At 36.4% G+C, this 116,635-nt stretch overlaps 1 protein-coding gene across 3 annotated transcripts; it reads right to left on the reverse strand.

The window, feature by feature from the left end:
- Window positions 1-4,386: 4,386 nt before the first annotated feature.
- On the reverse strand, window positions 4,387-114,381 carry LOC124359074 (pyruvate dehydrogenase E1 component subunit beta, mitochondrial-like). Of its 3 annotated transcripts, XM_046811500.1 has the most exons (3): window positions 34,716-34,825; window positions 16,359-16,397; window positions 4,387-6,912 (listed from the first exon to the last, which is right to left on the reverse strand). In XM_046811500.1, the coding sequence occupies exon 3, from the start codon at window positions 6,898-6,900 to the stop codon at window positions 5,830-5,832; it is 1,071 nt and encodes a 356-aa protein (XP_046667456.1). In that variant the 5' UTR covers window positions 6,901-6,912; window positions 16,359-16,397; window positions 34,716-34,825; the 3' UTR covers window positions 4,387-5,829. The 3 variants fall into 3 exon arrangements, with proteins under 3 accessions (XP_046667456.1, XP_046667466.1, XP_046667449.1); XM_046811510.1 differs by lacking the exons at window positions 16,359-16,397; window positions 34,716-34,825 and adding an exon at window positions 114,060-114,381; XM_046811493.1 differs by lacking the exon at window positions 16,359-16,397 and having other exon boundaries at window positions 34,716-34,895.
- Window positions 114,382-116,635: the final 2,254 nt, after the last annotated feature.

Genomic DNA, 116,635 nt, shown 5'->3' on the forward strand with positions numbered 1-116,635 from the left:
TGTGGTTCTGCATTTTACACAGAACTAATTCTATGCTAATGCAATTACAGTATCCTAACATTTCTCAGTTTACACTCTTTAATTTTTTTGGTGGGGGAGGAGGGAGAAGGAAGGCAAGTTATCATTGCCCTTGACACAAATTTACATTTGACACGTGCTTAGGTAAAGGCAGTGTCAAATTTCAAGCAATTTTAAGATTTATGGCTAAATAATTATTTTCTAAATAAATATAAACCGTTAACATAAATATGTTTATAATATATAATAACAACAAACACTAAGTAACAATAATTTGTAATTCAGTTGGCTTAAAAAACATCCTGAAATTAATACAGTTTTAAGTAACATTCAAATAAATAGGATAAAAATACATACAAATTACAATAAGTTAGGACATAAATAAATAAGCTATTTAAATATTGTTTTAACACGGTATTAATACAGAACAAAAGTTACAATTTCTGTTTCCTCATTGCGTGGAGTATCTTTATGGGCTTATTCAGATTGAAGTTGCGCCTGTGTCTTGAATAACAAGAGCAGTCGACAAGCACAACACTGGCGCAGACCGGCGCGCGGCACATCTCCACTTAAGGTGGCCGTGAGTCAGTAGCGTGTAGGCTGATATGCTGTTTCCCATGGTCCAATGGACTTTAATACCGCGCAACTTGTTATTTCCAACAGCCCGCCATTCAAAGCTCCCCTTGGAGTTCACTTTAGCCTTCACTGGAGTAATGTCAGATGCCATCATCCGTGTGGCGAAAGGCTGGAGTTCAAGTAGTTCTTTAGCTCCTGTAACCGCAAGTTAGTGTTCCGAGATACCCACGTGCCCAGGCACCCCGACAAACCCCACAACAACCCCCTCACACAGAAGGGTGTGAAGGGCTCTCCATATGCACAGTACCAGAATAGTTTTTAGAACATTGTACAAATAGCTTGTAGGCAGCTGGGGGAATCAACAGACGACCAATCCCAGTCCTAGACCACGCGATGTTGAGGGCCTTTTCTATGGGTCGCCGAATATACTGGGGCAGTTTGATTACTGGCTAGAGACACTTGATGGCAACATCGTGCTGCAGTCACTAGAGAAGAGTAACTACGAAGGACACTTTAGTACAGTGTTATTGGCACGGATGCTAACTACTCTATAGTGTTTTTGTCATAAAATTGTTCTTTACTCACGCTCACCATTGTAGTATGGTTTAAATACAACGCAAAATATCACTTAAAACGTCAAATATCGGCAAGAAACATACTAAAATGACTGCGAAATAAAAAAAACCCTTCATCGAACTAAACTAAAGTTGCTACTGGCTCCAACACTGGTTCACACTTACCGACATCAAACGTTCACCGATTAACTTTATATGTTCACTGTGGACGCACCTTTCCATTTACACAAATTTACATTACATATAGCAGTTTTCTATGTTAACCACGCAATAGAAAACTACAGTATTTACAATTACTGTAGCAATAAAAACTGCATGTATAGCTTAATTATAGTCGAGTAAGCACTGTGCTCGCCGAGGCCCCGCCGCTGTTGTTATCGCGAGGTCAGTCGACCGTATCGTGACAAGTGCCGGCCTATATGCAGGTGAGCATGGCCTGGTTGTGATGACCGAGATCGTTCTTCTCACACGAGTCAGAGAGTAGATGGGAACCGAGAGCGCTGTGAACAATCTCTGTGAAGCTTCTGACACTGAACTACGCCCCCTGGAAGTAGATGTCAGAGCGGCAATAACACCGCCTCGTAGAGCGGTTTCTCTCTCTCACGAACTCTGTATACATACGAGATATCGGTTGACGCTTAAAACACTACAGGAACAAGATGTCGGCTGTATAGAGCAAGGCTGCTACTTTGGATATTTCTTAAAACTATTCTCATCCGCTTGTTGGTTAGATATCGGTTGACGCTTAAAACACTACAGGTTTTGGGAGTGTCTCAGGAAACATACAGAGAGAAATTTTTGAATGAATACTACTTACAATAGAAGAAAATTAAAGTCTTGGTAAGGCTAACAGAACAAATTGCCATTATTAACGCCTACTCTGTCAGCTGAATGTGTATTAGCATTTTATCAAATGATAAAAAAAAACATCAAGTACATGTACATGTTATATAATTAGAGAGTTTTGAGTAAGGTTGGTTTTGCGAAAAAGCAAGAATGTTAATTTACGACCATCAGCAGGCGGTATTCACTTCGTTATTATTTACAGTTATAGATAGCGTATACTATTTCATTTAACTTCAGAAGTGTAACAGGCGCATTTGGTGTTTCATGTGGCCGATTATGCATTGGTAACGTCCTAACAGCAACGATGATATTGATGAGACCAATGTATTCAGGAGGTTCTGATCTATATACTGTATTTTGAAATATTTTATCTCTTTATATGAAATAGTAAAATGAGCATAAGGAATAAAATTACCATTGTGCTACAACAAATTATTCAAAACTCGCGCTGATCAAAACAAAGGAATTCTTTAAATACTGTGAGCATTTTGACCAGTTACTACAAGTGATCCAATCAATGGAAAAATCAACGATTCTGCATAATGTGTTATGTCTCAAAACAGAAATAAATATTAAATTTTAAACGTAATTTTTCATTGTTTTACGTAAAAAGTTAATTGTCACGTTTGTTTTAGAAACCTTGAAGATATAGGAAGCAGAAGTAGCCTTCACGTCAGAGTGGTAAGGTTAAGATAATAACTTCAGGTCTCTATATTAATTTCATGGATTGCTCATTTTACTCCATGACTATCGGAGTCAGCCGTTTAATATTAAGAAAGGTGTATGTAACAGGCCTGGTTGAGGCTGCTAGCAAAATTTCATATCTATAGCTAATTGTTGCCTAAAGTGTCCTGAGGACAATCGTACAGAAAAGACATTCATCCATCCTCACGGCATACAAAGAGAAATTGTGTCAATATCCTGAATAACGCTCAGCCAAATTCTATGGTTATACATACACCATCAATATAAATCATTCTTTTCTATTTAGGTAATGTTCCATGCACAATTTCAAGTCAATAATAGAAATTAAAATTTTCTCGGGTTCTCTCGTCACATGATAAATTCACATTTTTGTTTAAGTTGGGTTACACAGCAGCTTTCAAGTAATAAAAATTCCTATTAGGTACATATGGTACAATAAAGCGACTGTACTGAATGCAACCATTATTAACGTCCTTAACATTGACTTTGCACTCTATATGCACTCTCGTATGATTTTACTCAGTTTGTTTAAACATTTATTTATTCTGCTATTTTCTAGCTTCCATCAAGTTAATACATAAGACTAATGTAAAAATATTCACTACCGCTCCGAAAGATTTCTTGGAGTGGCATCCACAACCATTTAACTTATAAAAACGAAGCTTCATTCAAATTTCTTAGTTTATAGTCAGTTCGTTTTCAGGATATCGTGTGGCCAGTCAGCCAGAAATCACCGTCATTTGTGGTTAATGCGGTTAACGCTATAACGATGTCAATCCTTAATCAGTTGACTTATCTAGTTCCGGTTTGATCCCTTTCTATTTTCCCCTCACACACAAGACCAATTAACCACACCTCCTAATTTTCCCACCTTCACTGACATTCATTATTTCCAACCGCTTTCTACTAGTGTGCACTTTTTTGAGTTATTGTCCTTTCTTTTCCTTTGTTAGATATTTCTAGAACAGAGTTATTAATTATCATTAATGTTTATTTGTACTCAGAAATTTGTCAATTTTCATATTTTGATTTAATAGCATACTATAGTTCCATAAGTATATTATGCCTCACTACAGCGCTATATGTTATTAGATTGTTGCCTAAAGGAGTACAAATAATATTACATTTATTGAAGAATTGTAACACGAGTCTTGTATATTACTGACTGTATTGCTAGGAACTATAGATACCTGTCCTATTTTCTGTAAACTTGGCATCAGGCCCTTTTCTTGTAAAATATTTCTAAGAATAAATTAAAACCAGGTTAACAGAGAATAGACTCCTTGTGTTCAGTTTTTCTTGTCTCCTTTCATTGACTTATTGATAATAACTATTATTACCTTTTTGTTTAATGTATAAAACACAGGTAACAAAGCATAAAAAAAACAGTTGGCCGTAAAAAAAATGTTTCCAGACATCTTTAATGTTATCGATTAAACAGAAAGTTGTGCACCCTAATTAATTACTAACATCGTTTTTATTTTCTCTACTAACCAGTGTTTTAAACAAAATGTAAACAAACTCTTGTTATATTGTTCTTCTAAGAATATAATATTGAATTAAATTAACACCTCAACTTACTTTACCCTTTATCTTTACAAATATAATTCGTGAATAAATTTATAATTTACTCTTTATTTACTAATTAATAACAATCTCTTTTATTTTAATCCTCAAGATAGAAAACATTGTGTATAAATCTAAATGAGAAAACCAATTAATAATCTTAAGCCTAACATACCTGATTTACGGGATTTTATAAGAATCAGAAAGGTTAAAAAATTATGTCCTTATTTGTCTAACAGTAAAACAAGATAATATGGTAAATACTTTACTTGCATGCACTCATTAAAGCCACGCTAACCTATATCCTACCCTTACACATATTTTTTCTAAAATCTATACTTCGGAACTCGAGTCTTTTAGGTACATAGTTTCAAGCTTGAAAGTTTATAAAACCTTACTAAAATTTGTCATAAATTAATCCAATAATTTTCTTCAATCACTTTTTTTGAAGCAACCTTTCAACCAGATTGGTGAAGACAACAAGGTAGGCTACTGGCCCTTGGTCGAAGTATATCAATGGGCGCTCATCATTTGGAGTTCCGTAGTATGGTCTTCAAACTGGCTTGTTTGTTGAAGTTCAATAACCAGAAATATATTATAATCTATTTTTTTGTAACTGTTTTAAATAATTTTATTGCCTCAAACCATTCTAGGGACGATAAGTCTAACCTTACCAATGTTGACGACCTAATAAAGCCTACGTTATATTCTCCGCGTGGTACTCCAATGCTGTTAACCCTAGTGTACTCCTACATCAACACAAAACGTACTCATTCTCGTGCCGTGTATGTAGACTTTCAATGTTACATCATAACTATAAATTTCTCAAATTAGAAATAATTATAGTTTTCATCTATTGTGCTTTCTCTAAGAACATTATCGTTGTCGGTCATTGTAAACTAAAGGAAACCGTTATTAGTATAGCATAAAACACATAAATTAATAGTACACTGTTAACACAGACTTTTAATTTTACAAACAGGTTTTAAATACAAATAAGTGTTTCTGATGTATAAAACATCAATACAGTACATAGACACTGTTGTTTTAGTAATAAGATACATTAAAATGTAAACACAAAAAATACGAAACTTGTTTCCTTCCTAGTGGAACTGTTTCAAGTTCAATTATCATTGAATGTATGTTAAAAGGATAATCAAGACTTTTCTCAACTCAGCATCTCAGAGTAGAGAATACGTTATTTAAAATATATTAAAGATTATTAGAATAATAAACACTATATTTATCATATCTAAAAAAACAGAGTACCGTATATGTTTATATTTCATTTATCACAGACTGGATGAAGAAATCATTAACTCATATATTAAAAGAATAATTTCTTTCTTTATCATGCGATGTGACATAATCTCGTGAACAAGAAAACAAGTTTAATCTTTAAATTCTTATTATAATAAAAGTATTTGCACTAGGACGAATTGTCAATAATTTGGATGATGGTTTAAAAAATAAAATATTCTTTTCAGAATGTTAATGTATTGCTTACATACGTGAAGGCTCACCGCATGACAAAATATACTTCTTATTTCTTGACCCCCAAAACCTTTTTAGCAGCTTCCACCACATCCTTGGCAGACGGCAGCATAGCGTCCTCCAAAGTCCAGGCGTACGGCATCGGCCCATCCACCCCGGTGACTCTGACGACGGGTGCGTCCAGATGGAAGAAGTATTCACTCTCCATGAGCCTAGCGCAGATGTCCGCCCCGACACCACATGACGGCCAACCGAGCTCTACTGTGATCAGGTGATTGGTTTTCATTACGGACTTGTATATGGCGGACATGTCCAGGGGCCGAATACTCCGCAGGTTTATCACCTCGGCGTCGATTCCTTGGGAAGACAGAATCTTGGCAGCTTCCAAGCAGAAACCGACGGCCCGAGACCAACTGACGATGGTTATGTTCTTTCCCGCCTTCTCTATTTTGGCTTTACCGATAGGTAATAAGTAATCTTTAGACATAGCTTCTTTCGACATATCGAATGTCTCTCCATAAAGTATTTCGTTCTCCAAGAACACGACAGGATCCGGGTCCCGGATCGCCGACTTCAGTAGACCCTTGGCGTCCTCACAGGAGTAGGGAGACACAACTTTGAGTCCCGGGAAGTGAGTGTACATCGCCGTTAAATCTTGAGAGTGCTGGGCGGCGACACCCTTGGCGGCTCCGTTTGGGCCCCTGAACACTATGGGGACGTTGTACACGCCCGCGGACATGTAGAAGAACTTGGCCGCACTGTTCACGACGACGTCCACGGCTTGCAGCGAGAAGTTCATAGTCATAAACTCACAGATAGGCCTGAGACCCACTAAGGCCGCCCCTACGCACAGGCCGGCGAACCCCGCCTCCGTAATAGGGGTGTCTATCACCCTGTCGTCTCCGTACTTCTTCCACAGGCCCCGGGTCACCTTGTAGGCACCGTCGTACTGAGCCACCTCCTCGCCCATGATGAACACCCTCGGGTCGCGCTCCAGTTCCTCGTCCATGGCCATGTTGAGAGCCTCCCGCACAGTCATCTTCACGCGGGCAGTAGACGCCAGGGAGAAGGAACAACGAGGCAGGAAGGAAAGGGAGAACCGGGACACTTGGAATACCATGGTGAGAGCTACCTTTAAAATAAACACGACTTTAGGTTGTTGTGAAATAATTTTAATGATATTTATGTTTTAAATTAATGCATAAACACAACGTTGCACTAAAATACAGTTCCACATATTGCCTTTACGAAATTAGTAATCAATAATTATACGCATTGATTCAAAATGAAAACACATTCATTAACTAAGCTACTATTATTAATTCAAAATATTTTAAAGAATATATCTTATAATTTAGTCGATTGATCGATGGATTGAAAGTAATGAATACAGATTCTTCAAAGATTGTACAAAATATCTTTCCCGGAGCTGCAGGAAAGTTAATAATAGACTTAAATAAAGAGACACAAAACAAACTTTACCGAGATGTTTCAGTACGAAGTTGAATATTATATTGAGAGAATTACAAGTTTGATTGTTACGACTCGTCTTTGTGTTCAGGATATTATATACTGGCATTTCCATTAACTAACCTGTTCTCTAGAGAAAACACAATGCAATAGTTCGTTCATTATCAATCATTCCATTAGCTCTCGAGTTGATCTGTGGATTATAATATATTAATTAATTACTCCGAGAGTCGATGTTATTTTAGCAACTTAAATACTATCTTCAATTACAAAATTCAACTAATAATAAAAGATAATTGACATTTTAAATTAACTATAACTGTACTTTTAAAACTATTTGAAATTCATCTTCCACTATCATCATCATGATAAAAAAACTGAATCTTCATGATAGGCTATGGTCTTTTACTCTATCAGTAAATGTAATTAAAAAAACCATATGGTATATCGAAATACGATACGAATGTATCTATAGCTTTTAGATTAAGTAATAATCTTCGTGTTTCGTTTTTGCTGAAATATTGATCTATATAGTTGACATCGTCAACGATCCATAATTTCGTAATCAGTTTTGAAACCTATCCAGTTTTCTAAGGTAATAATATAATGTATAATATACATATACATTACATTACAACTTGTTACCTGTTTGGACATATACACAAGTAACTGTTTTATATTATTACATTACAACAAACATCAAAATATATATCAGAAATACAAATCAATTTCTCATTTAGAAAATTATTAAATAGTTACAGAATGAGCATGACTAAGAATTTCCAATGATATGCATGAAAATATACGCAATAATAACATTACTAAAAGTGGTTGATAATGGTCGATAGTCGTGATAATTAAGTATGAGTACCTATGATTGCTTAATCGAATTAAATAACAAAAAATATAAACTTGCAGGAAATATGGTAATTGCAACACATACTTGTTTGTAATGTACCTAGAGGACGTTAACGATTACAACAATACGTACAGAACTTCCTAAAACTACTTCGGAAAATATGAGATAATTGCTATTTTGAAGGAAAAGAAAGAGCAGCTGACGTGACATAAATTTGGGAGATAATCTGAGTGAGGCTGGAACACTGAGAATAAGGTTACACGGAAGGGGCGGGGATAATGTGAACAGCTTTCTGGTCGGTAATTCTCCATTATCCTGGGCTGCTACATGACACCAGCATATCGATATCTGTAGTGTACAACCTAATATTACTGTTGATTTGTATAATATGGTAGAATTACAATGTATAAATATACGAGTATTTCACTAGCTTATTCTACGAAAAATTTTTTAACCCACCCTGAGCCGCCCGATGACATTTTAATTGTTAGGCTTATCACCATCTCATCAGAAATATCGATAAGTTTCTATCTTCATCGTCACAACAGACCGGGACGAAACCACTCCACCTCTCTAGCCGGCACGAGGTACGTTACTGTACTGTGCTCTAAATAACTCCATCTTTGAGTTACATGGATCACGTATAGTAGCATTTTGTATAACTGCGGGTTTTGGAGCATAAATAAAAGGCTGATCCCTTGTCCCCTTTATAATAAACCAGAATAAGGTGTTTAATAAAGCTCTAATGTAGAGCTCAGTTTTATATGATGATTTACGTAATATTCTCACTGTTATATGTAGATTTATGTAAGGTGCTCAGTTTTATTTGAGATATTCAGCCTTTTAATATGAATCATACAGGCTTTTGAAGAGAATTACATGTCAGAATACAAAGCTAAGCGAAGCTAATAGACAAAAAAGATTTATCTTGAAATTAGGCCTTACGAAAACTTATGTGTATAAGGATATGAATGTATTGTATGTGCAGGGAAAATGTTATAGGACTGAATAAATTATAATGTGTATTTATATGATATATCAAAACATATGATTTTGTATTTGTAATATGTAATTCTCTTAAGGAATTTGTGTTTCATTTCTAACTGCCGTTTCCATACATTACTCATTAAAAAGTTAACTACAAGTTATTAAACGATACTATAAAATACTCATATAAAATAAAAATTTATACCTTTCACAACTAGTATACAGTTACTTTATGAACTTTAATAACCAAATACTTTTATCGAGATTTTAAATCGAGGCGCATATACAAAATATTTAACGGACTATCATATATCAAGCGATATGTTTTATATTTTATTGTTTCAACATTTACAATCACAACATTAAAAAAGAATTTACTTTTTATTGATAGCGTTAGTTTTTTTGAAGTTGTATAGATCTTAAATCTAGTTAACCATTAAAATGTAATAAATGATGATGATGATCAAATGAAATAACGCCATGAAATAGTAACTTTATATATCAACAAACTATATATGTCATAAAAGTAATAGTAGTACTGATGAAACGATCTATTAACGAACCAGGATCTATATTTCACCGGTTGTTCACAATAAGGAAGAAGAATGGCCTACATAGCCTATAGTGTATTTTCACTCTCACATTGTTTGTATGGTGTTTAATGTCGTGCTGACAGTGTTCTTGTTTACATTCTTGTTGCAACAACAGTATTATTGCAATAGTCTACTATTTAGTATAAATGTGTACAATGGTGTTACATATTTTAATGTGTATATTTTGGTGATATAGCAAAGCCAGAAAAAAATAGTTAACCAATAACTCGATTGCCAGTTAATGGATTAAATTCGTAATAAGAGCCTCTGCCATATCCTAGTTCACCTCCTTCTGTATCTTTAAACAAGATTGGTAAAAGATGACCAGTTAAATGTACAGGTTAATTTCATAAAATTATAAACATGGTTGTGAAGAGCTGTATGAATCGTTTTCAATAAGAAACACATTTTTAAATCAACACTCAATTGATGAGCGGACAAAAACATTCGCAGAACGAAATTTGTCAACGTGCATCTTTATAAAAAAAACCGTCAGGTTCGCGGATCATACCAGAAAAGCTGAGCAGACAAGCGGGTACGTGGGTACCTGGCCGGGTAGGCGGGTACATCACGTGTGTCAACATCTACGGGCCTCAGATCGATGGCCGGAGTGTTCCTAACATGGGCAGAGCAAGGCGGCAGCAGGAGGGCGTAGACCAAGGCCACTCGGTCACATTACCTCACACAACACCGTACACGAGGCAGAACTGCCAACGTCCGAGCGTGTGCTGTTATCTGCTGTCCTGTCCGCATCACACAACATCTGCGGGCCTCAGATCGATGGCCGGAGTGTTCCTAACATGGATAGAGCAAGGCGGCAGCAGGAGGGCGTAGACCAAGGCCACTCGGTCACATTACCTCACACAACACCGTACACGAGGCAGAACTGCCAACGTCCGAGCGTGTGCTGTTATCTGCTGTCCTGTCCGCATCACACAACATCTGCGGGCCTCAGATCGATGGCCGGAGGGTTCCTAACATGGATAGAGCAAGGCGGCAGCAGGAGGGCGTACACCAAGGCCACTCGGTCACATTACCTCACACAACACCGTACTCGAGGCAGAACTGCCAACGTCCGAGCGTGTGCTGCTGCTATCCAGCTGTCTTGTCCGTATCGGAGTTAACAAGCTAAACTGTTGCAATAATAACAGCGCGTGCGTATTGTTGTACTAACTATGGCTTTTGTATATGTATGTCTGTTATCTACACTAGGCTGTTTATAAAAATCTGTTCAACTTCAAACAAACCCTGTACGTTAACAGCAGCGATTGTTGTCCAGTTCTCGCGCATGTTACACAACAGCCATCCGCCTACTTCCTTTTTTTCAGGTTCTGATGACGATTCAGAACCAAAGCTGCGTTATATGTAGAAGACTTGGTTGCTCCACCGTGTTTTTTGGAATCGTCATCACAGTGCACTCAATTGTGCACCTGATGAGACAATGAATATACCTCTTCACCCTGATAGCACTACTTTTTGTTCCTGAGTGCCTCTAACGATGTGGGGGGTTTCGTTTTGAGCTTCATAGTCGCCGACTGTTTTTGAATCCCTTCGGACGAACATAACTACAGTTTCAAGAGTCAAGTCTGCAACAGCATAAGATTTCAGTAACAGGAAGGTGAACTGGACCTAAAATCAACATTCGTACGATTCAGAAGTTGTGTTGAAATGTATAATCTCTTTAAAAATAAATGCTTCTGATGTAAATTTAATAAACGGGTTGTAAACAATAAAGCTTATGTAAATTATCCCTTAAATGTATTACTCTGCCTCGCTGTTCAAGTTATAGTAGTAAATTTTTATATTACAAAATTCAATACTTTCGGACCTCTTATCTGCAACAACTGGAGCAACTACCGTAGCTTCTACACCAGCTCACTGCAACAGTCATGTGTGGTAACCAATGATCCCTGCTATCAATGGAAGACATTACCACTACCGGATCTACTCCTGCACGATTTACCAGACTGAATCGTGATGTGTCACTTTCACCTGTACGGTGCGGCGGGCGAGATGTTGCCAAATCATTAATGATATCGACAATCCTTGAGAGAACACTATGCCCCATGCAGTCTCCTTGTATCAGGTCCAATAACACCGCACATGCTGGAATTAACTTAAACTGACATCATATTATAAAGAACTGTAGCAAATATAGGCATAAAGAACTCAAACGAGGTTGTATAACTGCTGAGTTTTATAATTGACAATAAAATGCTAACTAAGGTATGGTGGAACTGCGTCAATTCAATGTGAATGATGAGATTTTGCTCCAGTTAATTTAAAAATCTGACATATGCTCCTGGAATCTGGAGTTCACGTCCGTCTGAAGATATCCAAATAAACTCGTTCGACGATGTTCAAAATGAACTGTGCACGACCCAGCCATCTACACTACAGACATTTCAATTCTGGTTTCCCAGCCGCTGCCCAGTGTAATCTAGATGAATTGTTGTCCTCAATGTCTGATCGGGCGCACAATTAAATGCACTACGATGTTATAGATACGATAACAAACATGACGAAGCAACGGAGTTTCTATGGTAACGTGGCTATGGTGGGAAGGGTTGATTCAATGCCAAGTGTCAGATTTCATACGCTGCACTAAGCGGAAGGTGATCTATAGCAAAAACTCAACAATTGCAATAACCTGTTATTTTAATATACAAATGTATGTAGAATTCTTGAATTTAATCTCAAGAGTGGTTAATTTTCAGTAATGGAATATTGTTTTAATGCTTAATACAAATTTTATTTAGCATTAAATTTGTGTAACTCACTAAGTTTTGCAATTTAAAAAAATCGATGTAAGGTGTCCATGCATACTTTGTGATGCAATTCTGGCATTGAATTTGCTACAATGGTTTCAGTCAAATTTATGAACTTGTGTACAAAATTATGGTATCCCTGTTGTCATCTTGAGAACACAAAGAACACAACAAATTTAGGTAAAAACACGCTCCACAAACGTATGAACGCACGAGGACAAGATCAGGATCCCGGCACGGCGCGGTTCCAAAAACCCTACTTGTAAAAGATTTTAAAGACGTCGATCTTCAACCTAACAAGCGTCCAAATAGTAATGTTTGTCGCTAAAGCCTCCACTCTGTGAAATACTAAAGGCCTAATTGCGACAATGGAACTCGCAAGTAAATAAACCATCAATGCATCAGTCCCTGTCACGTGTTGTTACATATGTACAGAGCAGTGCACATTTTTGCAAGTGACATCTGATTATTCGGAACGGAGATGACAAGTTGTTGACACAAGTCGTTATCACTAGGAGTGCTCAATGTGATAAGTAGGTCTCACTTTGTCACTTACGTGTGTCACACTGATAACACGTCTGCTCTCACCTATTCACACGTCTTGTGAAGCATCTCTTAAATAATAATGCATCTGACCTGTTAGAAAACAGAATTTAGCGAATTGAGCGAAACTTATTGTGTATTCTTCTTGAAATGCAATTCAAACTTAGAAACAATAACAAGAGTAACGATTATTATCTCTCTCTTCTGAAACATTTTACTTTTAAAGAATATGAACAACCTTCCATCACGTTCGTGTATCCTACCTCTGCCAAAGTTTTTATTAAGCCAACTTTGCCGCGCATCGGAGTAAGCGCTTTCACGTTATAGGTTAACGAAGTATTAAGTTTGATGAATATTGATTTACCTTGTAAACTTAATTATTTTTAATCCCTCGGGTGTACTTTGAACAGTAAGCTACACGGCTTTAGCAAACCTGAGTCCTTTTACTGTTTACCATCACAATTATAGGAGAGGAATACTTTTCACTGTTACCCAGGCAAAATATTACACACAATTTTTTATTGTTTTCTCAGGGTAACTGATAAATCACAGCATATATTAAAACATTCCGTTGTTAAAATGTTGTTTATTAGATTAATACAATGATATATACGTACTAGAAACAATTAAATGTATTAAACGGCTACCACACACAGCTATAAACATAATAAAACATGAGTACTTGCCAAACCTAGCGAAACCTTTATATGTAGTTAAAATAATTGATTTTTTTTAGACATAAGGGTAAGCATGTGAGACAAGTATTAAGAAAATGACAGGATTTTGAAATTTTTTTAGACAACACATACAACAGCTAGTTAGTTGTCTCTTACTGTTTAAATGAGAATAGCCCAAATATTTATACTGGTTTTGTAAAGTTCTTCATTGTACTCCACCAAATAAATAAACAACAATCAAATATACAACAAACCACATTGTTAACTTTGCTCAATAGTACAGTGTATAGTCCGGGCACAAGGAAAGTTGTCCTCTCCCAGGCTTGTGTTGCTCAACACCTCAACTAAACCAGATCTAGCATCGATTGCCAAACAGAGTGATACCAAACTGGTTTAACGTTTTACATAACCAAATTTTTAAGTATCGGTAATAATGAGGAAGTTTAATAATAGTTTAAACATTAACCATGTGTGACATGGGCAAAACCAAGAAAACGTATTTTGAATAAAAATGAGAGCCATCCCTTATACGATACTCGTACAACCAGGCACGTGTGAATAGATAAACAACGCCCACACTCTGTAATAGTAGGCAAATACAATTTCAGGTTTAGACTACGAGTTTACAGAATGAATTCCTTGAGAAATTCGACTACAGAGTAATTGTTTCGACGACATTGTTTTAGTTGTTCCCTTATACTTTTTCAAATATCGATACTTTCTGAATTGCCTATTCATGAATTACAACCCTCTTTTACTATAATGGTCCCGTAAATACATTATATGCGAAACCAAGTTGTAATGGCAGTCCAATAGTAATTTAAATTGCGCCCTAAAATTAGTTAATATTTACTTTCTGTGTAAAATAAAAGGAATTCAGCAGCACACAACTTTGTCATTTTTAATCAATTCCCATTAAGGTCGGTAACGCTATCTGATTGTGCTAGTGTAAGATGATGTTCTCCAAAAGCCACACTACGTTAAACCGTCTTACCACAACCAGCCAAAACCTGTGAGAGCTCCTAAAATAGGTAATTTCCAGTTTTTACACAAATGGGTGGTATATACGGATATAAGTCTTGTGTTAAGCTAAATTAGACCACATTTCACACTGATTCAGTATTTTATATAGTGTTTTTGTTCATAAAAATAAGTGACGATATAATCTTTCAAAATAAAAATGGTTCAGAATGGTTACTAGAGCATTTACCAATAAACTGACCGAAACTCATAATAAATCAAATAGGTACTTTAACGTGATAACAAATATGTTTTTATTTATGTTTTACCACCCAATACAACCCAAAAAACTCATATCAATTGATACAATTGCTACCAACGAGTACACAAAGGGTCTTCCCGTATCTTGTACACGGAGAAAATATCAGTTTTTAAGGCGGAACAATTAGCGGAACAACCGGAACCAGCTTGCAGGTAGACCGCGCAATGGGCAAACTTCCCTCTCCCACCACCGTTCCGAACAGCTGATTATATATGCCCCAGATACCACGGTGACCTTGAAACTCGGGTATCACTCTCAGCTGATCTAGATCACCGCACAGCACGTTCCCGTCTCTCATCGTATTATTTCGTATCTCTCACTGACTCTGCCAGGCCATCGCGCCGGTACTGTGTGCTACGCGGCTACTACCTTGAAACTCGGGTATCACTCTCAGCTGATCTAGATCACGGCACAGCACGTTCCCGTCTCTCATCGCAGTATTTCGTATCTCTTTCTCACTCTGTCAGGCCATCGCGCCGGTACTGTGTGCTACGCGGCTACTATGGCTAAGTACGCTACGTGGCTACTACGGTTGTGGATCCACTGACATTTATACAGCAACACGCGTACAAAAACTGGAAAGTAAATGAGGCACTATGTTTAATGATTAATGTGTGGCTAAACATAACGATCACATTCTTACACACTTATTTATCATAGTAATAAAACTATATCCTCAACATTGTGTTCAGTGGCCATAGACATTTTATTTAACAGAGAAGTCATTACATTTATCTATCTGCTTTACTCAAGCCCTTATAATGAAATTACTTTACTAAATTTATTTCTGCCAATCTAAAATGCTGGGCTGTCACTTGTTTAATCTAATTTAACTTCTGACACAATTACACCTTTAATTTTGGATTCCAACTTAAAATGTTCTTTACTCAGCGAGTTTTTTTTAATGCGGCCGTATTTTCTCTAGCGCAAATCCTTATGCGTCTATACATTTTTATATTCTTCTTCAATCTTTGAACAGCTTTTTAAATTTTTCTATTTCAGCTAATTTATATTTGATCTTCTGAACCGTTGGTTCAACATGTGAAGATAGAAATGGCGTTTTCATGACCAGAAATGGCACTACACATCATTTAAGGTAATCTTACATTTTCATCTACGATTGCATTCTGGACTGCTTTACGAATTAATTTCTTTAAAGTTTCAAGACGGAGAGCAAATTCGTCTTTTGTTGATTCTCTGCGTCTAGGCTGGTTCTGTGTATTCAAAACCACAATTCATCCTGAGAGCACAATATTTAAATCAGAAGGCAGAATAAGACAATTCGTCGTACATCTTCTGAGAAATAAATGTGTTAAATAAATATTAAATGTGTACACTGAACTAATACGATCGGAATTATTAACAAAACCAAACGTTATGGTAATTTGTGTTTACTTACAACTCTTATAGAAACACCACAATCAGATCAGGAACTTACCTGGAAAAAAGAAAAAAACTTATTAGTAGGTACACACAAAACAACAGGACCACCGTAAAAATATAAAACAAGGTAAGAGTACGCCACAGCAAGGGTCCGTAAAAGGCTTCACCAAGGTTACATGTCAAACTTCAAGTCTTTAGCTGATTTTCAAGTTTTACCATTTCATACACTTAACGTTTGTTACTGACGATGAAAGGATAGCAGTATTTCTAACATTTTCCATTGTTATAAGTTACAAAAATAATGTTGAGTTACACCTTTTATAGCCTTATAACGATGGCAAATGTTCGAAATCCTGTTATCGTTTCATATTATATGATTAAACTAGGTTTGTTTACAAATTTACTTATTCTGTGATTTTTCTCGTTGCCATCATGGTTACTATACCAATTACATGGTATACTTTAAATAAAAATAAAAATTTAATAAATAAAATTTTATTTTAGAATTGTAAATGGATAGGGAATAAAAAAAATAAATTTATATTGTAATCCAGCGGCAGGCACAACGCGCTTGGAATCTGGTCTAGACCTGACTTGATGGCAGTGAATGCTAAACAATAGTCTACAGTGGACTCAATCTTTTGTTAGGCGGCGAACCTGCGTTGAGAGTGATTCAAACAGGCCTGCAGGAACAGGAGCGTAGTCGGTGCAGGCCAAGAAAACACGCTCTGCTTCCATTCCGAGTTGAGAAGCGATAGAGTAAAGTCTTTAGTGCGAGTTTAAAAGTAGTGTCGGGCGTAGGATCCGTTGGTATAGATTATTTTAATACCGAACTCCAAGACCTTCACGACCAAAGAGCTAAGTACTTTTGACTGAATTATTAAATTTTTCTAAATTTGAAATTTGAAAATTTAAGAAGTGAATTAATTTGAAATTGGAATTGAAATTTGAAATTAACGATCAAATTCTGTTGAGTGTGGACTAAAATATATCTAAATTGTAAAGGAGTTATTTATTTAAAGTCAAACGTAAAAAATTTAATTGAAATTATAGGGATTCTAGTTAAAATTAAGAGCTGCAGGTGCTGCACCATATCCTGTAGGAACTTGTGAAAAATTCCTGTTGAGAACTGTTCAGATTTGTTTGAGAATTTTATTTTAAAGAAGTTTATAATTTTATTTTATTAGTTTTGAGAAGAAGCCTATTTATTTTATTTCATACAAATTTATTCAAGATTATTATTTTATTTTATATTTTATATACACGTATTTGGAGGACAGTGAGTCCATGTCAAATCGAAAGTGCCTTGCCTAAGGAAGTAGTAATTTTAAACTATTGTGCAAAACATTTCATTGGTGGAATACAAGGTTAATAATTGAAATTTGGATTGATTTAATAAACCTGAATATTTCTAAAATGGTGCAGTTTTAATTTCCACCAGTATCTACTTAAATCTTATGAGTTCGAGAATATTTAAGGTCATCATAATAAAAACAAAAAATTTTGTATATTAACATTTAGTATAGTTACCCATAACAATGTTAAAATGTTCAATAACGCTTAGACAAATCCCACACAGTCATATCACCTTGATCGAATTCGATGTTGCCTATAATACAGAGAGGAGGCTTCTTGTACAATTTCAACTGTACGAGATAAGTCAAGTTGCTCTTCAGGTATTGTACGGGCAAACCTGCAGAAATATAATTTTTTTCCAGCTCGTCGAGTGGGCTTCGCTAACGGTCAGCCACTTACACACAGCTGTGTGGTGAGTGAGAACTGGAGGGAAGGCCAGCAGACAGCCTCGGTGTATGTCAAGGAACTGTGCGGTGTAATCTACACTGAAGGCAGGTCTTCCTTATCACACATGTACAAAAACTCTTATTAATCACATCCGCCCTATATATTTGTATCACAATGGACATTTGTTAAAAAGAAGGGAATCAATCGTTTGTACAGAACAGTTTTTTATTTGTACTGAAAATAACTTCGTGGATAGGCAACATTATACATTCAAGTACCTAAGCGTATGAACTACTCGAACACGAAGAGACCTGCTGACGGATGTAAAGTACCAAGTTATAATCAAATAAAATAGACAGGAAACAATACACGATTGTGCAAAATATTTACTTTTCCCTAATATAATTTATTAATGATACCCGAACTATGATGTTTATACTGCCACATTTCGATCTTCTTAGTTTGAACATTAACCAACTTATATAAAGATATACTCTGTTTGTATAACTATATAGAAAAAAATGTTTACTTAGTAAAAGATACAAATAAATAAATGTTTACTAAAATTTGTAAATTAAATATTGTTCTCGAAAATACATATTCAATAATATCGTCTTCCTTACAAGTTTTCACCTAGTATATACATTTTTTTAAATCTAAAATATCTTAATGTAAATCTTTATTTAATACTTGTCAAAATTTGGTAAAACATAATATATAAAAAGTATTAAGGAACCTTCTCGCTTGCCTAAGTATTAAGAAGCAGTAAAGGTCATTAGAGGTGTGTATTAAATTACTTTTAGTGGCATGTAATGTAAGTGGCAAGAAAAACAATACCTCTGGAACGTGTTGTAACACCATTTTGTAAGTTTCACAACATTTACTCCAACACACGACAATGGTGGCAGTTATCACGCGAGCAACAGCCATAACAGAAACAATAAAACTGGCAGCACTCTTCCAAATCAACTTCGCTGTCGGTAATATTCGATAACATTGACACAAGTCTCGACAGGCGCTGTAGAGGGACTGAGTCTCGCACAGAATCGTTTGTTTACCTCTGAATACACGGTATGCACGGAAACTTGACACAAAGCTTACCACAAAATGGAAATGTTTTATGATTTGCTTTGAAAGAACAGAATGGTATCTATTGTTTTAAATGTACAAAATCTTTCACATAAAAGCGATTTATGACAGCGATATATATACGAGGTCCAATCAAAAAGTATCCGACCTCGTCGTGTATCGCGGCTTCTGCTGCCAATAATGAGATAAGATTTGTTGCGACAATAGTTCCTCCTATGATAAGGAAAGGTACAAAGTCTTATATTGATCCCCCGACTGGTTCGCCGGAGACGGGGTCAGTATGTACTGATAAGTCAAGTGCGCGTATCGGTTTTCTCTAACTGTGAAGATGACGGAAAAAGTGGAACAACGTTATTGCATTAAATTTTGCGTGAAACTCGGAGAAAAAAACAAAGTGAGACCATTCGGAAAATTCAGCTAGCATTCGAAAATGAGGCAATGAGTGTTACGCAGATTAAAGAGTGGTATAACCGTTTCAAAAGTGGTCGAACCTCGGCAGAAAGTGACGCGCGTTCGGGCCGACCAAAAACAAGTCGAACTCCGGAAATCATCGAGAAAGCAAAAGTTTTGATCTGTGAAAATCGTCGAATGACTGTGGAGGAAGTAAGTACTAAGTTAGATGTCAGTTTCGGATCAGCTGAAGCAATTTTAACGGATGACTTGGGATTGCGCCGGGTAGCCGCAAAATTTGTGCCAAAATTGCTGACAGACGAGCAGAAGCAACGGCGATTGGATGTTGCCGAGGACATGCTGCAATGTTGTGAGGATGATGCGGACTTTTTGACATCGATAATAACTGGAGACGAAAGTTGGGTCTATGGATATGACCCTGAGACCAAATTTCAGTCATCACAATGGCAGTCTCCTCAGGATCCTCGGCCAAAAAAAGCAAGGCAAGTTCGAAGCAATGTCAAAGTGATGCTTACTGTTTCTTTCGACCACCGTGGAGTTGTGCACCATGAATATGCCCCTGAGGGTCAAACTGTGAATGCACAGTACTATTTCAGTGTCCAACGTCGTCTCCGAGATGCGATTCGCCGCAGAAGACCTGACTTGTGGGCGTCTCAAAATTGGCGGCTACACCACGACAATGCGCCAGCTCATTCTTCCCAGCTCATTCAAACTTTTTTGGCGAAACACGGCACTCCGCAAGTTCCCTCAGCCTCCGTACTCTCCAGATATGGCTCCATGCGATTTTTGGCTCTTCCCCCACCTCAAAAAACCATTGAAAGGCACCAGATTTGAAAGTCGAGAAGCAATTATGAAAAAAACGACGGCTGATCTCATGGCGATGCCAAAAAGTGATTTTCAAGACTGCTTCCAGAAGTGGAAACGTCGCTGGAATCGTTGTGTTGCTTCTCAGGGTGCTTATTTTGAAGAAAATTAATGCCAGATTTTTTCAGGTAACTTCAGTTTTACGTAGCACCAAAAGGTAGGATACTTTTTGATTGGACCTCGTATATATATATATATATATATATATATATATATATAAATTTGTATCGACACATGTGTAGACCTGTATATGAATCATGTTTATATTATTATTAACATTTCCCTCATTCTTAGTTTAAAGCCCATTCATTATTGGAGATAGATTAAAAGGATAACATAGATAGATAAGATACATAAAAAAAAGATAAATAAGATAGATTTCGGACATTTTCCATCAGAAACACGTAACTGTGGCAAAAATTACCAGATTTCTATCATCAATTTTCGTCTTGACTTGTCTTTACTACCATATAAGATTCTTGTTTAACTATTGTTAAACATCATTCAAAAAATGAACTTTACATAGGGTGCCTTTATTGTTTAACGAATTAATTTTTTCATGCCCATAAGAATATTCCATTGTTACCGCTGTGCGTTTAGCTCATTGAATAAAACCAACATTCTTAACGCTAGCAAACGATTCATAGAAAACTTACGTCACATAATAAGTAAAGCAAACATAGTTGCGGAACGATTTCGAATAATTAATTTTTTATCGTACCTAGTGAACAAAATTAATTAAGCCTATAAATGTGATAACAATAATTATGATGTAATATTGCATTTAATTAATTTTTGTCCATGGGAAAATTGGAGAGTAATAAATGGTTAATCATAAAACCAAATGATTTTATGTGTAGATCAGGAAATCCGGCTAATATCAGACTCGGATTTGACCAAGATTTACACATTGCGGGTCACGCTTGTCTTATTGCGTCACTTAAAACTTTAGGGTGTAACGTTGGATAAACGTTCAAAAGGAACTCTTTGCATAGTTTCGACTTCAAACACTAAAAAATACTTAGAGTCGATTTAAGCTTCTTCGTCACCGACTTGTTCATGGATCTCTTCAGACGAACATTATTCCAGATACCAGTCGCCGTCTAGCCGTGACAGCGTCAGATTTCAGATGCGGCAAAAGTTGAACTGCTTAACTGAAAGTATTCAGTTAGAAAAATACAGTGTTTTTTTAACAATTAAACGCTTACAGGTAAAAACATTAAACAATTGAGCTTGTAAAACCGTAACGCTATAAAACGCTTGAGGCATGAATACGATAACAGAACTATCTGTGTTAGAAGACTTCTGACGAACATTTTTGTACAAGTCTCAGACCACAAACTTGATCTACATATTGCGGCCTGCACACGTGATTGCGCACTGGTAAGAGAGATGGAAGAGAAGAGAAGAGAACAGAAATCGATCCTTGCACAACAGATGAGGTGTGGAGAACTGATTACATTAGAGAGGGCGGGGCGACTGTCAGCGTCAGCCTCAACCGTGCTGAGGACACGCGAGTCGACAATTAGTCGGCAGAGGTTCACTAATTATCATTAACTACGGCGTATTTCCATTAACAGGGCGCGGACACATTTCCATTGTATTCATTAAGTGTGGGCAAGGTCCGCTGATGAGTTCTCCACTGAAACATACAGGGAATATAGCTTTCACTGTTATAAATTAATATAATCTTTAAATAAAAGTGAATTACAGACTGTGACTTACATATCGTGAAATGTTTCAGATACCTATCACAAAGTCACTTAGGACATTTCGGTCACTTAGTGATTTGTAATGAACATTGTGATCATAGGTAATTCAGCATTATCACTTATGTATATTTTCAGATAAAGTAAGTCCGTCCTCTTCTCGCATTGTTCCATGCTAGAACCCGTATTATGCCCTAGCTAAAACCTCAAGTATCACTGTATACAGCAGACATAGGACTTAGAAATTATATTTCTACCTAGTTTTCCTTCAGGTATCTTAAAACAAAAGTAACGGTTGTTGAAAATCTCGACCGCGCGTGACATCACGCCATACGTACATGTTAACGAGCACGTAACACTTAATGGCGACGGGCGGTCCAGACTTGATGAACAGGGATCCAGTAATTTACACATAACGGTAACAATCCAGGGTAAATCTGCGGACATGGGGGACCACCGTTACAATGGCGCTACTTCCGACACGTACGGCTGTAAACTGTACTTACCGCCGTCTCTCCTCCCAGCTGCTCTACATGGAGGCTGTGTCTCGCGAGTACTAACCTACCTCATCGTGTCCAGCCAGTGCGTGTCTGTAAAGCGACTTCACCTTCACACCAACGACTCAGTGCGCTGCAGGCGAGACAACACAACTCAGACTCAGTAGGGACATTACGACATCGGCCGAAGACGTGCGGATACTGAGAGAGATAAGCTGGTTCCGTCCGCCCGCCTCGTGGCAACACTACACCAGCGTACAGCTTCGACCATCAATCAGTTCACTGCCCAGTTACAAGTTTAACACCAGTGGTAGTCGTCGCACGCTACAGGTTCATCGTACCTTTACTAGTATGTAATAAAAAAACATATATAAAATAAACACTGCGCCAGCGTCACTACATAAAACACTAATTTGGTAAAAAAAAGGAAATAAAAAAAAATTCTTTTAAGAAACTTTTACTTCAAAAACACCAAAAAGGATTTGAGTTCTATTACACGAAGAACGGAAAATTGCATTTCCGTTCTGTTTGACTGTAAATGTTTACGTTGTTAATTTAATATGGAACAACAATCTTAAGTGCAAGTAAATTTCTATTGAGATGGAAATTCCTAATAAATAGATTTGGATCGCGAAACTAATTGAGAGGAACAGTTAAGAGAAAGACAGGCTACGGCGAATTGAACCGATACCGTTGATTTGAAACAGATAAATTGGCTGAAAGGGACTCCTTAACGAACTTATTGTCTAAGAGAAGCCAACTGTTCGTTAGATCCTTCTACGTCTCTTTAATCTCTGAAATAGATTAACAAACGTACACTGGTTGGCTATTCCCTAATCTTCGTTACAACAAGACGCTCTAAATTGATTTGATTGTAAGCCTCTGAATGGTTTTAATGTTCTTCAAAACTACTAAATGTGACTGTACATATATTAAAATATATATTTTTAAACTTTATATTATATATTTAACCTATAATGTAATCTTCTAAAAAAATCATAATTAGTAGTCGAGAGTATAAATTACGTAACGAGTCTTTGACGCTTCTTCAATTTATAAAAGAAATATAACCTTTTTGGAACAATAAAATGAAGTAAATGTATCCACCCTTAGAATATAGATCAGACCTTCAAAAGGACGTTAATATGACTCGACAGATAGCAGGGTAGCTTAGCTTCACGACACGTTGTGTGTCGAATCATGTCAGATCTTGTCAGCTTTGGAAGGGAGCTGAGCGTTCCCGTTGGAACATTGGTGTTGAGATATAACTTGAAGGAACAATGAATACTAAATTTAAAGGTTAAGGTGTTTTAATCTTTCGCATGGCATGCAATAGCTTTTAAGTATTACAATAAAAAAAAGAAAACAGCCACATCATCTGTATATGTATACTAATACACGTATTATGTATTTAATTGTTTAAACATGAAAGTAACTGGTTATACTTTAAAATCGATATTTAAAGTAATTTGTGTCAGACAACCGTAAAAATTACACGTTATGAATATGCCACACCACGTCTTGCTTATCATACTTCTCTGAGATTGCATGCAAAATTTAAAAACTATAGCTCATTTCATTCTCGAAATGTCATATGAACAAATAGACAGACATATAGTCAGAAAAATAAAGTTTTATATCCCCCCCCCCCCCCCGAGTGTAATGACAAATTAGAGTGTCAGTCTACTCAGTGATAGGCTTCAATAACGCTCAGCAAAATGTTATTATTGGCCATGCACAGTCATTGTACTCATTCTTGTAGACATATAGTTATATATAATGAAAACTGTAAAGTCTACAGAAAATATTTTTCTCGATATATCTTACCACAAGACACATTCACATGTTTGTTCATTAAGTTGAGTTAACAGTGTTTAAATAAAAGTTCATACACCGAGTCACCAAAATAATGTGATGTGTATGTGTTTCGAAGTCTCATGTGATTGAATTAAGTTTGTTCACGAACGTACGCGTTCTGCTATTTGCCCATATTTACACATAAAACTAATGTAAACATGTTCTCTAACGCTCAGCCAAATCCCCTGGAGTAACAAGTATCATCATTGAATCTGCCTATATAGAAATAAAGCTTCATGAAACATATAAAATACACAGGTCAATTTGTTATAGACAGACAGAAATGAATTTATCCAGCCTGCCGAGTGATTAGATATGCTTCGCTAACGCTCAGCTAATAACAATGTTCTTGGTTCGTCATGCAAGATAAAGCAATGGGAAGCACACATTAATCACCTTTTAATCAAGTCAATCAAATTAAATAATTTTTATTTGTTCAATATAGATACATTTTACATGAACACGTCAGGTAGTACGGCACAGATTATACATTTTAAATGTTAAAAGGACATTGATTGATACAATCAATTGTTCAGCTCATTCTAAACTAAATAACGCTACTTAAAATTATTTCCAGAGGATGGTAATGAATTATATGTACTTTAATACAAAGATTATGGGATCGCCTTGTAGATGTTACACAGGCGTGCTTTATAATATTAAACTCTGAGTATATCTTGTAGGGTAAAAATGGAATATTTGCATGTGTTGCCAAAGTTGATACAAATACAAAATTGTAACATAGATTTTATAACTGCCTAGATATATCTAACTGAGGTGTCGGTAAGGTGAGCGCTGTGTGGTATTGTTTTGTCAACAGCCGAAGGTTGACTGCGACTACAAGTTCGACACCAACAATGGAGTACAGTCAGCAACAATTGGCCACACATTCCAGGCCAACAATGTGCTTTCTTGACACAGCCTGAGCCTGGTCCTACATATCGGTGCGGCGACTGCACTATTATTGCCGGAGGCCCCTCAGCTACGTAATGTTTGTTATGAGTAATTGGACACAATACAAGCTTATCGCAACATAGGACATCTGTCAGTACGTATTCCATCATGTACATGTGTACAGGTATGTGCATTTCTGTAACCGTTTCTAAACAGAACGGCAGCAAATATTTGAAGTGGAAAGTATATATTTATTTTCTCGAGAGTTACACGATTAGATTGACTGCAGATACGTTTTGTAGTGCTCCGATGATCGTCTCTAAAACACATGGGGTTTGCTGACAAAACTTCACTTCAGGAAAACCTTTTTACTTTAATTCTATGTTTTAGCCCAGTTACATTTAAAATGAAATGCAGGCAAGCAGACCATTGGCGCTGGTAGACATATATTTAAGTAAAATATATAAACACTACATTCTACTTAGTAACCAAAATTGAACAAACAAACATTCAGATACTAACAAAGAAACAGTACAAAAAAGTGACTCAAAGATGGTTGATACTCAATTGTAAAGAAATACAGTAAAATGGACATTGTGAAATTTATTTCTAATATGTTTATACCGTGAAGGTTCTTTTGTGCCAATATCTTTTTGTTTTTTCTGTTTTTTTTTTCTAATACAAAATTTATACTCTGTACGCTTGTGAAAATGTTGTTGCCAAATGATGGACCACTAATTACCTCCGACAAAACCATTTCTTTCAGACAACGACGCGTCTTTGCAGCAGCAGTTTCCCGGATTGTGATGCAAATTAAGGGAGTCGTTTGTGCAAATGTAACCCGCCCCAGTTCGTTCCACTCTCAGCAAGTCTTGGAGAGTTTAATGTTTGAAAACAACAGGACGTTTTAATCGCATTTCTGCCTCCGGCGTAATCTCTCTCCCTTGTTCATTATTCCGGGCCGAGTGGATGATTTCACTTGTTACCCGTGCCCTCTTACGTAGGGATTCATTGACGACGTGGAATGATTTGGCCGCAAACACTCGACAATGTTCGCACTACTTTCTACTCGGCTAACATCAAAGCTGGACAAACAACACGCGAGTAACTGTTAGTTCCCTCACGTCACAGGTGCCCGACAGCATGTTGGGCGACCAGTATTTGATGTGCCCGCATGTTATGGCTGTATGTTGACAGTCACATCTCGGCCGACCCTTGATGAAACTCTACTCTCTATTGTGCGTTTCTCCCCTTTCTGTCGTCTCTCCCCCTCGATTAAAAAACTTCTACATACTGCAGGGCACGCGTGGGATGGGAACACTTGTGCGGGAAGGGGAAGGCAGCATATTCCCCCTCAGTATTCGCACGCACCGGCCACCGCCGCACTACGCCGACTTTGGTAACTTCTCAGCTCTGCCCTGCTTGGAGCCCACTGACCGGCCAGAGATAAGATCGTCTCCCACGCTTGGTAGTCCTCGCTATCTGCGGTTAAGGTGTGGAGTAAATGCGGTTAATGAGGGAGGAACAACGTGTCAAGGATGACGGTTGGTGTGAACATTGATATAGGGATACACGGTGTGAATAGAAATTGTTTTGTGTACTGTCTTGCCATGTTTGATCACAAGAAAATCTGAGGGAAATAACTTTTTGTGGGAATATAATCTTGTTAGAATACGTTGTATCTTGTATCGATAAATCATGTCTTATTGTCGTTGACATGATGACATGTATTACAAACGTTCGTTTATAATAATATACAATAAATGTGTTATAATGGTTAAAAGATAAATAGTAGATTAACCTTCGATTAAAAAAAAGTAAAATATGTTTACCTTAACAAAACAATAGAAAACCTCTCACATCTTTCATCGTACACAAAATAATATCTTATTAACAAGGAAAAACACCACATACTTCCCTTAAATGAGTACAAGCATCTCTGCTCTCTTAATATGTTTTCCATACAGGGCCTTTTCTTTAATATTTTTAAATTTTTGGAGAGTTTCCAAATAAAATTTGGCTCCCAAATTTGCAGGCCACCTCGCTAGAGCAGAGTAATGTTAAAGGTTCACACGGACTCGCATGTTGTGGTGGTGTATGTATAGCAGCTAGCAGCGCATCCATTACATTTTTACTATTAGATTAAGCATACATTATAGTATCGTGAATGTATGTATGTGAAGGTGAATTTGCAAAATTCCTTAAGGCATTTATTTTACATGAACCTTCGACATACACCAACCAAAATATGAACAATCATTCTCTTCTTCTAATAAATGCCCTTTTTAACAAGTAATGAGGTGCCGAGCCCCAAACATGAAGACCATATCATAACCGTAATTCAACCAATCATTTTAGTATTGGCTATGACGCTATTTCGCAACTTGGGACATAATGTAGGTCGACGAACACAGGTATACACAAACAGAATTAATGAGAGATCGTCAAGATAAATAAATCATTATCCTCCTGCAGTCCCAAATAGTTGAATTTTACTTTTACCTGATGTCCCATTTTGTCAATTAAGTGTAGAGAGGCTAAAAGCAACGACTTTTTAAGGTCTATAAACTTAGTTTTGTTAAATTAATTTTTAAGTTACTATGTAAGAGCTGGTAGACTTGAAACAAAAGTATATGGCTAATTATATTAATTTTAAGGTTGTACTAGAGGGTAAACAAAATAGATCCTAGGGTTGACTCTTGAGGAACTCCAAAATAATTTCTGCCAGTTTCGAGCAATGGTTATTAAACTGTATAAAATGATCTCAATTTTCGACTCGAGCCATCTACATATGTCATTTGTAAAACCTAAAGTGCAAGCCTTCGATCGGTTTGGAATGACTGACACAATTGAAGGCCTTAATCCATTAACACACCAGCGGTTCGATGAATTTCCTCCTAATCCCACTCTACCTTACAAGGTTTTGGTATCTGACAGTTTTAGATTCTCCAAAGGCGAAGACCGATCGTGTTATTTCGTCAAATAATCAATAACAGTATTTCGGGATTGTCTAAATGTGTCGTGATAAGTGTGTTTACAAACAAGAGTTAACATGTGAATGAACGGATATAACAATATTTCAATAATAGAATAACCGATACTCCGCCTTTCGATAAGTGACGGACACACGTTTAAGGTGCATTATTACGAAAAATGTTAGCCTCTAGTTTACAATCCCGTAAATGTATAAGACAAGTAGTACGGACTGACACGACAGTAGTCACCGAATATCGACCCACCTCGCATTGCCAGTGTTACGGCCGTCAATTACCCCCGCACAATCAATGTCTGCGCTCAGCCGACAAATCAACCTTTTCAGCTTTAAAAAGCTAATCAACATCGCTTCCACAGGTCAGAGCCTGACGAACAATTGCTGCTCACCGGCGAACTGTATTTATCCCGAGTTTTTCCTATCAGCAGTACACGTTGCTGGATTACAATACAAATGGCGCTTTTGTGTGCATGTTCTACTCCAGAACAATGTCAACTGTAAACAAAGAGCATGCTAGTCCACTCAATACAACTTGATCAGACTTGCAGAATAAACAGAATTGTGGTCTCCACATTTTATTTCATTCATCTCAAAATTCTTGAAAATAACAAATATTCTCAACACCTATTGTAGATTTCAGAAAATCTCCCTAAAGATATTTCATTTAGTCTAACTAAAAAATGTGGCACGGTAGTTGAGGCGGCAAAATGCTAAAAAGACGCACTCTATATTTCAGTTTCTATGAAGAGTTTCTTTCGTAGCAATGAAACTGCTGTTGCAATGATTATCACTTTCTACTCGGCTCTTAGTTGAAAAGCCTTTTCTTAGTTACAACTCGGAAAGTTAGGTCCCACTGTTTGTGGGTTTACTCTCAGTGACAAGTTTGGACCGACTAAGTTCATATCTCATTTAACACAAGTACTGTTTTACTAATTAAAGGGCGGGTAGTAGGTGGTTACAATATGAGAGTTTCATTTTCATTTAAGGTGCTCTAAAACATCATATTTTTATTTGGTGTGAGATTTGAATATCTTAAGAGCGTCAAGAGGATCTCATGTGTCCGGGCTTTCCGAGCATTAGAGAACACAGTTAGTTCATCCATTAGAAGTTACGGAGTGGGTAAATATAATGAGTGCACGCACAATTCCTATGAATCTTTTCCTCTACTATTATTATCTTTTTCTAGTTTGTTTCCATTTATGTAGCTGGTAATGTAAACAATGTTTCTCTGACTACTAAGCTAATACAAAAATACCTATAAGAAAAAATACCAATACTAACAAGGACCCAACAGATCTTTCTTAAAACCGTATTACTGTCTATTTGTGTGGTAAATATTGATAAAGAGATCCTACAAAACTGAAATTTGGTTCCTACATAGTTGCTTTAAGTTCAAATAAGAATATTATATTGATTTTGTTAGTGTTACAAAGTTGCCATATAGATATTCCGTGCCATGTTGGTTACCACAATGGATATACTTGGAGTGTATGTAAGGGATTAAAGTTTACCGACAGCAAAGTTTCCCTTGCAATCAGTTCGGTAAAAATATACGTTTTGTTCTGTAGGAGCCTTTTATACGCCGCTGTATCGGTTTATTATACGCATTCAGTCCGAAGTTACACCTAAAAGTGCAATGTAGAACTAAATAGAGCTCTCTTTTTACCAATGATGTACAAGTTCTAGTATGTGAACAAAATTATTAGTCTCCGTAAAATATATAGGTAAACTATTGAACTTTTTTTATGTTAACAAATAAAAAAGTAAAAAGTGAAGATGTAGGTATTATCTTTTAGATGGAAACCTATAAACATTTAACAAGAACGATTCTAACTTATTTAGTAAAATTTCAATCATTAGTGAAGCAGCAAATAAATTTGATGTTTACGTTTAGGCATATCGCATTAAACATTTCGCACTGACATATTATTATTTATGTAATTAAAATTATAATACAACCCGCATATGAAACGCTCTTATTAATTTGTAAGGAAGCCAGCGTGGGTTGCTGAATGGACTGTAGGGCACAAAAAGCGCTGTAAATGGAGGAGAGGGTGGAAGGAGACGTGAACTCCCAACTTTTCAGAATTTAACGGAACAATCTACAGAAAGGCTCGAAACAATACCGGTGCACCATTAAAACTGAAAGGTTGCTTTCATGTCTGACTGAGATTAACCACAAAAGTTTCAAGAGAATTTAGAGAAGAAAACACAAACTACAGACTTTTTATAAATGTTTTAAGTCACAGCCAATTTTTAATTAAAGGCGATGAGTTTCTTTTTGACTATACATATGTATGTGATCGATTTTATTCTAAAAGTACTTTAACACTACGCCTTCCTTAACAGAGACAGCTGAAAAAACGCCCAACAAAAATAACATTTTTTTAATAAAGCTAAAAATTTTACCGAGTGCATGCAAATCTTAATTATGTACCGTCCTGTATCAGTTACGCACTGAAAACTAAATAACACAAATAACAATAACTAAATAACAGCACACTAGCGAACAGGTTCGACATGGTTACAACAGATTGCAGGGATTAAAATGGTGCAATCTTTGAAAATTTGTTCAATAGAATTAGTACCATTGACATTCCAAAAGGGGCTATAGGCATTTAAAACATTAGAAGCATCATTTATACAGGTCCGAAGGAAATCTGTTGCAGTTAAGAAGATGAGCCTGTCACGGTATGTAGAAGATGAAAGATTGGAGGAAATAAATGCTCTTATTTATAAACAAATCAATTTGATTGAATAAAATTGTATTTAAAAATGTGTCTTCTTCAATTATATTACATTAAACAGCACTATTTCCTCAAGTCATAGAAAAATCGACAACTCCTATAGGTACTGTAAAAAGGTCCTGGTTATAAAATTGCCCAAAGCTCCAAATTTTAATATCCATAATTCTTCGTGGAGTAAATAAATTTTTCCTTTATTCTGTCTTCAGGAAAGTAATTATAAAGGGGTGTGAGTTAGAAATAAAAAAGACGAAGGACTAAAAGGCGATTGCACTGCCGTAACAGTGTCAAGTTTATAAGAGAGGCATTAGATGCTTGTAGGGAAGCATCCTTTCACATGCTAATTGTAGCTAAACCCTGCGTCCGCTCTTGCATTATGCCTGTGTGCGCATGCATCTTTGCAAAGGAGACGTCTTTTGATGTGTCCTCAATTTGTATGGATGAATTGTAATTTTTATTCTCACTCGTCAATATTCTTGCCGTTACCATTGTATGGTTTAAAACCCTTTAATGCTGCGATTTGCAAGAGAATGATTACAAAATATCCCGTTCACTATCCAGCACTAACCCATATAAGGTATCAATAAGACCGCATTTACCGAAGGATCCAGAAGTCATAGACATAAACATTCAAATTAAACAGAATAAACCAAATCGAAGGGAACAATCGGCATTAGTTTTTATGGGGCAGGAACATCGAACACAGAAACATAATTCGACGCCCGATCAATATTTCATATTACTACAATCAGTCTAAATCTTCATATCGTAAATACATTGTTCAATGAAGCGGGTACCCAGGCCGCTTGGTATTCTAGGTGGCTCATTCGCGGCGGCCGCCATATTTCTCAACATATATTAATACTTTACGTATTCTATTACTGTTTTGCGTTCGATGGTTAGGAATCTAAGTAAAATCATTACTGAATCAATAGAAGTGGGAAAGTATGTCTGTATTCCTTGCAATATTGGCTATATAGTTAAAAAGTCCAGCCGTCTTGAAACGATCAAATTGGGTTATTACAGTATAAAATAAGTTCAGTGTATTTTCTTCTTCTTATAAAAACTGAAATAAACGAATTGTCAAATTCATAGTTCAAGATTGGTATCCTAAAGATAAGCGTGTACACGAAAAGAATTAAATTTGTCCCCAGGAACATTCCGTCTGTGAAAATCCTATTTAGCCTATTAATTACGTGATTTCCTTTTCCACTACCCTTTTCATCTTAGTTTCCACTTTAGTTCCCAAGTCTAACAACTGTGTAAAACATTCTTAACCTCAATTGATAACATACTGTTATTTTAGCTATAGGGTATAGCTTATACATAATATACAATAATACATAGAAATCTCTTCACACCAGCTTCTGTTTCACAGCCGACACAGATTTGAAATTAAAAACAAAAGCGCAAAAAAAATACAGAAGGAGGTTAGTTGCTGATGATAGAGTAGATGTCTTACAACTAGTGAATTACCTACACTTCATGATTTTAACTGCACTATAGCCTACTTCTACCGTCTGGCCATTGTCTGTTGGCCGTGTTGAGGGCAGAAAAGCTACTCTTGCCCACCTCAATGACTACAATAAACCGCTAGAAGGTAGAAAGTCGCCGCGACATTTGGCAGGCCAGGCAGGGAAAGACTGGATGGTCACGCAACAGACAAGCTATTGGCGGAACAATGATGATTGACGGGAGGAAGTCGCGGCGCCGAGTGAAATCTCATTGAGGTATTTATCTGTTACGTTGAGGAGAGGAGGTTGCACAAGGAATTGGGTCCAAGGCCGACGATTGTCTGTAGTCACGAGTCACGGAGGTCCAGGTCGTGAACGTTGGAGGATCGCCTCGGCGGGAAAGTTGGGGGGAACAGAAGGTATTCAAGAATTTCGGCGAACAACACTGATTTTCGTCCATAACCAGTTTATGCTCTTTATTATTAAAAAAATTTCAATGTATATGTTACGTACGGAGCCGCCAAAGCATTAGGCACTCTAGGACAATGAACCTACGTAGCGTTTATGTCCAGACACTCACCTACATTAATATTAATCAGTTCACTCCTAAAGTACTGAACAACGGTTCTTCCGTTCATATCCTGCGGTGGTGAAATCGTAAAACCGATAAGCCATGTTGTTCAGTGCACCCTTGATAATACAGGAAAACAAATGAGAAGAGTTAGATCGATCGAACTGACCTAACAAGGCATGTTCTTCTTTGTACAGTGTAAGGATATATTAGATAATCAGATTGAACATCTCACACAATTAAAAGAAACAATCTACCTATATAAATATAGCTCATATTTTGCTATTTACCTTTACATAAAACATATAAAAATTCGAAGCTTAAAATTCAGTCTCTGGAACTATATTAACCAAATAAATTTGCAATTTGGCTTTGTTTTGCCACACATAAGAAAAATATACAGCGGCTGTTGAAAAACGACAGAGATGCCAAGATATACACAAGATTAAGTTGAAATTAGTCTTTTTGTAGCATAAAGTGTATGTCTCTTGTAAAAAATCCAAATGATTGAGAATAAAAATCGCTATCAACTATTTACGCGACGCTATCATAGTATTCAACAGGTATAACAATGTCTCGTTAGAAAACAATTAGAAAATATTTGGAAGATATGATTTTAGGTACTTTGGGATTATACCGACCACACCCAGACATGAATCGTTATTTCACATTTCGTTTCTACTGATTACTAGATTAGCGTAGAACAATATTTCGTCAATATAAAACAGGAATTGTCTTATCGCAAACACCTCCCCATCCTCAGACAGAGGTCAAAGTCGAGCGTCTAGTAGATAACGTGATTGCAGAGTCTCGCCGCCCGTTCAGCTGGTGCATCGCTTTGTTGTACTTCCGTGTTTTACCTCTACATTTCTCCAAACACAAAAATTCAACAAAAACAAACATTTACCAAACTAAACTTTTTATTAAAAAAACACTCAAAACTTGTTTTTATTCTTGATCACATTCCGCCACCCAAAATGCGAGTGCCTCCGGCCATCAGCGCGGGCATTGACAGCACCTTCGGTGCTGCCCCGCGCTGATGTCGACGAAAGAAAAAACATCCCTCGAGATAGTACCTATCAGTAAAATATCAAATTCTAGAGGGGCTAATCAGAAATATAAATTGAATTGTAATGGAAAGGCAATTATGTACCGTGCAAATCACGTGATGCCGCGCGGCCTGCCGTAATCAGGATTCTCGAGAAAGATAAGATAACAGCGATCACAATACCTGGAAATGCTTGTAAGTTTGTAATTTTGTAATTGAAGAGTTGTTTTTTCGTTCTATCATGTTTGTTTCTATAAATTTCTATTTTTGTGTTCTTCATACTAGTGTGGTCGGTATAATCCCAAAGTACCTGATTTTATATATATAAATAACGTAATGAAAATTGTTGTAAATTATAATTATTATTTTTCTTGCATGACATATTAGGTTATATGAAAGATACATAACACGCTAGACGAATTAAGTTACATTTTGTAAACTATGCTAAATACAAGAATACATTAGTTCTGTATATAAATAATTAGATAGTATAGCAGTACCTGAAATCTTGATGAACCTAATAAATAAATAGCGGCTATCAAAAGTTCATCGTACATATAACAGTCTTCCTTGTTTATGTTTGTTTCAGGTTTTATCACGTTTGTTTACCTAACGATGAATCATATTAATATTGAAACAGTTGATCATGTGGCAGTGTGGAACAGCTAGCGTCCGTTACGTGAACAAGTCGTTAGCTCAACACTGTGAGTGATATAAAATGTAATAGAATAACACATGTTTTAAAATATATCCAATTACTTCATAATATTGTATTTAGTAAGAAAATACTAATGAAGTGTACACAACTGAAAGGATTTGTTTCTCAAAATCAACCAACAATACCAACCTTCTGTATGGGAAAAGCATTACGTGAAATTCGTTTGTAGTTTAACCTAATAAATGTTCCAAGGGACCAACTTACGTAATTGGCAGTAATAATGGGTGATTCAGTTAGAGGTTTTAATTTAAAATCTAAATAATAGGCATTGTAGTTTACTTACTTATAATTTTATTTAGAGATTGACATTTGAAAGATGATATCCGTCAAATGACCGCCACGAGCAGCCAGCCCTACAGACTTCAGCTCCCTTGGTGAAATTTTGCAATTTCTCGTTTACCTGTTGTTGATTTTGATGGATAACGCTGCGAATCTCATCCTTCATCTCCGGGATCGAGTAGGGTTTGTTTGCATAACTCTTCAGCTTCAAGTAACCTTAACCCAGTGGTGTGAGGCCACATGATCTTACTGGCCAATGTTGATCACCGAAATGATGACTCGGTTTCTCGAGCTGTATGACAGAGTGGCCCCATCTTGTTGAAACCACAAGTCGTTCAAATCGTCATTTCCACTCAATTCTTCCAATCGTTGCCAAATATAATTAATTTTAATCTCCCGATAACATTTTCCATTGACTGTAACTGGATTCACACTGACATTTTCAAAAATGTACGGGCCAACCACGCCACTACCCCAAAATCCACTCCAGACAGTTTTTTTATGATTTGTTTCATGTGAATAGCATAAGGATTCCCCCAAATCCGGCAGTTTTGCTTATTTACATAGCCATTGAGATTAAAAGACGATTTTTTCACAAAATTGTCATCATTTCTCCAACAAGCAGTTAACAAATTCTCGGCACTGTCGATAATGTCCCAGTTTCAATTCCTGTGTCAATTGGATCTTGTATGCATGCAAATGCAGATCGTTGATCACTATGAGCTGCGTTGTACTGTAGGAAAGGCCTAATTGCTGGGGAACTGGGAACGACGACGAATTGAGGTTGACGGATTTTCTCGAATACTTAACGCTTGTGGCGGCGATATTTGCCACTGGTCGGCCACTCCGAGGGCGTACTGGTCTTTGAATATCTAGCCCGTTAAATTCAATTTATCGATTAGTTTTTATACTACTCTCACATGATGGTTGGTTATAGTTACCAAAATCACTTCGCAGGGCTCGGAATCGTGTTAGTAAAATCTAACCCACAGTTGAAAAATGTTTTAACATTAAAGCACGTTCTTCAATCGTATACAGGTCTATAACAGCAAGTATTATTAAACAAAGAAGCCCAATACAAAACATGAGTTGCTTATTTTGCATAAGAGAACAGTGCTGCCTAACCTCTAACTGAATCACCCTATAATATTACGTTGTATTTACAAATAACCTATATATGTGCAATCTAATCCAACTTCATTACTGGACGTCATACTGTGTGTTAAATTCATGAGATACTGTTTAATTACGTGTGGATTAGTGTTAAGCTAGCCAGTGAATGCACGTAAGCCTATTAACTTCGTCTATTGATTTTAAATGTCATTTCTTTTTACCAAAAATAACTTCCCACACAAACCACAAACATGTCATATTTTATACATTTGTCGTGAAACCAGCGTCTCGATTACAGTTTTAAAAGTTACAGTAGGCCTACAGCTTTAAAAATTCCACCTGACCAACTTACAATTCGAATGTTTTTTTTTAGGTACATGCAAAAGTCTACACATCACCAAAATGAGAGTTTTATCATACGAACATGTTTTTTTCGCCCATACTACTCCTCGTTTATATTTATCACTGTCCCAACATATACTTACTAATGTTACAATTCTAGGCGGAAAGTTCCAAATTCTATTAGTACATGTCCTTAGGAATCTCCATCTCAGCCTTCAAGTAACACGTTAGACCCCACTTACTTTGATCAAAAGACATGGATCCTCAACAAAGCTGATTATAGATCAGGAAACAACAAATTTAAATATTAATAAATACCTAGAATTAGAACTATTAGCCAATGTAACATTAATAAGGCGATGAAAGTTTTATATTTTAAGTATATATTTTATTTAAATATTCTGTATTAAAGGTGCATTCCAACTGTACCAGGTGCAAACAAAACTATCCAATTTCATATGTCAAGCTTTATTGCTGATTTCAGTGATTTACATGCGTGTTTCAAGGAAATACCAAGCCTCAAATCCAGATAATTGAGAGCTGGTTGTATGACGCCCATCTCGATTTGAACACCATAACAATAAAGACATCACGCGCTTTTACGACCTAATTCAGTCTCAGAATTATAGGATATGTCCCACTTTAAAGATACTATTAATAAATTTTTTAAAAAACTTGTGTTTTAATTGGTTATTCCGAAAATATGTTTTTGTAATTAATAATTTAAATATTTAAAACGTTGGCAAATCTCAAGAACAGCCAACCTTAAACCTTAAGGGTGCTTCTTAGATAGCCTTCGAGTTGAGACGATTCTATGCACAACAGCCCATCTAAATCCTGGTATTTGTATTACACGAGAGTATATGTATTAATAATAGTGGGGAGAAGTGAATTTACATTGTGATTAAACGGTAGCCGGGTGGAGACAAGTGTACTCGTGGACTAGAAAATAGGTCAGCCAATAATTGACATTGTGTAAGACCGCATCACAAGGCGGCTGAGTGTGCTTGCTTACGTTTCATTGTATATACGTCCTGGATATACCGAGTGGAGAAGCCGTAGGACTTCAGTTTAAAATAGCTGACCTCACGACACCTGTGCGGCGCGGCGTACGTCTTCTGCACCGCACTCCTCTGTCCCGTTAACCGGATTATTTATTGCAATTCGCCAAATTGTCACGCACAAATATAACTACTGTTAGTTACTTGTGGAAAAATCTTCGTATTTTTTAATATTTTTGTTTACAAACTACGCTAAATGTACACGTGTTAAAATAGAAACGTTTACGTGAACCCGTACGTTTAATTCCAACTAAACTAAATTTAAACTCATTCTGTGATCGATAGATAGAACGGCAGACGCAATATATCTCGCTTTATATTTTAATCATTTTATTGAAAGATGTGAAGATTTATATTACAAAACTGATAAGAATATAAGTATTTCTTATCGAAGTGAGAATTTAACATAACTTCTCTGTGGAAGTACATTTGACCTAACAAATTGGAATATGCAAGAAAATATTGCAAAATGTTGTACGTTCAGGTTTGAAAGCTGCCTCCATGATATTTTGGCCGGTTTTATCGGAATGGAAATGACGTAAAATAATAGTAATAGTAATAACCAATAAAAAAATGTAATAAACAAATTAAATTACATAACTATCACTATGGGACAGTTATGCTGTTACCTACTGAAATAGTAAACATTTAAAAATACAACTTAAAAAACATTTCTCAGATTTTAGGATAGTTTTGAAACAATTTATAGTTATGTTTCTAGCATTTTTAATTTTAAAACTGGACAGGGAATGCATACTTATACGGTAAGAGCAGGGGAGGGGTAGTTCTAAATCCCGGGACTATCCAGGATTTCAGTATTTATGTATCGATATTGACTATCAGAAGACAACTTACTGGACAGCCGCAGGATAAAGTGAAGGGTGACGTCAGGACGCAGAAATGGTGTCAACAGCTGCAGAGTGAGTCATTCAGACAGGTTCACGGCCGACAGCTTACCTGGCTCGGGTACCGTTGTACGGTCGTAGTCCGGTAACCATTCAATTATATGTTAGGCTTACTCTACTTGTGAGTAGTGTGTAACCGTGAGTACTCTCAACCGTAATGTGTAAGAGTGTTCATAAATAAACTTGGCACATTCAAACTTACTCAGAATCCAATTTCATTCTAGCTTTCAATTTCACAATTTCATTCTAGATCTGTTCTGGAAATAGATGAAAAATCCAGGGTTAATAAATAATACAAGAATTTAAAACAAATTTCAACTCTAATAATACAGAAAGGTTTTGTAAGTAAAATAAAGTAAAAAATACAATATTACCAAGAATATCTTTTACGATACTACAAAGACAACGATCGAATACCAATCGTACAGAGAGAAAGCTCGACTGGAGATTGTAGAGGGTTTGTGTACGGGTCAGTAACAACAGCATTGGTTGCCGAGGTTAATTGCCGTGAAGTGAACTGAGCTGGTGAATAGGGGGTGGTCGGTATTGAGTGAATTGCTTCCTGTCGTGGATATAAAACCACAATTTTACGTAGGATATATTCCACGATAGACACTACGATCTAATACCAATCGTACAGAGAGAAAGCACGACCGGAGATTGTAGAGGGTTTGTGTACGGGTCAGTAACAACAGCATTGGTTGCCGAGGTTAATTGCCGTGAAGTGAACTGAGCTGGTGAATAGAAGGTGGTCGGTATTGAGTGAATTGTTCCCTGTCGTGGATATAAAACCACAATTTCACGTAGGATATATTCCACGATAGACACTACGATCCAAAACCAATCGTACAGAGAGAAAGCTTGACTGGAGATTGTAGAGGGTTTGTGTACGGGTCAGTAACAACAGCATTGGTTGCCGAGGTTAATTGCCGTGAAGTGAACTGAGCTGGTGAATAGAGGGTGGTCGGTATTGAGTGAATTGCTCCCTGTCGTGGATATAAAACCACAATTTCACGTAGGATATATTCCACGATAGACACTACGATCCAAAACCAATCGTACAGAGAGAAAGCTCGACTGGAGATTGTAGAGGGTTTGTGTACGGGTCAGTAACAACAGCATTGGTTGCCGAGGTTAATTACCGTGAAGTGAACTGAGCTGGTGAATAGAGGGTGGTCGGTATTGAGTGAATTGTTCCCTGTCGTGGATATAAAACCACAATTTCACGTATGATATATTCCACGATAGACACTACGATCCAAAACCAATCGTACAGAGAGAAAGCTCGACAGGAGATTGAAGAGGGTTTGTGTACGGGTCAGTAACAACAGAATTGGTTGCCGAGGTTAATTGCCGTGAAGTGAACTGAGCTGGTGAATAGAGGGTGGTCGGTATTGAGTGAATTGCCCCTTTCGTGGATATAAAACCACAATTTTACGTAGGATATATTCCACGATAGACACTACGATCCAAAACCAATCGTACAGAGAGAAAGCTCGACTGGAGATTGTAGAGGGTTTGTGTACGGGTCAGTAACAACAGCATTGGTTGCCGAGGTTAATTACCGTGAAGTGAACTGAGCTGGTGAATAGAGGGTGGTCGGTATTGAGTGAATTGCTCCCTGTCGTGGATATAAAACCACAATTTCACGTATGATATATTCCACGATAGACACTACGATCCAAAACCAATCGTACAGAGAGAAAGCTCGACTGGAGATTGTAGAGGGGTTGTGTACGGGTCAGTAACAACAGCATTGGTTGCCGAGGTTAATTGCCGTGAAGTGAACTGAGCTGGTGAATAGGGGTTGGTCGGTATTGAGTGAATTGCCCCTTGTCGTGGATATAAAACGACAGTCTTACGTTTATATGTTACAATTGACGCTACTATTCAAGATTGATCGCACAGACAGAAGGCTTGACTAGAGGTTGTACAGGGTTTGCGTGCGGGTCAGTAACAATAGGATTTGTTGCCGAGGTTAATTACCGTAACATAACTGAGCTGATAAATACCTTGAGAGTAAAGAGTCGTCAGTACAACCTTTTTTATTAATATACTTATTATTAAGGACCTAACAGAGTCTTAAATCATGTCATTGTCAAGCCGTCTATATGTAATAATAAGGGAATTAACAAAAAAATTTGACTGAAAACTTATCTGTCGTAGGGAGGTTCAGGACTCGCTATAACAAACAGCATGTTGTACCGAACTCGCTATAACATAATTATAGACTCGCGTAATAATAATAACTATAATGTAAAAGAAAGAACTCTTGCGTTCGTAATGAGCTACCTCTTAAAGTAATTAAATGTATTAAACATAAGGTCACTGGAGTTTTGGTACATTTAATTTAAAGAATCGTTTTCGTCTGGAATATTCCCTGACGTTTTAAAAATATCTAAACTCATTCCGATTGTTAAAAAAGGAGATTTAGAAAATTTCTCAAGCTATAGGCCAATCTCATACTCCCAATTTTGTCAGAGTTTTGAACAAGCTATGTAAATAGATTTATTTCTTATTTGAAAAAATATATATTTAGTCGTCAGTATGGGTTCCGGCAAGGATTTTCTAAATCACAACAGCGACACAGTTTATCGAGTGAGTAGTTGACTCTATTGATAAACATGCAAATGTGATTTGTATATCAATGTATGTAGCGAAAGCCTTCGACAGAGTATGTTATGGAACTCTGACCAATAAATTAAATAATAAGGAATCAAAGGTCCATAGTTACTATGGTTTAAATCCTGCCTACCGAATAGGAAACAGTATGTGAAAATTATTTATGTTAAATCAGATTGGCTCTTAACCACTCAATCTGAATTAAAACCTTGTTGTTTTGGGGTTCCTCAAGAATCCATCATTGGCCCTTTGTTGTTTGTGTGCTATATAAATGCAATTCCAAATGTTATGGATCAGGTACCGAAAGAAAATATATGGCTGTATGTAGATGATACCAGTTTAAAGATATCTGGACACTCAATAGAGGAAATTGAATAAAGGCAAGTGTTTAACATTCAACAATTCTTATATATGAATAACTAGCAGCTAAATCTTGAAAAAAGAAATTTTATTTATTTCTAGACTAAACAGAAATTAGAAACGTATATATCCATTGACAACATCGCTCGTAAGCAATTAAATTAAGTAAAGCTTTTAGGCTTAATAATTGATAGTAATTTGTTATTAATAAATTGAAATTTATTGTCCGAAAATAAATTCCTATTTATGTGCCGTGCCTTTAAGAAGATGTCATAATTAAGTATTGAAACACTAAATAAAATATATATATATATTGCCTATATCCGCTCACATATTTCCTATGGTATTTCCTTATACAGTGCTATATCACAAAAAATTAAATAAAATTCTTCTTCTTCATAAAAGAGGAACAGAATCATATTAGGACTAAAAAGTAAGGATACTGTCACAGCTGATTTTACAAACCTAGGCATTTTGACCGTATATTATGGGTTGTATGTTTGTAAGCATATGCGGGGACTAATACAAGCAAACAGGTACGCATACAAACACAAGGGGAAGGACTCTAGTAGAAAGCAATCACCACAATTTAGAGCTTGTTAAGAAAAAGACGAGTAAAACAGGACTTACATTGGATTTTACAAATGTTACCAAATAATTTTAAAGAAACAAAATCACATGAAAATATAAACTGGAGCTAAAAAAATTATTAAAATTTTTCCCTATTCAACAGATGAGGTCTTTCAAACTTAATATAAATTTCTAAATAACTTATTTATTTACAAAAGTCTGTTTGTTTCTTGGAGTCTTTGTTGCCTTGAACTGTACGTAAATTACTGAACATAATTTCATGTATGAAGTTGTATAATACTACAATTTTTATATTTGACACAATTCCTTGTACATTGTACATAAAAATGAATATAGAAATACTAAGTTGCGTTGTAGTACCCTCCGCAGCTCACAAGAACTTTTATTATTATAAACTCTGCTATGAAACCTTACTTGATGAACAAAAATGGGAATGTATTCTATAGAAAGATATTTGGAGAAAGATCTAAAATATAACGTTTTATATATTAAAACTATGACTACAATTGCATTCAACCATTGAATTCAGCTGACACACTCACTAGGTTGTCACAATTTATTGATTTGATCTCCCAGGGGAATGTAAAATTTTTCTGTATGACTATAACTGTCCCTAGGACATCTCGAAAGTGAAATGAGCTACAGATCAGAAATTTTGCACGTACCCTTAGCGAAACCTGTTACGCGACACGTGTTGTGGCGTACACCTACCCTGTAATAATACTGATATGTACAATAGATTATTTTTGTAAGACTTTATAATGTATTTTGTATACATGTAATAAAGGCTCAAGCATACAGAATGTCTGCCAATGAATCCTGAATCATATATTTAAAAATCAAACCCAATGGAGTAGATGCGAAAATAACTGAATTATGCAGAGTTCAACAAATTATCCATGCTTCAAAATAACACTAGAAATAGCATTAAAACAAAAGTTCTGGTAGAACATCACAATTCTGAGTGAGGAACCCGAACGCAGAGGCTTCATCAAGCGTTGTTACCCATTTAAAACATCCATTATTCATATTTCTGAGAGAACAACAACTTGTAATAGTTTTAAATGGAGTTTGAGATTTCCTGGAATATAATCGGTTTAATACGAAGACGGGAGGAAGAAGGTCCTGTAAGCTCTCGGCGTCCCTGCTGTTTACGGCAGTTTCAAACTTAATCCTCAGTTAATATTAGAGCGGAGAGCGCTTAGTAAAGCGATTTGTAAGACCTTGATTATTTCTGTAGCACTCAACTTCTGCAACAAGGAGTCCCTAATGTTTTTTTCCCTAAAACAACAATTCAAAGTCCTCATGCAATTAGTTATATAATTGTGTAAGCTTAGCTGGATGTAATGAAATATACTATGTGCGCAATGTATGTTTAAAACGAAGAGATAGACGCAAATATATAAGTTGAAACGATTGTACCTAATACGAATAAGCACAACTTTTTCCATAACTACAAGTACTGATCTACAAACACTGTGTCACAAATTTAGAATTCTCTGCAAGGATGTCCTGCGACATGGTTTAACGGAGGCATATATCCAATGGGGGAAATGTTCCCCAAATGGAAAATAGTGAGCATGAACAAACCTATAAGAAAAACATGGACATACAATTCATTCGGACTCAATGTATTTGGTAATAATATTTTAACTGCACTGGTAATTTGTGTAAACATCTAGAAGCCCTTGTGTCACGGTGTGTGATGTATTGGTACCGTTTATTAAATGCCCCAATTTACAATAACGATTATGTGATGACATTATTTACTCCAGTAACGATGTTTAAAATTTCCGAGAGTATCTTGGAACTAATTTGATGTCTAGCTCAAGCCCAAGAGAACAGAAAACATGCAAGCCTCGAAGCGGACAAGGGCCTCCTATAGTTATTAACACTATTGTGTTATATTAATATCAAAAGCTACATCATGTATTTAATTACTAGTTAGTGTATATTTGTTTTTGATATAAATGTACATCATCCGCACGTCTTTAGCAAACATTTAAAACCATTAGTTTCTGATTAGCTTGTCAACTCAGATTTGTAATTTGTAAAAATTTACTAATTTTTTCGATGTATACAATTTAATTACACATGTTTTTTACAAATTTGCTGATTAACATACGTGTTCTGTATGCCCAGGCGATATGTAGAGTGACACTTTCGGGCATGTGGGATGATTCGCAGGTACGCATGAGTGAGGGGGGGGCTACGTCCGTTCGTGGAGAATGGTTCACAATCCACTAGTTACGAGTACATCTACTTGGGTAATACAATGACAAAAACTGTACAATAAAAATATCCTGTCAAAGATAGAAGGAAAAGGTGCAGTGTTTGGACTGTTTAAGCTTGCCTCAATATTGATCCCTCATCTTGATTATACATTCACCCCGGCTAAGAAGCAAAGTAAAGCTAAGCTTTCTGTCTTCGAAGTATAATTTATCCTACTTTATTCATACAATGTTCTCGTTAATGCAATGTACAACCAGTATGTTATAGCCATTTTCTTAAGTCAATTTTATAACTCAATTTCTCTAACCCGGTTTACCTAACAAACCAGTTAGGTCTACCGTATACGGACATTTAAGTATACAAATAAATGTGTCGTGTTTTCTATAAAAGTTACTAAAACACGGGTATTAAACAATTTGAGCTTGAAAGGACCTCAAGACGCATAAAATGTTTTCGGATGCCTCAAACCTCTGAGTACAGTGCTACCATAACCTAATACATTCATACCATCAGAACCTCCTAGGTAATATTCCCCCCAAATATAACTTTGGATCCGCCCCTGGTTTAACGCTCAATAAAAGTAAAATGTAAGTATCGTTCTGAGACAGAGCTGCCATTCGTAAACTAAGTTAAATCGAGCACGATCTCAAAACAAATTTCAAACATACAAACTGGAAAAAGTATAATTTCCTTATTAAAAAAAAACCTCGGAATTGGTAGCATTGTGGCTTGTATAGGAAAGTAGTGATAGATGATGGTTGACGCTATAAAACACGAGTTTTGTCTGAAACCAGGTCACAATTTGCGAGTGGACGTGCGTCTCGGATAATTGGTGGTCTCGCGTTGACCAGCAGGCGTAACTGTACGAGATAGTGGCGAGAGGAGGCCCGGTTACACCCGTCCTGACCGTCTCGGTGTCTTCTGCACTCATGATGAAACTAGTTGTCATTCAGGTAATTGAAGTCTGACTGTTACCAGCTCGGAGTATTAGATATTAACATCTATAATGATCGCTACGCGAACTTAGACACTTGATACACAGACCGGTTAACTCAACTTATTGTTAAATATAACTATCACCGTACAATAATCTGGTATTCAGTCCTGTATATAGTATGTTAAACCACAGTTTACTTATATGAACAACAATCTGCACAGACTTCTTTACAGCCTCAGCGTTGATGTAGAGTGTAACAGATTGGTTTTATCTTCGGTTTACCAGTTGATATTTTTCAGTCACATATGTGTTTACAACTGCTTGATCAACAATGTGCGCGCACTTGTGTTTTACCTCGGCGGCGTTGATGTAGAGTGTAACAGACTCTTTTGTCTTTGGTTTACCATTTCCCATATTTTTTAGTCAGATGAATTTGTTTGGTCATATATATATATATATATATATATATATATATATAATATATATAACATATAAAAAGGGTAGGATAGCTGCTATAAACGTTGTCTGAACCGTGACCAAACAAATTCATATATATATATATATATATATATATATATATATATATATATATATAATATCATAATGCATCTTGTTGTAATTGATTACTTAGTTTAGTTTTGCAATACAATTTTCTTGCCAGTTTTCTGTAATTCTTATTTCATATCTTGTTACATTTTACATATCAATTTTTTATTTAGTCAACTACTAACTGTATCATGCATAGTTCTATGCCATTGAATGAATAAATAAATTGAAACCCTTGCATCCCTTTGTAACGCGTATAATTTCATCATATTGCACGTAAAACATAGTTTTGTATCACATAAAATACACAAAAATAGAGAAGAAACTTAGTTATATTCACAAATCGAAATATACGCTTAAAACGAAATTAATTATCGTTGAGTCATTAACTTCAAAACTTGAACCATCGAAAAACATGGTTAACGAAGAAAAACAAAAGACATATAACGTTTGCTAAGCCTTGGCACGAGAACGAGTAAAGAGTGTCTTCCATATCTCATTGCCGAATAACAAAATATTGCTACAACGGGATAACAAAATATTCGGTGGATTCCTGATAGATGTTTTAAAATTACAATATTCTGCAAGGTCGATTCCACCCTTCTCGCCCCAGGCACTGGCGCATATAGCGTCACTCCATATAGTGTTTGACTGTTGTGCTGCATTAGTACCCTAGGAGATTTACAGAGAGACAAATGCGGGGTCCCTGAGAGACGTCTTCAATATTCTGGAAGATCGATTCCACCCCTCTCGCCTCGGGCACTGGCGCAATATAGCGTCACTCCATATAGTGTTTGACTGTTGTGCTGCATTAGTACCCTAGGAGATTTACAGAGAGACAAATGCGGGGTCCCTGAGAGACGTCTTCAATATTCTGGAAGATCGATTCCACCCTTCTCGCCCCAGGCACTGGCGCAATATAGCGTCACTCCATATAGTGTTTGACTGTTGTGCTGCATTAGTACCCTAGGAGATTTACAGAGAGACAAATGCGGGGTTCCTGAGAGACGTCTTCAATATTCTGGAAGATCGATTCCACCCCTCTCGCCTCGGGCACTGGTGCAATATAGCGTCACTCCATATAGTGTTTGACTGTTGTGCTGCATTAGTACCCTAGGAGATTTACAGAGAGACAAATGCGGGGTTCCTGAGAGACGTCTTCAATATTCTGGAAGATCGATTCCACCCCTCTCGCCTCGGCACTGGTGCAATATAGCGTCACTCCATATAGTGTTTTGACTGTTGTGCTGCATTAATACCCTAGGAGATTTACAGAGAGACAAATGCGGGGTTCCCTGAGAGACGTCTTCAATATTCTGGAAGATCGATTCCACCCCTTCTCGCCCCAGGCACTGGCGCAATATAGCGTCACTCCATATATGTTTTGACTGTTGTGCTGCATTAGTACCCTAGGAGATTTACAGAGAGACAAATGCGGGGTTCCTGAGAGACGTCTTCTTTCAAATTCTGGAAGATCGATTCCACCCCTCTCCCTCCCCAGGCCACTGGCGCAATATAGCGTCACTCCATATAATGTTTGACTGTTGTTGCTGCATTAGTACCCTAGGAGATTTACAGAGAGACAAATTGCGGGGTTCCTGAGAGACGTCTTCAATATTCTGGAAGATCGATTCCACCCTTCTCGCCCCAGGCACTGGCGCAATATAGCGTCACTCCATATAATGTTTGACTGTTGTGCTGCATTAGTACCCTAGGAGATTTACAGAGAGACAAATGCGGGGGTTCCCTGAGAGACGTCTTCAATATTCTGGAAGATCGATTCCACCCTTCTCGCCCCAGGCACTGGCGCAATATAGCGTCACTCCATATAATGTTTGACTGTTGTGCTGCATTAGTACCCTAGGAGATTTACAGAGAGACAAATGCGGGGTTCCTGAGAGACGTCTTCAATATTCTGGAAGATCGATTCCACCCCTTCTCGCCTCGGGCATGGCGCAATATAGCGTCACTCCATATAGTGTTTGACTGTTGTGCTGCATTAGTACCCTAGGAGATTTACAGAGAGACAAATGCGGGGTTCCCTGAGAGACGTCTTCAATATTCTGGAAGATCGATTCCACCCCTCTCGCCTCGGCACTGGCGCAATATAGCGCCACTCCATATAAGTGTTTGACTGTTGTGCTGCATTAGTACCCTAGGAGATTTACAGAGAGACAAATGCGGGGTTCCTGAGAGACGTCTTCAATATTCTGGAAGATCGATTCCACCCTTCTCGCCCCAGGCACTGGCGCAATATAGCGTCACTCCATATAATGTTTGACTGTTTGTGCTGCATTAGTACCCTAGGAGATTTACAGAGAGACAAATGCGGGGTTCCTGAGAGACGTCTTCAATATTCTGGAAGATCGATTCCACCCTCTCGCCCCAGGGCACTGGTGCAATATAGCGCCACTCCATATAGTGTTTTGACTGTTGTGCTGCATTAGTACCCTAGGAGATTTACAGAGAGACAAATGCGGGGTCCCTGAGATACGTCTTCAATATTTCTGGAAGATCGATTCCACCCCTTCTCGCCCCAGGCACTGGCGCAATATAGCGTCACTCCATATAGTGTTTGACTGTTGTGCTGCATTAGTACCCTAGGATATTTACAGAGAGACAAATGCGGGGTTCCCTGAGAGACGTCTTCAATATTCTGGAAGATCGATTCCACCCCTCTCGCCTCGGGCACTGGCGCAATATAGCGTCACTCCATATAGTGTTTGACTGTTGTGCTGCATTAGTACCCTAGAGATTTACAGAGAGACAAATGCGGGGTTCCTGAGAGACGTCTTCAATATTCTGGAAGATCGATTCCACCCCTCTCGCCTCGGGCACTGGCGCAATATAGCGTCCACTCTCCATATAGTGTTTGACTGTTGTGCTGCATTAGTACCCTAGGAGATTTACAAAGAGGACAAATGCGGGGTTCCTGAGAGACGTCTTCAATATTCTGGAAGATCGATTCCACCCCTCTCGCCTCGGGGCACTGGCGCAATATAGCGTCAGTTGGTTGACTGTTGTGCTGCATATAGTGTTTGACAAATGCGTGGTGTTGTGCTGCATTAATACCCTACGAGATTTACAGAGAGACAAATGCTGGGTTACTAAGAGACGTCTTCAATATTCTGGAAGATCGATTCCACCCTTCTCGCCCCAGGCACTGGCGCAATATAGCGTCACTCCATATAGTGTTTGACTGTTGTGCTGCATTAGTACCCTAGGAGATTTACAGAGAGACAAATGCGGGGTCCCTGAGAGACGTCTTCAATATTCTGGAAGATCGATTCCACCCTTCTCGCCCCAGGCACTGGCGCAATATAGCGTCACTCCATATAGTGTTTGACTGTTGTGCTGCATTAGTACCCTAGGAGATTTACAGAGAGACAAATGCGGGGTTACTAAGAGACGTCTTCAATATTCTGGAAGATCGATTCCACCCTTCTCGCCCCAGGCACTGGCGCAATATAGCGTCACTCCATATAATGTTTGACTGTTGTGCTGCATTAGTACCCTAGGAGATTTACAGAGAGACAGATGCGGGGTTACTGAGAGACGTCTTCAATATTCTGGAAGATCGATTCCACCCTTCTCGCCCCAGGCACTGGCGTAATAGACCGTCAACAATACCCTAGGAGATTTACAGAGAGACAAATGCGGGGTGGCGGAGAGATATGTCGTCCCAGTTTACGAGCCCACGTCACAAACTGTACCTAGTCTCCTCCTGGCGCAATCGATGCGATAGCCCATCTACAGATTCTATAAAGCAAACGGAAATTAAAAATAGATTCCACCAGTGACTAGACACACTATACTTGTACTTTCGCTGTTAATGCAAATAGTCGAATGTAGACTTAACAATTAGTTTGAACTGAACAAGATTTATTAATATGACCGTAGTAATGTTAAACTAATAGTTCAAAAGTGAATAATACCTTTTGATTTTCCTGATTGTCCGGTGAACCATCCTGCCTCCAACACACGCAGACAGACATACACACACACCAGAGTACTAGAGCAGCACTAGAGTGAGAGATAACAGCGATATCCACCCCGCCCATCGGCTATCGTTCGGCCTCTTGAGGGACTATTCCTACACGCGTCTGGCAGGCTCGGTCATTAACAAACAGGCCTAGTTCAGGAACCATCGAGGAAGATAATAATCTTTAAATATCTGGAAAAGCTTCTTTTTAAAGAGAAAAAATAATCAAATTTAACTTCAAATTCTGTAATATTTAATTAAAGTGAGTTTGTAAGTTTTGATGTGTCACACTAATGTAAAACTAAATTTAAATAACGGTACTAAGTAAGCTATTGTATCTCAATACAGTAATAATTTTTGGTTTTATAATTATTACAGTTTATAAAATGTTTACAATTTTTTGACGCTCTCAGCCACAAGTGAACATTCGCGATCCGGATATGTAAGCATCCTTCCGGGTAACAGACGTATGAGGCTGGACGTGTAACAATATATAATTAATTAAAATGTCACTCGTAACGCTCTCAGCCACAAGTGAACATTCGCGATCCGGATATGTAAGCATCCTTCCGGGTAACAGACGTATGAGGCTGGACGTGTAACAATATATAATTAATTAAAATGTCACTCGTAACGCTCTCAGCAGCAAGTGAACATTCGCGATCCGGATATGTAAGCATCCTTCAGGGTAACAGACGTATGAGGCTGGACGTGTAACAATATATAATTAATTAAAATGTCACTCGTAACACTCTAAGCCGCAAGGGAACGGGAACATTCACGATCCGGATACGTAAGCATCCTTCCGGGTAACAGACGTATGAGGCTGAACGTGTAACACATCAATGTATAATTGATTAAAATGTCACTCGTAACGCTCTAAGCCACAAGTGAATATTCATGATCTCGATATATACGCTAACTGATTAGTAACAATTATGCCTGAAGCTGAAAATGTTACAAATCAGATAATTTCTAGTACTGTATATGTGTTTTTGTAAGAATGACACTTTATAACTAACATGTATTGTTTCTTGCATTAAAAAAATTACATACTATAGTGTCACTTTGGTCAATTAAACAGATTTGTAGTGATACATGAGTATTTAATAATAATTAAGGTACCTTCTATTTCTAACTATAAAATCTAATTTTGTAAAAGAACGATAGGAAATTAAATTATAAAAAGTACATACACCTCAACATCTCAATAGTGACACACAGCTAGGTTCACGAGCTAGTGCCCCCCCCCCCCCCCACCACCACAACACCATCAGCGGACGCCGCGACGCGTGAACCGTTCAGAATTACGTAATGTCATTTCCCCGACCCGATATCGAATTTTATGTCCCTGATCCCATATTCTCCAGGTTCGGACTGTTTATGTCAGGAAAGCCGCGGTCTGTCACAGACACCACACTTAGACTGGAAACGTCGCTTGTTTGACGGCAACCATTTACTACTGTCTCATTAAGGTTTACCTATTTATCGAGTTGAGTAAAGAACCTGTTACCAAACGCGCATAAATCACGAAAGAAAAACTAAAATTTTACCACTTTTTAATGAGCTAAATAAATTAAGAACATTTCATTTCTTAAGTATATAATTAGGGTTGTTTATCCAATAATATGTACTAAACCCAAAGCTTAAGGTTTTTACAAATTGTATTTAAATGGATATAAGCAAAACAAAATATATAATTTTTCATTTGGCACGTGTTTGTCCACGCCAGTGAGCGCATTGCCAGAAAATTATGCTTAATTTTAATTTGGAATCATTTTAAAGTAGCATTACATTCTTACTTATGTAATAGGTTTATTATTCAACTTTGATGAGTATTTAAAGTATTTGCTGAAACATCTCTATGTTGTGTATCATGAGAACAATAAGTTATAATATAATAAAGCACCAACTGTTTTCCAGTGTTTTATGACGTCAAGATATCATATTGACATATTGTCTTACAACGAACAAGACATCGGTATTCGCCAATCAACATTTCCTCAGTGTTGCCACATGTAGAGAACCTATCACGGCTAATAACCCCCATTCAAGAAAACAATTTAAAATAGTCTAACAAATGTTTGATCTTAACCCCTGGGTTTGGGGCTATTTTCTAATCTAACCGTTCTCTACACGGGGGTATGGAGTTGGCACGGTCAACATTCGGTTTCGACGAGAAGCCTTGTACAGAGATAATTCCACTTTTTATAGGTTGACGATAAGTGAATATAGATAAGGTACCTATAGTACCATTATTTTGGTCGTCTTTAAGACAGCTGTACTCGTCTACGAAGAGCTGTCAACTCTCGAAACAGCCCAGTTACCAAGAGAGGATCTAAAATAAAGCTGTTTGCACATTACATGATTCTGCCCGTCTGGGGGAAAACCAGACGGGATATTTGTCTTAGTTGACTGTTGAAGTGCAGGAGACCTTTCACATTGTACGGTACAGCACGATTTGTACCCGTCTGGTGCCACTGGAGCAACACGGTAGCCGTGTCGTCCTCCCGCTCAGTGGCCTAAACGCACCCTCTCACACAGGACGGTTTTATTCATCCGAGCCCTGTACCTTGCAGTGTGCATTCATTTTTAATTTAGGTTGCACTTCGGCGGTGTCTTCAGTTGTTGTGTTTCAGTGGCTTACTTAAAAGTTATGAAAAGGCATTGACACTGAAAATTTGATATTACTAGTTGAATCAAAAGCTGCGGTATGGGGCAAAACTTTAAATATTTATAAGGATAGAAACTGAACAAGAAAAGCCTGGGTACGTTCAGCACTCAACCACAACATTGAAGACATGAGCGAGACATACCAAAAATGCATTTGGTAAGTACTATTTACTAAACAAAGTACACACATTGTTTAATAAATATTCATCAGCAATTCATCAAACGATGCAACTGGCATACGAAAGTAGTTAAACAATTATCGGTCGTCATTTCTAGGTATTCAAGTAATACGTAGAAATTCCAACTTTTTCACTTTCCACCGACGATACAGTAGCCATAATGCAATGACTTGTTCAAGATCTATATTAAAAAGAATGGACCTTAAACAAAACTGAAGTGTTTTCGAATTTTCCTATCAGCTTTTGTCCATCCGGCGGAATCATTCAGGATGAAAAACAACAGACCAGATTTAAATCGCCCGGTTTTCCCTGGACGGACAGAATCTTGTAGCATGCAAAGAACCTATTAAGGGTACATTTGCAATAATTTCATACCTAATGCTAAAAAGTACTCTTCAAAATATTATCCTAAAAGATGGGCGATCAGCGTATTATCAAAGTCACAAGAACGAGAAAAAAAGTTTACTGCCTTACACTAAATTTATTATTCAACATTTTGTAAATGCATTGCTTATTTTACAACCACCCCATGGCCACAGACATTGTTGCGTCACGTCCACAAGAGGCTAGGCAGCAACTTGTAGACGATGTTTAGCGTATGTGAGATCACAACAGTGTAAAAGCTCGCACGTTCAGAGCCGCAACTCAATGACGCAACCCAACATACACAATATACATCCTACATGACGCGTGGCGCAAGAACAACAATACATTGGTCAACACACAAACATATCACGTCTTCTACATCTTACAAGTCCTTTGCTCCCTCATAAGCTGAAGAAAACACTGTCCTGATTGCAGATTTTTAAAACGCCTTTTTTCATTAATGTTGTTGTAAGGTTGTTGATTGAGTATTATTTCATCGAAATCGTGTCCTATTTAGGTTATGTTATTATTTCAACACTGTAATTTAGTGAATCGTAAAAAAATTTATCGGTGAAAAGTGAGACATTTCGGTTGTTAGATCTGCATATAAACACGGTAACACTCTCCAAACGAAAATTTTACCACTCGTTACAATTTGTGATATATATGCCACGGGATGATAGAACTATTGTGAACAAAGTCTGGTATCTAACCTACTACTATGGCCGAAGGTTCAACGGCCTGGGACCGTTACCTATGGATGGGCTAATGACAGCAGAAACAAAGCCAGTACAGTAGCGGCATCGAACCCGTGCCGCTGTCATTGTCGCCTCTGTGTCGGGCACCGTACTCACTAAACGGGCCTGTATTTAGTTACAGAGTTTCTAAAACAGTAGGACATTTAAAAAAAACACCATGAACATCTTATGGATAAAATGGATTAAATCTCAATCTCAAATGGATTAGATTGATACGACAACCACTCGAATAAATGTTCTACTAATATAAGATATGGAACACATCACTTTACTGCTATTTACCTTTCTGTTAAATATGGCACAACTGTACCTTTCTAGACATTCGCTCGCTTTTCTACGACGCACTTTCCCTGCAATTTACATTTTAATTGAAACGCTCTTCACACAGTTTTCACACAATTAGTTGCGACAGTAACAGTAATTTGCAATAGCACCATTCACACGTCTGAGAACATTTTAACAGCGTACGTCGACAAGTCGTGTAAACAATACGTTACTGCTGTTCGTGTTTAGCATTAATTTTCTCTTTATACTTTCAGTGATTTGGAAATCAGTATAACGACTTAAACAGTTTCAAAATACAATTGGTCAATAAAATATAAAAGCAATAACAATCAACCAACACTACGTAAGTTATACAGTGTTCATACGTAAATGTGTAGTGTTTGTAACACATTCTAATAAATGTGTACGCTGTTATCAACGCAGCAAATAGAGTGTAGTTTTATAACCGATGGTAAGATTCCCTGACAGCGCCCTATGACGTCATGCATCCATAAGAAAGTACTGTTGAGATCATCGTTCTAACAAAACCTGTTCTAACGCCCGCTGACACATGTACACTAATACACTGACAGCACGTCAGCACGTCTCTTCAGCGTAACGAAATACAAGTGACAACAAGCAGTTTTGATCGAGCTTAATTAACGGCAATTTATTTGTTGTATTAATGATCTAAATAATACAGTTATAAAATAAACAAACACTTTGATATGTTGGCATGTCTTAAATATAAACAACTACTTTGGAATAAGTTACCTGATTGATGACTCATTTTTATTATTAGTCTTATCCGATATCATATATTACATTATTGCTTGAAATTTGTGTAAATAATATTACTAATAATTATGATATATCAGGGTGATATTCATTCATTTTTATGAATATATTAAAATACATTTAGAAAACAAATTGATAAGGTCATCTTAAAAATTGTTAACTGCTAAGTTATAACAACGAAATCTCTACGTTTAAAAGGATCAAATTATTTGGCAAAAGAACTTTCTTTCTAGTTTACACTTAAATATAATGTTCTATACGTTTATTTCACTACCGTCGTTTACAAAAACAACATTATTTGAAAGATGTACGTTCAAGTGTGATTATGTAATGAAGAAAAATTAATAATTACCAAAAACTTGCATATCTACGCGTTGGAGTTAGATATTAGAATAAGGTGCTGAAATAATAATTGTTATAATTTCAAAACTAATACTCCTGCTCTCTTATTCATCAAAATCTATACTACTATACTACCTATACTTATAACAACAAACAGTTTGTTGATACGTCATAAAAATACTATTCGGGTCCAAAAACGAAGTATTTATTTCTACATACAGGTTTATTGTACAGGGATAAATTTGGGCGAGTCAATGGTGGACTTTTCTATTGAGTTAGGACAAATTATCTTTCAAATAAATCTCTTATATTGTGAACTGGTAATAAGTCGGTTTGTGCCGTTACTCGTTACTGGTTAGTATTGTTTTCTCCTACTCCGTTGAAACTAAATCGTTGGCGGAATAATAATAAGCACGCGTAGTATTGGGAATGATATGTATTTAGCGGAATAAAGCGGATACGGTAATGTGATTAAGATTGTAGGATCGAAAAATAGTTCTTTTCTGGATCTGTGGTTTTGGATACTACAATTCTAACAATTACAACTAACGAGAGCGTAAGTTCTTAACGAGAGGAGCAGTGCTTTACCTACATCAGATAAAACTCAACACATCCGTAACCTGAGGAGAGAAATCAGAAACGAAGAAAGAGGTCTTGACGAATCAGTTACTCAGTGTTGGAACTTGGACTCGTGAACGTCATAGTTCTGACAATGGAACACGATTAGCAAATAAATGTCTATTTATAAAATAAACGTGTCACACAAGCACCAAAACACGACAAGCAGCTCGTGTTTGTCTGACTCAAAGCCTTAGTCACCACCATGTTCCCTAGTCTAAAGCAGAAATATTCTAAGAAGAAATAAATATCATAAAATAGACTAGCATTATTGAGTAGTATTTCCATATAAGAATTCAACATTATTTATAAAGAAAAGCCTTAATTAAAAGCTTGGTTTTGTACTAATCAAATTAGAAATTAAATTTCACCGTTGCAATGGAAAATGTCACGACATGGAATGCTATGATGCTCTACATGTTTTAAACGTTAAAACATTAAATACTTCCAACAAAGTATTACAAAATTTTTCCTTTACTATACATTAAACATACAAATAGTTTTTTGATGTCAATGATAGTAATTTTATTCATGGAATAATGAAAACTGTAAAATATAAAGAACACATAAAAGTTCATTTTAATTACGAAGTTGAAAAAGAACTGGAGCAAGTGAAAACAGAGAAAATAACAAGAAATGGTTTCTATTGTTAAGGCAAGAGGTACATTGCCTTTGTGTAGATTTTAAAACTATTCTCAATTTGAAATAAGTAAGTCGTCTGATTAGTATTTTTATAAATGATGGTATTAGATAAACACTTCTCCACACTTCACATGCATAATACCTACTTATGTAAGATGATAACTGAAGGAACAAAAATTCAGAAAGTAACCATTAAGTAAACTCCATGTTGAAATTCGGTTCCAAAATATGATTATCACCCAATCTCCCTGGCTCATCGGAAAGTGGCTTCATATTTTTCTTACCTACTTACTATATGACGCCAAATTGATATTATAAATATATTATTGTTCTAATATAAGCTTATAATTTATGACGATTTTGGTCCATAAATATTTCGCCATAAACCGTCAACTGTGTTCGATTACACTTTCAATCATAGCTGTATAGTAGTATCAGTAATATTAGAGGACTGCAGCAAAGGATTCATGTAACATAAACATCTGGTTTACAATATATAACATACAAATACGAATAGTTATGGCAATAGTAATAAAATTATTGAATGGTATTCATTTTAGCTGATACTGTTGATTAGCAGCGCTCCTTTCGGTGAAGTGCTCGAATAGCCTTCAGAGCTGAAGAAGAAGAATGATAAACAATACCTTGATCACCATATGCGAGTTATCTTAACACTCACAATGCTATACTGGAAATAAATTTGTTAATTTGTTGACTTTTGTTGCATCTTCATAAAAATGATTTGATAGATGATATTTGATATGATGAAAATGATATTTGATAGATTTGATCAAAGAAATCAATGTGTTAAGTAGAAAAATGTCATCAGGGTTAATAACCAAATGTATTCACATTCGTTCACAAAATAAATGTGAACAAATGATAACGTGAGCCAGAAATAGAAACAAAGTGTTAAATTAACACCTGATCATTATTTCATATTTATTTAATGATAATGTTAGTTTAGTTAGTTACAGTACACATTGTACTTCGCCAAGGTTTTCAACAATATCCCATTCTTGGAACAAAGAATACAAACTAGTCTGCAGTTAGACAGATATTGTATCAAATTTGGCCCACGTGTGCCCACATGAAGTACTGCATCATTAAGATAACTCTGGGCTCCCACTGTGTCTGCCTTATCTCTCCCTCGGCTATAAAGTAGTTCCAGCAAAACAACATTAACTACAGCCCCGAGAACTGTTTGCAGAGTCTGAAATTTGGCATTCACAGAGATTTGCTGTTCAAGGTAAAAACAAGGCTAGAGCAACTCATGACTGCTAAATGTTCTCTATATAAGACTACTAATGCTAAATTTTAGTTTTTCAAGTAGACAGTAATAACACGCAAATTCAGAATTAATTTATGTATTTCTATTAAAAAAGGTACGCATTTCCACCATTAACATGTTATAAGTAAAAAGGGACAGTTTAACTGTCGTTGAGCATAGACTCAATTGTACTTTGGATGTTACCACAATTTTTAATTAGAACAATATTAAGATTTTGTTGTGCAAATAATATTGCTGTAAATAGATCTGAAAATATCCCTGAAATATTTGATGCACCTAACAAACCTAAGTTAAAAATAAAAAATAAATTTCAAAATTGCATCTATTGAAGAAAGTAATACATAGAAATATATTGTTTCGAATCTTGTTTGAAAACATAAATCCTTTTATCTCTACCATATAATTGAAGAACTTGAATTCTAATAGCAAGGGTAGGTATGACTTGAAAATAGGTTTAAGGGGAGCCCGAACGCCATTTAAACATAATGTTAACTGTGGGACACATTACTCAAAGACTAAAAGAGATATCTAGATGAAACTTTTACAGTACTTAGAGGTCACCTTTTGCTAGGTTGTGGTGAGAGGATTTTTGAAGACAACTAATAATAATATTATTTTAATTTTTTTTTTTATTATACTTTATTTTTACAAATTTTATTTAATAAAAAAATCAATATCTCAAAAGTTAGTGACTCAATTCAAATATGCTCTCTCAGGAAACTAGTTTAAGCCTATATAAAGATGTCCTGAAAGTTTCATTGGTCTACCTTTAATACTTTTTTACTTATGTGTCTTCAAAATATTAAAAATGCAACTTTCGGAAAATCAACAAAAACTAAAATAAAATCATATTTTTGCTATTTACTCACACTTAGTGCCCTCCAGCAGCATATGCTGGATTGTCTGGGTCTTCTGCATCTTGTTACTGGTCCTCAAGTCTCCTTTTAAGCAAGGTCCTGCTCTGTCTGATCTTTTTTTTCCAATTCTTCTGCGGCCTTTTCACTTTTATGTATTCGGTATTTGTCTAGGCGATGCATAGCCTCAATGAAGTGCTTACCTAATTGTAGCCCTAGGTGCTCAATTACTTTACATTTGCTTGAATAGCCATCATTGAAAGACAATACAGCATCTTGGGCACCAAATTTTAATGTTGGTAGGCCTACGAAGGTCCTTTTAGGCACACGGGTCCAAATAAGATTATTCAAGGCCTCGTTTGGGTTTTGTGTTTTACCAGCTAAGCATTTTTTTAACAATTCAGGGTTAGAGAGATCTCTAAATATTGGCTTTACTTCTGACATTATGATTTCAGGAAGGTGAAAGTGCTTGTCGTTGTCATATTCTTTGCACTCGATAACTGCAATGTTGTACTTACACCACATATCAGGTTCTTTAGGACAGAGTTCATGACTTGGCTCATTGTTACTTGACATGACATGAAAGTAAGTGGCCCAGACTGCTTTTTTCATATCATTCAGGCTGTGACAATTCCTTCTTATAGCTAGGCCATAAAAAATCTGAAGCTTTTTGAACAGCTAAATCTGTTAGTCGATATTTTCCCGAAAGCGGCTTACCATCAGCAAGCTTTGTGTTCTTTGATTTCTGTTTTCAGTGTACGCAATCAAGTTCCCATTCTTTTTTGAATATGCCCTATACACTCCAATTTACTTATTTTTATATCCTCACCATAGGGCATATACTGAAAAAAATAACTAGTAGCACTATAAAAAGTAAAATGATGCTAAACACAAATGTTGTTGCAAATATCTGCTAAAAATTACGTTGCAAGCATACATTCAAATAATGTTCTATCTAATTTAGAGCTTTATATATATGAAGTGTTATATATCACTGGAAAGAGGAATTTCTAGAGAATAATAATCAATAATAATCAGAAAATGTATAAAAAAAATTATTTGGCGTTTGGGGTGCCCTTAAGGCACATGGACACAACGGATGCATGTAAAAACCTGTTATGCTTTAGCAGTATATCCGAGTAAATTCCATTTTGCCTTGAATGATGCTGAAGTACTAATTAAAACAACATTTAAGAGCAAAATTTTCTATAAGAACCAATGATTGGTTTTTAATTTTAAGTATAACTATGTTATGTCCACTTGTCACTGTCCATTGTTTAACCTACTTTTTATATACTGTTGCAACACGTCTATAAAAATAGTAACTCTGAAAAGCGAATCAAATCTGAATCCGTGAATCTCATATATGGCGACCAATTATTATAAAACGTGTTATATTTATTTTCCAAATACAACTTCTCTCACATTGTTAACGATAAAACAAGACAAGTAACTTTATTGAAAACCAACTACATTGTACGCGAAGGAAAAGTTACAAACAGAAGAGAAGAAAAGTTAGTAATTCATTGGTTAAAGTTAAGGTATAATAATCTTGGACTGGAGGCATAAATCGATACCGGTACAGAAGACAGCTTGACCTAGAAACCGAAGACGTCCTCAGAGAAATGCGAAAACTTCATCGTATTGAGTGAGTTGTATCTACTACTTACAGGTCTGGTTATATTATGTCGGAAATGTGGTTGTAGCTGTCAAAAGCGACAATAGGAACTTCCTCGACGTTGTCTATATCGAAAATTAGCATTGATACAAGCCCAATTATCGAATAAATCAAAACTACTAACTTGTCTGCAATAAGACTGCAAGCACACAAGATGGAAAACATTTGCTATAGCCTATTTATCATTCATGGTTAAAGTTATAAATTATAGTTTTATAACGTATTTTATTTTAATTTCATAATATACATAGGGTCTATCACTTAATAAATATTAATTTAAAACGTGTTGCCACAAATAAAACACATAAACGAACATTTCTTACAATTGTTCAGAATTGATATCCATATACAAAAATATCGCTCGTGGTTAGAATCTTATACATAAAAACAATTAAATAACAAATAAAACAACTGGAAATGGTAAAGGAATATAAAACGTTTACTAAATTCAACAGCTTCACTGGCACATTTCTCACGATACGTAGTCAATACTCGGTCTTTACGTAGTTAATACTTTCGTTGAAAGCACTGGGGACTACGTTTGTGTTTCCTCGACTATTGCGACACACAAAAATATTAAATTCTTCATTCATATTTCTCTTACCTTTTACATAAGGTTTCTTTCTAATGTGTGGGGAAACAAATTTAAGCCGAGCCGTTCTTAATCCTGTGTAAATCGTATATTCCCACATGCTGATATTTATCCGGTTAATGGAGGAATTCGGAGTTCGTTACTCCTATAGAGTTCGGCAGTACTTTACAACATTATCAGTTAGTGCCATCACACAGCAGTTTACCTACCTCCATCCCACTAGCGCATGGAGGACGGCTAGAGTGGACACCTTTTCTAACAAAAACGTTCATTATCCCACCATCACGTGGGAACATGTTGATTACTTGTTCAAACAATGACACCTACGGGGCGAACACGTCAACACACTCTGTCTCCCCAGGGTGTCGTGCAACGGTACAGTAATTTTGTACAGTACCCTGTGGCCCAGACCTCATGCAGTGTCATGCATTGTTATAACCATATGTATGGAATTACTCAGCAGTCATTAACACAGAACGAGGACCACGAACGATTCTTCGGGATAGACTGAAATGGTTGGCTGGATATCATAATATGATCTATGTAAATCGCAATGAAATTACATTTATAATTTATAAAAACTTTTTTTCTGTTTTTAAGGCTTTTAAAATTAATTCATCCCGGTGAGGTATATACTTTTGCCATTTTGGAAAAGAAGCATTTCATGGAGAAGAAGGGAAAGAGGAGAAATTATTTTTTAAATATTGCTACCGGTACCATCAAACAAGAAAAACCCTTAATGTAAGGACAGGAAAGATAGGGAGGGCGCGAGTACCCACACGAGCGATTGACGGACAGATTACCAACTTGTTGCACAGATACCGCAATTCTAGAGCATTATAACCCGTTCATCGAGTGTTGAGAGTGAGGCGCCGCCCAATACAACCGTGACGTGTGACAAGTCTGTTCACATGCGGTCTCCATCAGCGACAACGCACGGAGTGCAACGGACTAAGAGCAAAGCGCGAGTGACCGCTTGTGAACTCGGCGTTACACTATTCTAGGAACTCGCACGGTCACGTAAGGACTATTAGGTCCTAATGTTCCAATACGCAGCCAAGGGATGAGTTCAAAACTTCAGAACTATGCGCTTTGATATAACCAGATTCCGCGCCAAATCATCCTGATAACGATTAGACGGTGTTACTATTGTACTTTCTAGAAATGACTAATATCCCATAACTAATCTACCACCGTGGCGTGCATCTCACTTACCACATGAAGAAAAAAGTGACCACAACACTCAAGTTCTATTTAGTATCAAATATATTAGTATCGACAACATCGAAATTACAGAAGTAGCAAAACTAAGAAATTCTAAAGTGAAACCAATATTCTTCAATCCTTTCAAAATTCAAAACTGACGCTGAGCTACTAATCTGCCCTGAGTACATTTGAATATTTCAAATTACTAACTGACACTATCTACACAAGCGTATCTACATTGGGTTACGTTATTGGTTTTCCGTCGTCTTGTATGAGTATTTAAATATCTACAAAGTGAAACTTTTACTTCATAAATTTTAAACTTATTAATAAACTTATATTAACTAATGTCATTCTAAATTTATTTCATATTTTAGTGTTGTTGTTTTCCTTTATATCTAGCATCTAGTCGTGTAGTATGTGCAAATTGTGTTAATATAACTCCGAGCCTCACACAGGTTCGTCATATTTGGATCTTTTCATATTATTATGCGTGATTACAAAACAATAAAGAGTTCTGATTCTGAAGTATTCTGTCTGTTCCATACAAAGCCCTAGTCCATCACACACATCAGCCAAACCGCCATCATTCATTAGACTAACCAAACTATAAACTACACCACAAACTATGTCGCAAGGAGCATTCTTCAAAAGGTTTGAACAAACTAAGTTAGTGCAACATATCTTCACACCCAGTAACTCAGAATTGTACAACTAAGATGTGTGTACTTGTACACAACCACTGATGTTGTTGTACAATGAATACACACATTACGTAACACAGTACAAGTGGGGGTGTGACACTGTGCCTGTCCCGATACATCTTAACAGGTTTCAGAGATATGCAGTCAATGGGCCAAGGTCATGCCGTTTCCTTATCACGAAAAGCAAACAAGAACAGAGTTCTTAGATATCAACTTCAAGGGTATCTCACAATCACCTTGTTATTGACATTTAAAACTACGCTGCTGCAGTCACATAGTAATAAAAGCTAAATTTGTGGTAATTATTAAATAAAAACATGATTGCTTACCTTAGTTAAAAGCCTTTTGTGTCAAATACGAATGGATAAATGTTCACAAGCTAACGATTTGTAAAAAGAGAAGAAGAACATATCAAATTATTTGTCTTGACGGCGACGACTAAATATTTATTTACCAATGGGGAGGAGGTTACTAAATTGTAACCCGTTTTTAGTAAACCTGTAAAGTAAACGACACCATGTGCACGAATTGTAGGGTCTACACTGCAGGAATTACTGAGGGAATTTTATATGTAACGGAGCTTCTCTTAAAGGAAAGTTGATTGGAATGTGGAAAAAGAATCACGACCAAACAGACCTTCAAAGGTTACCGAACAATCAGTTACTATTGGCTACAGAGTAAATACAGACTGGATTGTCCTGTCTCACGTGTGGAATTTTGAACATCCACCAACACAAAAATGTCTTTAAAAGACTCTGATGTTTGCGCTCCTCCTAAGAGAAATTAGATCTTCATTGGGATGTTTGTCTTAGTATACTAGTCCGAAATAGCCAAGTACCCAAGTTAGATACATGCTCCGGTCTTCTCATAGCTTCTAATCTTGGTGACTATTCTGTATTCCGTTTCCTTTCATCGAACCAGAAATCGAGTTTTCAAAACTCAATTCTGGAATCAGTAAACTGGCCGCCGAAAGTTAAAAAAGTTTCTGACCACGTTCTGCCTACTTCCATTTTCTCTTTCACTGCCGACCACAGTCCACTACTACTCCTCATAGTAAAATGATCGGAGCTAGATATCATTAATTCCATCAGTTTAAGATTGTAACTTTTTTTAACATACAGATATACGTTATATGGATCAGACAAGAATCTGGTTAAAATGTTAGATTAGTCAGGAGAGGACAATTTCCGTCTAGATCCGTCTTTACCGATCTAATGATTACAAGATAACCATTTATCCCCTTCCTAACCTATTCAAATTAAACTTTAATGACAGTTTAAGTTAGTAGAGTTTTCTCAAGATCGTTTCGATGGATAACGTGAACACTCACTATGCACGATTTTATCAAGTTTCACTTTACACAATAAACACTCAAAACAAGATATCGTGATGGAGTTTTGTTTGAAAACTTTCAACTAGCCACTCTAAGAACCGAGGTTTGTTAGTTCCCACTTAAAAGTTCTGCTCATCCAGAACCTGATCTGCTATTAATAACCTGTAGGAGTTGGGCTGTCGTTATGACTGCGGCAATTCCACACAACGAACCAAAGAAAGAGTTACGTTATATTACATTTTTATTTACTTACATCGAAACCACTTTTCAACACCAGAGTACAGAAATTTCTCACAAAAATCTTTAAATCGGAAATTTCAAAAATTCAAAGTTTCCGTTACCGCATATCCAATGCGTACTAAACGAGCAATTAGTGAAAGGATAATCAAAGTATTTGGATTTCATTGACAGGTATGGTGTAAATTTCGATGGGAATTCCCTTTGAAGTGAAAATAGAGATTCACCGTTAAGCAGTGTAGTTACATTTTATACATTTTTTGGTAACTGGTTAAGATTTTAGTTCATGTAATGATCACAAGACGACAGGACGTACCGTACCATGGCGGGCGGCGGTCATCGGCCATCAAAGGGTGGAAGAAGGCACACCAGCACAGCACAGCACAGCACAATAATCCAGTAAGGCACGGAACCGCACGAGAGAGTCGGGGAAGGACTGAACGTGAGTGTGCGGCGGTCGTAGGAGCGAGAAAGCGAGGTGGAGGGGACAGCCCACCTTCACTTTTCTACCACCGCAGAACTGAAACTCGGCCAGGAGGTGCGTGGTCGGCAAACCTGCGCCCACAGCAGGGCATAACCAGCGTTGGCAGAATCACTGCTGACCACTGGATGTCAACTCTGCTCATTCGCTAGTGACAAATACAAACAAACTATGACACAGTATTATTTGGCCTGACAAGGCCTTCTAAAAATCGTGTTCGATATCAGTCTGTGAGATCACTCTTCGCAGAAAGGTCCTGGAGACTTGAAACTTGGTACATAAGACTATAGAAGAGTCCTATTAATTTTAGAGTCAATAAATCACACCGTGAGTTGAGATACTTTATATATGTGAAATATAACTGAAAGAATGTAACGTTTTTTAATAAATTATGATTGCTTTTATTTCCGATTGTAGAGAAATAGAATGTAAACAAAATATGATTTAACAACTTATACTTTTTAGTGACTTATGCTCTGGGCAGAAACTGAAGGATTATGGGGTTACGCCACACAGCCCACGCACTAACGCCACTATGTTGCAAATGGCGCAGTGTAGCAGGTACAACGGTTATTGCAACATAACCAGATCAAGCAACTTCGAGCGTGGCTGCTGCTTGGATGGGTGACCGCTCCTTCGCAAGCACCACGCCAGTCCGGCCGTTGGTGGCGGTTCGGATGTCACCTTTAAGCCACAGATTAAGTGTTAAAGAGGGATTTTTAGCCCCAACTTCGCCTGATAAAAAGACATCTTTAATTTACTCTATTTTTACACTCACACAGGTGGTCGTACAGGCGCATGGTGGTATTTGCACATTAAACGTGGCCGAAACTTAAAATCTTTATTTTAAACTACAACATTAAGATTTAAATCGTCGATAAACTAACGCTTCTGTAAATGTATATATAATTTGTTCAGACCCCACATTGTAGGTAGCAGTGCTGACCCTAGCCAGGCTACTATTTGCCTGGCATTGTAATATTGAATAAGTCTAAAAATATAATAACAAAAAGTATTTTCCGCAGGATTCCACCATTCCTTACAAAATTGTTCGAAGCATTATCTTTTGAAACTATCTAATCGAAATATGCACTGTGGATTAGTGCGGGGGTATCGGTACATTATCAGCACTCTTGCTTACTTAAAAGACTGGATGGAGATTTTAGAAGAAGCCTAAAATTCGTGTAAATAATTATTTAAGAAAAGAAAGACAACTTTGAATTTAGTACTGAATTTTATTTACAACTGCTTAGAATAAAAAAAATGGAGTTTATTTATTTTTTGAAATTTTTTATTTAAACGAAATTGTAAACCAGAATATGTTAAAAACTCAAAAATACCAGTTTTATAAGTACGTAACCTAAGTACTCGTATATTTCAATATCGTTTAGCCAATAGGTCGAACGGTTTGTGCAATTTCGGTCCGGTTCCAACGTTCCGTCAGACGAGCGATTTCACGTGATTTACCTTCAGACATTTTGAGATTGCTACCTAGATAAAGGTTCTTAGAGATTTTAATTGTATAATTTGTTTGGAACTTCATACGTAAAGGACTAACAAAAACAGTTACCTGGCGGTAATTACACTTGTGTGCAATAAATAGTCCACCCAATAATATCCAAAACTGTCTGCGAAAACTTTCTTCGTTTACGGTTAACCCGTCGTAATATTATGTAACTAATATTGCATTATTTTATTTTTTCAGTGCTCTTGTTTTTTGTTTCTTTTTCTGTATCTCAAGCAACTAGTCATATAGTAAGCGCACATAACTCGAGACGTCCCACGGGATTCGTACCATGTAACTCTTTCCTCACATTGTAATCTGTGATGACAAAGAAATAAAGATTTCTGATTCAAAAGTACGCTGATCCTTAGATATAGAGTCCCATCCTGTCACAAGGTATTAACCAAACGACCATTCACTACACAAACCAAACTATAACCTATAAATGTAAAAAATATGTTTATAACAAAGAGGTTAGGAAATGTTATAAACCTTCTAGAACATAAATAGCGGAGTTGTGAATTAAAAAAAAAAGTTTTAACGGCTACCATATTAACACGAAATAGCGTACCAAGGTACCCCACGATCTTTGTAGAGAAATTTATAAGTTGAATTTTTGTACTATATTTTCTCTTATTTCAGTATTCTTTTCGCAATTTCTTGATTATCGAAAAATGCTTATGCAAGTCATATGTAATCAATAACTCGGAAACCCTTTGTGATACAAAAAATATGTGTATTCCGGAAATATTACAAGGATTCTAGAAGACTTAATTTTTCTCTAGGTTTAGAAATAACTGAGCTGTTAATTTTTGAAGTTTGAACGGCTGTCATATTGAAACGAAATGGCGTACCAGTCTGGTCAATAAACTTCGTTACAATTATCGATTTATTTTATTTTTATCTTCATCAAGAAAGGTGTAAAAGAATGTGTAAAACATTTCTAGAAAAATTAATTGGAATCCAGCCGATGACAGAACGCGCAACCTCAATTATTAGATAATTTAGGTAGGCAATCCTACACCAATTACGCAGGAAATCACCGACTTTTATGACACCTACTGAGAGCTACTAGGACCATGTGGTATGTTACGTCAAGTTTGTGAAACCCTGTGGTCAGCTAACACATATTATCCTGCTGTGTAATTTTCACCTGGCACGTTTTACACAACGCTTGAACTACGGTCAATTTTAAAACTGATTACTACGTAACACACTCATGCATGCATTTAATTTATTCCAAGTAGTAAAACACTATTATTAAGTTTAGAACAGGGCCACAGATTTGTGACACCTAAACTATAAAAACAATACAATAGAAGATATCACGTTCTTTACAAAAATGTATTCTACCTTATATAGTCTCAATGAAAATACACGTCATCAGTTGTGTTGGAAAAACCCAATGATCTTACTAGATGTCTACTAGTAGACTGAACAAACAATACAATCAGAACATCTACGTATTTAATAATACACCAATACTAACATCAACGTTAGTCATCTAAGCTTTTAAAATAGCAGTAACAATTTAGGAGTACGCCGCAACAGACTTCACTAAGGTTACTTGCAAAATTTCAAGTCTAGATCTCATTCAATTCTCAAGATGCCTGCGGACATATAGACGAGTAATCGTACAGGAAAGACAAGTTAACATCCTCCGGCAAGCAGGAGATAAACCGTGTCAGCCTACTGAGTGGTTCAATAACGCTCGCCAAATTCCACGTTTGAACTTGTACCATCATAAGACTCATTCGTTTCTACAGATGAAATTTTTCTCAAGATATCTTGCCACATGAAACACTCACATCTTGTTCATTGTTTAATAATAAAGGTCTAAACACCTAACCATGAAACCAAGATGTTAGCTAAGTTTGTTAATATTTGTTTACAAATTTATTTATTCTACTTTTTTCTCTTTGCTACAGTGTATTACCCACAAGACCAATGTAAAAGATTTTGCCAACGCTCAGTATTATCCCAATGTGGTGAAATGCACCATCGTAGAAGCCGGCGTATGCCTAAATAAAATGGAGCTTCATACAAATGTCCGTCTTTGATCACTTAGTTTTCCAGGTATCGACCAGACAGACAAATAAACAGAGACCCAGCCAGAAATGCAATTTTTCCAGCGTCTAGAGTGATAACGCTCAGCTAACGCCCAGTCTATAAAAAGACAAGAAACACCGCTGGAAGTTAAAGGAGACAAAGGTCTGAGATTGACCCAGTTTTTAAATATTGAACGGCATTGGTTCCAATAGAAACTGTGGGAGAGAGCCCCTGGGAGTAATACAGTGACCACAGTACATGCAGCAGAACTGCCAACCCCCGCCAACCTTGCGGTCTCATTCGATTTACCTGAAATATTGGCACAGTGTTCTTTCTAGATTAACAATCTAACTAATATTGTTTCGACGAACTTTCTTGTTATGTAGTAACAATTGCTCGCTTTTTAAGCCTACGCCAATTTGTGATTTCATTCATAATTTAATAAGGACAGGCTGTAACAAAAAGACCAGGTTTTTCAACAAAAGAACGATGTTAAATATCATGCGGTTTTACGTGCCCATTTTTATTTAGTCGTGGTATTATGGAGATGTCTCATTTTAAATATATAATTAATTCAAATCCAAACGAATATTAGTATTTTTCGACATCTTTATGGATTATTCAAAAGAAATCTTAAACTTTGTTAAAGCTTTTGGGTGCGTTTTAATAATATCTTTAAAATAAAGCATATCGTATAACTCTACAACAAAACTAAGGGCGTAAACCTGCCTGAGGTTTAACATTGTTCACACTCGTACGTTGACTACAGCCAGTCCTTAACAATCAGCATATTAATAATCATTACTTATACATTATCCTGTGCACTCGTATACAAGGGTGCTGAACGTTGCTTGACGTTGGATTCAAGATAGTTACGAAATTACTGCCAAGCTAACGCGGTTATTAGAACAATGACCATTAGAGGAGATCCCCGCCACCTGAGTCAGCACTTTGTGGTCTCAGATTCATGCCAACTACTCAACTATACCCGTATACAAGGGTGCTGAGCGACGTTGGACTCAAGATACGTCATTAGTTACGAAATTACTGCTAAGCTAACGCGGTTATTACAACAATGATCATTAGAGGAAATTCCCGCCACCTGAGTCTGCACTTTTTGGTCTCAGATTCATGTCAACTACTCAACTATACCCGTATACAAGGGTGCTGAGCGACGTTGGACTCAAGATACGTCGTTAGTTACGAAATTACTGTTAAGCTAACGCGGTTATTACAACAATGATCATTACAGGAAATTCCTGCCACCTGAGACTGCACTTTGTGGTCTCAGATTTATGCCAAATACTCAACTATACCCGTATACAAGGGTGCTGAGCGACGTTGGACTCAAGATACGTCGTTAGTTACGAAATTACTGCTAAGCTAACGCGGTTATTACAACAATGATCATTAGAGGAAATTCCTGCCACCTGAGACTGCACTTTGTGGTCTCAGATTTATGCCAACTACTCAACTATACCCGTATACAAGGGTGCTGAGCGACGTTGGACTCAAGATACGTCGTTAGTTACGAAATTACTGCTAAGCTAACGCGGTTATTACAACAATGATCATTAGAGGAAATTCCTGCCACCTGAGACTGCACTTTGTGGTCTCAGATTTATGCCAACTACTCAACTATACCCGTATACAAGGGTGCTGAGCGACGTTGGACTCAAGATACGTCGTTAGTTACGAAATTACTGCTAAGCTAACGCGGTTATTACAACAATGATCATTAGAGGAAATTCCCGCCACCTGAGTCTGCACTTTGTGGTATTTCAACAGCATGCACACTATTCAATTATAAACTCTGTTAACATTAAACAACAATAACGTTCACACCATATATTACACACTTTTAACATGTGTAAATAACGATTCAAAACACTGTATCTACTAATGATTTCAGTGATAAATAATTAACGAATTACAACCCCCTCTAGCTCTGGTAGCGTTATCACGTATTACTTGGCACAACATTGCCAATGGTATATACTGTAGTGCCATAATGATGCTACTTTTACAGAGCTATAGCAGTGCTACATGCAATACCATTTTTCAAATATTGCTTATTCCCACTTTTGATACGGGACTTCGTTACTTTTTTGGAGTAAGCGGCGTTGACTTAAAAATATTGTAAAACCAGAAATATCCCAAAATAAACCTTTTAAAATATAAAGCAGCCCGTTACTGCCAATTTCCGAGGATCCATAATGTTAACTTCATTCATCAAGCTGCTGTTTCACGTTCCGAATGGAGCATTCCTAGAAACTGATTCTAATTTAGTACACCTTTGTTATTTCGCTTGTTATTGTTACAGAAGAGCCAGAATGTTAACTTCATTCATCAAGCTGCTGTTTCACGTTCCGAATGGAGCATTCCTAGAAACTGATTCTAATTTAGTACACCTTTGTTATTTCGCTTGTTATTGTTACAGAAGAGCCAGAATGTTAACTTCATTCATCAAGCTGCTGTTTCACGTTCCGAATGGAGCATTCCTATAAACTGATTCTAATTTAGTACACCTTTGTTATTTCGCTTGTTATTGTTACAGAAGAGCCAGAATGTTAACTTCATTCATCAAGCTGCTGTTTCACGTTCCGAATGGAGCATTCCTATAAACTGATTCTAATTTAGTACACCTTTGTTATTTCGCTTGTTATTGTTACAGAAGAGCCAGAATGTTAACTTCATTCATCAAGCTGCTGTTTCACGTTCCGAATGGAGCATTCCTAGAAACTGATTCTAATTTAGTACACCTTTGTTATTTCGCTTGTTATTGTTACAGAAGAGCCAGAATGTTAACTTCATTCATCAAGCTGCTGTTTCACGTTCCGAATGGAGCATTCCTAGAAACTGATTCTAATTTAGTACACCTTTGTTATTTCGCTTGTTATTGTTACAGAAGAGCCAGAAATGTGTACTTTAGTCATAGAAATAACTTTTTTACTTCCGGGTGAGTGCTCTCTGAAATGTTTCTCCCTTTTCAGTACACTTAGTGATGATTTACTAGTTATTGTTCTATAAGAACCAGAATGTGCACACTCATCAAATGGCTGTTTCACGTTCTGAATGGATATTTCCATGAAACTGATTCTAATTAAACTTAGCACACCTTTGTTATTTTGCTTGTTATTGTTCCACAAGAACCAGAATGTGTACTTCATTCATAAAATGGCTGTATGACATACCGGGTGGAGTGTTCTCCGAAACTGATTGTATTTCAGTACGCCTTTTATTATTATTACAAAACTATAGCACTTTGGATGGATATAACGTATTTAGTAACAAAGTTGTTATGTTATTAAACAAGTAGAGTATAACAGAAAATTATTCGATGTTGAGATGAGTTTATGTTTAAAATAATATAACTTCGATTTTATTTTATTATTTACAAACAGGACATAGTACATTACCAAGTGAGGGTGGAGAGGGCTGTTTCTGCTTACCTGAAAAGAAAATATTTATTAATAAGAGACACAATAAAAAAGTAATCAGTTAGGTACTAAACTTGGCATTAATAAAATGCTATCTGAAAAAAACATTGTATTTTCCGAGTAAATGATCTTTCTTGCACAGTTCAAATTTTCTTTTAGAGTTGCATACTGTAAACATTAAGGAACACAATCTTTACAGATACTGGTAAAATTGTATACACTAACGGTAATAAACTTTACTGACCATTAAATAGAAAATAGGTATTACATCAATGGTTTGAAAATAAAAATAATGTAGTTGTTCATAAGACCTTAAAACCATTAACATGCATACAATAATAAGTTTACATTAGTTATACAAAAATCGAGCCAGAAATTGTACATAACATGTAATTGTTTAAACCACATAAAGATAAATAAAGATAGTTTCCTGCCACAGCAATAAAATAAGCCAAGCAATTTTGAATCTTTATTAATTTTAGTTTAAAATTAAAATTAAAAAAGCAGTAAAGCTCTGTGCCGTAATTTTACTATTGAAAAATTACAAATCAAAATTTCTAATAAATCGCCAGTCTCGAGAATTAAATAAATATTGTGTTTGATGGAAATAATACTAATTTCAAGAAATAATAAATAATTAGTAATATTATTAGACTATCACTAGTATAAACGAATACAACATTTTCCAATATATTTTTTTTATTTTGTGCAATTTAAAAAATTATATTGGAAAATGTTGTATTCGTTTATATTAATGATAGTATAATAAACCTTTTTTCCAATGCTCCAAGATTCTACATACAACATTATTAGAATTTAACTCTCAAAAATCTATATTTCCCAGTTATTTATTGATGATTTATACCAGATGGAATAACATTAATACTTCTCTTAAGTTTTAATTATGAAAATCAAATCTTTATTTTAGCGGTAACTATTATACTCAGTGATTTAAAAATTTTACTCTGACCGAAAGGATAGGAAGAAGTTAAACATTGCGCAATAGCGTCTCGATTTTGTTATCAAATAAAAAACTAAAATTATACTTAAATCACGAAATTTATAGCTTACTATAATCTTATATCCTTCCATAAAGGTAGCCATCCTGTAAAATATTACATTATACATAAGCACAGTATCATTGCACAGCCGAGAATAGCCTAGATGTGTTCTGTGAAAAGTCAATACCAGTCCACCTACATTGCTGTTTTCACAGTAAACAGACTTACTATCCGTGGCTGTTCCTGCTTTATTAGTGCTAAGATCTCCTTCCCTTTTATCTTTTCTTAATCTGAAGAGTTTATGCGAAAGAAATATGATTTTGATGATGAATTATCATCTAATACGAATATTTAATTCTATCCAATTGTATTGTATTTCTCTTCAGTCGAAAAGTTTGTGAAAAATGTTCTTAAATAAAATTCAAACTCTGTTAAATACCAAAATCTATAATATGCATTCAGTAACGCTTAATTTTCTTTCAGACTCCCAGACTTTCATTTACATTTAGTCATTCACAGTTTTGTGTATTCACACCAAGTTACCGATTTTACAGTTAAGTAATAAACATTCTTAGAAGTAGTAATGGTTAAGCCTTACTTGCACTAACATTAAACAATCACACAATTCCTACTAAATTCTTTTAGTCCACTCTTGCTTTTATTTAAACCTGTTCTATTGCAGACTCTAATCAAACGTAATCTAGATTCAATCATAACAAAATGTTTGTTCGATTGTTTGTGTTCATACATGTAATACAGTAGCTCCGATACTGCATCTATACTGAGAGGTAAACATGAGAGCCTGCAACTGTAATTACCACTGGGAAATTAAACACACAGACCACAGGCGGCTGCGGGTCACCTGTCAATCACCGACTGTTGGATTAGTTCAGATCATTTATAAACAGAATAAAAGCAAATTATCAACCTTCGGATAGATCACTCTAGTAACTCCCGTTCATAAAATTAAACACACAGACCACAGGCGGCTGCGGGTCACCTGTCAATCACCGACTGTTGGATTAGTTCAGATCATTTATAAACAGAATAAAAGCAAATTATCAACCTTCGGATAGATCACTCTAGTAACTCCCGTTCATAAAATTAAACACACAGACCACAGGCGGCTGCGGGTCACCTGTCAATCACCGACTGTTGGATTAGTTCAGGTCATTTATAAACAGAATAAAAGCAAAATATCAACCTTCGGACAGATTACCCTAGTAACTCCCGTTCATAAAATTAAACACACAGACCACAGGCGGCTGCGGGTCACCTGTCAATCACCGACTGTTGGATTAGTTCAGGTCATTTATAAACAGAATAAAAGCAAATTATCAACCTTCGGATAGATCACCCTAGTAACTCCCGTTCATAAAATTAAAAACACAGACCAAAGGCGGCTGCGGGTCACCTGTCAATCACCGACTGTTGGATTAGTTCAGGTCATTTATAAACAGATTAAAAGCAAAATATCAACCTTCGGACAGATTACCCTAGTAACTCCCGTTCATAAAATTAAACACACAGACCACAGGCGGCTGCGGGTCACCTGTCAATCACCGACTGTTGGATTAGTTCAGATCATTTATAAACAGAATAAAAGCAAATGATCAACCTTCGGACAGATTACCCTTGTAATTCCCGTTCATAACATTAAACCACAATTATTTCCAGCGATTGCAATGCTTTCCATTAATATGGTGCAATTAATTTTGGGTTTAGAAAACATTCTTCACGTTGAATTCACTGCATTTTATGACAACTTTCTTAAATACAGAAAAAGTAGACATTTTCCACGTGAAATTGAAGGAAAGTTTAAGTAGTAAATTTAGGTAATTTTTAATCAGATCCTAATAACAACTCCTGAAGTTAAAAATGTGAAAATTGTACAATATGTACACTGGTAACACTTCAGGGTGATGTGATTTTATTACTTTATCTAAGGAAATTTGTTTTTAATTACATGTCTTTCTAGCGTTTTTATTTGGGTCTGATTATGAAATGATCTAGCTTTCTTATTTTAAATATCCTAATTTCAGTAGGGGTAATAAAAAAGTATATACCATTTCTGTGTTCAGAAGAGTTATTTTCAAAACAATAAGAATTCATCATAAAAATTTGTTCCAAACACAAAAATTATCACCTTAACCAGTTATTTGTACTACCTTGTTTAACTCTTTTGTTGACAGTATATAGTGAATGTGTGAGTGTGTTACTTGGGTTACCGAAATTCAGAACGATGTATCTAAATTCGGGTACATGCTAAATAAAGGGATACGGAGTCATTTATGCGAAGGAAAAAATAAATTACCACCACAGACTGAAACTTATATGGCTGTAACTAAATACGACAAAAAACCCAAGAGTAGCGGATAGAACACGTATATACGGATATAAATAGTGGCCACATCTCTGTTTTACGAAGTGCATATGACTGTATTAACTATATAGTGCCACAACTGTTACAGTCACTATCAGTACACACTCTAGGGAAATATGTGGTTGAATATGAGCACCTTGTAAGAATGTTTTACATTTTGACTTTCTATACCTTGAAACCAAATATACTTATCTAGGATAACCTATCAGAAGTAGAAAGAACTTTAGAGTATTTTATCCCGCAGAAAACACAATTTGAAGCAAATACAAGATAAATCTGTTATAACAGGATATAAGGAATATCAAGATATAATTAACTAGTTTAAGTTAGGTAAATATCATTTTTACTAAATTCACAGGTTTTAATATATTCTTAAGTCTATTCATAACCTTAAACAAGAAAGCAACATTAAAACTTATTACTTTGAAGAAGCAAAAATATTTTTATGCGCGTAACTAGATCTAATGGATTTGTTTAAAACATGTACACTTTTAGATAAGGACATCAATGTACTAGAAATATCCTGATCATGTTCACGTTTACGAGTAACGTAGCCAAATAACAGCACATAGATTGTACATTGATAAAAATAAAAGTAATAAAGATTTTGCAGATAAAAACAGAAATAATCACAAATACAGGTTATACAGACAAGAGGAACACCTTTGGTAAAGATTGGGTATTAGCGATAACGGCCTTATTATTTCACTGGAGGACCTTCAGACTTGGAATTCAACAGGTATGGTAAATTAAACACTACGACATTAAAAACACTGGGGTCAAGAGTCCAAGAAACTAGTATGCACCTACACGACTGAATGTATCTAAATACAATAACTAAGGAAATGTGATACTTGGAAATCTAGGAACATAAAAACTAAAAACCAATACGACGTTGTTAGTGAACATCCCAGGGGTAAGAATAGCTTTGTGAAAACATCTTTGGATGTAACCCATTATTAATCCAAAATTAAGTCTTGGTACTCTATAGTACTCAATTAACTTAAATTAAACATTTTATAACTATATCCGCAAATTAAATCGCTAAATGTGTTCCCCCGGAGCACTGAATTTCCAAAATGTATAAAAACACGTTTCACCTATTGCAAAATACAAATTTAACTCAAAAGAACCTAACAGTAAAAAGGCGATAAATTTGTTCACTTTGACAGCAATTGCTATACATTAGTATTCATTCCAGTCACACCAGAACACTGCAGTAATAGAGGCGGGGACAGATCACCTACCAGCCTGTTGCTACACACAGATTTATGGACACTCTCGCCACGTAATGTATAGTATCGCACACCAACTGTGATTATCGCACGAGACTGATCACACGGTACAATGATCGCTGCTCTCGCCGGTTTATCATCTCACTGCTGAGAGCCACAACACTGCAGTAATAGAGGCGAGGACAGATCACCTACCAGCCTGTTGCTACACACAGATTTATGGACACTCTCGCCACGTAATGTATAGTATCGCACACCAACTGTGATTATCGCACGAGACTGATCACACGGTACAATGATCGCTGCTCTCGCCGGTTTATCATCTCACTGCTGAGAGCCACAACACTGCAGTAATAGAGGCGAGGACAGATCACCTACCAGCCTGTTGCTACACACAGATTTATGGACACTCTCGCCACGTAATGTATAGTATCGCACACCAACTGTGATTATCGCACGAGACTGATCACACGGTACAATGAATTCAAATTCAAATGATCGTTGCCTCGCCTCTCTACCATCACGACACTGTAGCTAAATCATCAAAATAACGACAAATTGAAACTAGAGAATATTAAAGAATATTAAAAACATTAAATTTATCATAAAAACTCAAAATCTCAAAAAGAACGAACCGAATGTAAAAAACAATCTAACTTTCACATGCAATGTTTTTTTTTTCATTTTGAGACAAGGAAAAACATGATAAGAAATCCACATATTTCAGGCATAATGTTATTTGAACTCTAATCTTTATTACTGTACTTGGAGCGACATAATTATCTGCAGGATATAATTTCATTGGATCTACACTATAAAGGAAAGTTATATAATTTAAAAAAGATTAGTAGTGATTGGAGAGAGTAACTTCACAATAATCTTGACTGTTGTTATTGTATCTGTATAGAGCTGAATAGCCTATTATAAAAATCGGATTTTATTTATATCTTGAAAGCATAGTGGACAGAAAGACATTTTATTATTTTAATGAATATACAATTATTATTATGTGAGGCATGCTATGCATAGTTAAAATTGTTTCTGGCAATTTTTCAAAAACGTACATTGTATTATTGTATTGTATTGGTTTCACGCCAGCATAAAGTTCTCATATTATCTGTTCCATTACATATGTTAGTGCCAGCGGCCGTAAGATCAAGGTGCCGAGGGCTGAGGGGATTTAGAAGCTAAAGGCATTAGAAAGGAGTTTGCTATCAAGCATCATAATTTCAGGGAAATATTCTAACTGCCCTGAAGAAACATTTGAGTCTTGCAATTCTCAAATGAGTTTGGCTCGAACCCAGACAACGCTGTAGAACTGTGCTTTCACATCCAAAGGGCTTCATTGGGTTTAAATGCGCCAATATTATAATGTTTGTGGTTAATTGTCGTCTTGTAATGGGGAAGGTGTAATTGGATGGTTCCTACTCTATTCTTATTCCCCAAATTTCGTGATTCCACGAAAGTTGTGGTGCTAGTTACTATAGGTTAACCTATCACCTCCAAAGACTACAACGGTGTTCAAAGACGACATAAAAGAAACAACAAAGAGAAAAACAACAAGCTAAAGTTTAAAGAAAATAGGAGAAACTCGCTGGGGAGAAATTCTTCACGACGACAATGCTTTTTTTAAACAACAGAAAACGTGCATACTGCATAGAGATGCAACTGACCCGACCAAATACTAGTGCAGCAGTTGTATATTAGTCACGCTTTCCCGAGTTGAGCAACCGTGGCCAACGTATTCACCTCGCCTGGCGCCGCGCCGCACCACGCCGGTACAGCGGGGTACAGTAACAGACAAGTTATGGTATATCCGTCAACTGTCATCTACACGCTCGTAATACGCACTTCATCATTCCAAATGTAATATCATATAACGAGTATAACGTATTCTATAATGTAGTTCAACGGACTACAACACTGGTCGCTGGTAGTTCTCAGTGTCTGAAATCTCCTAGTTTCTGTAACTTGCTAATTTCTGGATGCTTTTGGCATAAAAAAAGAATTAGTCTTAAAACTTGCCAAACTCTGAAAGCTTTCCAGCTCTGGTAGCTATTGTACTCCAGCAGTTCTCAAACTTTAGGAACCCCCAGGCTCTAGAAGCTAGGGGTTGAGATGTTTTGGTCTCGGTCTATGGAATATTCCAGAATCTAAGGACCCCGACTTATGGGAACTTCCATTCAATAGAAGTTCCCGGCATCAAGGAGTATTTTCGAAAATCTCTGCTTATTACAGCTCCAAATATCTAGAATTTCTTAGCATGTAAAAGGTCGTAAACTCTATAAAGTTTCCAGGACTCTGTGAAGTTCAGATCACTTGAAAGCTTCAAAAGGATTTCGTTGCGCTTGAGATTTTTTGGCCTCTGCGAATTCCGTTCTCTGGAAGCTTCGGGTTTCTATAGCTCCAGCATTTTGAACCGATTTCCCTAGGAGTAAATTCTGTGTATATCAACCAAGAGGTTATTAGGGTATAAGGAGATATGAGGTCAAAAATTTCAAGACTATGCGCAGTTTTGACCACTGGACGTTTTTCACTTTTAGAAGCTTTTGATGTCTAATAGTGGAGGTAGTGGAAGCTCCTACTATACCGTATTAGCCCATGGGAGACTTCTATTTTTAAATCCCTCAGACTCTGGAAGCTCACGTCCTTAAGGAGATTTTGATTTTTGGTAGTTCCTGGCATGTGGTCAGCAGTTTTCAGTCTCTAGAATATTCCGGATTTTTAAAGATGCCGTTCTTTGGAGACGCCAGCCAATTTCAGCTGATCAATTAGAAACTTCCACCAATTGGAAGCTTCGGAACTCTAAACGCTTTTGGCTTCTAATTCTGATTACTGGATGAGCCACTATAAATTCATAGGCTCTCGAGTTGCCAGTCTCTACGGACTCTGGAAGTTCGGGACTTCTCCTACCTTCCTGCTTTAACACATTCACGGACCCTTGAAAATGCCTACTATATACGAGAAGATCCGGTACTATGAGAGGCATCGGCCTTTCGTTGTTCCTGTCAAAAGGTATGTCTCAGTTTATTGAATATCTCGGCAATTCAATGTATACTATCTCCATAAACTTATGACCTCAGGTAGGTCTTGATTTCTGAGAGACTTCTGCGTCAAAGCCACCGGACACAGATTCTGCCCATAAGAATTTTGCATGAAAGACTCTAAAGCACCCACTTGATTGCGAAGGTGTTGAAAATATTATTATTATTTTTAATATTCCTGCTAATAACAGGAGACTAGCTCTGTTATACTCATAAACTCTACCAGTCAACTCGTGCAGGAGTGCGACATTTTTAAAATTATGTCAGGCTGATTTAAATAATCGTTTTCCAGATTAATACAGCTATAAGGCTTTAGCCTATATGTTGTATTGTGAAACAGTTGTAATTCTGCAAATGCAACTGGATGTACGAAACATTTAAACACTCGTATGGATACAGACAATATTTACAAGAACACGAACTCGCTCACCCACTGAAAGGATTTTACACCTAAAGGAAAAGGTATAAGGCGCCAATTTCCTTTCAGTCCAGAAAAGAATTGTTCATGTCTCCTCAGCAATATCTCTCAGAGCTATAAATATGGGAAAGTGTGTAAAGAAAATGGAATAGAAATAGGTTTATCTTGCAATATTGATGGGCATTTGACGGTAATTAAAAAATTGCTTTAAAATAGTTATCATAGTTTATTTCAACAATTTATGAATCAGACGAGTTTATACAATTTTTTTTATTAATTATTAGTGGTGCATTATATAATTATAAGAAACATTGTAATCTTATACGATGAAGTTATGAAACAGATGTGTCACTGACACTGTCATAGTGATCAACACGCGTAATTGCATTATGTAAATCACATCGTCACTGCAGGTCTACTCTATGCATACATAGTTATTAGTGTCTACAATTAGTCAGGCAACAGGTACTACGTTAACATCACTGACAAAACATCCTACAGCGTTACGTTTCTCAGCGGTCAAGTAAAGAAATAGCTGCATTTATATATGACTAATAGTTACCCGCGGATTTGCTCGCGTATGACCACTCCGACGCCAACGTTGAATTTTCTTTGTTGCCACAATCAAGAAAATAAGTCAAACATTTTACGTATATTTATATTATTTTAGGTTTATGGCCATTGTAATTTACTCCGGTCTTCGTTTTTTTGTGGCATTTATATGAAATATATGTATGCGCGCGCGCGCACGCACGCACGCACGCACTCACGTGATAAAATGTAGTGATGTTACCATCAAATTTAATTTATGCATCTAAGACTATTAATGTAAAGAAAATGAAAATAGTTGTTAAACATACTGCCATAAAACAATGTCTACACAGAACGGCTGATTACATTTAACAGGATCTTTCAATTAATAATACTTATTTGCTGTAATGTTACTTTGAAGACCAAGATAGGATTTTCGCAACTTTTAGATACCAGTAACGCCCCTTTTATAATATTGTTATCATTAAACTATGTATGAATGAAAAATTCGACTTATTGCGAATAAGATACAATGTATTTATATCGACATAAGTTGACTAATAAATAAGAGCCAAACTCAACATTCACATTGAATCCATTTCTACCATAGCTACATTATATGTAGAAAACTCGTTTATTTCGAAACTCGTGCTTTGGAATTGTACTCAAAGCGTAGTGCTCTCTATTTTGTATCTGGTGAGATAATGGAAACACATCTTCATCTAGATTACACTAGGTGGATGCTGGGAAACCAGAGATAACTCTTTTATAATATAGGCGTCTCTTATGTCGAAACAACGCAGAGTTCGTTTTCAGCGTCTCCATCGCTGACTTTTTTGGATTTCTTCAGATGAACGTGGACTCAAGAGCCTATCACAGTGTCTGACTTAAGACTCTGGAGGTGAGATGAAGGTCAAATAGTGTGAATATTGAATATACTCATATATTGTATATTTTGATACTATTAATCTTATTTATTTGGACACATTTAAAATATTAAATCGGTAAACCAATCTTACGCAGTGCTGCTTTGTAATGAATGTGTCAAGCAGCTGTAAAGTATGTTCTGGTATAAATCTCCTGCTGTGTTGTGCCACAACAAATAACGAAAGTTGTAACGATAACGCGGATAAACTCGTTAACGTGCCGTGCCCAATTCCTGCTGATCGAACTCCAAGTTATACGAATGTAGCAGGGTCTGCGATGTGTCAGGCAGCTGTAAGTATGTATGTTCTGGTATAAATCTCCTGCTGTGTTGTGCCACAACAAATAACGAAAGTTGTAACGATAACGCGGATAAACTCGTTAACGTGCCGTGCCCAATTCCTGCTGATCGAGCTCCAAGTTATACGAATGTAGCAGGGTCTGCGATGTGTGTCAGGCAGTTGTAAAGTATGTTCTGGTATATAAATCTCCTGCTGTGTTGTGCCACAACAAATAACGAAAGTTGTAACGATAACGCGGATAAACTCGTTAACGTGCCGTGCCGTGCCCAATTCCTGCTGATCGAGCTCCAAGTTATACGAATGTAGCAGGGTCTGCGATGTGTCAGGCAGCTGTAAGTATGTATGTTCTGGTATAAATCTCCTGCTGTGTTGTGCCACAACAAATAACGAAAGTTGTAACGATAACGCGGATAAACTCGTTAACGTGCCGTGCCCAATTCCTGCTGATCGAGCTCCAAGATATACGAATGTAGCAGGGTCTGCGATGTGTCAGGCAGTTGTAAAGTATGTTCTGGTATAAATCTCCTGCTGTGTTGTGCCACAACAAATAACAAAAGTTGTAACGATAACGCGGATAAACTCGTTAACGTGCCGTGCCCAATTCCTGCTGATCGAGCTCCAAGTTATACGAATGTAGCAGTTTCTGCGATGTGTCAGGCAGCTGTAAGTATGTATGTTCTGGTATAAATCTCCTGCTGTGTTGTGCCACAACAAATAACGAAAGTTGTAACGATAACGCGGATAAACTCGTTAACGTGCCGTGCCCAATTCCTGCTGATCGAGCTCCAAGTTATACGAATGTAGCAGGGTCTGCGATGTGTCAGGCAGTTGTAAAGTATGTTCTGGTATAAATCTCCTGCTGTGTTGTGCCACAACAAATAACGAAAGTTGTAACGATAACGCGGATAAACTCGTTAACGTGCCGTGCCCAATTCCTGCTGATCGAGCTCCAAGTTATACGAATGTAGCAGTTTCTGCGATGTGTCAGGCAGCTGTAAGTATGTATGTTCTGGTATAAATCTCCTGCTGTGTTGTGCCACAACAAATAACGAAAGTTGTAACGATAACGCGGATAAACTCGTTAACGTGCCGTGCCCAATTCCTGCTGATCGAGCTCCAAGTTATACGAATGTAGCAGTTTCTGCGATGTGTCAGGCAGCTGTAAGTATGTATGTTCTGGTATAAATCTCCTGCTGTGTTGTGCCACAACAAATAACGAAAGTTGTAACGATAACGCGGATAAACTCGTTAACGAGCCGTGCCCAATTCCTGCTGATCGAGCTCCAAGTTATACGAATGTAGCAGGGTCTGCGATGTGTCAGGCAGCTGTAAGTATGTATGTTCTGGTATAAATCTCCTGCTGTGTTGTGCCACAACAAATAACGAAAGTTGTAACGATAACGCGGATAAACTCGTTAACGTGCCGTGCCCAATTCCTGCTGATCGAGCTCCAAGTTATACGAATGTAGCAGGGTCTGCGATGTGTCAGGCAGCTGTAAGTATGTATGTTCTGGTATAAATCTCCTGCTGTGTTGTGCCACAACAAATAACGAAAGTTGTAACGATAACGCGGATAAACTCGTTAACGTGCCGTGCCCAATTCCTGCTGATCGAGCTCCAAGTTATACGAATGTAGCAGGGTCTGCGATGTGTCAGGCAGCTGTAAGTATGTATGTTCTGGTATAAATCTCCTGCTGTGTTGTGCCACAACAAATAACGAAAGTTGTAACGATAACGCGGATAAACTCGTTAACGTGCCGTGCCCAATTCCTGCTGATCGAGCTCCAAGTTATACGAATGTAGCAGGGTCTGCGATGTGTCAGGCAGTTGTTAAAAGGTATGTTCTGTTATAAATCTCCATGCTGTGTTGTGCCACAACAAATTAACGAAAGTTGTAACGATAACGCGGATAAACTCGTTAACGTGCCGTGCCCAATTCCTGCTGATCGAGCTCCAAGTTATACGATGTAAGCAGGGTCTGCGATGTGTCAGGCAGCTGTAAGTATGTATGTTCTGGTATAAATCTCCTGCTGTGTTGTGCCACAAACAAATAACGAAAGTTGTAACGATAACGCGGATAAAACTCGTTAACGGAGCCCGTGCCCAATTCCTGCTGATCGAGCTCCAAGTTATACGAATGTAGCAGGGTCTGCGATGTGTCAGGCAGCTGTAAGTATGTATGTTCTGTATAAATCTCCTGCTGTGTTGTGCCACAACAAATAACGAAAGTTGTAACGATAACGCGGATAAACTCGTTAACGAGCCGTGCCCAATTCCTTGCTGATCGAACTCCAAGTTATACGAATGTAGCAGGGTCTGCGATGTGTCAGGCAGCTGTAAGTATGTACGTTCTGGTATAAATCTCCTGCTGTGTTGTGCCACAACAAATAACGAAAAGTTGTAACGATAACGCGGATAAACTCGTTAACGAGCCGTGCCCAATTCCTGCTGATCGAAACTCCAAGTTATACGAATGTAGCAGGGTCTGCGATGTGTCAGGCAGTTGTAACAGTATGTTCTGGTATAAATCTCCTGCTGTGTTGTGGCCACAACAAATAACGAAAGTTGTAACGATAACGCGGATAAACTCGTTAACGAGCCGTGCCCAATTCCTGCTGATCGAACTCCAAGTTATACGAATGTAGCAGGGTCTTGCGATGTGTCAGGCAGTTGTTAAAGTATGTTCTGGTATAAATCTCCTGCTGTGTTGTGCCACAACAAATAACGAAAGTTGTAACGATAACGCGGATAAAACTCGTTAACGTGCCGTGCCCAATTCCTGCTGATCGAGCTCCAAGTTATACGAATGTAGCAGGGTCTGCGATGTGTCAGGCAGCTGTAAGTATGTAAAGTATGTTCTGGTATAAATCTCCTGCTGTGTTGTGCCACAACAAATAACGAAAGTTGTAACGATAACGCGGATAAACTCGTTAACGAGCCGTGCCCAATTTCCTGCTGATCGAGCTCCAAGTTATACGAATGTAGCAGGGTCTGCGATGTGTCAGGCAGCTGTAAGTATGTATGTTCTGGTATAAAATCTCCTGCTGTGTTGTGCCACAACAAATAACGAGAAAGTTGTAACGATAACGCGGATAAACTCGTTAACGTGCGTTGCCAATTCCTGCTGATAGCTCCAAGTTATACGAATGTAGCTGATCGAGAACTCCTGACTGTCTGTTAGACAATGTAGCAGGATCTCTGCTGTGTTGTGCCACAACAAAAACGAAAGTTTGTAACTGCGAACTCGTTACGTGTGACCAATTCCTGCTGATCGCGTTAGTATGTATGTTCTGGTATAAATCTCCTGCTGTGTTGTGCCACAACAAATAACGAAAGTTGTAACGATAACGCGGATAAACTCGTTAACGTGCCGTGCCCAATTCCTGCTGATCGAACTCCAAGTTATACGAATGTAGCAGGGTCTGCGATGTGTCATATTTATGGATAAAGTTCGGGATCCGGTAACTTTGTTAACAGTCCATAGTTAGCAACTCGGACTTCGTCTTACCACTCTTTTGGCGACAGTAAAATACCCTCGCCTTTGTTTGAAGTTTGTTTTTGACGATGAAAGGATTGTGAAGGAAACAGGATTTTATTTACCACGGTTATTTACCACCGTTCAGTGATACAAATAATACTGAAAAAATCAAGTAACTGTCCGGAAAGTCCTGTTTCCTTCAATACCCTAATATTATTTTGAACATCACACTCAAAGCAAACAGGCCGCAAGCTGTTTTAAGCCGACCTTTACAATATATAGCAAAGCCTTATCCACCCAAAGAATTAGCGTTCCCACCATTACATTGTTCCTTGTTTAAAGTTTGTTCAAATTTAAATCTTTTATTGCCAGAACTTTATAAATAAATAAATATATATTAGTCATATATTTATATGTATAGTCATATTTTATATATATATATATATATATATATATATATATATAAAATAGTCATATTTCTTTCTACAAATTTCCAGCAAGCACTACACATTAAAACCACAGTCAAACATAAAGTATATTTCAGTCGCATCACATTGATTCATGACAATTTCCCCATTTTCTAACGCCGGTTGTCAGTCTTCCAATTGTGCGGTTACCCAGACGAATGCCATAAACTCGTCCGCACTACAAAATGCTTGAGACGTTAGAAAGCGGTTTAATTCATTTTTAACGTCTTAAGGGTTGAGGCATTTTTGATTGAATTTGGCAATTTGTTGATGAAACGAACTCCTGCCGTGCGAATTCGTTACAAGACTTTTGCTATTTGAAGTGCTGGACACAATTATCGGTGTCGACAAAAATCCATGTAGTAGTGATGGCCCATGTCATTGACATAGACAAGGAAAAAATCGGAGTGAGTACTGATCCCTGAGGTACACTATAACTCAGCTGAATTGGTTCAGAGTTTTTTTTTATATTTGGATAATTTTTGTTCTGTGGCTTAAAAATGACCAAACACATTAAAGAGGCACACCTCTGATGCCACGAAATGAAGTTTTTCGAGCAAGTGCGAATGGTCAACACAGGTGAATGCAAGAAGTCAAGAAATAGTGCGGACTTTCGACTTGCTAATCCCTCTACAATCATTTCGACAAGATTCACTATGGCGTCCATGGTCGATTTCCCCTTCCTAAAACCAAATTAGTCCTCAGAAAGCAGGTTATGATTGTTCAGAAACTGAAGCATTCCAGTTAAACAGTTTTTCAAAAATTTTGCTCAATAACAAAATTGAGACAGGCCTATAATTATTGGTTGAACTGGGGTCGTAATTTTTATAAATTGGAGTTACTTTTGCGATTTTAAGGAGCGAGGAAAAATGTCCTTGCTGAAGAATTATTGACTAATTAGTATAATGGGCTCAGTGTACGCTTTGAGCACCTTTTAATGAGCTACACAGACATTAAATTAATATCGTTTGATTTTTTAGCTGGGAGTTGTTGAATAATTCTTTCAAGCTCTTCCTTAAGTAACCATCGGAGCCAATGCCAATGATGTCACTGGGCTCTGTAACCGCGTAGGGTTTACTTGCGGAGGAGATGGACAAGGATCTTGCTCACAAGCAACAGACGTGAAACATCTGTTAGACTCGTTTACAGCCTCAGTCTCATCCTCAACAAGCCTATCCCCTATTTTTATTTTTATTTGTCTCTGTGATTCATTTTTATTGTGTATGATGCCCCAAACGGTTTTAGAAACATGTTTTGACGAGATGATTGATTTAGAGACATCATAATATGCTTTCACAGCTTGGATTACTTTTATGTAAATTATTTCGTAATTTAGAAAAAAGTGTTGAATTCTTCGTTTAAAGTAGTTTTTTTAATGTTGGAGAAAAACTGTAGTTTTTCTCTCGAAACCAATATGCCTATCGTGATCCATTGTTTATGACGATAGAAGAAATGAGAATGAAACAGAATTTTCCGGAAATTTACCGTACAGTGATATTTCAGTAACATAAATTTTCAAATACCACCAGCATTTTATTTTCATTTCATACTTACATTTCTATTTATACTCAATAGTAATTAAAAATAGACACGAAAACAATGTGCACACACTCTGCCACATAAAATAGCCAGAGAATCAACAGGCTAATGCTGTGGACGAAGGAGCTGCACTGAGCTCCCCGGTAATTGTAAATTAAGCAGCCGCTAAGTGCTGAGCCAATTAAACTTTCTTCCCAAAACAAAAGGTAAACTCCTACTTTAATTCAATTGTCCTGTTGTAACTAGACCGGAAACTGGCGCTCCCATGCCTCTCGGTATTATTGATTCTCCACCTTGCTGTACAACACTGGCGGCCAGTCTGCTAACGTTTATCGATATGCCAATTTAGTCATTGACATAACAATGAAAGCTAATAAAGGACAAATCTAAAATCGTTATTTATACGAGTTAAAATAAATTGTTCACGAAGGTACCAATTCTTGTAGTACAACTGCCGTTCCAATTTTTGATATAAATGACAGGGACTTGATAGTTCAAAAATGAAAACACATATTGAACTCAATATTGGGTTAAATGAGGACAGTAAAAATGTTTCTACCACAATAAAATTGTTATTGTTCAACTTTCAAAGAAATGTTATCGTAAACATACTAAAAATAATGTTTTATTTTATGTGACCTTGCGTATGGGTCGACGCTGTCATGAGTACGAGAGCAGGATAGGGTACTTACTGATTATCAGATGTATTGTGTTGTCCCAATGAACATGATATTTATATATCATTAAATAAATACGACATTATTCTTCATGTCCACATCAATAGTAGTTTATTCCAATCAGACTAAAGAAATTGTTAATTATTACACGCCAAATTGACCATTAATAACTGAAATCGCGCAGATGAAGTCTTATGAGTCAATAGTTGTAAATAACTCGCTACGTAACTCGGGAGTTTCTACCTTGTCATCTGGTCTGAGCGAGGAGACTAATCGGATATGGAGAGACGTTCATGGTGTTTGCTATCAAGCAGAAAATCTCATGAGTCAATAGTTAAGTATAAATCACAACGTATTTTGGGGTTTTGTATCTTGTCGTATGCTGTGAACAACGAGTTTTAATGTTAACTCTCTCAATTACAATTGGTATAAATCTATGATTAGATCCACAAATTTCTGAGCATCGTAAGAGAGAAGTTTATGGTGTTTGACATCAGTCAGAAGAATGTTGATTAGTCAATAGCTGAAAATAACTCAATACGGGGTTTTGTAACTTGTCATCTACTCTGGACAACGAGATTCGTCGTAGGAGTAAAGTTTATGGTGTTTGATATGAGGCGGAAAAATGTTCATTAGTCAATAACTGAAGATAACTCACTACGTATTTCGGGGGTTTATGCCTTGTTGTCTGGCTTAAACAACACGATTCAACATAGAAGAGAGGATTATGGTGTATGACACCAGGCAGAAGAATATTGATTAGTCAATAGGTGACGATAACTCACTACGTATATCGGGGAGTTTCTATATTGTTGTCTGGTCTGGGTGAGGATAGTTCCTAGCTCACAATCCTCAGAGGATGAATTTTCACTGGTAATCTGCACCTACCATTATACACGTTTCGCTGCAAATCCTCTCCAATTCATTTTACACGCTAATTTAATAGCCTGCAAATTCTTTGCGGTTAGAAGTCGTTTATGCGATAACCGACCAGACAGTAAAACTGTTTAATTGACCGGAATAGACAATTGTCTTATTATCAATCTCTACTCGAAAGTAGTAAAGCCATTTACTTGAAGAAAGTTACATTGATTTAATCATAGCTGAATATTTCAAAATTTACCAGGATCTGCTATCGATGTGATGTACTAGTACTAGTACAAAATAAGAAGGGAATGTTGTTGAATGCACTCCACGCAAAAACTACTAATCTAATCAATTTGGTACTCGAAGTACTAGTCCATATTAAGATACGTGTGTATTGGGTTAGCCGTGTTTAGAATTATCAGAATTTATATTTGTATGCAGTAATGTTAATTTATAAAAATTATACTTTATGGCCAATTTTAAATTTTATTAATAAACTAAATACAAAATTAATAGCTTCGAGTCAGTCGGAAGAAGTAGACACTTTTTGTGGTAAGTAAAATATTAATATGGTTTATTTTACAAATAATGGTTTCCAAATATATTTGTATAAAAAACTTTTTCTGTAGCCACATAAATAACAGAGGTTGAACGGCCGTCATATAGGAAAGAAATAGTGTACCAAACTGGCCAATGTACTTAGCCAAGATATTTATGCGATCAAAGTTTGTACTAAGTTTGGACTTGTTTTGACATTCTTTCACCTGTACTGGGTGATCAAACATTTCTGAAGGGATTCATATTAAATCAATATTTAATCGGATTCCAAAACACTCCTTATTGTTCTCTGCGTCATTAATAACGGAGTTATGAAATTTTTAAAAGTTTTAACGTCTACCATATTGGAACGACATGTTGTGCCAAGCCGATCAATGAACTTAGCCACGAAGATATTTGCAAGACCAATACCAACTTTCAACTCGCTTGGTCTTATTATACAGGTATCGTTTCTACAATATATATTGATATAACTTTGGAATTGTGGTGATTTTGGCGGTGAGAGTTCATATGCAGATCATTTCCATAAGGTTTTACCGTACGAAGAATACTGCAATAGGCTGATCTCGTATTATATATTTCTATTTCATATCTCGCAACTTCTAAATCAGAGTTTCTTCACTAAATTAAAACAGAGTTAGTTAATTTTCAGTATGTTGTTTGTTGTTATTTATAATTTAACATGGCTATTCATACAAAATGTCGTCACTTAAAGGTACGACTACTATATTCTTCCACCAACTGTACTACAAGTAGTGCAGCACGGAAATGTAACACGGCTTGACTTAAGTACCAATATAGTCACAGAAATAAATCCTAAAGAAAAAAAACAGCGTGTTCTTTCAATGCAGTTTTAAAAGAAACCTGATATTCGCATTATACTTTATTTCTAACAGTACGTAATAGATATGACACAATTGTGTACTTTCATTTCCCGTTAATTTATTACTAAGTTTACCATTTACTTCCTTCATTGTTAAACTGCTCGGATCGCCAGTCCTAGGGTTTCATTAAGATTCAAAACTAAATTTCATCAATTAAACTATCGAATCCCTGTGACTTCTCCGCTACATTGACTACGTCAATGTATAATATTTCGTTTGTTAAACTTAGTGACAAGCGTAATTCCTTGATTCTGGCTAGATGTAAAACACTCATTATATTATCATCTAATCCGTTTGTTTCTAGTTGGCAATTTTTGTACAGGTCGTGTGTGGATGGAAAGGAATGAAAATAAGAAACAAGGAGAGAAGAAACAGTTTAACATCAAATCAAGCCCTCAAACAAATAACACTGAACGTTAAAGACGAAGACGATCTCACCCATATCTCTATTCAAGTGAAAGAGGTGGATTGCGGGGGCAAAGCCACATGAAGACGGACTCCTAATGCTAGTGTGTTCAGAAGTCAACTTTTAGCCGTTGATCTCCCGGCTGTGCGACCGTGAATGTCTCGGTCCTGACTTCGCCTGGTAGAATACGGCATCCTTTAACATTTTGTAGTTCAGGCCGAGAGATTCTATGTGGTCCCCTATATGCGCGAGAGGGGAACCGTGGCTGGCAAGGAGGGGAAGTGGCCGTCTCACAGACTGTGCTCGCGACTACCCCCTCCACTCCACATGAGCAGTAGGCTACTGCGCATCGTCGGACCGAGGACCACATGTAATCTCTCGGTCTGTACTTAAAAATTAATTAGCAAAACAGCAAGGATAAACTGATAAAATACTTCTTCTAAATATTATTACGTTCTATATGGGTAGTTCCAATTTTACGGGGTAAACTGAGATTGAACCCAAAATTTAAAATTGTATAGAAACAGGAAAACTTAATTGACACACGTTACATACTATAAGAAGTGTATCAACAACAACAACAAAAAACAAAGACTCGGAAATGACTGACCGTGCCATGCGCGAAACAAGAGCTCTGCCGATTGAGGATCTATTATTAACGACATGCAAACTGGAGTAGAACGGAAAGGAAAGGAGAGGAGGAAAGTGACGGGAGGCGAGGGGCGAAACGAGGCCTCGGACACCACTAGAGAGGACTGTGTTAACAAAAAGCGGATAGGATGGCTCCGGCGACGAGTGGTTTCACCTGACGGCAATGTCCCTTTCCTTTCTTCCAGCAAACACGATATCGGATATCTCTCCATCCGTAGAATGTAACACTGTGACAAACAGTCCGAACACTGCTAATTAATTACAACGTCAACTTAGTGTAAAAACGGTTAAAATTGACATACATCACCATACTCGAACAGTTAAAAACCTCTTACATAACGGTTCAGTTGATAATAATCGGTTTTATGCAATACCTTATACTAGCTCTTATATATGTCCAAAAGTACAAATATAACAGTTTTGGTTTATGTATACATTTAGTCTCTTGTTACCAACCTCTTTATTGTATCTACATCTTGAAAAGTAGAATATGATATGCACAAGATAAGTCAGTTCGTCCTAAAACTGTATTTTATTTTACTTACCAACAAGCCGTACCTACTGTGAAGACGATATAAATTCCTCTATACTTTTTCTTAGATATGCCAATTTTTACTACACAACCAGTTAGGCTTACTCAGATAATAATGTCATTCTTTACACTGTGACAACGTTGCGTGTAATGGCTATTGATGCTGATTTGAGGTTTCACCGTGTTGCTGGAGCATTGTTGCGCTTCGTTCGTGCCGCAAGTCTCGATCACGCTAAGAACGGTCGATAGCGAAGGATTAAATTAGGTGAATCACAAACACAACAGTGAGCTCGAAGGAAGCCACAAGAATGTCAAATGTGGACAAACTGGGCCGGCGAGCAGCGAGCAGTGAAAGTGAGGCCACGTTGCAAAATATGTGCACTACGGCCGTACCCTGCTCACTGCTATGCACCCAACATATTTTATATCGCTCTGTTCCACAAAAATGTAACGAGTTCAAACGTAATAATTCAGGTTCGGCCGGGTTCATCTTTTTTGTTGAGACTTCGTATCATGTAATCAAGTCTACTGAAAACGGGGTAAAGAAATTCGTAGAGTATACATAACTAAAAGATGACAAGATATTTTTTTATTTCGAAAAATATAATTACCGAAAGTAATAAATTGTTAAAAAGCATGTAATTTTCAAGAATTATATTCAATTTAAAACATGTACTTTTTCGAATCATTAAAAGATTCTCTGATATATTTACTAAAATACGGTAACGATTTCGAGAAGAAATTGCGCTAACGACTTTCGACTTTCATCCAGATTACAATTTTTACAGACATCAAGTTCGATAGAACATTATATCCTTTGATGAGATTAGGATTAGAGTTAGCGAAGTTTAGTGGATTTGGTTTTATATATATATATATATATATATATATATATATATATATATATATATATATATATCCCCCTGACATTTTGCATAGTTTGCTATCACTCGATGAGTATGAGGACAAAATTCTTCGTGTGACGTTTGTCTTACTGCCCGTCTATATGTTTTTCGCTAAATATCTTAGGAGCAAATTGAGGTAAAGACTTTAAATTTTGCATCATATTGAATTTAGACCATATCTAGGCGATATCTAGTTCTATGATGTGCATGATTCTCCAATGATTGTCCCTCATTGTGTCCTTAGCAAAGTCATACGACACCTCATTTTGCGCATTGCTATCTTATTTATTTAATGCTCCAATTTAACTATTTCACTGGTCAGACAGATTTAATACTTATATTTTGTATTCATACAGTACTTTCATAGATGTTACAACCTCTTATATACATTAACAGGTAGTAGGTATATCACCCTATATATTTACTGCTCAACTATCAATACGGTGTATCTGTCGATATTGATATGATGTAAAGTACTAAATCGCGTGACTATTTCATTCGGTTTTTTATGGGTCATTAAACGTTATATTTGGAAGTGCTGCAACAAGGGGAATATGTCGATATAAAGGATAACTTTGAGATTACATTTTTACTATGTATGTGTGTTAAAATTTCTAACCGCCTTCATAAATTGTGTAATATCTGTATCTTTTTTTTTGTTTGTTTTTTTACTTTTATACATTTTTTGCTCTTTAATTTCAAATTTAAATAATTACTGAATTAATTTTAATTTAAAATTTTGTATTATTATCTGGAAACATCGATTGTTCCAATAACATTGTATTGTGTTTCCTTATAATAACAAACCTCTTTAAACCTTCATATTTCAATTAGTTTCATTGTCATAGTGAACAGTGCTGCTCCACTACCATTTCAAACAAATAAGTAAGAAATAAGTAAATTAATTGGTACTTTCATGTAAACCTAAAAACAAAGACCGAATACCTGCAGATCGAATTTGAAAGGGCGCTTGGCGGCCGGTGCTTTCAAATCCCATGCATATCATCGAACTTGATGTTGCCTATTAATAAATAAATTTAGAATCATGAAAAATTTCAAGTCGTTAATTTTATTCTTTCAGGAGATGTCCTGCGAAAAGACAGCATACATACAGAAGAAATAAAAAAAATTGCCAGCACTTTGTGTGATACGTTTCGCTAACGCTCAGCCATTAAACCCTTATTTCGAGTATATTATATTCTTTTATACTTTTCTTGCACTCTTTTTATTTCGCACATGGCGAACTAACTTCAAATGCATACAAGGATTCCCCCCCATCATTAATTTTTATTTAGTTAAATTTTGACGATGCCATGGCAAACCAGGGAAATGATGGCGTTCATTGTATGATGGTGTAATTATACAATGGCGTTAATTGTTCAATTAAAAGATCCCAAATTCCGCATTCTATCCTCCCAAATTCTGCATTTTATCCTAACTCGCTGCTCTAGAACAGATTTCACATCGACTTCAACAGGGATATCAAGGGATATCAAGCCGAACCTTACCACTAACAGCAAAATGTTTTCAATGATCTGTGAGTTAAGTAATGGTATTTGGGAGAAAATACATCTGTGCAACCTACTCAGTCTAGTTTCTATTGTTCATGTTTCAAAGAACTCCTGGGGGAGCGTCATGTGGACTTTGAAGCGCCAACAGGATTTTGTACAATGATCCCTCTGAGAAAAACTTTGATCATTTCAAAAATGTCAATATTCTCATTGTATTCGGCATATTATTCCGAAACAAAGACGAAAAGTAATGTTTCCTAGCATAACGGATTTAAGTTGTAATTTTAATAAAATTGCATCTTTCAATTTACTTTTATCTGCTTTTTACATAAGTTTTAATATGAGCGGTTCAAATTTTATATTAGAGCCAGTCAGCCTTAACAAAAGGTCTTTTTATCTGTTGACTAACACAGAAAAGAGACATGCAAAGAGGTGGAATTATTGACGTAGCCTATTAATCACCAAGTTCAAATGGTGTACAGAAAATGTGTTTTGACAAATACAGTAATTTTCAATAGACATGTGTAGAAAAGTTAAAGGATTTAACGTGTAATAAAGCTACAGTATCAACAAGAAATTGTATTTTAGTCAGTCAGCGATAAAATGTTTACATTTTAGCAAAACTCATGAAAACGCGCTCTGATATGCTTTAGGCGTTATTTCAAGAGCTTTACAAAAACAGTTAAAACAAATCAGAGGGATAAGTCTGACAAATGGAGCAATTGGAGGTATTTAAATGAAGTACAGCCCAGCAGTGGGAGCGGGTGGACAATTAAAACAGCTTGAATATTCAACTGGATTTGCATGAAAACGGTAAAATGCTGTTGTAGAATATTAAGCGGTATAACAACTGACCGAATGCCATAGTAATTGGCGATAGCAGCCTACGAGATTTCTTCTTGCTGTATATAATGCGTAATCAATGCTTGCAAAGTAACAAAATAAAAATAATAGACAAACATAATGATTATGATTTATAAGGTATGATGTTCAGACCGATTTCAATTAGTCTACTGGTTGAAATAACAAACGTATGGGATTTGTACAAGTAATTTCCAACCGCAGTAGTAAAAATAAAATATAAACACATAATAAGTATAAAAAATTAACCCAATTTGTTATGTAGCTAGAGTGAGGTATAACTTGTAGCATCAGAGGTGAAACATTCTACAGGATAGAATATTTCTCGACAGAGGAGAAACAGGAAGAGAGTTCACGGGAGTAGGTGAGATTTATGGCCAGCATAAAGTGTTCTGGAGCATTCGTATGCCGCAAACTGATTTCCAAGATCCCTTCGTCTATCCCTCCCACAACACTTTCACTTCAGTACAAAAAAAACCATGTTCGACAATATACGCGGTTCGAATGTCGGAAAAATGGCAAAGACAAAGTAATTATGGAGTGCTGAGTGGTACAGAGAATCAAGCTCCCACCGTATTGGCACCAGACACATGGATAGAATTTTGATACAGCTACCTGTACCTGTGATTACTATTCCACGAATTGCCGTAATTAAAGGAAGCATCATAATATCAATTTACAACGCGATAACTTGCTTACAAAATGTGAGTGTGAATTTAACAGATACACATTGGTAGCAGGTATATGTTGTGGGATGGTAGAGGATTATCGTAAATTACTAATTTTAAAATATCATTACATTAGCATAGAAATACATGGAAACCATATGCAACCAGTGAGTTATCGCCTGGTGCGATGAACGGCTCTCACGAGTGCAAGCTTTACACTTCCATATTACTCTGTGCCGGAACATCAGACCATACTCGATTACTGAACGAAAACAGACTGTCAAACACTCGTCCAATGAATTATCGTCTGGTGCGATGGATGGCTCTCACGAGTGCAAGCCATTACAGTTCCATATTACTCTGTGCCGGAACATCAGACCATACTCGATTACTGAACGAAAACAGACTGTCAAAACACTCGTCCAATGAATTATCGTCTGGTGCGATGGATGGCTCTCACGAGTGCAAGCATTACACTTCCATATTACTCTGTGCCGGAACATCAGACCATACTCGATTACTGAACGAAAAACAGACTGTCAAAACACTCGTCCAATGAATTATCGTCTGGTGCGATAGATGGCTCTCACGAGTGCAAGCATTACACTTCCATATTACTCTGTGCCGGAACATCAGACCATACTCGATTACTGAACGAAAACAGGACTGTCAAACACTCGTCCAATGAATTATCGTCTGGTGCGATGGATGGCTCTCACGAGTGCAAGCATTACACTTCCATATTACTCTGTGCCGGAACATCAGACCATACTCGATTACTGAACGAAAACAGTCTGTCAAACACTCGTCCAATGAATTATCGTCTGGTGCGATGGATGGCTCTCACGAGTGCAAGCATTACAGTTCTATATTACTCTGTGCCGGAACATCAGACCATACTCGATTACTGAACGAAAACAGACTGTCAAACACTCGTCCAATGAATTATCGTCTGGTGCGGATGAACGGCTCATACGAGTGCAAGCATTACACTTCCATATTACTCTGTGCCGGAACATCAGACCATACTCGATTACTGAACGAAAACAGACTGTCAAACACTCGTCCAATGAATTATCGTCTGGTGCGATGGATGGCTCTCACGAGTGCAAGCATTACACTTCCATATTACTCTGTGCCGGAACATCAGACCATACTCGATTACTGAACGAAAACAGACTGTCAAACACTCGTCCAATGAATTATCGTCTGGTGCGATGGATGGCTCTCACGAGTGCAAGCATTACACTTCCATATTACTCTGTGCCGGAAACATCAGACCATACTCGATTACTGAACGAAAACAGACTGTCAAACACTCGTCCAATGAATTATCGTCTGGTGCGATGAACGGCTCATACGAGTGCAAGCATTACACTTCCATATTACTCTGTGCCGGAACATCAGACCATACTCGATTACTGAACGAAAACAGACTGTCAAACACTCGTCCAATGAATTATCGTCTGGTGCGATGGATGGCTCTCACGAGTGCAAGCATTACACTTCCATATTTACTCTGTGCCGGAACATCAGACCATACTCGATTACTGAACGAAAACAGGACTGTCAAACCACTCGTCCAATGAATTATCGTCTGGTGCGATGGATGGCTCTCACGAGTGCAAGCATTACACTTCCATATTACTCTGTGCCGGAAACATCAGGACCATACTCGATTACTGAACGAAAACAGACTGTCAAACACTCGTCCAAATGAATTATCGTCTGGTGCGATGAACGGCTCATACGAGTGCAAGCATTACACTTCCATATTACTCTGTGCCGGAACATCAGACCATACTCGATTACTGAACGAAAACAGACTGTCAAACACTCGTCCAATGAATTATCGTCTGGTGCGATGGATGGCTCTCACGAGTGCAAGCATTACACTTCCATATTACTCTGTGCCGGAACATCAGACCATACTCGATTACTGAACGAAAACAGACTGTCAAACACTCGTCCAATGAATTATCGTCTGGTGCGATGGATGGCTCTCACGAGTGCAAGCATTTACACTTCCATATTACTCTGTGCCGGAACATCAGACCATACTCGATTACTGAACGAAAAACAGACTGTCAAACACTCGTCCAATGAATTATCGTCTGGTGCGATGGATGGCTCTCACGAGTGCAAGCATTACACTTCCATATTACTCTGTGCCGGAACATCAGACCATACTCGATTACTGAACGAAAACAGTCTGTCAAACACTCGTCCAATGAATTATCGTCTGGTGCGATGGATGGCTCTCACGAGTGCAAGCATTACAGTTCTATATTACTCTGTGCCGGAACATCAGACCATACTCGATTACTGAACGAAAACAGGACTGTCAAACACTCGTCCAATGAATTATCGTCTGGTGCGATGAACGGCTCATACGAGTGCAAGCATTACACTTCCATATTACTCTGTGCCGGAAACATCAGACCATACTCGATTACTGGAACGAAAACAGACTGTCAAACACACTCGTCCAATGAATTATCGTCCTGGTGCGATGGATGGCTCTCACGAGTGCAAGCATTACACTTCCATATTACTCTGTGCCGGAACATCAGACCATACTCGATTACTGAAACGAAAACAGACTGTCAAACACTCGTCCAATGAATTATCGTCTGGTGCGATGGATGGCTCTCACGAGTGCAAGCATTACACTTCCATATTACTCTGTGCCGGAACATCAGACCATACTCGATTACTGAACGAAAACAGACTGTCAAACACTCGTCCAATGAATTATCGTCTGGTGCGATGAACGGCTCATACGAGTGCAAGCATTACACTTCCATATTACTCTGTGCCGGAACATCAGACCATACTCGATTACTGAACGAAAACAGACTGTCAAACACTCGTCCAATGAATTATCGTCTGGTGCGATGGATGGCTCTCACGAGTGCAAGCATTACACTTCCATATTACTCTGTGCCGGAACATCAGACCATACTCGATTACTGAACGAAAACAGACTGTCAAACACTCGTCCAATGAATTATCGTCTGGTGCGATGGATGGCTCTCACGAGTGCAAGCATTACACTTCCATATTACTCTGTGCCGGAACATCAGACCATACTCGATTACTGAACGAAAACAGACTGTCAAACACTCGTCCAATGAATTATCGTCTGGTGCGATGGATGGCTCTCACGAGTGCAAGCATTACACTTCCATATTACTCTGTGCCGGAACATCAGACCATACTCGATTACTGAACGAAAACAGTCTGTCAAACACTCGTCCAATGAGTTATCGTCTGGTGCGATGAACGGCTCCCATAGTTCATTACATTTCCATATAACTAACGCCGGAACTATACTCGATTGCTGAACGGTGATAATAAAGGATAAAAGTATTTTTAGCTTGAGTATTGCGAGGACAGAACAAAAACGGACTGTCAAACACTCGACCAGTGGGTTATCGACTGGTGCGATGGACGGCTCCCAAGAGTGCATTACATTTCCATATTACTCGGCGTCGGAACATCAGCGAACCAATAAAATGGAAATGAGCAAATGTAATGTTCATTCAACAGATAGTCTATAAATTGCACCAAGAGTGTTAAGCTGCTGATATGAATGGAAATGTAATTAGTTTATGATTATAATGCTATTATAATATATTAGCATTTTTCTTTTATAACCATTCAATTATCATCCCACTTGAAGCTTTTATTTTATTTATAGTATTATTTAGGTATAAGTTAAAAAATTTAACGTTCAATAATTTTTAGAAAATATGAACGCAATCCTCAGATCGCGATCCTACGGCCACGCCTAGTAATTGCTGTTGAGTGAACCTAGCGCAACTCTAGCCAATTCTGTTGACTGGTTCTAGTTAATAACCAAAGTGAAACTTCTGTTTTGGATATTCTTTTTCCCCGGGGATCTAAACAAACCCATTCATACAAAATTACCTTTGCAGTTATCTTTATATTACCATATTTATTATATTTCAAAATGTAGCATAAACAGTGAATGCGGCATAAATAATAACATACCTTGTGTGTGTAGCAATGTATTGTAATCCTTTCGAATGTCTTTAGAAATGTTTAAACAGATTTTTACGCTACTTTATTTTACGGATCTTTAGGCTACTTTACTCCCCAATCTTAAACGCCTTTGGATTTAAGTATAGTTTCAAAACTTAGATTTGAGCTACTTTAAAACTGATCTTGTTTTGGAGAAACACATTTCTAGGTACCCCACCGAAAAACTTTGGAAACATGGAATCTCAAAGCGCCAAATGCAGCGCAGCCATTCAAACTTATTTAGTTCAGGACAATATACAAATCCTAAGCTTACTGTACCGAACATAGTTAAAATATATACGAATCTAATCACCGTTTAGCTACTTTGAAATTTTGTTAAGAAAGAAAATAAAAATGCCATGTTATTCTTACGAAATGTTTTGAAAATGTATGGAAACTTTTCCTGAGTAATCCTCATTCGATTGAACACAACCCGCCAAGGACAATATTATTGAGATGGATGTTGAGTCACTTGTGAGTCACTCAGTACCTGGGCCACGCCGACCGCCAGCACGTAGGCGGCACTTGGACAACTGACAACTATGATCTTCTAAAACTTTTGTAAAACAAAATAAAACAAACGTAAGTTTACAACCAACATATGTAAAACCGAAACTGCCAATAATAACAGTCATTTTATAGGGTGGGTGAGGGGGCGGAGTTTCATCGTGATTGGTGAAGCTTAACCAACGACCCCGAGGGCTTCTTTATGGCTGCCAACTTTTCGACAATTTTACGCTATCTTCGTGTTAAAATTATATTCTGTCTTGATTATTTCTTATGTTTCTCGTATCATCGTAGGATAATACTAGTAGTAGGTGATTTTCCAAGTACTTTTGCTTGTTATAACTATTATAAAGGTTGAAGCAAGCCACCTGTCAGCGACGTATAGCGGCTGAACAAAGAAACCTACCTTCTTAGTTTTAACGAAAACCACCACATTTCGATCCCAAAGAATTCGGGATAGTAAAAGCACCGAAAAGTACCATAAAATGGTACTTTGGGAGGAGGGGTAATTTGTCAAAGATTTTCAATTTTAAAGATGGGTCGAACCGTCACTCAATTTAAAGGTCTCTCTATTCACTAATAATTTTGAAAAACAGGTTTTAATTTACTCGTATTTTGTATTTTACTCTTTGTACCACCGTAGGGGGGGGGGGGTTCAAAATGTTAAAGTTGTACGGTTTCACAGCTTTTTTACTGTTGCCTTGTTAAAAGGTTTAGCAAATCCAATTTTTTATAGAAAGTTACCAAAGAAGTACTCTGTAAAAATATGTTACAGTTGTCGCTTTACAGCACATTTAAAATCTGTACAGGTAACATTAAGTGTACAGAGCAGCAGCAGCTGTGGAGTTCTGTAAACATTCACCCAACACCATCAAAATAGCGAAAGCTTCCACATTGGTGTGAATGGTATATTTCACAGACAACAATACACGTCTTCACGTACACGGCAAAAGTGACTGACTAACTGAAATAAGTAATATCTGATTAACATGTTTATTATCTTTATCATATTCCTTCCCAAACTAGTTCAAACAAATTCAGAAGTTGTTGGAAATAAACTTGTCTATACCAGTAGAAACTAACTAAACTACAAACATGTTCAGATTAATTAAAAACAGGTTAATATATCGCTGGCATTGCTATTTAGGTTTTTTATCAAACAAATCAATCAAAGGTCACTAATAGATCAATTGTAATCGACGTTTAAATTTTATAGCAAATCGCACTTTTAGTTTACGATATCTCTCATTATATAGAAAGTGTTTTAAAAGAATGTGGTAGATACCTCTGGTTGCACAGCCTCAGGAAAATTTTGGGGAACACACTAAATGTAAGAGAAAATGAGTATTTTTGGCGCCATTTCTCAACCATTCTAGATAAAGTCAAACTTAAATACCAAAAACTAGTTTAAAAAAAGTAATTGATAGGTGTAATGAAAATCACACCTTGCTATTTCAACTTTGCAGGTTGTAGAGTTTGACATATCCTGAATTTGAACTATTTTAAATTTTGGAAATGTGCTGAAAAGTGACAACCCCACACTATTTTTAGAAAGAGAAGTTCTTTGGTAACCTTAGAAACAGTTTGGATTTGTTAAATCATACAATGTTGACATTTTGGACCACCCTGTACACAAGATGAAAAATTAAAACTTGTTTCAAAATGATTAGAGAATAGAAACTTTAAAAAGGGGCTACGGCTCAACCAACCTTTATATTTGAAAATCTATAAAATATTACTTCTACTCCCCAAAAGTACCATTTTGGGGTATTTTTTGGTGTTAACAATTATTATCTCAAATTCTTTGTGGTTGAATATGTTTGGGGTTTTCGTTAAAACGAAGAAGGAAGTCTTCTCGGTCCAGATGCTACACATTACAGACAGGTGGACCTATTCATCCTGTATAAAAGAAAGTTAAAGGAACCTCTATTAAATACTTTGACTCATTGTATATTGTTTTCTATTAATTTTATATTAAGAGTACATGAGACTAATAAAGAAATATTTAAATGGAATACTTTTAAAAGATCTGATCATTGAAACACTGAAAAATTATTAAACTTGAACTTAAATGTAAAGGTGGTTAAGTTTATGTAGAGATATTTAGATTTGCATATTATTAAAATGAAGTATGTAAAAATGTAAGAATATAAAAGTGTCTGATGGTTTAGAAAACGTCTCTGTATTTTTTTCATTTTCTGAATAGTTGATTGAATTTGTCTCATGTAAACAGTTGGTTTATGTACCTCATCTTTTCATCTACTTTGATTCTATGCATGGTTTATCATTAGTAACTTAAACTGGGAGACATTTTTTATGTTTTCCAGTGGAATTGATCCAGACATATAAATAAAAATACTGATTTCAAAAATTATTCTATTCCACAATTTGAGAAGCAGGTTTTGAGAGTAAATACTGACTGCTTGTCCTTTTTCAAACATTTTTGAGACACTTGTTCACAACAGATCAGTCGATCGATCATCAAAAATGATTCCAAATCAATAAAGTTAAAAAAAATCAGCAACTCGATTAATCAGAGCTTTATTAAAGATATCCTCTCATAATCAGAAAATCAAAAACAGTAGATTATTCTGGTTTTCCTAAATTTCTTGACTGATAAATCATTACTTTCTTATCTGTTTAAGATGGGACATGAGTCTGTTATGGATGACTTCAATCTAAGTGTGAAGACTTCTAAGAGCTATTGCTCTTCATCATATATAGTAATGAAAAAGTGTTATGTCCTTTAAACCACACATGTACTAATGAATCATGTGTATCATCCTTTTTTTCTGAAATGACACTATTCCTTGGATACCTACAAATCAAGTTTTCTGCTGTTACTGCCTCACAATAAAGAACCAATATTGATAAAACTCCCTCACTGTTATAAGTAATGTTTACAACCAACTACTTGAGTGTCAAAATAGAAATAGAGTACTTGGGTTTCTGATTCGTTTATAGGCAAAATATATTGAAAACTTAGAATTAACTACATGTTATTGCTGACAGATTATAAGCTTCATACTTCTATGTTTTTTGCTCTTTACTTTTAGGTATAGAGTAAGTCTTTAGTTGTTGATGCTGACTAATGAATGCATTAAATTTATTTTGAATTGTTTTGTATAAATGGATTGTCTGTTGGCGAATAAATAAATAAATACATCTATCTAGCTATGTTCAATTCTGTTTAAACTCAAGTCAACCCAGTTTCGTTTTACATACACTTTCTTAATTATTATCTTATCTAAGAGATTAAAAATTGTTACATGATTTTTTATAACTACGAGGAATTGATGTTTGTATTTGGGGGCATCTTTTTAATCAGGTTCATAAAAAAACTGCAGAAGACAAGGACATGATTTTAACAGTATAATATAAGAGATAGCATAAGAAAAAACTAGTTATTTGTTATATACAAATATTTTTATTTCTTAAATTAATATTCTATTAAAAGCTCTTATTTTATACATTTTATTAATTTTTTAACATTGTACATTATTAAAAACATGTAATTTCCTGAAGTCATTACTCGTAATATACTCTGTAAAACATTACAATTCTTATCTCCAACCACTGTGGCCACAATTTTATGAGGCCTGTGATTTTTAATGTTGCAGTATTTATAATGTAACAACCAAAAACTTATTACTGATTGATCATTAGAAAAATGATTCAGCAAGATAAATCTTTCTTGGTGTTGCATTATAAGTAGCGTAGAGAATATCTGACAATATTCCTTGCATGGAAGAATTCCTTGTAGCAATTTAGCATAGCTATGGTTTTATTGGGGTAACTAAAATTTACTTAATACTTTAGCTAAGACCCTATGTCTGAAGTGACTCTTGTTTTGGGGACTATTGAATGATTCTGACCCTTATTAAGTTACTGCATACTCTTTTGGAATAGTATCGCAGCTCCCGTAGGAGCCTAACAGTAAAAGTTATGATTTTGACACAAAATAAATTCTATAACACTATGAATTACATGAAAAATATGGAAATAACAAGTAATAGTTGCTGATAAACAACATTGCTTGTAAAATTTCAATTCTATAGCTCATTTCGTCCTTAAAATGTGGACAGATAGATATATAGAAAAGAAATGTTTTCATTCCCAAATTGGAATGTTTTCATTCCCAACAAAGGAAAAAGTGTGTTAGCTCCTGAATAATAGGCTTTACTGGTGCTAAGCCAAGTTCTATGGTTTGACATACACCATCATAGAACTCATCTTATCTATACAGAAATACAATTACAAATAAGTTTACAGATGGAATCTTTCTGAATGATACATTCACATTTTAGTTCATTATGTTTCATAGCAGTATTCAAATAAGAACATTTCGGCTAGAGAGAGAGGGTACTACAATGCAAGAGAGCACTGAAATCAAATCTTGTAACTTTTAACATTGATTTTCCACTCTATTACTTTTAACTCTGAATACAAATGTCAGATGTAGAAATCTTATATGGTTCTACTTAGATTCTTTGCAAAATTTATTTATTCTGCTATTTTCTCATTGCCATCATGGAACCCATAAGATCAATGTAAAAATATTTGAACGCTCAGCCAAATCAGACGGAGTGACATGCACCATCATCTAACTCAGTGTTTTCCATATAATAATGAGGCTTCATGCTTTCCAATCTATAGGTGAGTTAGTCTTCAAGATGTTGTGGGGACAAACAGACATGAAATTTTCCCATCCTCTTGAGTGAAAGACTTCGCTAACGCTGAGCCAATAAAACAAAGCAATAACAAGTTGAAGCGATAGTAAAAAAACAAACCAATCAGAACATCAAACGGGAAGAAATTAAACCCTTTCACTACCGGTACCACTGTCCAGTTTTCCAGATGTCAGCAATGTACATGTAAACAATCAGTATCCGGTTTTCCAAACATTTGTAAAAAAATATTAAAATCACATTATAAGCTACTTTAAATGAGCATCGTGTTTAGAATTAAATACTTTATAAAAAGATAACTCTTTTATAGAAAGATATCCACTTATATTGCAAGTACAGAAAGGGAATTCACAGTGTGCTAACTTTGACTATTATGAATTCGTATGTAGTATCAAGGGTGCTAGCCTCTCCATTCATGCTAAATGTGTAGAATTCTGACTGGTAAAATATTAATAAATTGTATTGGTCATTTTTAAATCAACTGTACTATTTCAGTATTCTGTAAAGTTTGACAAGTACAGTTATGTTTATAAACAATCAACTGAATTATTCATAGAAAAATATTTATTATGTTTATGAGTTCCTTATTTGTACAATTTAATGAAATAGTGTCAAATGCTTCATTAAAATAGTCAAAAAAATGTTATTTCAATAAAATTATCTCAAAGATCTATTTTTTTATTGGTACCAGCCAATGACTGAAAGAAATATTTAGTTGGATCTTCTATTTTCTTTTTGCAGTCAAACAAATAATAAAAAAACTAAAACACTTAAAACAAAAATCATTTTTTTTTATTTTTCGAGTTACAGAATATTTTAATAGCTTTACTAATACTAAGATACCTTACAAAACAACAAAGCAAATTCAACAAAATTGTATGAATTTTTATGTGAAATACTACAAAATGTCTGAAACTGTTTTGAGACATGTCTCTAGTGAAAGGCTTGGTAGTTTTGGAACAGGCTGTGAGCAAATCGACAGGCAGTCAAAGGGTTAAACTTGTTCAAATGCAAGCCTTATCCTCTACAATGGTAAAATTAAATTAAAAACTTCACTTATATATTTGATGTTATATTTGTCACACTAAATATCATATTGCAACAAGTAAACATATTGCTTTTTTTGGTCTTTGGATGGCTGTTTGAATTGTAACGAACTTTTGCTAGTGGTTTTTTAATTTGTGTTTATTTGCTATTGGTTGGTACACAAGTTGTCCTGAGTTTGTTTTATTGCATCATACAGACTGAGTGAGTTTTAACTATATATAGTTTCTAACTAACATTGCATGATAAAATTCTTGTAAAGGTTCAACTGCAAAGCCTATCTTTGGATCACATACAAACTGCAGACGATTTAACAACTCACCAACTTCCCATCAATCATGGACAGCTGAAGTATCAATTTACCTATTATAGCTGGTTCGTCATTTTGTGCATGCAGCCTTAAAGTATTATTGTGCATGTGAACTGTATTAATTTTATTCTTGCAACCTGCATATTTACTTCTTAATTTATTATTTAATTTATGTAATCTTCTTATTATCAACATTCTGCACTATAACAACAGCAGGTGGATCGAGTAGCTACTGATAAGCATTGTTAACTCAGCTCTATATAATATCCATTATGTCTGATTCTTGCCCTGTCTGTGTTAAGATGGTGTTGGACACCGAAGAGGGGATTGGTTGTGATGGTGACTGCCAGCGGTGGTTCCATAGGGAATGTATCAAAATGTCAAAAGCTGAATATCAAAGTAAATGTGCCGATACGAAAAATAAATGGTACTGCGCTAGAACTGATTGCTTAGGGTCATCTAATCAGCCTTTCAGGTTGTTGTCTTCCCAAATGTCAACTGTATTGACCAAACTGGACGATCTCTTAGGCAAGGTTAAAAAGATAGATGATATATCTAAAGATATTGTAGACATAAAAACCGAGATTACTACAATAAGAGCTAGCTTATCGGTATTGGAGCCCAGAGTGGAGGTGATTGAGAAAAATCTGCTTGTAGCTGAGAATCAAATAGCTGACGTAAAGTCACAAGTATTGGCAAACACTACTAGGTTAAATAAAATTGAAAATAGTCCTGCCACGTCCTTGGACGCTGTTGTCGCTGAAGTTCATGATAGAGCTGGTAGGACCAAAAACATCCTTATGTACGCTATTCCAGAGAGCACCAAGTCACTACCTTTGGAAAAAAAAGAAGATGACCGAAAGAAGATTTGCACTGTCTTTGATGCTGTAAATTTTCAGCCCACTCAGTTTTCCTATCATAGAGTTGGCAAGAAATCTAATCGGGGGCCTCGCCCACTAAAAATTGTTCTGGGCTCCCAGAATGAGGTTTCCATCTTTATGAAGAATTTTTCTGGGGACAAAGTGTCCCTGGCTGATCCCTCTATGGATAATGTTTCAGTCTCCCGCGACCGCACCCCAAATGAGAGAGCCACTCTTACTGCCCTGCGCAAAGAACTTGATGAGAGGGTTGCGAATGGAGAAACTGGCATTACTATTAAGTACTTGAATGGGGTACCCAGAATAGTTAAAAATAACTCAAAAAACTAAGTAAAGGCGGACAACCAAAACTAACAGTTTACTATCAAAATGTAAATGGGCTTCGGAGTAAACTAAATAACTTAAGTCTTTCCCTCTCCACAACTGATTTTGACATCATTGCTCTCACTGAGACAAATCTATCCCAAGACATTAGTGATGCCGAGCTGGGGTTTTCTTCTTATAACGTATTTCGCAGTGACAGATCCTACGAAACTAGTGTCAAGGCCAGTGGCGGAGGTGTCCTGTTGGCAGTCAAGTGTTGTTATCCTTCTCTGCGTATGCCCATCTCAACAGCATCTGTCGAGCAAACCCTAATCTCAGTAACGACTTCAGCTGGTGTAAAAGTTCTAGCAGGCGTTGTATACATCCCTCCTGACGCATCTGTCAATTCTTACGAAACATACGTCACGTCAATAGAAGAAGCTGTCACGTTGGATTCCTTCTCTCGAGTGCTACTTATGGGTGATCTGAACCAACCTGAAATTGATTGGAGCACTTTCCCTCGGACTAATCTCCGTTCCGGTCCAGCGAGAGCCTTGAGCGATCTTACTTCTACTCTTGATTTAACTCAAGTAAATCTCATTGAAAACACTCGTGGTGTAATTCTGGACGTCATCCTCTCCTCGGATATACACACTGTTGTCTCCAGGGATGATGAGCCACTGGTACCTGAGGATGTACATCACCCCGCTCTTAGGATTGCTCTTCCTTCCGTTCCCACAGCTGGCAACAAGACTTCCTACGTCCATAACTTCAAGAAATGTAACCTTATAAATGTCTATCAAGAACTGCAGCATGATATCCCGCGTGTTTGTTACAAAAACTCTTTTTCACCTGATGACGTAAACATGCAATTCTCTAACCTTGCTGAAACGTTAAAAACCTCTGTCTTAAAACATACACCTTTGATTAAAGTCGGATCATCATTCCCACCGTGGTTCAGTCCGGAGTTGAAGAGACTGGTAACTGAAAAGAAAAGACTTCACTTACAATATAAGAGAACTTTGAATGACTGCACATACTATTCTTACTCTCGCACCAGGTCAAATTGTAAACGGCTTTCTCAAGAATGCTTCGAAAATTACATAAACCATGTCCAAAATATCCTTCCTTCTAATCCCAACAGGTTCTGGAGCTTCGTTGATGGGTTAAAGAAGAACCATGGAACTCCGTCAGCTCTGGTTTATAATGGCACCTCATCGTCCTGTGTGAATGAACAATGCGAAATGTTTGCTGATTTCTTCTCCTCGGTGTTCACGTCTCAACAACAACCTCCTACTAGTTTAGACAGTGTCGACTCTTGCAATGTTATCTCTCATTGTATTTTTAGTGAAGATGAAGTCAGAAAGGAGCTTCTCAATCTCAACGTAAATAAAGGCTCCGGGCCTGACATGATACCTCCTGGTGTCCTGAAGTATTGCCACCTCCTTTTATCTGGTCCGCTCCAGGAGCTCTTCAACAAATCAGTATCCAGTGGTGTTTTTCCTGACGTTCTTAAAAAAAGCTATGTTGTACCCATACACAAATCCGGGACAACATCTGAAGTTACCAATTATAGACCTATTGCTGTCCAGTCAGTGATCTCCAAAGTCTTTGAGAGACTGGTGCTTTCTAGAGTGTCTCCCCTACTACAAAGGTGTATATCTTCCCATCAACATGGGTTTTCGCCTGGAAAATCGGCAGCAACGAACTTAGTAGTCTTCCAGTCCGACATTATCTCATCCTTCTCAAGACGGAAACAGGTTGATGCAATTTTTCTGGACTTCTCCAAGGCTTTTGACAGAGTCAGTCACTTGCATCTGCTTGTAAGGCTCTCTGCATATGGCGTCCATGGCCCTCTTTTAGAGTGGTTTTCATCATACCTTCAAGATCGCAAGCTAATGGTGAAATTCTCTTCTTCTTTCTCCAGAGAGTTCGTGGCGATTTCAGGAGTCCCACAGGGTTCGCACTTGGGTCCCGTATTATTTAATCTATTCATCAATAATATATCTGACGTAGTTCCTGCCAATCACCTATTGTTTGCTGACGATATTAAACTTTACTCTGAAATCACATCTGAATGCGACTTTGAAATCCTTCAGCGAAGTATAAAGGCTGTTGAGAAATGGTGCTCTGATAATGGCATGTCCTTAAACTCAACGAAATGCTCCGTTATCACCTTTCACAGGATAACATCTCCTCGTTTCCATGATTATCAATTGGGTGGATGTAGTCTCAAAAGAACAAGCGAGATTAGGGACCTAGGTGTGATGTGTGCTGCCTCTCTGAGTTCTGAAGATCACGTGAATCACATTTGTAGCAAAGCAAATAGGAACCTCGGCATGATAATCAGGTACTCACGTTTTTTCACGGCTCCTTTGGCGTTAAAGACTCTATATTGTTGCCTTGTTAGGTCTCACTTGGAATATTGCACAGTTGTGTGGTCTCCTAATCAACAATATCTCCAAGACAGACTCCAATCGATTCAGTCTCGTTTCATCCGCTTAGTTGGTTATCGCCTGGGTCATCGTTATGCTGATGTCCCTGTGAACTCTTTGGCAGCTGAACTTGGCCTTCAACCACTTGCTTTGAGGAGAAAAATTTTTGATCTGGTGTTTTTATACAAGTTGGTTAATGGAGATCTCAACTGCCCTCAGTTACTGGAGCGGGTAAGGTTCCACGTTCCTGCCAGTACAAGATCGAGTGACCTGTTTGCAAGACTGCATCACTCTACAAACTACGAAAGGAACAGCACGATGGTCCGGATCCAGACGCTTGGGAATACCCTACCACTGGAACTAGACATTTTTAACACTGGTGCTGTATCGTTTAAGAGACAGATTAACCAACTGCTCTCCATGGAAGATTAAGAAAGGAAGGCTCCATGTAAAACATGCATTGTTTTTTATGTTCGTATAGTAGATATTTGTTATTACTATTATTTATTATTATTATTTTTAGATTTCTTTATTGCTTGTAATCACTTTATTTAACGCTTCTTACTGTTAATCCTTTTTAATACGGTATATTAACTATTTTGTCCTTAATCGCGGTTTAAAATTTATCGATTCATATCTATTTCTGCTTGCTTGCACTGCTCATTAGTACCAAATTGTTCATTTGTTATTTATTTATGTTTCATTGTTCATAAATTATTTATCATAAATTATTTATCATTGTTATTTATTATAATGTTAAAAAATTGTGTTTTTTTTTCTCTTTCGTTTGTTGATATTCTGGGTTTTGTTTTATTTCTTCATAGTCGATCATTGTTAGCTCTTTCATATTTTATTGCCTTGTTGTCTGTTACTCATCATGTTATTTTTCATAGTTTATTATTGTTACCTCTTATTGTTTGCTAATTCATTTGGTCTTTTGCATCTTGCATGTATTAATTCATCTTGTTTTGTATCTATTATCATACTACAGTACTTTGTTAATATTACTGTTTTGTGTTGCAGCTTATCTATATTAGCCATTGAAACTTTGTACTATATTTTGTTAAAATGGGTTGTCCGTATATAAATAAATAAATAAATAAACAACTGCTTGGTTGTTAATATCGTTATAATAAATATGAAATGGAGATGTCCATTGGTAATTAAAAATAAAAACAGAACCAAACTTTACGACATTTACCTTTTGTTATGATCAATTAATTATACAAGTAAATATAACATTAATTTAATTGAAAAATAAAATTTAGAGTAAACTGATGTACATGTCAATTGTATAGATAGTTATAGTCATATCCTTATTTATAACACAACATTAAGACAATTTTTTGCCACATTTGGTATGTTTTGGCAGGTATGTAGTCTAAAGAAGTTTAGCATTATCATTATTAAAAATATATTAAATAATATATACTTCAACTGTGTTATTAAAATCACTTTTAAAATGTTCTATAGGAGTATACTTTTATTGCTATAATACATTTTTATGCACACACAAACCATTATATTGCACAGAAACTAATATTTAAAGGAATATTGCTACATTATTATAGTTGGATAAGTTTGTAATGTGTCTAGCTTGATCATGCATTATTCATAGTGGGACCTTCTAGAATTAAGTGATCTATTATTCTTAGGTACTACACTTCGTGGTATGTTTTTCATTTGCTAGTGCAGGGTAGGACACCGATGTTACCCACGCTGATGGTTGGAGGCAATAATTGTCAGCTATAATAGCATGTTTCATAGACAAGAAACTTGAGTAGTACAAATGATTCAGATCTAAAATAAAAATATTTTTAAACAATTTAAAATTTACTTCATCGTTAAATAGCCTATTTACCTTGTAAATTATTACTAGTTTCGAGTAGACTACATTGTAAGAAGAGCTGGTTTTTATTTTGAAATTAATTTGTTACTAAACCTCAATACCACGCCTCCCTCGATAACAAATGCCTTTTTAAAACCCCTTTAACTCGCAAGATTAACGGTTAAATGTTAAAATACCCGGGTATATGGTATGATTTATATTTGTTTTTAAACCTCAATACTACGAATCTCTCTATAACAAATGCATTTTTCAACCACCTTAAACTTGCCAGACTAACACTTAAATGTTAAAATACCCAGGTATATAGTGATTTTTATTTGTTTTTAACCTTAATATCACAACTCTCTCGATAACAAATGCATTTTTCAAACCCCCTTGAACTTGCCAAGTTAACACTTTAATGTTGAAATACCCAGGTAACCAGTGTAAGATTTGTATTTGTTTTTAACCCCAATAGTACACATTTTTTTCCAATTCAGGTTAAAATTCTAACTGCCTACAAGTCTTTTTACAAAACCATACCTTATTTAACTTCAATAATACATAATTTCGTGAGAGTTTTATAAGGTACTCTTTATAGCATGAGTTCACCCTTTTTGGCACATTTTCCAAGGTCACTGACATGTATTTAAGGGATATAACATCATTGACAGAGGTACAGACCAATAATTAGTAAATGTTCCAATTATTGTTTGCTTTAGTATGGTTTCCTATTATTTATATCAAATTATTTACTTATTTCCTGTCATTTTTCTCAGATAGTTACAGTACCTTTGTTATGTATGAGATTATCATTGTATTCTTTAATTAAAAACATGATTTTTATTTCATATTCATAAAATTCATAGTACGTACTTATAGAAAAATAAATACTTTTTTGCAAATTTCTATATTTTTTTATAGGGAAAGCAGCAAAAATATACATAATGATAAAAGCTTGAAAACATTAAATGCCAATTAAATGAAATATTCCAATCGATTTTGACTCCTTAAGTTTATTATTTTTAACATGAAATTTATCTTATATTCTCATATTCTATCTTATATTCATCTTATATTCTATTTATATTCTCATAATTAACAACTACCTATTTTTGATATTATCTGAATAAATGTACATCAAGTGTGTTGTTTGTAACATGTTCTTGTTAACTATATATAAACAAAAGTTGATGTACCTTTAGACTCCCATTAGATAACGCAATCTTTATTTAATTTAGAATTATATTATTGCAATTTAACTTAAACATACTGTTAGAAACAAACAGCTATCTACTCTATCTTGTAAGAAGAGTACTACATCGATACACAAAATCAAAGGTTCTAAAAATCCTGACATCAAAACTGATGGCTAGAAGCTTTTGTTACAAGATCCTTTAGAATTTTCTTTGACATATTATTTCTCGATAATAAAATCTTGAGGAAAGTTTTTCACTCACCTCCAGGACCAAGTAAAAATGTTGGTATAGCCATACATAATCCAATAAATGTAATATAAATATTGAAAGGGTCCCTTAAATGTCGTTCTTCCCGTATTTTGACAACAACAAAAACAGTAAAAGCTAGCCTATAAATTAGCCAAAAATCAATATACGTGTTTCTTAAAATTGTCTACAGAATCCACTAGTTTAATTTATTAATATACATTTTAATGTAGTTAAACATGTATTAAATTATGGTATTAATGAAACAGTTGATACTTGTAAAAAGTCAATTTTTTCATATTTCCATGATTGTGTAAACTTACTTGCTGAATAAGAATATAATGATTTAGTATTTTAGATATGCTGACAGGTTTATTGTTATTTTATTCAATATATTTCTATCAGTGATTATACTAAGCGAGGCTGCATTATAGTGAGGCTGCAATATAGTAAGCGGCTGCTAAGCCCAAAGGTATATATAAAAAACCGGGTATCCTATGGGTAAACTTATTGTGCTCCTAGTTTCTTGACTTAATATTTCTTTAATATCTTCAATCGCTTAAAACTTGCTTATTTAATCTTTAAATGCACAAGTAATGGCAGTATATCGAAGTAGCCATATCATACACCAAGTGCAGCATAATACACATTTTTTTACTAAAATGGTATCAAAATTAAGATTTAATACAGTTTTTATCTTCAAAATTGTCAGTGTAACCTTGTTTATTTCATCCCTCAATATAATTACTGTGTTATGATATATTAACTAAAAGTCCATAACCTTAGAAATATAGTAGGCTTAGTTTAATTCAAATCTTACCTGTGCTTCAAATATGTAACCTCAGCAATTTACTACGGCAAACCAATTGTATTTATGGAGTCCAATGGCTGGAGTCAAATAATTTAATGTTTTTAATACAACACAAATTAATGCTTCAAGAACAATACGTAAACAACCACTCCCACACTACTGGAATTCAGTTTCTTTCAGCTGACAGCAGGCGAATCGAGTACACATAAAGTGACAAACATTTAAAATTTTCAGATGACGAGTACGCAAACGTTACAAAAAAAATCAAGAAGAAGAACCTTATTGGCTGCCTACGTTGGACAACGATAGTTTCACTTTTATTTCATCCAATAGGACAGTTCATGGCCTACTGGAGAACAGCTGATTGGAGACTTTGGCTACAAAAAAGTCTAAGCCTTGTAAATTAGTCTACCAAAAATATTTTGTGTGGTTTATATAAAATTATTACTGTAAGCCCTAGAGATGAGTGAAAGGGCTGAAAACAACTTTAACTCAATTTATATATACAATCTATATAAAACTTGTATATTTAAATCGTTTATTTTACAATATATATATATATATATATATATATATATATATATATATATATATATATATATATATATATATATACGATATGTAATAAATAGTAATTTCATAATATCAACAGAATATGATACTATGAAAATAATAATTTAAAAAATAATACCGACATAAAAATAATGATATTAGTCTCCTTAGATGATACTTACAGTGTCCAAGAATATCACAACACCATTGTGAACAGCAGTTTTCTGTAGGTGAAGGAGAAGAACTTCTAGCTGTTTACTGGTTTTCTATGAAATCTATGTTTTCAACAAGAGAATTCTTGTTCGAACTGCGTCGTTTGACACCTAGAACCACCGGTCAGCACAAGCCAACCTGGTTAAAATTTGTTCTATCAAGCTGGTTCCTTGAGGTTCACCAAAACCGCCACAAGAGACTCTTCTCGGCAATTTTACGTTTGATTAAATAGGATTGTTAATGATAGTGACACTTTCGGTCGATAGTTGAGGTCTCACTCTTATACGGTGTCCTTACTAATACAGTTGAAACATTTAATTGTTTGATCCAACTTCTTTGTAGTTCTAGGTGTAAATCAAGAGTCAAATTTCCATCTAGATTCTTATCAAAAAAGATTCCAGCCCGTATTCTTATTGCAAAGTGTTGGAGAAATGTCCTTTCAATATATTGAGAAACTAACAGTGAAAATCACCTGTGCGTGGTCTAACAGTAAAGACAGGGCTGAATTTAAAGATTATTAATTTTGTTCGTTGACTAAGAATTGAAGATCTATGGTTTTGTTGTACTCCTTTGGCTACCAGGATGGTTCACCAGTAGATCTAAATAACAGACCAAACCCTACTATTGAACGAAAAGCGAAATCTAATGGCCTAATCGATATTTAGGTACTTTGGGATCATACCGACCACACCCAGACATGAATCGTTATTTGACATTTTGCTTCTACTGATTACTAGATTAGCATAGAACAATATTTCGTGAAATATAAAACAGGAATTGTCTTATCGCAAACCCCTCCCCATCTTCAGACAGAGGTCAAAGTCGAGCGGCCTAGTAGATAACGTGATTGCAGAGTCTCGCCGCCCGTTCAGCTGGTGCGTCGCTTTGTTGTACTTCCGTGTTTTACCCCTACATTTCTCCAAACACAAAAATTCAACAAAAACAAACATTACCAAACAAAAACTAAACTCTTTATCGAAAAAAAAAACACACAAAACTTGTTTTTATTGATCACACTCCGCCACCCAAATTGCGAGTGCCTCCGGCCTGAGGTGCTGCCGAAGCCCGCGCTGATGTCAACGAAAGAAAAACATCCTTCGAGATAGTACCTATCAGTAAAATATCAAATTCTAGAGGGGCTGATCAGAAATATAAATTGAATTGTAATGGAAAGGCAATTATGTACCGTGCAAAAAACTTAAATAATCATGTGATGCCGCGCGACCTGCCGTAATCGGGATTCTCGAGAAAGATAAGATAACAGCGACAACAATATCGATCACAATACCTGGAAATGCTTGTTGATTGATGGAATGTTAGTTCTGTTACTCAACTACATCGTTTTATAACGTTCTAAGTTCATTGAAAAAAGTTTAAGCGTTGGGGGCATATAACGGAATATGACCCCATTAACAATTGAAAATCGTTGTAAGTTTGTAATTTTGTAATTAAAGAGTTGTTTTTTCGTTCTATCATGTTTGTTTCTATAAATTTATATTTTTGTGTTCTTCGTGTCTGGGTGTGGTCGGTATAATCCCAAAGTACCGATATTTAACCTCGAACTCTCCATCTGGTGTCTACTATTGTAGTCTCTTACAACAAAATGAAACCCCAAGTATAATGAATAGATCACTAAATTCTATTGAGTTATGTAATTAAAAGTGAGCAGCATATGACAGAGACAATTACAGGATCGGTCAAATCCTCCACAATAACACTTTTGCTTGTATCCTGAATGTGGTTAAATCAATACTTTGTCAATTCATAAGGACATAACAACAGAAGAAAGAACGAACTAAGTTATATTGTTTATAAAAGTG

This window comes from Homalodisca vitripennis, chromosome 1 (assembly GCF_021130785.1).
Source record: "Homalodisca vitripennis isolate AUS2020 chromosome 1, UT_GWSS_2.1, whole genome shotgun sequence".
In the NCBI taxonomy this organism is placed as follows: Eukaryota; Metazoa; Arthropoda; class Insecta; order Hemiptera; family Cicadellidae; genus Homalodisca; species Homalodisca vitripennis.

Coding starts and splice junctions, on each gene's coding strand:
- LOC124359074 (XM_046811493.1), bottom strand. CDS start 34,772: ATGTACGATGAACTTTTGATAGCCGCTATTTATTTATTAGGTTCATCA. Junction 6,913..34,715: donor TAGGTTCATCAAGATTTCAG/GTACTGCTATAC, acceptor TTTATTTTAAAG/GTAGCTCTCACCATGGTATT.